A 143,286-nucleotide genomic window follows, 5' to 3' on the forward strand; every position below is an offset into this window, starting at 1 on the left:
GTGTGCAGCCTTCGGGTCATGCAGGGCTGAAGCCCCGCCCACATCTAAGGCGCTTGCGGGGAAAGCGGCTGGGCAAAGGCAGATGGCCCGGACACCTCCGTGCACCTGAAATGCTGACCAGATGGCCATGCTGCCTGCCTCTTGCGCCTGAACTTCTCCTCTCCTCCCCTCCTCTTCCCCCCCCCCTCCTCCCCCATCTTGTGAGCTCTTCCTGTCCTGAGTGTGCTCGTCTTTTCCACTTCCTCCTATGCCCAAATCCAAGTGGCATCACTGTTGAGCCTGGTGACCTCTCTAAGCTTTGGTCTTTCCATCGAGAAAATGGTCATAATGCCTCCCAGAAATGCAGTGGGGAGGACTAAATGAGAGAACAGTGGCTGGAACATGATAATGTTCTGAAAGTCCTAGCTCTCATTAGCAAATGTCTCTCAGATCTCTGATGTTCAGGGTCAGACCTCACATTCAATCTATGCAGGCATTGTCTGTTGGTGTGGCGTTCATGCTCCAAACATCTCACGGCAGGCCTGCCCAAGTACGGCTGTGCCAGCGGGACCCCCCAAAGCCATTCATTCATTCATTCATTCATCCATCCGTCCATCCATCCAATGATTTTTTAAGCGTATTTATTTATTTTTAGAGAGAGAAAGAGAGAGCGAGAGAGAGAGAGAAAGAGCCTGACGCGGGGCTCCGACCCACAAACCGTGAGATCATGACCTGAGCCCAGATCAAGTGTCAGATGCTCAACCGACTGAGCCACCCAGGCGCCCCCATCCATTCACTGATTTTTATTGGTGGCCCCCTATATGCCCAGAATCAGCCCAGAAACTAAGAGAGATACGGAGAAATGTAAAACACAACTCGTATTTCAAGTAGCTCCTGGTCTACCTGGGAATCAATGCCTTCAAGCAAGCAGAAAAAAACTGAGAGACAGGAGGGGCCCAACTCCCACCCAAGGCAAGAAGCCCCCTTCCCTATTCCCAACAGGTTCGGCCTCCCGCTGAAATAGACCCGCACACAGGGAGCTTAGAGCCTAAGGCAGGTGGCCGGGTTTTTTCAGTTCTGATTGTAAGAAAAAAAATGTCTCTCTGACTTTGAGCTGAAATTTAGCTTCCTGTGGTGTTTGCCCCCCTGGCACATTTGCAGGAAGCTGTCCCATCTTTTCTGATTATACATATACTGCTAAATCCGTGCTTTCTGGGGCGTTCCGTGGAACACTGGTTCCACAGAGCTTCAGTACGTCCCCACGTATTCCAGCCGAATCAGTGCTCGTCGGTCATTCCGTTTGAGAAACTCCGGGTAAGCAAAACCAGTTTCTGTTAGGGAAAGATAGCGCCACGAAGCCTGTGAGAGAAGCAGGGCCGGGCTTTGCTCGGGGGACGTGGCTCAGAGCCGGCATTCCTCAGTGAAGTCTTTGGGGAAAAGTAAAGTTAAAAAAAAATAATAATAATAAGGTAATCTGGACTGGGAGAACAGAGGCAAGAAAGATCATTCTGAGTTGGATGGTGCAGCACCCACTCAGCACTTCACATATCCGGGCACATGGCCTTGACTCCCGATCTCCAGCGCTGCGTATCTGCCTGAGCGCTTTCTGGCTACCGGAGCCTGCCGTACCCATGACCGCAGCAGGCTGGAATTCCTAGAAATCTAGTGACCCTCTCCCCCGGAGCAGCTGTCACCCAATGATTGACAGCCCAACTCCTGGACCGTTGGCTGGGACACATCCTACAGCATGTCCCAGAGGGCCCCGTGGGACTGAGCCCCACTTGCCCACATGGGTGGTAACTGACTTGCGGACACACCCTCCCATCCCTGCCCTGACGCCTCACTCCCCGACAGGTCCTTCTCGCAATCCCCTTTCAAATACGCTATGTGCACTCAAGTCCATGTCCGGGCTCTGCTTTTGATGGGACCCAAAACACAACAGATGGTCTGGGGAGTGTTTTCCACCGTCAGGGCTGAACATAAAAGAGGGGCTAGTGTCTGGTGGGCCAGAAGAGGAGGAGGGAGGGGGAGAAGAGGGGCAAGAAGAGGGGCTCCCGCACGGTCGTCCTCAACGCGTCACCTCTCCTCCCCCCCACCGCCCACGTCAATTTCCCCACTCGTTTGCCCGCGGCTTGGGGACTCAGTCTGGCCGGGGTGGAAGGGGACTGCAGACAAGGAGTCATGGGAAAGGAGGAGAGGGCTCTCTTGGGCCCATAAATCACTCGGCAGAAGAGAGGTCTGGCGTTCCCAAGCCTGGAAGCTAATTCCCAGGGCTGCAAATACCTGGCAGGCAACCCCCAAGTCCGGGCGGGACTCGGCGGGACTCAACCCCAGCTTCTGGGTTGCTTTTCTCCATTTTACTGTGGGTGTAACCTTGAGCCCTCTGCAGAGGTAAACAGCGGGGTCTGAATTATTCGGTTCGGAAAAGGAAGAGGCCCCAGGGAGGGAAGCGCTCCAGTAATAAATGCAGAGGAGACACAGCTTCCCCTCCCTTAGCACAAACCCGGGGCATCTCTACCAGCACAAAGGCATCACTCTCCTCTCCCTATTGCATGGGCCGGAGTCACAGAAGCCACAAATCACTAAGAAAAGTGCAGAAGAACGCTTGCCATTTCTTGGAATGGACATAATAATAAATAATAATAATCCGGGCCGTGTACATAGCCAGGACATTTTCTCCAAGGGTTACACTCAAATTTATCGTAAGTCCCCAGGGTCTGGATATTTCTTAATTAAAACTGTTACTGGGGGTTCACGGGCAAATAAAAAGAACGAAAAATTACCCCCAGAAGTGAGTTACGGGCAGGTGACCACCACACCGCGGTCCCGTAGCATCGGTCTTTTTATTGTCTACGCCCTCTGTATGGTTACATCCTGGTCAGTCCCACCATGCCCACTGCTCTTCGCAGAAGAAACTAACCGACATCGACCATCTCCTGAGCGTCAGGCGTGCCGCCCAGAAGTTATATTCTTTTTTTTTTTTTTTTCAACGTTTATTTATTTTTGGGACAGAGAGAGACAGAGCATGAACGGGGGAGGGGCAGAGACAGAGGGAGACACAGAATCGGAAACAGGCTCCAGGCTCTGAGCCATCAGCCCAGAGCCCGACGCGGGGCTCGAACTCACGGACCGCGAGATGGTGACCTGGCTGAAGTCGGACGCTTAACCGACTGCGCCACCCAGGCGCCCCAGCCGCCCAGAAGTTATATTCTTAAGTCTCATTACCCCCCGGGAGCTACCATTTAAATGATTCCTGTGTGCCCGCTAAGTGCTTTTTTTTTTTAATTAAAAAAATTTTTTTTTAATGTTTATTTATTTTTGAAACAGAGAGAGACAGAGCATGAGCAGGGGAGGGGAAGAGAGAGAGGGAGACACAGAATCCGAAGCAGGCTCCAGGCTCTGAGCTGTCAGCACAGAGCCCGATGCGGGGCTCGAACTCACCGACCACGAGATCGTGACCTGAGTTGAACTCGGACGCTTCACCGACTGAGCCACCCAGGCGCCCCCCCGCTAAGTGCTTTTGATGCAAACTTCGTGCAATCCTCACAAAGTCCTCTGATGTGACTTAGTGTCCCCGCGTTTCGGATGAGGACACCGAGGCTTAGAGTAAAATGTGAAGAAAATCTCGCAGGTGGAAACTGGAGGAAGCCAGGTAAGGGTGCCAACCCAGGTCCCACCCTCAGCCCCATCCTGGGGACTCTGGGTGGGACACAACTTCTACCCCAGAGTTTGTCTTGCCTCCAGGGAACGGAGTCGGGGTTTCTTAGGCCACACTGGTCACTGGCTATGGGTGCCCGGGGATGAAGATGGGAAGGGGGACAGAAAACTTCTAGCAATTTTCAACCCTCCATGCCTCGGGGGAGGCCACCGATGCGGGAGGGCGACCTTCGGAAGGTTACAGCTGTTGGCCGCAGAGCCTCCTGGATCTGGGGACAGGGCACCCAGACCTGGCCGAAGGAATTAGCAATGGGTGGGCTGGCTTGACCAGGTGGTCCGTGTTGTGGGGTCCAAACATGGGGCGAGAGGAGGGTCTCGTGCCAAGGTGCTCCTCTCTTAACGAAGTTACCAAGTATGGCCCATCGCCACAGATTTGTTCTCATTCCTTCGGCCAGGTCTGTGCGCCCTGTCCCCAGCTCCAGGAGGCTCTGTGGCCGACAGCTGTGGCAGCCAGGAGCCGGGGGGCGAAGGCCTACAGCAGCCAGCCGCTCACGTCTGTGCAGCCTCGAAGCCCAAGCAAGCCACCGCGGAGGCGTGCATCCCGGCCCCAAGGAGCCCGGCTGCACTCTGGTCCCTGTGCCTTGACACTGACCGTGGTGGCCTGACAAATAAGCCTGCTCGAGGCCTTGACCAAGGCAGACAGCCAGGAGCCCAAGTCGCAGGGATCCGGCGAGAAAGCAGCACAAGAAAAGCAGCGGGACCTCAAAAGGGCAGCCTAGGGGCGCCTGGGTGGCTCAGTCGGTTGAGCGTCCGACTTCGGCTCAGGTCGTGATCTCACGGTCCGTGAGTTCGAGCCCCGCGTCGGGCTCTGTGCTGACAGCTCAGAGCCTGGAGCCTGCTTCCGATTCTGTGTCTCCCTCTCTGCCTTCTCCTCCCCTGCTCACCCTCTGTCTCCCTCTCAAAAATAAACATTAAAAAAAAATTTTTTTTTTAAAAAGGGCAGCCTGGAACAGACTGGACCCAAGTGCAAGAGGTTGCACACTCACACGATCATATACACTCACACACCCCACACATTCATATACGCTCACATGCTCACACACATCCAGGTGCATTTATACTCACGTGGGCTGTCTCACACCTAGCCTGTCGAAGTCCAACAAAAGCCGTGACAAGGCACACATTGTGTTTTCTGTATTTGTACATGTTGATACGTGTCAATTTACTTTAGTCGATGGAATAACCCTCTTACTGCAGGACATTTAGGAGACTCCCACCGCTTTGCTGTTGCAAACAAATAATATTCGGTGAAGAAAAGTAAGTTCCAAAGGATACGTACAGGATGCCACCACCTTTGTAAAATTTAAAAACAATCAAAGCAATGGTGTATGTGGTTTGCAAATACATACATATGTAGTACGAGTCTATTTTTTTATTTTACTTCTTTTGGGAGAGAGATCGAGTGGCGGGGGGCGGAGACAATCTTAAGCAGGTTCCATGCCCCACGCAGGGTCTGACATGGGACTCGATCTCACGACCCTGGGATCATGACCTGAGCTGACATCAAGAGCCCGACGCTCAACTGGCTGAGCCCCCCAGGCGCCCCCGCAGTACAAGTCTAAAACATTCGTGCAAAAGATGACATGTGGCCCCTGAGGGGAGGGGAGGAGGGAAGCTGGGAGGGAGGGAGAGAGAGACGGGATTTTCACTGTCTTGGGAAATTTGTATTTTGTAAATCTATGAATAAAAGAAACAAAGGAAATACGACAAAATGTTAACATTTGGCTAATCTCTGTGGTAGGGTCACGGGGCTTTCCTATCACTTCCCATCATTTTCTGTGCGCAAATAATACCTCGTATTGTACCGATTTTTAAAAGTTCACCTACAGCTGTCACCATAACCTATGAGCCAGAAGTTCTCCTCTTAGACCCTCAACGCAACATGCCCAGGCGCAAAGAACATGCGTCCCAGCACGATTTTACCGGCCCCACAGGGAAAATGACCCCAACGCCAGTGAACAGCAGAACGGATGAGTAAATCGAGGTGTGTCCGTGCAATGGCATACTATTTGGCGACGGGAGTGGCCAGATTACAACACACAACAGCATGATGTAGTAGTTCAGCAGTCAACACGCCGCCGTGTTGCGGCCTGAGAGTGCTCGGAGTCTGACTCTGAGCTTACCTTTACCGGTGTGATGTATGTTTTCACGTTACTAATTAGCGTTCTTTCATTTCAACTAAAAGAGCTCCTTTCGGCGTTTCTGATAAGGCAGGTGTCACGGTGATGAACTCCCCCGCCTTTGTTCGTTAGGGAAAGTCTTTACTCCACCTCCATTTCTGAAGAGCAACTTGTTGGGTAAAGTAGTCTCGGTTGGTACTTTCTTTCTTTGAGCATTTTGAGTACACCATCCCGATCTCTTCTGGCTCGCGAAGTCTCTGCTGAGAAATCCTCTGACAGCCTTCCGGGGGCGGGGGGGTTCCATGTATGAGCGATTTTTTTTCTCTTGCTGCTTTTAAAATTCTCCCTTTGTCCTTGATTTTAGACAGCTTTCTTTTAATATGTCTTGGAGACGATCTCTGAGTTAAATGTGTCTGGGGACCTATGACTTCACGAACTTGGATATCCAGATCTCTGCCCCGCTTTGGAAAATTCTCAGCCATTGTTTCTTTAAATAAGCTTTCTGTCCCTTTCTCCCTCTCTCCTCCTTCCGGGACTCCGAGAATGTCTACATTGTTTCGCTGTAGATGGTATCCCATAATTCACATGGGTTTTTGTCACTTTTGTCCATTGTTTTTTTCTTTGCTCACTTCTAAGTGGATAATTTCAAATAACCTATCTTTGAGTCTGTAGGTTCTTTCTTCCGCATGATCAAGCCTTCCGTTGATGTTCTTTGCTGCATTTTTCATTTCGTTCACTGTATTCTTCACCCCCAGGATCTCTTTTTGGTTCTTTTTTATGACTGCTATATCTGTTACACTTCTCATTTTGTTCACATATTGTTTTCCTGACTTCCTTGAATTGTCTTTTGGTGTTTTCGTGTAGCTCACCAAGCTTCCTTAAAACAATTCTTTCTATTTTTTTAATGTTTATTTATTTTTGAGAGAGAGAGAGAGAGAGAGAGAGAGCAGAGGAGGGGCAGAGAGAGAAGGAGGCAGAGGATCTGAGGCAGGCTCTGAGCTGTCAGCACAGAGCCTGATGCCGGGCTCAAACTCCCGAGCGGTGAGATCGTGACCTGAGCCGAAGTCAGACACTTAAACCGACTGAGCTGCCCAGGCGTCCCTAAGCCAATTATTTCTAATTTGTTACCAGGCAAATTGCAGATCTCCACGTCTTTGGGATCTGTTACTAGAGAATTACTGTGTACCTTTGGTGGTATCATGTTTCCTCCATCTGTCATGTTCCTTGAAGTCTTTTGCATCACTGTCTTCACATTTGAAGAAGCGGTCATCTCCTCCAGTCTTTGCTGACTGGATTCAGGAAAGAAATACCTTCTTTCAGCCTTACTAGGGATTTTGAGGCTTTCTTAGACCTTCTCTGTGGCTATACCTGCTCTATACTTTACTCCCTCTTGGGAGTAGGGGTGGGGGGATTCTTAAGATTTCACGCCTACTTCCAACCCTACAAAGCCCGGCGGTGTAGGGACAGACTCCCGTTTGCTTTCCCTAAGGTGGTGCTGAATGCTCACATTTGTGTGTTTTCTCCCAGTGCCGCAGAGTCGGGCTGGCTTTCCGCGCGTGCTCACCAGCTATGTGCCTAGGCTCATACTCGCTGCCCTCAGGGGTGCACACAGGGAGCCAGCCACAGGGTCGGGGGGTGTGGGTGAAGCACATGGAGTGTTGGACATCATGCCCGTGAGCCTACCGGGGGGATTTTCAGGGGAGATGTCCCCAGTGGCTCAGGGATGGGCTCCCTGCTAGACTCTAGGAAGTGGTTAGAGAATCAACGTCCCTCTGATACCTTCTGATCTCTGGCCGCCGTTCGCCCAGCTTACTCTATGCCCCTTAGGCACACAGCTCACCTCAGCGCTCTGGACGGGGGGAGACAAAGTGGGCTTCTTTGGCCGCCTCCCACATAGCTGGGGAAGCTGAGCATTCACTCGCATGCTCTCACTTCTCCTGTAGAAGAAATCGCAGGCTGAGGGAGTCTGTCTTGGCACGGAGCTGTGTTGCCTTGGGAGAGGAATAATTCAAATAAAGCAGAACGATTTCTCCTCCCCTCTTCGGGGCATCCAATCCCAGATTTTTGTTGTTGTTGTTCCAACAGCGTTCCGAAACTTCACTGGACTCCTGGACTTCCGCAAAGACGGTCTCATCCGTGGGCGATTGTCAAAATCTGTGTTCCTTGCGGGGGAAGAAGGTAGGTTTGTGATAAACCATCCCGTGTACGCTTACGATTTGTGCACTCTTCGTCACTTCCTTACGTTTGAATAAAATCTACATTAATTGTGTCTCCAAAGTAACAGTCCAGGCACATTCAACGTAACGCTCTCTGTTGGGGCTATCGCATGAAGGCCATTGTCAGCCATTCATTTCTCAGCTGAAATTAATCTATTGATCACCACTGTTGTAACGCACTCGATATCAGACATGAAATTATCGACTGGGAATAGCCGCTAGGCCGCTGCAGTAATGGGGGGGTGGGAGTGGGAGCTCCATTAATGGTATTTCACAGGAAGTCTCGTTGCCTCTGCACTGCTCCAATGGAATGTCCCTTTTTAGCCCAGACCTCATCAGAAAAGGATTCATCCTGCCCCTGAAGGAAACTAAACCATCCCCCCCCCCCCCCCGCCGGCTCTAGAGCAGTGGACTGATCGCAGTCAGGAACCAAGTGCCCAGGTTAGAGGAGGGGCTGTGGGGCAGCTAAAAGAAAAAGCCACTCTCGCCAGTCCTTAGACCTCACCCGTAAGTGCCTGAGTCTAAGGGGACCTTGAGCCATGGGCTGCGGCCAAGGAGCGAGCCAGGCACACACGGCCTCCCGAGATACGGATGGCACGTATACAGCACACGTACCCCCCGTTTCCCCGCCAAGCCCTTAGCAGACATCACTAATCAATCGAGGCCCTCTGAGAGCGGACAAGGCCTCGCAGCCCTTCTCAGTGACTCCCTGGAAAGCCCGGAAGAAGATCTAGCAAAGAGACGCCTCTGGGTAATGTGGGCTGAGGCAGGCAGGGACCTTAGTAACGAAGGTCATTACTAAGAGCAGTGGGGACCAGACAGCACGATGCAGCTGTATTTCTCTGTTGACCGAATAGTACACATGTACTTTTATTTCAGAAGGCAGGATATCTTTCTGTGGCCCTCGTGGAAAGATACCCCTTTGGTAGCGGGACCAAGCCAGGAGGGGGGAAGAAGCCAGAACTTTCTCCCAACTTGGGAATCGTGTACAAGCTAAACCAGGGCGGGACCCCAAGGCTAACTGACTCCTTTAAGGTAGAACTGACGTCTTTCCCGTGCAGAGAACACGCCCCAAGGAGCAGGTTACCAATGGGCAGGTCTGCCACGTTGCTCACGGGGACACGATTCACGTGGTATTGTGTGAGATTTGCTTCCTCTAATGCCGCAGCCCTGCCCACAAGCGACGGTGTCGAGGGCCACTGGGAAAGGCTGCCCACGACCCACGGCCTGGGAGGTCACGGGGCCCCGAGGAGAGCCATCTCAGGCCAGGACCGGTCTGCCCAGCAATAAATAGAACAGAGGCGTGTCTCCCATTCAGCCGTTGTTCCCCGCGTCGGTCCCACTCCACCGACAGAGGAGGCAGGCCTGGGGGAGGAGTCAGGCCCCAGAGCCCCTGCTGCGACCCCAGCAGATTCCAAAGCTTGGCTGCAACCTGGGACGGGAGTCGCTGTTGAGGCTGCAGACAGCTGTCTATTATCACATCCCCACCCCGGGAGGACTGACAGCTACACGCAGCCACAACGTCACGCCCGGGCCAGCTGCTGATGCGCAGCGTGGCTCCGATCCAACCACCAGAATGGCTTTTCCTCGTGGCTGAGGTGGCAGACTGAGTCCTCCTGTCCTAGGGGAGGGTGAAATGGGGACTCAGTCGCTGTTAACCCGCGTTTCACCCGTCTGTGCTCCTGACATGTGGAGCCAGCCGTGTCTGTTCACCACAGCGCTGCCCGCTCCCCGAGGTGACCGCGGTGTGCCAGCTCAACTGCCTCCACGTAGCCCCCCATCCCCCCCCCGTCCCCCCCCCCCCCCCCCCGCTCCTCAGGGACGTCCTTCCCTCCCCTCAGCCCCGCCTCCCGGCCGCAGCCCAGACCTGGACCTAAAATGCCCTCTAAGGACTTTGCCAGTTTTCATTCCATTTTCATTCTCTGATTTTAGATCCGGCTCCTTTGGGCACTTGTCCTGAGATGGACAGGTAGAAGCCCAAGCCCTGGGGCTCCCTCTGGGCTGAGTGTCCCAAGACCGAGCAGGTTGCTGGTGTGAAAGAGGGCAGGAAGCATCCTTCCTAATGTCTCACTCGGCCTCTCGCCGGGACGGGCTCAAATCAGAAGAGGTGACAAGTGAGGCCATGACCATACCGGTACATTTGAGCTCTGATTTGCACCTAGCTGGGAGCTATTGCAAGTTTTTGACGGGGCGAGTATATAAGCAGAGTGATATTTTAGGAAGATGTGCAGGAGAAAAGCCTGGGGGTAGAGGACCAGTTAGGGGCTCTGCAGTAGCCCAGGAAAGAGGAGAGGAAGACCCTGGACCTCAGCAAAAGTCCAGAAAGTTCCAAGAGCTAGGGATAAGCCACAAGGCTGAGCAAACAAAGAAGCCAAGGCAACGATTCCCTCTTGAAAGCCCACCTGGAGGGGCGCCTGGGGGGCTCAGTCGGTTAGGCCTCCGACTCTCGATTTCGGCTCAGATCACGATCTCAACAGTTCGCCGGTTCGAGCCCCATGTCGGGCTCTGCGCTGACAGCGTGAAACCTGCTTGGGATCTTCTCTCTCCCTCTCTCTCTCTGCCCCTCCCCTGCTCATGCTGTCTCTATCTCTCTCTCCAGAAATAGATACATAAACTTAGAAAGAAAAGAAAAGGAAAGGAAAGGAAAGGAAAGGAAAGGAAAGGAAAGAAAAGAAAAGAAAAGAAAAGAAAAGAAAAGAAAAGAAAAGAGAGCCCACCTAAAATAGGACACAGATGCAAAGGAGTGGCGTAGCCTTAGACAACGTCTGGGCCAGCCACTTCTCACAGGTGAATAAATCGCCACAAGAAGCCCAGGGGAACCGACTCCATCGAGGGCCGGGTCCAGGCCAGCCACCGTGCAAGTGCATTATGATCTCCACCCCCCCCCCCCCCATCACCCAGTGAGCCATTTTTTTTCTGGGATCATGAAACTTGGCCCAGAGACATTCTCGGATTTGCCCCACACCGGGGCTAGAAGCCAGCCCGCACTTCACCCCACGCTGTGCCGCCTCTCGGAAAGAAAGGGCCCGATCGCCTAGAAACCAGCAGTGGCCAAAGAGACACGACCTTGGTTTTCGATGAAAGGACAAGAGTGGGATGGTTGAGCCAAAAGCACATTGCCCGGCAAGGGTGGAGAATGCCAAAGGAGACCCACGTGCTGGAACATGGGGCTGACGACGAGTAGCCCCTGAAAAGAACAACAGTGTGATGAGTCACCGAAAGCTGAGTTCAGCTGGGAACTCCGGCAGTAATGACGGGAGCCCCTCGTTCACGGCCAAGGGCCCTCATGAGAACTGGCCCACACTCAGGCAAGGAGGAACCTCGGGAAAGGCTGGGTCCCCTAGAAGCGGAGACGGAGCCAGGGAAGCCTGCGAGCATGGTTTATTGGCGGTGGGCTCTCCCAAGGACTTGTAGGGGAGTAGGGAAAGCAGGTGTAGAAAGGCAAAGGGCAAAACAGAGACGGGGGCTCAGCTGAAGACGAGGGCAAAGAGCCACCCTGGTTTGCCCGGGATTCACGGTCCCAGGGGACACGGACTTCCAGAGCTAAATCTGATGGTCAAGAGAAAACTGGGACAGATCGGGCGCCCTACCTCAGCCTGATCCCCCAGCGGGTTCCGGAGCAGGACAGGCACGCTGCACACTTGTCCCCTTAAAGCAGAGTCCAGGCTTTCGTACCCCTGGTGGAGGTCATTGGCCATGTGTCTCCCCCACTGGGGAGTGCCGCAACCTCCCAGAGGCAACGTGGTTAAAGTGGATCCCACTGACCAAGGACAGTCTGAGAACAAGGTTGTGAGCTGGTGATAGACAGCACTGATCACAACCAACGGACAAGTGCACCAGGGATCTCGGCGAGGCACCAACAGGATCTGCTCCCTGAAGAACGTAGCTTCCAAAGAGCAACCTCCTCCATGGCCTTCACCCCCTGAACTCTCAAGCCACCCCCTCTTGTCCCTTGACAGGCAGCAGAGTGACTCCAACCCTCATTAACAGAGAGGCCTGAGTCCCCGGGGACTTCCGGGGAGCGTGTCACCAGGTAGCTGGGCTCAGTTCCTGGCCTCCCGCGGGGGCTAGTGGCATTGTTCAAGGCTTTCCCTGAGGCCTCTTTGATGCAGGTGAGCGAAAGGCTCTACAGTAAACTTGTGGTTCTGTTAACCATCGACAACACGGAGCGTAGTAACACTTCGACCACATTCTACATTGACCGGAGCTCTGAGAAAATGTTCGCTCATCGGTAACTGCCTATCACCTGTCATTATTTCTTCTTTTTTCAGACTACGAGGGCTCCTTGGGACTCCTTGGTGGCGTATCCAGTTTGATGAGCATTATTAGTTAAAAGTACAATTATTGTGAAACGAATAGAGGTGTGAAGTGTAACACATTCCTAAGGCTCAGCTTGAGCTGCCCAACAAGCATCTATTGAGCACCTACAAGGCACCAGCTGGCTCAGGGCTGCGTGCTGGGGACAGAAGATGAAAAGCACAAGGTTCCTGCCCTCCGGGAGTTCATGATCCCCTGGGAAACTAGAAACAGGTGAAGCCCAGCCACAGTGCTGAGGAATTATAGCATAAGGGGTATCACCCTTACCTGGGGCAGGGCATTAAGGGTAGGGGGTCTTGAGGACTCCCTGAAAGTTGACCTTTAAGGATGAGGAGTTTGTCAGGTGGAAGGAGACCCTGCTCATCGTCCCCCAATATCTGTTCGCTTTTTCCTGATTTGGGGCCAAAAAAAAAAAAAAAAAAAAAAAGGACTTCAGAACTAAAAACTATGTTTCCCACATTCCTTCGTAGCCAGACAAGGCCATGTGACTAAGTCTGCCGGTTGATGGGATTAAGATGTCCCCCTGTGACTTCCAGGAAGTGTTCTTAACCCAAAGGGCCATGCCCTTCTTCATCAATCTCTCTCCTTCCTGTTGGTTGTCGGACGCAGCGGCAATGGCTGGGGCTGGGGCAGCCATCCTGAATCATGAAGTGCACGCATGCTGACAAGGGTAGAGCAACAAGATGGAAGAAGCTTGGGTCTCTGACGACTTTGCGAAACTGCTAGAACAGCTTTGGGCTGTGTGACTTCACCTTCATTTACTGGGGAAAAAGTAAAAACAACTTCGATTGTGTTTAAGCCCATGTTATTTTAGATTTCCTATCGGTCGCTGCCAAACCTAATTCTAACAGGTAAAGAAGCTAAGGTAGAGCAATTCCATTCTGAACGCACAACCCCTGAATTCATTACCTTGGCCCTGGCTTTGGCTTGGGTAATTTTTCTGGTTCTCCCCACCCCTCAGTTTCTCATTAACCCTCCTGCTTTTGCACTCCCTTAGCCGCCGTGGTGGACGCCAGGGTGCGCTGACCAGAGCGCTTCTTGGGGAGGAAGGACTTGCTGCCCCAGCTTCTGGGAGTGGTGTCAGCAAAAGGCCTGTGGCTGTCAGCCCCCCGGGACAGGCACCTCCTCTGAGCTCATGCTTCTGCCCCAGGTAGCCTCCATCAATGACTGGCGTGGGGAGAGGGAGGGCTGGCCATCTCGGCCCAACCGAGGGCCCCTCCGTGGGGGCATCTTCTAGCTACAGAGCACCCCGTGGCATCAGCTGAGGCTGTCGCTGGGCACACAACAGCTCAGCTTCTCTTCCTGCCTGCTGCTGCTGCCTTCTCGTCCCTTCTCCGGGGGCCATCCCAAGGGCACCCCTTAGTTCTGTCGTGCTGCGCTTTGAACTGCATCTCACGGTCCGCTTCCTAGACTTTCTAGACCCAACCTGCAACGGTTCTGATTTCTTGGGCCCTGAATTTTGTCCCAAGCCCCCAGCCTCTCCTTCATACGTGCTTCCCGCAATGCTATCGGAAGTCTCTCGGCTGAGCTCGAAGTTAGGGCTCCCTCTGGCCTTCTCCGAGGAGCCCGCAACCAGGCAACTTGGGTAAACTGAGCCCTGAGTAAAAATCAGGAAACCTGGGTTCTCCACCCACCTTTGCCTCCAGGGTGCCGTGTGACCTCAGACCAGCCACTCGACTTCTCTGTGCTTCAAATACTTGAACCAGAAAGCAGAAACCGCAAGTTTGACGTTACACGACACGTTTGTCGCTAAATCAGGGGTTGGCAAACTACGGCTCATGGGCCCAGTCGGGCCCGTCACCTGTTGTTGTAAATGAAGTTTTATTGGAACACAGTCCTGCCCGTCTATGTCAACGTTAGCTGTGGCTGCTTTTTGTGCTACAATGGCAGGGTTGAGGAACTGTGGCAGAGACTCTATGGCCTGCAAAGCCTAAGACTTACTACACGGTCCTTTGCAGAAAAAGTTTGCTGATCCCCGGTCTAAATAAATTAAGGTGTTACTGCCTCAAGAGTTAAGACACAACAAGCAGAGCCCCTGCTCTCCCAGGGCGCGTGTTCCAGCGGAGGAGATGGGCAGTAAACAAAGAAATATGTGCCATGAATGCCCTGGGGAAAATAAAGCAAGGCATGGGAGAGAAGGACGAGGGGTAGGGTGGGCCTGAGATTTTTAAGTCTAATGGTTGAGGAGGGCTCCTCTGATGGGGGCGGCATTGGAGTAGAGACCCGAAGGAAGCAAGACAGCAAGCCGTGCAGATAGCGGAGGTAAAAAGCATTCCAGGCAGAGGGAGCAGCCAGTGCAAAGGTCCTGAGGCAGGAACACAGCTGGTTTGTCAGAGACACATAAGAAGGCCAGTGTGGCTGAAGAAGGGGTGAGGGGGAGAAGAGGAGAAGAGCTCTGAGCAGAGAAGACCCACGTCTGACTTAGGTTTAGGGATCCTTCTTTCTACCGTGTGGAAAACGGACAGTAGAGGTCACGGGAGGGGGTGACGAGGGGGCGAGAGTGAAGAGAGGTGAAGAGGGTGAAGAGAGACGAGGCTGGCTCAGACCAGGGAGGTAGAAACAGAGATGGGGAGAAGTGGCCGGATTGGGGATGTTTTGAGTGTAGAGCCTGTAAGCAAGCCATGCTTGTTCCGAGAACAGGGCTTGGGGTTGAATTACTCACTTTGGTTCTTTCCAGCGCTCTTCCTCGCGTGGGGATATTGTGCCCTAAAGTCATTCGTTCGATGCCTGGCAGGGGGGGAATTTACTAGCCCTGCAAGCCCGCCCCGCCAGAGATTATCTGTGAGCGTCACCGATGAGGGAGAAGGATGTCTCCTCACCGAAGGGGATTTCAGCAGCTGGTGAAGGGGACGGAAGTTCCCCCTGTCGCCCCCTCCCTGCTGAATCACAGCACAGTTCCTGTGGGGTCCAGAGCTGGCGCAGGAGCAGACAGAGGGATCCTGAACTCTAAGTCAGACCTGTCCCTCCTCCACCCAGAGCCCTCCTGTGACACCCTGGGTCGGAAGGGGGGGGGGTCGATGCCCCCTCTGGAAGCTGAGCTTACTGTAGTGACTCACTGGTAGCCCACAGAATGAAGCAAATTGATGTTCCATGACAGCCAAGGGTGGGGCAGAAAAGGCCATGGGGCTTCCGCCGGGTTCTTGGAACGCTCGCTCTGGGGGCTGCCGGCTGCCACGAGAGAAACCCAACCCCCCTGAGACGGCCACGCCGGAGGGTCTTTGCACAAGTGTCCCCACCCACAGCGTCCACTGAGCTCCCAACTGCCAGCCATCCTGGTCGTCCAGCCCAGTCAAGCCTTCCCATGACTCCAGCCCGGGGCCAGCACCTGAGTGTCACAGCAGGAGAGGCCCCAAAGCCCAAACTGCTCGGCCGAGCCCTTCCTGATTTCCCAGCCCAGACAAGCGTGAGCAAAGTAAAGCTGCGAAGTCTGGGGATAAGTGGTTGCACCGCGACGGATAGCAAACGGTGCTTGGGAGCAGAGTCTTTCTGTAGCCAGCTCCTCTGTGCGGGTGGCGGCAGGGGCGGGGTGGGTCCCAAACTCCAAAGAGTGACCCCCCCGCCCAGGGGCTGCGCCACATCTCATGCAAAACAGAGAGTGGGAGGCCACGGAGTCCAACGAGGGAGAGATTTATGCCCTTACTCTCCATCTGCAAAGCAAGACAAAAATAGCCGAAACGCTGGTTTTCTGCTTTATCGGCTCCGTGAATAAGCATATAAATTTCGATGACATTTCTGGAGGCTTGCTGAAGGGGAAAAAAGCCATCCCCCAGGACATGGCCAGCAGCAGCGGCAGCATATGTTTCGCCGAGAGCAGAGGCAGAGAGCGCCGTGTGTCTGTGGGCACCGAAAAAAAGGTGACTTTGCGGGGAATACCAGACTCCGGGCAGAGTTTGCACCTTTTTACACATTCTTCCTTTTCTTTTTCATTAAAAGAAAGTCTTGCCTAAGCCGAGGCAGCTGTCGTGGCCAATGGCTCCTCGGCAGGGAAGCGGGATTGTGTCGGGCAAGCTCAAAGAGGCCGGTCCCGTCCTGGGCTCCGTGGGGCCCCGGGCTGCCCGGAGATGCCAGGCTTGGCCTGTGGCACGGGGCCAGAGCACCCCAGTAATGAGCTCACCCAGGAGAAGGGGGGAGGCGGTCGGCAGAACACAGGGGAAGACCAGAATAACGGACGAAGCAGACGGGAATGGAGCGTCGCCTCTTGCACTCCAGTGAGGACTCGGGCGGGAAGTTCTGAGAAGACCTCGCCAGCCCCAGCGGGCTGGAACCAGTACTGACATCAAGTCAACGTCGGCCTGACGGGGAGACGAGGCGCACCCCCTCCCGCCGGGAGGTAGAAAGGGCACGGCTTGTGTGCAGTCGCGTAAGGATAGGGAAGACCAACAAACAATCCAGCTCGTTCTGAAGTTCTACAGTTACGCTGATTCACGTGGCTCAAGCCAAACGAGGGCCTTGTCCCCTTTTAGGCTGTAATTGCGCCTTTCCTTGATGTGCATTATTACATTGGTTCCTTATCAATCATTTACACTTTAGTATAAATGAATGTATTAGAAGGGCACCTCAAAACAGGGAGAGTACTGCAGGGCGTGTTAAGCACAGGTACTGTATCCTGCAAGGGTCAATAAAGTTCACAGAAAATTAAAAAAAAAAAAAAAAAAAAGAAGGGCACCTCAGTGGCCCAGTCGGTTGGGCATCCGACTCTTGATTTCGGCTCAGGTCATTATCCCAGGCTCATGGGATCGAGCCCCGCATCGTGCTCTGCACTGAGCATTGAGTCTGCTTGGGATTCTCTCTCTCTCCCTCTGCCCCTCTCTTCCACTTGTGCTCTCTCTCTGTCTCTCTCTCTTTAAAATAAAAAAACATTAATGTATGAATGAATGTATTAGAAATTACCCTGAAAGTAAATTGTACGGGGAGGAAGGAGAAAGAACGTGAGGGCGCTGAGCTAGGGAGAAGGGGGTTTGGCAAAGGATAGGCAAAGAGGTTCAAGGGAGGGATAGAGAAGAAAAAGATATCCCAGAGACAAACCTAGCTTTCTTTGAAGTGTCACCCAGGACCCCACCCTGCCGCCAGAAGCGAGGCTGCTAAAAGGAGAAAGCGGCCAGAAATACTCAAGAAACGAAATAGTGCGAACAAAACCACTCTATCCAGGGTGAAGAAATGCAGCGTTCTCTCTCCCTCTTTCCAGGGGCCTGCTATTGTCTATAGCCAGAGAAGCCCCTGTCCTCCATTGGCTCAGTTGTGGTCCATACGGGAAGGCAGAAAGGCACAAGTACTGTCTCTCCAGCTACATTGGCCTTGCGGGGTCCAACGGTGGTGCCCAAACAGGTACGCCCATCTCTTAACCCCCAGATTCCATGAATGTGACTTATTTGGAAAGAGTGTCTTTGCAGATGTAATGAAGGTAAGAATCTCGAGAGAAGATCATCCCGGATGAGCCCAGTGGCCCCTGGATCCAATGACAAGCGTCTTTGTAAGAGACGCAGGGAGAGAAAAGACCACGCGAAGGCAGAGGCAGAGATCGGAGAGAGGCAGCCACAAGCCAAGGCACCTGGGGCCACCAGAACCTGGCAGACACACGGAACGACCCTCCCCTAGAAGCTTCCGAGGGAGCGCAGCTCTGGCCGACACCTCGATTTCAGGCTGCTGCCCTCCGGAACTGAGAGACGGTCTATTTCCGTGGCCGGAAGCCACCCGGTGTGTGGGCCTCTGTTACAGCGGCCCCAGGAAACTAATAGGACGGGTCTCGTTCCTCAGACAAGCCACACACACACTCCCACCTACGGGCTCTTGCACCCACCGCTCCCTCTGCCTGGAATGTTCTCTCAGACGCCAGTGTGGCTCCCCACCTCAGCTCCTTCGGGTCTCGCTTTCTCGGGAAGGCCTCGTCGAACGACCCGCGTCTAAAAACATCACCCCGCACATCCTCTCTGTACCACCCACTTCCCTTCTTGGCTCTATTCTTTCCATAGCATTTGGCACCTTCCAGCATATGCCAGAAACCGAGCTTCCCTATTTTGTGTATTGCCTGTAGTCTCTTCTCTGCTAGAAATCAAGCTCTGCAAAGGCAAGGATGTTTGTTTGTTTGTTTGTTTCTTTACTGTTTTGTTCACAGCCATTTCTGCAGTACCTAGGACAGTGTCCGGCTCATAGTAAGCATTCAATAAATGTCCAGCAAATAAATGAATGATCTGAGCGCGTTGAGAATATCAAGGAAAATAGGGACGCCCGGGCGACTCTGTCAGTTAAGCCTCTGGCTCAGGTCTCGATCGTGCAAGTGTGGGATCGAGCCTCGCGTCAGGCTCTGTGCTGAGCAGGGAGCCCGCTTAGGATTCTCTCTCTCCCTCCCTCTCTCTCTCTCCCTCCGCCCCTCCCTCCCTCTCAAAAAGACCAACGCAGTCTCTTTCTCTGGGAGATGAAACTATTGCTTTATTTCCCAGAAAAGGAGGCTTGAAGAGTCTAAATAACTTACCCGAGGTCACAAAGAGGCGGGGGTAAGATTCAAACACGCAGGCCTGCCCGACCCGGAACGTGTACCTGCAAAGCCCTCTGCCAGGAAGTTGCCAAGAACACGGGAACCCACCTTGCGCGCTGAGCAGAGCTAATCAAGAATCACGTAACGCATGTTTAATGCTCAATGGTCGGAGGCGGGCGTCTGGGCTCGTGTGCTTGTGCGCGCGTGTGCGTGTGTGAGTGTAATTAAGATTCAAGAGACCTGTTCCCGTTGACTCTGACGGTTGCCAAAATCATTATCTCTCTGTTATAAAGACGTGAACTTCAGATCCATCCACTCAAAGAACGTTCGTTCAACCAACACCGACCTGCCCTTAGGCCCTGGGCCTACCCGGGAGGTCAGCTGCAGCTTGGGGGATGGTTCCAGACATTCCAAGGGCTTCCTTTCTCAGACATTCATCTCTCCGCCCTCAGGCTTTCTCCGGCCACAGAAGTGGGCTCAGCCTGTCACACCACAGGCAGCGGAAGCGACACCCAGCGGACGACCCTGACCCAGTAGGATGGGGAGCGGGAGTTGGTCCCCAGTGACCCCAGCTTCTTTCGCCCCTCTGTGGAGGGCAACTCCGGGGTGTCTGTTGCAGCCTTCCAAAAGGTGCCCACCCGCTCCACGGGACACCCTCCGCAAGCTCTGCCCCCTCCCCTAACTGTGCTCTCCCCAAATAAACAACTTGTACCCACATCTCTGTCGCGGGGTCTGCCCTGAGACAACGCAAACTAGGACAATCGCCACGTGCAGCGCGCCGGGCTAGCAGCTGGAGATTCAGAGCAGAGTAAGCCGTGGCGAGGTGCCCAGAGTCACAGAATGACGGTCCCCACGTTTGAGGAATCTGGAGAGTCGGCTCCCTCTGAAATGTGTCACCCCCTCTGGCAGTGCGTCTCAGCTCTATGAACTCTGGGGACGTGCCAGAGGGGTGACATATCACTAAGTCATTTTCTGCAAACACCTTCCAGGGCCGTTGACAAGCCGAGCGGGAAAGTCAAGCTCATCCAGCTGTTGTGATTCATCGCACCTCGGTTTTGATCCTGGAAAGGGTTTGATGGTTCTTTCATCCCACAGATGTCTCCTGAGCATGTGCCCCAGCCAGGCAGACCTGGATTCCACGCCGCAGCCACCTTCTCACCTGGTGCCCAACGCGCGGCCCACAGGGCGCCCCGGGGGGCTCAGTCGGTTAAGCGTCCGACTTCGGCTCAGGTCACGACCTCACTGCTCGTGAGTTCGAGCCTCACGTCAGACTCTGTGCTGACAGCTCCGAGCCCGGAGCCTGCTTCAGATTCTGTGTCTCCCTCTCTCTCTGCCCCTTCCCCCCCCCACCCAAATACAAATAAATATTTTAAAAATTTAAAAAACCGAAAGGTGGCCCGCAGGACCAAGATCTGCTACGGCTGAAGCCACCTCCAAGCCCAAAGCACGGGCCCCAAAGGCATGTCCATGACACGTGTCCCCAGAGCATCTTTGAGTGACGGTAGCCGCCTGGCAGTGAGGCAGAGGTGCCTGCCTCAGGGAGGACCCTCGGTAGCAAGAGGCAGTTCCAGAATGCTGGGCTGTAATACCGGGCCTTGTCAGCTTCAAATTATACCGTTACTGGTGTTCAACCAAACACACAGAGGAAAAAAAGATGGAGAATAAATCACGTGTTCCCCCAGAAGGCCCCAGAAAAAGCCAAGCCGAGAAGCAAGCTGGCGGGCCCCTTCTCCTCGGGTGCCCGGAAAGATTCCCTCTGGCAGGCGCCACGTAGCTCTGGGCTGGCTGTGCAGAAAGTCACGCCTTGCTGAGGGCGGCCATTGAGCCAGAGGCCTGACTGACCCCAAGTCCTCCTCACAAGCGCGGCTGAGCCTGTCAGGGACAGCAAGACCCTTCCCCCTGGCACGCAGGGCTCCGGGCACCGCCAGCACAGTGCCGGGAGCTCTCCGGGCCCCTGGGTTTGGAGGAGGGCAGCTTCAGTGCCAGCCTCAAGGTCGGCACCAGCGAGGGTTTGTTCCGGGCTTTCCCACTTAGCCTGCCCACGGCGAAATGCAATGACTGCCGGGTGAGACCTGATTCTCCCTTTCCCCTACCCCCAGGAGGAAAGGAATTCCTGCTCCCTCTGCAGTCACATCCTCCAAAGCTCTGCGGACCCCAGGGAAATGGGACCTTCTGCCCCCCGCTTGCCAGAGATGGTCTCCAGGAAGAGGCTGCAGGGGGCAGGCCTAAAGTGTCCTCCTGGCTTGTTCCCAGCAGCCTGGCGCACGCCTCCCTGCACGACGTGGACCGTTTGACTGTTTTCTTACAGAATCCCGAGTTTCTCTCCTTTTGTTTAATTCATCAGGAGCCGGTGGCTGGTGGAACACTCGAGAAGATCAAAGGAAGAGGAAAGGGGCTCCCCAGAAGGCACGTCAGGCCTCTCTGGGAGGGAAGCATTTTCTAATCCAGGAAAGAAAAATCCTGCATTTTAGGCAGTGATTAAAGATGGGATATTCTGCGTCTCCCAGGATTAGGAGGAAGAAGGCGAGAAATTCTTTATTTTAAAAAAATGCCACCCGGTGCAGAAAGGGACAAGTCACACTCTGCAATCCAGCGCCAGGTCAGAAGGCCCCAAGGCAGACCCGGAGATTCAGGTCTCCTCCAGGGGACCACGGCAGCTACCCCATTTCGAACCCCTCTCCAGGCTTTTCCAGGAGGCCAAAAAACAAAAATAACTCATTCGTTGCGTCGTTCCATAAATACTCAGCGGCTACTGAGTGCCAGGCGCAGGCAAAACAGGGGGGAGGAAAACAGAGGCCGTCGCTGCCCTCAAGGGGTTTGTTTACCGGCAAGTAGGAGGTCTTGAAGCCCCAACAAGGGGGTTTGAGCCCCGCCTTGAACCTTGCGCTGGGCTCCGGACTGACAGAGCTGACCATGCAGAGCCTGCTTGGAATTCTCTCTCTCTCTCCCTCTCTCTGCCCGTCCCCTGCTCATGCTCTCTCTCTCTCTCTCTCTCTCTCTCTCTCTCAAAATAAATAAATAACTGCAGCCTTCCTCATCAAGCTCAATGTACCACCAACGACCCTCTCCACCCCGCAGCCCAGGGCCCCCGGATCTGATCAAGCCTCTACTTCTACGATCCAATTTACAGAAGATACAAGTGACAAAGGAACACGGTATGACATTACAAGGATGTAATCAGGAAAAACCAGACTGAGAAGCTCTACGAGACCAACAGCCTGGTTTCCCTCCACAAACAAATTGCCAGCAGAAAGGACCTCGACGTCACCCTGATGTGGATCCCAGCTCAAACAATGAAAAACACTTACGACATTTACGAAGCGACTGGAAGTCACAACACTCACTGGATATTTGACACTCGCGAGAAATTCTTAGAATCTTTAGACGTGATAATGGTATCTCAATCACCTTGTTTTAGAAGTCCCCGTCTTTTAGGGACGCCTGGGTGGCTCAGCCGGTGAAGTGTCAGTGTCGGACTCTGGATCTCAGCTCAGGTCTTGACCTCAGGGTCGTGAGTTCAAGCCCCGTGGTGGTCTCCACACTGGGCATGGGGCCTACTTTAAAAACAAACAAACAAAAAAAACACACTTTTTAAGAGGCACCCCGGGGACATTTTTACAACATACGGGAAGGCCCCCAAGCAGGAAGGAGGCTGCATATTTCAGGTCCCAAACATGGGCCAGTGTGACCGGGGGGCTGAGGGGAGGAGCCTGTCATGGGGGCGCTGGAGGAGGAGCGCGCTAGAGAGTGCAGGGCCTTGGGACCCAAAACTTGCCCCCTTGGGCCTTCCAGACAGCTCCTTTGACCCTCTGGGTGAATATGGTCCCAAGAAGCTGACCACTCCTTAGAGACCAGAGGAAGGGGGAAGCAGGGCCCGGATACACAGTGTGAGTACCTCTTGAACAACTGAACAAGTGATAAAGGGGTCCCTCCACGTTGGAGGTGCTCCAGTGACTTTGGGTGATGTCTAGATTGGCAGGCATGTCGTAAAGCTGAGTAAACCAGGTGTCTTAGAAAAGTAGAGCAAAGCTGTGGAAACACCGGGCTTCCCATGGCCGCTGTAAAAATTTCTACAAACCGGAGGTCTTGAAACAACAGAAATCTATTCTCATGGTTCTGGAGGCTAGAAATGTAAAATGAAGGTATCAGCAGGGCCGTGCTGTCTCTGAAGGCTCTGGGGTTCATTGGTGTACAGGTCTATGACCCCCATCTCTGCCCACGTCTTCACCTGACTCTCTTCTGCGTGTCTCTGCGTCTCCTTCTCTTTCTGAGGACGCCAGTCATTCGAGGTAGGGGCCGCCAGGATCGAACGGGACCTCATCGTAACTTGATTGCATCTGCAGAGATCTTAACTTCGAAATAAAGTCACATTTACAGGTCCCAGGAGTTAGGACTTTTAACACAGCTTTTGGGGGACACAATTCGACCCACAACACACCGTTCATCGGGTGGACCGTGGAGCCGGACGTAAATGGGTCCGTTTGGATCTGCCATAGACCCCTCCGGGTCTTCCCCATTGCCAAAGTTGCCGGGTCCCGGGCCCCGGAATGTTTGGCTAGAGCAGCCCTGTAGGACGTCTGATCCGGTCTCAGCCCTTGGGGGACCCCAAGCTCCATTAAGACTCTCATGAAAGCTGGCTATGGGTTCTCTCCCCAGAAAAACGCTCACTTGCAGCTACTTGTACATGTTTGGATATTACTTTGGGAGGGGCAAGGACCCGTAAGGCCCCCAAGATCCACGGGGCGTGGGTTAGGATCTTACGGGTTTAGCCTATCAGATGAAAAGCAGGGTGTTAGACAAATAAAACAGATACCTAGGTCTCACAGCCAGCCTGGGGGAAAGTTGGAGCTGCTTTCTCTGACTGTCTCAGTCACAGCCCAGCGCCTGGCAAGCTCTTGGCCAGCCCAAGAAGTGCAGAGTGGGCCCCAGGAGGGAGCCAGCAGGGCGGGGACAAGTCCCCGTGAGGAAGCCACGGAGACGGAGACGCCGGGACCTTCCCTTCATCTCGGGGGCACCCGCGCCGTCTTGTCAAACACAGTGACTAAAATCTTGCCAAACACGGAGCCCTGTAGCCTGCTGATGGCCAAGCAGAAGATCATCTTTACCAGGCACGACAGACGGTGGCCAGCCACCAAGATATCTAGTATTCCATCGTTTTCTCCGGAGAGAGTTTTGGACAACCCGGGTTTCCCCCCAGCCTCCCCAGCCCGTGAATGTGAAGCCACCAAGCCCCTCCGTCAGAACGCATGGGCATCTCAGAATGGGCGCGTGAGCCCAGGGCGGGCCTCTTCCGTTCTCCCTTTTGGGCTCCATGGGGAGTCCCCTCCCACCTTGTTGACTGGGGCCCACGATCAAGGGCACGACCTCAACCCAACCTCGGCAGTGGCCGTCACATCTGGGCCAAGGGACACTCCCACATGTGGCCAGCACGTGAAACAAGCATCTCTCGGGACCTGTTAGCGTCAAGACCCAGTTTAATTTTTTTGTCTCTGTTGTGGGTTCAACTATGTCCCCCCGAAGCTCTATGTTGAAGTCGCACCCCCAGGTTCCTGTGAACGTGACATGATTTGTGGAGACGGAGTGATACTAGATTGCGGTGGCTCCTACCCCAGGGACGGGTGTCCCTACACGAAGGGAGAAATTTAGACGCAGAGTCACACAGAAGCAGGCCATGTAGCTACGTCCACGAGTCAAGTTCAGCAGGACCGCCGGCAGCCACGGGAAGCTAGAAGAGTGGCCTAGAACAGATTCTCCCTCAGAGTCTCCAGAAGGAACCAACCACCCTGCAGACACCTTGATTTCGGACTTCTAAGCTCCAGAACTGTGAGACGGTACATTTCTGCTGTTGCGAGCCACAGCACAGGTCTGTAGTGATTTGTTACAGTGGCCCCGGGACGCTCATATACTCTCACCGCCCTTTCAAAGTGATTTCAGGGGCCGGTGGCTCAGTTGGTTGAGCGTCCAATTTCGGTTCAGGTCACGATCTCACGGTTGGTGGGTTCGAACCCCGTGTCAGTCTCTGTGCTGATGACTCGGAGCCTGGAGCCTGCTGCGGATTCTGTCCGTCTGTCTGTCTGTCTCTCTCTCTGCCCCTCCCCCACCTGTGCATGCATGCACTCTCTCGCTGTCTCAAAAATAAACATTAGAGAGAAAGAAAGAAAGAAAGAAAGAAAGAAAGAAAGAAAAGAAAGAAAGGAAAGAAAGAAAGAAAGAAAGAAAGAAAGAAATCAGCAGAAGGACATATCTCACTGCTCCCAGGACCCAAGACTTTTCTGGAATGGCAGGCTCGTTCGGTAAACTAAACCATTGGCATGTCTTGGCGTCCCATCCAAGCTTCTCTCGGGCCACTGCACGGCTGCAGATAACCACTAGCCTTAGAGCCTTAGGAAAAGAGGGCTTTTTTTCCCTTCCTGGTTAGCGGAGGCTTTTTACCTCCTCCGGTGTTAGAGGGTGGGGAGGGAGGGGGAGAAAGGCACAGAGCACGTTCTGACATAGTGGTGTTTCTATACGGTGGCATCCTGGACCTTATAACAGTGCTGAAAGCCACTTACTCTCCCACGAGAACCTTGACGGGCCCTCCGGAGGCTCCGGCCGCATCTTCCGTGACGGGCAGGCGTCAGGCAGATGCACCAGCTGCCCTCAGCGGGACCCATCCCACACAGACATCGGCTGGCATTCCTTTCCCCTCTGACGGAAACCCGGGCCTTAGTTGGGGTTCCCCCAGTAGGATGTGGGGACGAGAATTCCAGTGCAAGTGATTTATTACGGAGGGGAGCCCGGGAAACACCAGCAGGGGAGGGAAGGCAGCAAATCCAGGCGCCGCCCGGAGCAGATGACTGCTGTGGGCAACTGGGTTCACCCCGCTGGGGACTCGTAAAGCATGCACATCAGAGCGCCCCACCGCAGGGCAGGGAATGGATTACCCAGCAACCCCCGCCTGGTACTGTTTGAGAACTGCTCCCAAGGTGCGTTAGCTCCCCGGCACTTTGGGACCGCCCAGCCAGGACCCAGGCACACTTCTAAGTCAAGAGATTGCCCTCGGGCAGAAAGCTCTGGGTTTATAAGAGATAAGCATGGTGGAAGAACTAAGAACCTGGGCTGCAGCCCTCTTAACTGGATCTTTCTTAGAGATAACCCCAGACCAGGTCAGCATTCCTACCCTGGCTGGGCGCCCGGTGCTTATGATGTGCCGTCCAAGCAGAAGGTAGCTATTTTCCATGAAGAAGCAATTCGCTTTCTCCCTCTCTCTGTCTCTCTCCCATTCTTCCCCCTCCTCCCCCTCTCCCTCAGGCAAATAGCCCTGGCCTCTGAGAGAAGAAAGGCATGTGTCAGATTCCAGTCCATGGGCCCAGATCACAGCTGGGGTCAAGTATCATGGGGTTGTCCAAATGGAGCGCATGCGTCATTCTTTCGAGGCGCTCAGCGCCCTCCCCGCCACACACGCACCTGAACCTTCTTTCTTGTGCAGGGCTGGGGCTCCCAGCAAGAGAGCGTTCTCTGCAAAGAAATCTGCTCGCAGAAAACCCAGTGTCCCCTCTCTTCCCCCTTTCATATCCTTCTCTGGGTTTCAAGTCCTTTGGCTGGTTCTTTGATATTTCCTTTGAAAAATCTGCATTTTGGTCTCACGTTGGAATTTCTCAGCTATTGTCTTTGGCGCCCCAGGCGAAATGTGCGGTTGAACGTCCTAACCCAGGGGCTCAGCTCTGGGGGTGGCAGAGGCCTGCCTGCACCCCCACTCCTGCCCCCCACGCTGGGCTCCGCGAGAGGGGAGGGAGCCCGCCCCTCCTCCTCACCTCGGACCCACGTCTGACCAGGATCAAACCTTTCAGGAGGCCGGCTTCGGTCCCGTCAACCTGCAACCTATCTCTCTCTGTAAGCCTCAGTCCAAGTTCAAAGGGCCACCATCAAAGACTCCAGCGGATTGAATGGTGCCCTCCCCCAAAAGATAGGTCCACTCAGAACCTGTGAATGTGACCTTATTTGGAAAAAGGGTTTTTTGCGGAACGAATCAAATTAGAGATCTTGAGGTGAGATCATCCTGGATTACAGTGGGCTCTAAACCCAATGACAAGTGTCCTTCGAAGACAAGGGGAGAAGACACAGAGAAGAGAAGGGGACATGAAGGCGGAGACAGAGATTTGGGAGGGACGCATCAACGAGCCAAGGAACGCCCAGGATTACTGGCAGGCGCCAGAGGCTAGGAAAGACGCCTGGAACGGATTCTCCCCCAAAGTCTCCAGAAGGAACCCACCCCGGACTTCAGATCTCCAGCCTCCAGAACTGTGAGAGAATCCATTTCTGTCCTTTTACACTAGCAACTTCTGTTACTTTGTTAGGGCAGCCTAGGAAATTAATGGGAGACCAATTGAGCGGGTGGGGGGGGGGGGAGCTGTCTGCCTCGTAGACCTTTCCAACTGCGGCAGAGACAAAGCTATGTGTTCGCCAAACCCTGTTCAGCTACCAGTCACGTACGCAGGAAAACCCCATTTCCCAGAAGGCTTTGCAGTTAGGTGGGGCCAATGACTGGGTTCTGAACAGTCAAATGTGGACGGACTGAGGCCTGGTCTTTGAGACTGCCCACGCAGTCCCGTCCATGCTCTCCTGTCCCTCCTCTGCCCACTGGATGGAAAGGATCCGATGGCAGATTCCGAGGTCCTAGAAGATCAACGAACCCGAAGATGGAAGGAGCCTGGGTTCCCGAATCACTTCATGGACAGCTGGAGGCCAAACACCTGAAGGAGTTGAGCCTCTGCTATTGGAGGCTGATTTGTTAGAGCACCCAACCTTCCCTGTGTAGCACGCACGTACATTATCTTACTTTCACCTCAAAAGAAGTCTTCGGGGAAGAGCAGAGTGGACACGGTAGACCTTCCACTTTGTATTTTGCACCTCTGTTCATAATTTTTAATGTTCCTGTCTCGGCTTCTTCACTAGGCTCTAAAGTCCCTGAGGGCCAATTCCATGCCTGAGTGACTGTCGGATCCCCCACGGACTTAACACCGTTCCACGCACATCATACGTGCCCCGTCATCGTGTGCTGGGTGAACACAATAATACTCGCTGACATTTATTGGGCAAATACCACGACTCGGATGTTCTCAAGTACTTAACCCACGCAATAGCACCGTGGGGCAGTCGTTTCTACCTACAACGGAAGAAATTAAGGATCTGGAGGGGTACGTGGCGTTCCCGAGGCCACACGGCCGGGAAATGACAGATGGGGGAAACTAAGGCTGTCTGGCTCCTCATCCCCACTGCCTCTGCCTGAGCACACCCCACCCGCTTCTCCGGGTTTTGGGATCCATAAAACTAGAAGTCATCCCGACCCCCAAATCCCTACTGCCCATCTTCCCTGTGCTCACCCGGACGGCCACCCCAGGCCACCTCACGACCGCAGACGGGGCCCACCAAGGCGCACAGGTGCGGACCCTGCGTGCCAGTCCGACACCACCCACGGCCTCCCCCGGGCCAGCTCAGCATTCGGCTTTGGTGATAAGAGAAACCCATCAAGAGATAAAGAGAGGACAAGATTCTCTGTGTGTGTGTGTGTGTGTGTGTGTGCGTGTGCGTGAAGAGATTTGCTTGGAAACACCAACCCCTCACCAAAGATGTTCCCAGCCCTCATTTGTACACACAGTCTTCAAACATCAAAGTGTTTGTTAAGTGTAAATATTTTTATTCGCTCCCCTCCTTCTCCTCCCGCTCCCCTTCCATCCCGGCTTCGAGCTCAGCAGATGCCAGGAGACCCCTCTGACTCAGAGCCAGCAGGGATGGTTTGGGGAAAGGGCACTTCCAGGTCCCAGCGGGCAGCCGGCAGCTGCGCCCGACAGCCACCCGGGACTCGGCTCCCAGCCGCCGGCTCCTCTCTTGGCGCCTGTTTCCATAGGAACGGGCAGGCCCGGGATTGGCGGCCGTGGGAGCGTTACCCACGCCGGCTGCTTTGCAAGTGGTCCCTCCGCGGCCCTCCCCTCGCCTGCCCAGCCTGGGCCCGGGGCCTGCCCTGGAAAGGACCAGGGGGCTGGGGAAGTGCCCGGGTACAGGGGATCCCGGGGACTCCGCGCAACACCCTGGAACCCGAGGCGCCAAGAGTCGGAGACGACACCTTGCCCGGAGCCTTTGTTAACGCTCCCCACCCCCCGCCCCCACTCCCGATCTCTTGCCTTCCTCCACGGGATCCTCAACAGCGATCCCGGGGTAGCTTTTCCCACAGGGCCCGCCAGCCTGGCAGAGGACACGGAGCCAATTCAGAGAGCCCGTCGGGGCCGCGCTCAGAGGACGCACCAAGCCACGCAGGGCAGCCGCTCGTTCCCATCCAGAAAAACCCTCTTATTAAGCACCCCTCTGCTCCACGGTCTCCTGTGCCCTGCAGGTCACGCTGTACTCTGCCTCTCCGTTTCGCCGCCAACCTTGTGCTGTGCATGTCTCATGATTAAACAGAAGCCGGCGAACAGAGGGCCTTTCTGAGTCTCCAAAGCCGGGGACGTGATGGCTCCACCGGAGATAATTGAGAAGAACCACGTGGCTTGCTGCCTGGCTCCCGAGGCGAGTCCCTGCTACCAGAGGATCTCCTGTGCCCCTCCCCTGAGGAGTCCCTTCAGGGGCGGACCGTTCTTTGATGAGGGTCCAGGTCCGGGCTGTCCCCTTTGAACCCCGGTCTCCCTCGTCGTCGTAGATCTTCCTGCCATTCTCGGGCCGGCCAGCAGCCTCTTTTAGGCCTCCCCGCGATGGGGTGCCCTGGGGTGAGGGCTGATTCCCAGTTCTGCAAAGGTCAAAGGGCACGCTGGGAGAAGCTGGGGTTTTGCTGATGGGCTTGAAGACTCTGAAGGCTCATACTCGGGACCAGAGGTTGAATGCCAGCCCATCAGCAAGAACTAAACAGCTCTTAAAGCAAGAGGACACTCAGGACTATTGATCAGGATGCAGCGTCCACATCTATAATTAGACCCAGAAAGCTGCTTGCACATCAGAAAGAGCGAGAAAGACATGACCGTGGCTCCGCTGAAGCCAGATATGCATCAGGATTGCACAAAACAAACAGAAACGTCACGGCTGCCAATGCCCGGGGTCAATGGCAGCTAGCCCTCCCGTCTCCGTGGTGGCCGGGACCTCCCAGAGCTCGGCAGCCCGGCACCCGGGGTCCCGGAAACCCAGGACGCAAAGTTGCCGTTGAGAAGTTTCCTCGGCGTTTTGCATTGTTACAAGTGGCAGGAAAAGGCTCCGTTTCTGGGCATTTGTGCGGCGTTCGTTTGTTCTTTTGGGTAATGAATCTGATTTGGGAACTGCAGCTAAAATTTGGAGGGAGGGGGAGTCCATCAGAAAGAAATACTGTTTGTTGGGGCCTTGGAATGCTCCTGGCAAATTGCCCTTCCTAAGTGCTGTTTTTTGAAAACTCATTCCTGCGGTAGGAAAATAGAGCAGATTTCAAACACTTAAGAGATCATTTTCAGAATGGTCTAGATGCACGCTGGTGTGCTGGCACATTTGCCTTTCATTGTTTTTTAATCACTATTTTGTCAAGTTTAATTGCTGCCATGCTAACAACTCAAACGGGAGCGAAACAAAATAGGGGATATCTATCATTGGTGAGAGCATTTTGATGGAATCTCTATATCCATTTGCGTCTTCTCCACCAAATTAGGAGAAAAGAAAATAGCAAAGGTTTTCTCCGTCGCTGTTGCCGGGAGAAGGATCTTTCTCTTTGGTCTGGGTGGGGAAATCCCCAGAGAAGCGGGCGAACCAGGCAGAGCCCTCCCACACATCCGCTCAGCCTCTCACAAACCCGATCTGGGGTTTTCTTGCCCGGATTTTCCTTCCAGGGGTATTATGAATTCTTACAAGTCCTGCTGGACGGTGAGAGCCTGGAAGGCAGAGAGAGACTCTGCCTGAAGTATGCACGCAGATCCCGATCCGCTCCCAAGTCTCCTGTGGGTCTCGTGCTAGGCAGTACTCAGAGAGGCTTCGCGAAAGGACTGTGCCCAGCCGCCCCGGCCCGTGGCTGGCTGACGGCCTCCCGCTGTTGGCCTCGGCCGGGTCAGCCACATCTTTTGAGCTGAGGTCACGTCCCTCTCGTCCCTCTCGACAGCTGAGCAAGGCGGTGGCACTCCACACTGACCGATGGCCTCCAATGCCAACGGACACCCGGTGGTCAGGGCTCCCGCCGGGCAGGCAAAGACTTTTCAGAGCTACATTGCCTCCTGCCGGCTCCCCCTGCCCAATCTTTCGTGGGTGCTCCTCGTGTTTATTATTACTTTGTGCTCGGTTATGTACATATGCCCCTTCCCGGAAGTTGCTGAAGGATTAAATCAGCTCTCACAGCCACTGACTCCATCTCGGCAGCTGCTTCCTGGAGAACTCAACCTGAGACCACCCTTTGCCCACAGGATGGCTTTTTAGAGCTCCACGGCCTGCCTCGGGTGACTTCTTGGTGGCTGTCTCACGTGAATAGATGAGGCGCGTTGCTGAGGACCAGGGTCATCCGGGAGTGTTCGCAACCGAGGGAAAGTGCCAGCCAGCCCAGCTGTTTTGAAGGACCGGGGGGTGAAACTCCGCTGTGACGCCGGGTGGTTCTTTAAAAAGGAGTTTCCCAAATGGTCAGGGCAGGTTTTGCCTCTGGCAGCTCGGCGAAGAAACGCAAAGAACCCGTTTGCTCACAGGCTCAGCGATTTTGGAATTAGGGCCTGTGTCCCAACAGGCCTCGGGCTCGTTATCACTTGAAGGCTTACCACGCCCTTGGCTCCCCTAGCCGACTGTCCGGCAGCTCCTTGAAGGCCAGGACGCACCTGTCTTGCTCACCACTCTATGGACAGGCTCTAGAACAGTGCACGGCATGTGCTTATGGTTCAGTGATGAACGGAGTGATCGAGCCCCATATACATCATGTCATTACTATTATCCCAATGCTCCTCCATCGTCTAGAGAATAGAGTCCAAATATGTTCACATGATAGACAAGAATATTCAAGGTCTGGCCTCCAGGCACCCTCCCTCCCCCCAGAACTCAGAGAATTAGCAAAGCCCCCCCCCCCCCGCCCACTCAGCCTCACTTAGCCGTGGCTGCCCCCTCCCCCCACCACCACTTTTCAGGCAGGCCACTGCCTACTTACGTTCAGAAGACTTCTTTAGGGGTGCCTGGGTGGCTTGCTTGGTTGGGAGTCCAACTTCGGTTCAAGTCATGATCTCAGGGTTTGTGAGTTCGAGCCCCCCATCGGGCCGCATCGGGCTCTGTGCTGACAGCTCGGAGCCTGGAGCCTGCTTCAGATTCTGTGTCTCCCTCTGTCTCTGCCCCTCCCTCGTTTGTGCTCTCTCTCTCTCTCTCTCTAAGATAAATAAACATTAAAAAAAATTTAAAGAATTAAAAAAAAAGGAAGAAAACAGGAAACAGGAAACAGAATTCTTTCCTAGGCCTACTTCCAGGAAGGTCTCGGCCAAGAACCCTCTACTGATGGCAGGCCCGGGATTTGCACCCAGGCAGTCTGACTCCAAATTTTATGCTACGACCAGGTGCCTTGTCTCTCTGCCTGTGTGGCCTGTGCCTGTACTGAGGTCTGGCTAATGGAAGGGTTTCTGCCCACGAAACCGGGGCCACCCAGCTGGCACCTTCTGTCCTTACCAAACAAGAGCAACCGAGAGCCTCCCCCTGCCCGCTGCCTACCCTCCTTCCCTCATCTCCCTCCCGGCTCCCTTTGCGGCGTCCCCACCCGAATTCGCCTTTTCTCAGTCTCTCCCGTCCCTCTCCCAGCCGCCCCCGGCCCATGCCGCCGCATCTGGGTGCCCTCCACCAACTCCGGAGTCCCAGCATTGAACAGCAACCCCGGCAGGGCTGGGCGCGTGCACCAAGTTGCAGGTGGGGCTCCCGTGAGGGGGTCTGCCCTCGTCCTGTGAGGGAGACACAGAGCGAGCGCAACATCAAGTAGCCGATGAAAATCACCACGACGGGTGGGGAGAGAGCGACTCTGCGGAAGAAAGGGAAAGAAAAACAAAACCCCTGTGTTCCACGTTTTGAAGCATTTTCATTATGCATTGTGCCTGGCAAACGATGTAGCCGGCTCTGCCCCCGACTCTGGAGGAAACCCTGGGACAGAGGAGCCCAGAGAGGCAGGAGGTCAAGGTGTGAAGCTGTAAGCGTGTGAATTATCCCTCGAAGCTGCAGGTGAACTCAGGGGTCTGGACGGGGAGAGGCTGGGGTGTCCACAGGGCCTGCTGCAGAGGCCTGCCCCTTCTTTTTTTTTTTTTTTAATTTACTTATTTAGTTTGGGAGAGACAGAGACAACACAAGTGGGGGAGGAGCAGGGGGTGGGGGCGGGGAGAGAGAGAGAGATAGAATCCCAAGCAGACTGTCAGCATGGAGCCCGGGGCAGGACTCGAACTCACGAACCGTGGGATCATGACCTGAGCCGAAACCAAGAGTCGGACGCTTAACCGACTGGGCCACCCAGGTGCCCCGGCCGCCCCCTTCTTGAAGCAGCTGCCTTTAAACACCTCTCGTGTTGGCTTCTTGTGGGTTTAGGGGTGCTGGCCTCCACCAGCCTGATTCAGAGTTTCTCCAGCAATTCTTGCGAGGCCTAGGGTGGAGGCTGCAAGTCTGTGTTTCGAACAGGCTCCCTCATGATGCTGACGCAGCTTTCAAAGAAGGGTCAGGGAGGGCACGTGCGAGATAAGCCCGTGTTCCTCTGCCATGACTTGCTTCTTATAAACCTCAGCCTTGAGGACCACACCCTCTCCATGACAGCGGGGAGAAACCTCTCGCTTACGCCTCTGGTTGGTGGAGCTTTGGAAGCGGGCCACCTCATAGGGCAGTGGCCAGTCTGTGACTCGGCTGTCCTTGGGCAAGTCCCCATCCACCCTTGGTCCAGTCAGCACATACAAGGGCGACAGCATCCTGTGGCCCTGGCCTGGAGACATCTCAGAAGGAATTCCTCTGGAAAATGCCACGGATGTGGTGGGAATTCTGAGCCTCGATCTTGCGAGTAGTATAAACAATTTATGTCGAAAGGGTTGGAAAACTGAAACATGCTGTTCAAATATTGAGACACAGACGTTTTGATGACTCAGAAGGCATCAGGAGGTGGGGCTGTAAAGTAAACGGATTCAACGTGTACTCAAGGCTCCAACCCGCCCACTGATTTAGGAAGGGATTTGCTCAGACTCTCCAGGGTTGCCTAAGATGTCAGCTGGCTGAGCAGCTCAAAGGGCACTTATGGTCCTAACCCAGCTCTGTTGCAAGGAGATTTCAGACATACTTAATACGAGCTCGTTCAGGTTCAAGAATTCTACTTTACTAGGTATATTAGTCAGCTGTCTCTGTAATAATGCTGTGTAACAAATCCTCCCCAAACTCAGTAGTTCACCAAACAAAACTTTATTTGTCTTGCTTCTAGGTCTACAGGTCATCTGGGAAAGTTCTGCCTCAGGCACCTGAGTGGGTTCGGGGAGGCTGTACATATGTTCACGTTCTCCTTGGACCAGTGGCTACTTGGGACAGACATGGAGAGGGCAGAAGTACGAAGGGTCTGAGCAGAAACACAAGACTGGCGCCCTGTCACTCCTGCCTGCATAGCATTGAACAAAGTAGGCCACGTGGGCTAAGCCCGGCGTGGGCTCCTACATGCCACCTAATCTCATGAAGGGCACTGAAAGGTCGCATGACAGCCTCCTGCTTTGAAGAGTGGTTACCTCAACTCTTCTGACCCTTCTGATGGTAACTTGCACAGTATCATATGTGGGTGCACACTTTAAATTGATTTCTTCCATCTCTGCTATTTTTTCATTAAATTCATGTTCTATGCATGTTTTCTTCTTGGCATGCAGTGTTAAGTGCACACCGCATATTGCTTATGAAGCATGTGAATTAAAGAGCCACATTGGACAGTAATTAATGAAGAGAAAATTTCCTCGTTAGGTGGTGTCATAATAGCTAATGACAACTATTGAGATGACGTTATCCATTTGAATAGGATTTTTGTATTGTTTTAGCCTAAGGTGGTTTTAGTTCGGGGGCTCAGGAATACACCCAATCTTTTTTCTCCTTTGGTAACTATGATTGAGGCCAATGAGAAGTCACCCTGCATGAGGTTTTCCAGGAGCAGAATTCTTACAGAAGACAGAGGAAGGCAGTACATATAGCCAGGGGTGGAGGGAGAGGAGTGGGGAGGAAGTTGTCTGGTAAATGGGCAGAAGCGCACGTGTGCGCATCCCTCCTGACAAGAAGACGGCCCAGTGAGAGCAAGACAGAACAGGGTTCTAACGGGAGCCTGCCTGTCCCCCGTCGCCACCCGGGGGTGGATGGAGGGCAAGATTTTGCTCTTTCTCTCTCAGGATCCCCCCTCCTGCAAGTCTCCTATCTGCCAGCCCCCCCCAGCTTGTGTAGATTAGAAAACAGCCCCCCCCCACCAGCTCTCCACTTTGAGTAGTCTCTCCTGAGTCTTAGTGGGTGCTGGGGCCTGGGATGAGCCTCAGGAGTTTAAAGTCGTTAGTCACCGGGACAGTTCGGACAGACATCGTGTCAGGCAGCCACCGAGAAGCGCAATGAAAAACACAGAGGTTAAAGGCCAGGCTTTGGGGTCACATATAGGTGAGTTCAATTCCTGGCTCCACTACTTCCTAGCCGGGACCTAGGGCAAGTTGTTGAACGTTTGGGGCCTCAGTTTCTTCATCTGTACAGTGGGAATAACAGCACTATCCAACGTGCGTGCACATGCACACGCAGAGTTGTTGATAAGATCCAATGCGATGCGCTTTAGAAAAAAACCGGCCCTGCTCTTGGCACTCAGCTTTGACTCAACAGATGGGGCTAGCGTGGGTGCACGTTCCCCTGTCCAAATCACAGGGACAGACAGGTTCAGGATTCGGAAATTTCACTTGCCGTATACTCCACGAAACCCCACACCTCACAGTCAAACACGCTAACATTTCTCGCAGCAAAATGTATGACTATTCACAGTCACCGGGATTAAATAAGGCTTTTAAATAGCCTCACATCCGTTCCGGCCGGGGTTTGCCATCAAATGAGGTTTTGCCAAACCTTCGTTTTCAGGCCTTTGGGATGTGAGTAGTGTGGGTAAATGGGTATATGAGCAGGTTACAAGCATTCAGACCACGAGAGAGAAGACTGAGGCCACCGGCGCAGGGAAGGGGCTGGAGAGGGCAGGCAGTGTTGCACAGAGGGCTCTTCTCTTCGGTGAAGGGCGACCACCCTTCTGGAGGCAGAAGAGAGAACGAAGGCGAATGGGAAACCAGCCACCAGGCAGAGGGTGGTGGGAGAGGAGGACAGACGGTTCCTGCATTTCGAGTAGCATCATTTGGCTCCCCAGAGGCCTAGAAAATATTCATTCCCAGACCCCCTCTATCAGCCACTGAATAGTTGAATGAATAAATAAACAAACAGAGGAGGGAGGAGAGCGGCTGGGCCCCACACCCTAAGGAGAGGTTGGATGAGCCGGACGCCCCTTCTCCCTTGGAACTCCAGAAGGCGCCCTGAAGGACCCCTGGCGGCGCCCCGGCCGGAGGTGCTGATCAAGGTGAGCGTTCACGCAGCTGCCGGCCGAAAGACAGCGGGCAGCAGAACGGGCACGGCCCCTTGCCCAGGAAATTGGCTGGCAGGGGTGGTGGGGAGGAATTTGGCCCTTTTTCTCAGGAGTTTCTGAAGCCCCAGGAAGCAAATAATTCTATTATCCTGGGTTTTGTTCCCGGGTTCCTGATAGCAGCCTCTAGTCGATCCTTAGTAGCAACACTGTATGTGTGTGTGTGTGTGTGTGTGTGTGTGTGTGCGTGTGTGTGCGTGCGTGTGTGGCGCCTATGTAACAACAGAGACACATGGAGAAAAGAAAACAATGGTTTTCTCTGCGCCCCCAAGGGAACAGCCCCGGTGCTCTGGCGCTGAGCGGAGGGAGAGAGAGTTGTGTGTTCTCCTCCCGTGTCTTTTCTTATTTTGCATTTCTCATTACATCCGCATGTCACGGGGCTGCTGGCTGATTTATAATTTATTGGTTTAGTGTCTCGCGGCAGGGAAAGGATGCTACGCTATATTTTTCAGGGACACTCAATTCAACTTTGGTGAAGCAGCCAGGGCCACAGCTGTGAGGGGTACGGATGAGAGCCGTGCGAGAGGGGGTGGCCAGAGGGCCCTGCGTCACCGGGCCGCCCCGGCCCAAATGCCGCCCCCCAGCCGGCGACGCCAGCCTGCGTGCGCTTTCTGTTCACGTCGGGAGGGGGGGGTGTTTCCTAACCCCATTTCACAAATTCCATCTGAAGCAGGCATGTACACGCGCATCTACGATTTGGGGCCCTGGGCCCCAAGGTCCTGGCGCAGTCCTGCCTTCGAGGTTCTTCCATGGCAGACCCTGACACACGGATTCACGTGAGGGTGATTTCATTAAGAAAGTCCACCAGGAGAGAGGGGTAGGGGGGTAAGTCAGTTACGTGTAACAAAGCGCCGCACGCTGTCGGGGGTGGGGGGGTGCTCAAACATCAGAAATGTGCTGCTGTCTCACAGTTCTGGGGGCCAGAGGTCCAAGGGTTGGTTTCTGAGGGCTGTGAGGGGGAAATCTGTTTCAGGACTCTCTCCTAGCTTCTGGTGGTTTGCGGGCATTCTTTGGTGTCCGTTGCATTGTGGAAACATCACCCCCACGGGGTCTGCCTTCCCATTCATGTGACATTCTCCCTACAAGCGTGCCTGTGTCCAAATTTCATCTTTTTATAAGGACTCCGGCCATACTGGATTAGGGTCCACCCCAATGACATCACTTAAACCTGATTACCTCTGGGGCGCCTGAGTAGCGCGGGCAGTTAAGCGGCCGACTCTTGGTTTCGGCTCAGATCGTGATCTCACAGTTTATGAGTTCGAGCCCCGCCTCGGGCTCCACACTCACAGCGCAGAGCCCGCTTGGGATTCTCTCTCTCTCCCTCTCTGCCCCTCCCCTGTTCGAACACTTGCTCTCGCGTGCTCTAAGTAAATAAATAAACTTAAAAAAAAAAAAACCGTGATTACCGCTTTAAAGATCCGATCTCTAAATAAGGTCTCATTCTGAGGTACCAGCGTTAGGACTTCAACGTATGAATTGGGGGGGGGGGGGGGGGGGGAGGGGTGGTCACAATTCAACCCCTAACAGGAGGTGGGGAAGTGAAGGAGGAAAGAAGACCAAGCCAGGGTGAAGTGTCACAGAAAGTCCCTGAACCCTATAAGGCATTCCTGGGGACAGGGGAGGGAGGTCACCTTCAGCAGTGCCCGACTGGGAAAGAAGGGAGCCAGGGTCGATCAGTGAAAACGAAACCCTCAGAGGGACATCGGTTCGTAGATAGTCCCAGCCTTCCTCGAGCACAGATCCAACGGATGCTGGTTGTTGGGAAGAAAGGCCACTGGCAGAGGCTGTGTGCGGAAACGGAAGGATTTCGAGGGGGCATGGGAGGCTCAGGCAGCGTCTGCGGTGAGCCTTCGAGTTCCTTTTCTGCCAGAGGTCACTCATCGCCCCTTTGATGTGCAGATGACGGGCACTTGGCCACACCAGGGCCCGGAGGGGAGACAAAACGAGAGAGATGACAGCCTACGCTCCCAGAAAGGCCCAGACTGATCGTGAAAAGCCAGTTGTTTTTGCTAGGTTTTCGTCAGCGGTAGCTCGTAACGTGGGGGGAAGTGGGGGAGAGGACTGGCCGTTCCTGTGTAAAACAGGAAAGAGGAAATACACTTCGGGAAAAGTGGTAATGATCGACTCTTGGGGTTAGAATCACGGTCTTTGATTGAATAACATGGCAGGGTTTTGATTCAATAGTAATCTGATTTGGTGGCACACCAATAATAAATTCTCCAGCAAACTGAAAAATTCTGTAGGGTAATGGAAAGCATTCGAACCCCATGGTTTTCATTGAATTAAATATGAAAATGTATCATACAATCGATATTGCAATATTTGATTCAATCAGCATTTCAGGATGGGAACCGTTTTCTCCTATTTGTTTTTATGCTGTCGCAAAATATTTCAATTTGCTTCAGAATTTATTATTGACAAATCACCCTCACGGCCGTTGGGGGTTGGGGTGGGGAGCTTGTCACAGAGGATTGGCAGCTGAGAAATGCTCGGCCAGACCAGGCCTGGGGAAATAGCCAGGGACTGTGGAATGCTCAGGTGAGATTCCAGGAAGGGGCTGATTATGCGCCGCAAGGGGATAGAGGAGGACATTCGTCCCTGGGAGAAGGGAGTCAGGACAGGTTGTCCCGCCTTTCCTCCCGATGGAGGCTACTCTCTACGGCAGTGGCCTGCCCTGGGCAAAATTAAAAGGTAGGCACAGGGGCACCTGGGTGGCTCAGGCGGTTGAGTGTCCGACTTCGGCTTAGGTTGTGATCTCGCGGTTTGTGAGTTCGAGGCCCGCAGCCGGCTCTCTGCTGTCAGCGCAGAGCCCGCTTCCGATCCTCCGTCCCCCTCGGTCTCCGCCCCTCCCCCATTCATGCTCTCTCTCTTAAAAAAAAAATCAAAAGAAACATTTAAAAGGGAGGCAGAGGGGCACCCCCACCTCCTGGTGCCCTGGTAAAAACACCAGCTTGAGGGCTCAGAAACCTGGGTCTGATGGGTTCTTCCACTAACTAGCTGTGTGGCTTCAGGTTAATGACTTAACTGCGCCGTGTCTGTTTCCTTATTTGTGGAATAGCGGCAAATTCTTACCTTCCTCATAGGCCTGTTGTGCTTGTTAAATGAATGTGAGTACCACACTCAGTACTTCATAAGCAACCAGTAAATGGCACCTGCTATTATCATCATCATCATTATTATTATATCAGTTGCCTGTTGCCGTGTAATTAACTTACACTCCAAAACGTTGTGGCTTAAAACAATGACGGTTCTGGTGGTCATTTTGTTTTAATGTTTGTTTATTTTTGAGAGATGGTGCAGCCAGGGGGAGGGGCAGAGAGAGGGGGACAGAGCACTGACAGCAGCGAGCCCGATGCGGGGCTCGAACTCACGAACTGCGAGATCGTGACCTGAGCCGAAGTCGGACGCTCAACAAACTGAGCCACCCAGGTGGCCCTCGACAAATGCTTTGTGAATGAATCGTGTAAGTATAATTATATGGTCTTAGGAGGAGGCATACTTCTAGAAGTACATTCATACTAAAGAGTTAAATAATCAAAATGGCATGCCTCACAAGGGCATATGCATTTTTAAGCTAATGGCAGGACACAGGGCATGGCTTAGCATAAACAGAAGCTCCGGGTAGAATTTTCGGAATCATGGATGGGTGGCTATTTTAGAGAAGCGTATCTCTCCCGTTTTCCTCAAATGGCATTGAGTGTGGTACTTTCAACTCCCATTTACGAGGATGGTGGCCTGTCAGAGGCTCCTGAGCGAGGGGGTAGCTGATGGGCATTGCCCCATTTCCCTTAGGTCTCTATTAGTCACCCTTGGAGTTCTGAACATCCCCATCCCACTGGCTTCAAGCATGCATGGGAAGAGGTAGAAAGAGCTAGGAGGGGTTCATCAGAATTGAGAAGGGCAGTGAGCCCAAAGTCAAACTGGACCCAATAAGTCCATAATCAGTCAACCGATGGACACGTCCCAAACTCACTGTGCGTCGGTAACTGCCTCAGACACTAGGGATGCATCCGTGAACAAGACAAAGTCTCTGTTCTCGTGGAGCTCCCATCCTAATGCTTGAGCCAAGGAGACTGAAGCCAGAGAAAGCAGGAGCCAAGAACTGCCCCCGAGGAGAGGCTGGAAAGCGTCCAAATCCTGAGCGCTGAGGTGGGTGACGTGAAGTCTGTTCCACCTCAGCTACTCACAGCCCCCGGCACTCTGTCCAGGCGCGGCGGCTAGCGGAAACGCAGAAGGCAGAATGGCACAGGGATCGGGGTGCCGGGAAAGGAACCCAGGGTGTGTGAGGCGTGTGCATATGCCATGCCCAGGACTCCCTAAGCATACACCCTGGTCACGGTTCCGAGCATTTTACACCGATTATCTCATTTCACACTAATTCGCAACAACACCATGCCTGTATCGGTCAGCTTTTGCTGCGTAACAGATAATCACAGAACAGTAGTGACACACGACAACGAACGTTCTTTAAGCATCTGCGGGATTCAGCCGATCTAGGCCGACCTCAGCTGGGGCAACCCAGCCCTGCTCCACATGGTCTGGCAGGCACATCCTCGTGGCGGTGGCCGAGGCACGCGAGCGCAGGCCTCCGTGCACAAACTGTAACATCCCACTAGCCGTGGAATGTCACATAGCTGAGCCCAGAATCAAAGAGGTGAGGGTGGTGTGAGGGGGCGGGGGGCGTGTGCGGAGCAATCTGCCGGAGCAGGAGGGCAGTGAAAAGTTACAAGACAAAGGACATAGATTCAGGGGGGACAGAAGACTCGGGACCGATAAGGTAATCTACCACAAAGAAGTCGGTACTACCATTAAAGCCATTTTACACAAATAAGAAAGCTGAGCACGGAAAGTTTAAGATACTGGCCCAGGGCAGCCCAGCTGGTAATTGGCGTACGTATCCAGAACTTGACCTCCGAACCTCTGCTCTTACCGGCTCCTCCTCACCATTTCGCTTCTCAGCTCTCGCTTAATCCGAAGATAAATCTAAGAGTACGGGATATATGGACGGTGTCTCCTTCAGGAAATCCTCCGTAAATATTTTTTTTCTTCCAGCCTTTGGCAGGCATCAAGCCATAGTGCACTCGAGGTAAGACTCCTGGTCAAATACCCAGAGTTTGGGAATTAAGTGTTATTTGGATGTGGACCCACATGCTTTAACAATTAGCCGCGCTGAGTTTTGACATTTGGGGAAGCTGAAAAGCCTGGTGAGGACACAGACTGATATGAAGATTTCTCTCCCCGCTGTGGGGGTTGGGGGGTGCGGAGGAGGGGTTCTAAGGCAGCGCCACAGGCCAAGCCAAAATTTCCCTGAGAAAATGACCACCTACTATTACAGACCAGAGAGATCTTTCTTTTTAATGGTGCAAACTACATTATAGTTCATTTCTGAATCCTCCGCACCTAGCCCAGTGCCTGTCATATGATAAGGGCTTAGTAGGGGCGCCTGGGTGGCTCAGTGGGTTAAGCGTCCGACTTTGGCTCACGTTGTGATCTTGTGGTTTGTGAGTTCGAGCCCCGCGTCGGGCTCTGTGCTGATGGCTCGGGGCCTGGAGCCTGCTTCGGATTCTGTGTCTCCTTCTCTCTCTGTCCCTCCCCCGCTCACGCTTTGTCTCACTCTGTTTCTCAAAAATAAATAAAATGTAAAAAAAAAAAAAATTGATAAGCGCTTAGTAAACGTTGAATGAATGGGTAAACGAATAAATGAGCAATTATATTTCTAATGGGGTGGGGGTGAGCTTTGCCATTTAAAGGAATCTGGAGATTAGGCCCTCTGCAATGGAATGTGAGGAATTGTACCCTAATCCACTCAACTTGTAGGTTCTGACTTTAATTTATTGGGTCTCCTTAATGCCCTCCGTAAAGAGGTCTGGTGGTTTTAAGTTTCTTTCCTCCTCAAATGACCGAGGCTGTGGTGGAGACGCATACTTTTGTGACAGAGGCAAGAATTTAGCACTCTTTTCAGCCCTCGGCCCCAGAATTTCCGGCCCGCTGCGATTCTGTCCAAGTGGTCTGAGCAGACTGGACCCAGGCTCCCACATACTAACTCAAGAGGCGGGCGGCACCTTACGCGATTGAAGCTGCCACACGGCAGGTGGCCCATCCGGCTGCACGCTCCGCCAAAGTCATCCAACCGAAGGTGACAACGTCCCGGTCCTGGGGCTGCCCCCTGCACCTGGCCGGCGTGGGAGGGCCGGGAGCACAGACCTCTAAAAATGAGTTGCCAAGTTGTGTTTTTTGTCTTCTCCAGCTGAGAGCCTCTTGTAGCAAAAGTTTCTGAATACCAACACCACACAGTAGTAGCAAGCGCTTTCTGGGATCCTTTGTTCAAATCTTAAACTGAAATTTTCAAAACACGTAGAGATTCTAGGCTGGAGGTGGAAGGGGATGGCCAGGAAGTCAGCAACCTTCTGCTTGGCTCACTGGGCCTCAGTCGCCTCATCTACAAAATGGGGTGGGGGGAGAACAATGCATAGTTCAGTAACATACACTCAAACCTTGGATTGCGGGTAACTTGTTCCGCGAGTGTTCTGCAAGATGAGCAAACATTTCCAATAAATTTTAACTTGATAAACGAGCGATGTCTTGCAAATACGAGTAGTACGGGAGGCCGAACGTCACATGATCACAGCTGAGCCAATGGTTCTTTTTTTTTTTTTAACAAAGACAAACCAAGAAATAGACTCCCTTTTTTTAAGCTGATCCATTTATTTTGAGACAGAGAGAGAGAGCATGAGTGGAGGAGAGGCAGAAAGGGAGAATCCTGAGCAGACTCCTCACCGTCAGCGCACAGCCCAATGTGGGGCTCGAGCCCACGAACGCGAGATCATGACCTGAGCTGAAATCGAGGGTCAGATGCTTAACCAACGGAGCCACCCAGGTGCCCCACTGAGCCAACGGATCTTGAAATTTGCTTTGATATACAAGTGCTTTGGATTCTAAGCAGGTTTCTGGACCGAATTATGCTCGCAAACCAAGGTTTTCCCGTATATTAGCAATTCATTTTTTGACACGGTTTACGGAGCACCCGTCCTCCGTCTGCTACACAGACATGGCCACTTGCCTTGTGGACATTTAAGGAAAATGAGCTGGGCATCAGTGGGATCTGAGACCCGTAGTTACGGGCTGGGGTCGGGGGAACCATTGGCCACTGCTTCTGTGTCTTTACTCACTCGAGTGGATACAGTTGTGCAGCCGACGTGGCATCACTTTGGGAAGAAATGGCAAATTGTGTAAGAGAGAGAAGGTTAAATAGAATGAGTGTAGCCATTCATCCAGATTGACTTGATGACCCCAGGTCCTTTATGGGGGGCACAGAAGTGGAAACACCACCCAATATTCGCAGCAGGCAGACCCCCACTAAAATCAGCTAGAAAAAAAAATTAAATTAAAAATTAAAATTAAATTAAATTAAAAAAATTAAACACACCAATCACAGAGCCAGATGCACAGTCAGGGTTCAGTAAACGTACGTGTCTAGGCATCGATCGGGGGGTACGCAGAGCGGTAACACAGCAGAAAACTTGCCTTCTGAGTCTCGGATCCCATTCCCAGATTTGTAATTTACTGGCCCTATAGCGTACCTTCACCGGCACATCTGAGCACTATTTCTTGAGCACCTAATATGTGCCAGGCATCCTTCTGGCCCCAGGGATACAGCTGTGGAAAAAAATAGAGAAAAATCCCTGATCCTGGAGTTACATTCTAGTGGGGAAGAGACAGATGATAAACAAGTAAAAGATATAATGTGAGATGTTGCTAAGTGTCATGAAAAACATTAAAAAAAATTTTTTTTACTGTTTATTTATTCTTGAGAGAGAGAGAGAGAGACAGACAGAGCATGAGCAGGGCAGGGGCAGAGAGAGGGGGAGCCACCGAAACTGAAGCAGGCTCCAGGCTCCAAGCTGTTAGCACAGAGCCCCACGCGGGGCTCGAACCCACGAACCGCGAGATCATGACCTGAGCCGAAGTCGGACGTCCAACCGACTGAGCCACCCAGGAGCCCCGGAAAGCACTTTTAAACAGGGGAAAGCAATAGGGGCTGGGGGAGAGGGTTGCTGTCAGAAAAATGACTTCACCCTTCTAAGCCTCGACTTTCTCATCTGTGAAATAGGAAATAATCTCCCCCAGATTGGATTCCCTTGATAATTACACTGGATAATGTAGATACAGTGACCTGGCCCTAGAGGACCTAAAAGGATGTGCCCTCCCCAGTCCCTGCTGATACCAACAAAAGCCACCTGGCCGACGTTCACAAGAGGCATCTCTGCTGTGGCACTTCAGAATATCCCTGGTCTTTTCGGTCTGTATCTACCTCAAGAGCATCATCTTACCATTAGAAGATTCCAGGCATTTGTTGTAATCTATGTGGAGGCACCCTGTATTGTGGGAAATGCAGGCTTAGGGACCGTTCAGACTGTCATCTCCAGAAAGCCAGCTGGTGACAGCACCAGTATGTGACATCTGTTTACACCCCACCTGCTATCTGTCAGGTGCTTCCAGGAGGCGACCTTCACCCCTGGAGAGGCAGATAAACAGACTGCGATGCGGAAGACACGTGCAGAGGTGCCGACAGGTGACAGGAACCAGGCAGGGATGCCGAGGCACCCAGAAACTAGGGACAGCTGGAAGCCGTTAGCACTCTTAGGGACAAGGAGAGGGACTGGCATGACACGAGAGCCCAGAGGGGAGGTGGAACCTTCAAGGGGCTGGGGGAGGGGATGGTGGCCACAGCCTTCCTTGCGGCAGGGTGGGGACCAAGGAGAAATACCCTGACGTCTCTCTCCTCCCACCTGTGATCTGTTGCTCGCAATGGCCAAGCCCAAATGCAAGTCAGCTGCCAAGAAGCCGGGTCAGGTCAGTCCACAGAGCTGGGTCTCCGGAACACAGAACACGGTGGAAAGTAGTTAAGAATGGATCTTGGAGGGCAAACAGCGCATGCCTGTACCATGATGTTTGCTCTGGAGACCCTGCTAAGCATCGGCTGTTTGCATACAACAGCGGTTCTTACCTGGAGTGCACCTGCAGAGCCACTGGAGGACCAGTGAGCAGGAGCGCCCGCCCCGCGCCCCCAGAGTGTCCGATTCTGAGGTCCGGGGCTGGGCCTGGGAAGTTGCACTTTTTTTTTTAATGTTTATTTATTTTTGAAAGAGAGAGACAGAGCGTGAGTCGGGGAGGAGCAGAGCAAGAGGGAGACGCAGAATCCAAAGCAGGCTCCAGGCTCCGAGCCGTCAGCACAGAGCCCGACGCGGGGCTCGAACCCACAAACCGTGAGATCATGACCTGAGCCGAAGTCGGACGCTTCACCGACTGAGCCACCCAGGCGCCCCTGGGAAGCTGCATTTGTAACAAGTTCCCGGGTGAGGTCGATGCGACGCTGCCCGCCCGAGGGCCACACTTTGAGAGCTACGGCTTTGTAACATGACGTTTCTGGAGAACAGCTGCCCTTCTCCTGTTCCTAGCACCCATCCGGGTCTGTGTACCCCGGGACGCCCCACGGCCAGCAGGACCAGGGGCGGCACAGAAGGGGCCCAGGGAGCCACCTGCAGCTCCCCTCATCCGACAGCCGTAGGACCTGGACCCCATCAGCTGGGCTACCCTCACCTGGCCCTCTCCCGCCCAGTCCTTGCTCCCTCCAGACCTCATCTTCTGTCCTTTGTTAAATCTCCCTGCCCCTCCTGCCCGGATGGCCAGTTAACATCACACACACACACACACACACACACACACCCTGATTAGCTGCACCTGGATGCCTGGCCCGTTTCCTAGGGGAAGATGAGTCAACCACTCCTTGGGGCCAGGCGACATCCTGTGCTCAGGCCAGGAGGTCACAACTCCCGGTCACGCGACATTGCCTCTCCGCGGGCAGCCCTGCCAGTCCGCGGCTTCCCCTGACATCTTTGTTTGAGGGGAAGTGAACACAGAATGTGGCTGGGCCCCTGCCAAACTGGGTCACCCGTGCCCCCTCCTGGGTCCCCCCATGGGCCGGGACCCATCTGAGAGCTGCTTTTCCACTTCGTGTTCTCATCCGGCTCCTCATCTGACCCATCCCTTTTCTCGGCTTCCCGCTTGGAAAGTGTCACTCTGCCAGCAGCCCCGGTCTTCCATCGTCACTAAGCAGCTGCCGGAGTCCCAGACGAGGCGCCCCACAGAGTGTCAGCGGCGGAAACGGCCTCCCGGGAACACATGGTGTTCAGGCCCCTTCTTCTGGTGGTTCCCACCCCCATTCTGTGTGGTTACGGTTGGGCTCCTGGGCCCACCATCCTGCGCCCTCTCCCCAGCCCCAGCCTCAGAGCAACAAGAGACCAAGCCCTGGCCGATCAGCACAGCCATTCTCCCGGACACGGGGCTCTGCCCAGGGCTGGGCCTGAACCCCGAACAGGGGCAGTCGGACTGATGTCCTGGAGTAGGCGTGCAGACACCGGAGCAGCAGCTTATGAGAGCCAAAAGATGCACAAGTCGTGGGTGACTTGAAACTGTCCACCGTGGGACTATCTGTGCCTTGGAGAAATTCGCAAGTGCTACAAGTCAGACCTTTTTTTTTTTTTTTTTTTTTTTGAAGAGCCAATCGTTCAACATTTCCCAGCACACAACTTCGGGGGGGAAAGAGATCTGTTTCCTTGACGTGGCTAAACGTCCCGTTCGACACAGAGAGAGCGCAATGCAGAGAGAAGCAGAGGCAGTTCGCTCCGTGCCCCTGGATACAGCCATACCTAAACCCCAAACTATCCCAGTTATAGAAAATGAAAATCGCTTGCTTTGCATTAGCTCATTTGAATTGGGTTTTTCTCTCTAGCAGCCTGAAGAGTGCTACCCGAAACAGGACTTAGGAGAAATTATCTTCCACTTGGGAATTCCCAAAATTGTCACCACAAAAGGGGGCGTTTCCTCAGTGGTTGGTTCCGGGGTAGAAGGAGATGGAACCCGATCAGCCCCTGCTGAGCAGGATGTGGGGCCTCTGGGGTATGGCTCTCCAGTGTGAAGGCACACCTTCAGGCAGTGGCAGTGACAGAGGGGGGCAGGGTGCCCCCGGGATTGGGCGACCAGCTCAGAGAATTCCCCACCACCACTGTCACTATCTTGAAGCTGAGGTTGGACCCCCCCTGGTTTCCATTAGTGGTGAATTGTAGGATGCAAGCGTTTACAATTGGCCCCGTAGGGGAGCCAAATTTGCCACCCCAAAATATGCCTCTTTGGCATAAAGATTATCTTAGGCTGATGATTTTTTTTTTAATTTTTTTTTTCAATGTTTATTTATTTTTGGGACAGAGAGAGACAGAGCATGAACGGGGGAGGGGCAGAGAGAGAGGGAGACACAAAGTTGGAAACAGGCTCCAGGCTCCGAGCCATCAGCCCAGAGCCCGACGCGGGGCTCGAACTCACGGACCACGAGATCGTGACCTGGCTGAAGTCGGACGCTTAACCGACTGCGCCACCCAGGCGCCCCCAGGCTGATGATTTTTAAGAAACAGCACACATAGGAGAAGGTCTGAGAACCAAGTAGAAGCTATACCCTTTTGTAGAGAAATTTACATGTACAAGGGAACCCTCCATTTGTAAGGGTGTCTCCCTTGGCTGAACCAGGGAGAAGACAATGAGGAGATCTCTAGAAACCCTCCTCAGTGAAGAAGGCAATGACCTACATCTGCATAACGCTCTTACCCTGTCTGGAAACCTTTGCCTGGAAACCGCCCGGCCTCCCCTCCCCGAACATCTTCTTTTGTCTTTAGCCGGCGATGGTATTTAAGGGGGTGACCTGGACATGTCAGGAAATTACCCCGTTTTCCTGGGTGTCTTTCATGTATACAGCAGGTATATCGGTTACTAAACGTCTGGGTGTTTTTCTCCCGTTAATCCGTCTTTTATTGCAGGGGGGGTGGGGGGGGGGGTCCTCAGGCAAGAACCTAGAAGGATTAGAGAGAAAATAATTTTTCCTCCTTCATAGCTCCCTTCCGGCCAGGCATTCTCCAAGTGCACCCAGGCCAGCTGTGCGCACCACCCCTCTCAGGAGGAGGGTGCCAGCCGGTTATCTGTTCTGTGTAGCTGAGACAGGTGGACTCGGCTCCCGTGCCCTAGGGCAGTATGCTATGCTCCCGGCTACTGGCGGCCTCTCCCAACACTGGAGAGACCACATTGTTAAACCCCTCTCTCCGGGGCATCCTGTGCGATCCCAGCCCCCAAGGTGCCCGGTTGCTGGTAGAGTCTTGAGAAACCCTGACCGGTTCTGAAGGACCTGCTTATTCTGGGTCATTCCCCCAGTCCGTTTCCTGATTATGAATACGCCCATCTTTTGTCCCACCGTAATTACCGCCCCCCCTCCCATCTTTTCCCCCATTTCCGATTGGCCGTGAAACCCTGACACCAGAGGTTTCTGTGGGTGTTCCTTCGAGGAGGGAGAAGGCAGAAGAGGAGAGACAGTGGCTCATCCTGAGCCCCAGGCTGGGCGGGGGAAGCAGGGCGCCCCATCATGGAGAGAGGGCAGTGCACTGAGCCCCAGGAGGCTGGGAGAGAGAGACAACCCATGGATGGCCCCCGGTGGACAGAAAGGGGCCCTGAGTCAAGAGAGTGTCCTGCACAGAGGGGCCCGGGGGTTCAACCCCTAGTCGGAGGCTGCCTAGCCTCTGTGTGCTGGGCCACAGGCAGACACACACACACACACACTCCCCGACAAGCACACACGCGCACCTGCACACACACTAACCATCGCATATGCAGACGCAGACATACCCAAGCAGGCACGTGCGCACACACTCACACACCTGCCTCCCGCTCCTGCAAAATCCCAGCTCATAAAGCAATCGCCGCGACGCTTCCTGGATCAAACTCCTTCCCGAATCGCGGACTCAATGCCATCTTTCCCCTCCCCTCTGCCGTCCCACCCGCCACCCCCCCCCCCCCCGCCAGGAATTGAACCACTTTGCCCGCTTCTCCCCCACCCCAGGCTTGTTTTCCTTTTCTGAGAGATTTTAAGTTTCCATCTGTCATCCTAAGTCATTAATCCCCAAACAGAAGGCCAAAGAAGCCTACCCCACATAGCCAAGCCATTAACTAATTGCAAAAGGTACACGTATCACATCACAATAATCCCACGGCAGCAGCCCGTCCCCCGTGCCTGCTTCCTGAGTTGTGCTGATAAAAAGGACAAGCCGTCTGCTACTGCCCTGGATGGCATTTGCCGTGATGGATGGCCCGTGTCCGGAAGGGGTGTGGGTCAGCCACGGAGACTCCTGTGTCAGGCTGAAGAGGGGGCTGGGATGTGGCCTGGGAAGGAGCCAAGACTCCCTGGGGCCCCAGGGTGGCAGCGCCCCTGAGAACCAGCGCAGGGGAGAAAGCCGGAAAGGCCCCCAGCCCCCTCCTCCTAACAACTGTTTTCTCACGAAGTCAGCAAGTTCAAGGAGACTGGCTTTCAACTGACCACCCACGGTCTGCAGGCACAAACCTGCTTTCTGATGCTGGTCCCTGAGGGCGGGTGGTCTCCCCCAAGTTTCCCCTCACCTCTGCTGGGGGCTCAGAGGCCGTGCCAGCACCGTGCGGGGACTGCGTGATGGCCTATTTCCCAGCGAGACTGGTCGGCGAGTCCGTGTGCGTGCGTGCACGCACATCCGGCTTCTCCACTTCCAGGATCAGAATAAATTGCCTGATTGACAAACCTCGTCTGTAGTTCGTGCGCGCGGTGCCCGTGGGTCGGCCGTGGCTATGGTTGCAGTCAGCTGACCTAATCCATTTATCTTATTTATACTGTGTTCCATTTTCCATATGTGGAGTTGGGGCCTCCTGGATCTGGTATGCAAATGAGACACGACGATTTGCAAATGAGCAGAGGCCTGACGCTTTTAAAAATTATCATTAAGAACATTGCCACCCCGCCACTGGGTAGGAGGAGGGAGGCTGGAACCGAAGGCCTGTGATAGGCAGCGTCCTTCCCCCCCTTCTCCCTGCCTTCTGAAGCCTCCCTGACCCCTGTCCCCTTAAGGTCCACTCCATTCTTGCAGGGTGATGGGCGCAGGCATCACTGGGGAGGAAAAGGTTGGCAGGGGATTCACAGAGAACTAAACAAGGCCAGGAGGGATTCCAACTGACATCACCCACACGCCCTGGGCCCCAGAGGCCGACAGCCCCCTCCTCAATGAACAAAAGACGCAGGGTCCCCACCCCAATTTTTATTTGGAGGGGAGGCAAGGAAGCGAGGTTCCTGAATGGTGATTTCTTACGGGCTTTCTTTAGGGCAAGCAGGCGCCTGTAGGCCACCCAAGGAGATAATCATGGATCAAATCGTTCCCGAGAACAAGCCTTGTAGGACCAGCTCTGAGCTTGAATGGGAACCTTGAGTACTACATTATAGGCCATGGCCGCGCAACTTTATACAATCTTCTCTCTCCTTCATTGTCCTTTAAAAACCCCCTTCAGGCAGATGTGGGAGTGCAAAATTGCTACAAACTGGGCCTCGCTTAGTCTTTCTCCAGGGCCCGGAGCTAAGAAACGGACAGGTGGTCGAGGCGAAGGCTGACTATCCGAATCTGGCTCTTCCTCAGGAACAGCAAGAGGTACATTGACTGTGAGGCACCCGGTGTGGGTCCCACGAGACATCCTGGAGAGTGAGTCACCTCTGGCAGGCGGATGGAAGCCAGCGCCCGGGAACCCAGGTTTGAGAAACGGCCATGCAAAGCTCCCCCGCTGCACAACTCCGCCCCCCACCCCCACCCCCGGTTTCCCCCACTCCAGCCCCTGGCCGTCCACTGGGCTGTTCTCTCGTGTGGTATTCTACAAAGGAACCTCGTTTGAGTTCAAACTTCTGCAGATTAATTTGAAGCCAGTGTCTTCCTTTATTTTATTTTATTTTTTTTAAGACGCCGGAGAAAAGAACATATAATCCCAGCTTTTCCAAAGGCGGAGCAAGAGATTTCAATAACAAAGTTGTATTTCGCTTGGCAATCAGGGAAAGTTGCCCTTTCCCCACCCCCCCCCCAAGTGTCCTTGTTTATTGTTCTGTTTCTAAGAATATACAGAGGAGACATCTCCAAGGCAGGAGGAATGCTTCCACCAGGAATTTCCAAGATGGCATTGGAACCACGTTGCCAATAGTGAGACAAATGTGAGCTGATCCCCCAACATGCAAAATTCTGATACCTGACAGAAGGCACGCATGGCACGTTGTCTCTGACAAATAAGAACATTCACAGAGGTCTTGGCAAAATTAAATACAAGATCCTGAAGAAGATAACGCCCGATTTAACCCCAAAGCGCCTGGTTTGCATTAAGCACCTACTCAACCCCCTTGCTGGCTCTCAACACGAACCTAAATCTCCTTTGAATCTTGTCTTCCTATGATTCATTAAGGGCGAGCCACCATTGGTGACCAGGCGATGTTTTTAATTACTGCGTTCCCGTTCCTTTTCTGTACGGTTTTGTTGCTATCATTCCAGCAGATACTTACAAATATGACTTCTATGGGGGTTCCCTGTGATCTCTACAAGGACCGGAGCTGCTAATGAGAGCCAGGCAGGCCCCTAGCCAAGGGGGCTGCTGATTAGCAAGCCAAGAAACATCCAGACTCAGAGACTAATGAGCTGGCAGAGAGGCCAACACAGACGTAGAATGTGGAGTGCAGCACCGGGGAGAGAGGCCACCAAGGCAACCCGAGGAGTGAGCCCAAGAGGAGCCACACACTGGAATTCTGTCCGCTCGCGTGCGGTTGCTAACGGTTGAGGGGGCTGTGGACTTGGAGGCCGTAAAGGGGTGGATTTGTTCCCCCAGAGGCTCTGCTGACTCAGGGAACCGACCTTTGACAATCAGCTCCCCCACTGCCTGGAATGAGCCTCCCCTGCCTGGGCTGATGCCTCCCCACCAGCCGCCACCCCTCTGCAAATCTGCTCCCCCGCACCGAGGCTGGCGCTAATCCCATGCCCCCTGCGGGACCTGCCCTGACCACCAGTGGTTTTATTCACCAGACGTTAAGTTCCCCTTACGTCTCGTCTCGTGCCTGGCACCGGCCAGGGGCCGGGCAGGGGATTGAAAAAGTAATCATGTTCTGCCGGGGGACCTGCCCTCGCCTCGGTGTCTTGATCTGAGACTTCACTCTGCAATTGTTTCAGACAGATGCCTTGGGGCAGAGACGGGCCAGATGCTCACCAAAACTGTTTCCTCTTCCTGGGCACACAGTTAAACTAATTTTGAAGCCACCTTTCATCTTGATGAGAGACTAGCTTTCACCCATCAAATGTGAGCAAAAGGGATGAGATAGTTAAGAATGAGGGTGCCTCCTCTCTCTCTCTCTCTCTCTCTCTCTCTCTCTATGTCTATATCTCTAGCTCTAGCTCTAGCTCTATCCCTCTCTCTCTCTCTCTCTCTCTACTTCTATCTCTACCTTTATCTCTCTCTATTCCTCCTGTCTGCTGGCTGGATGATGCCAGACTGACCCTGAAGGCACATCGTGGAAATGGCCGAGCTACAACACGCTAGGAGCTAGGTCAAGTCTCCCTGAAAGCAGAGCTTGCTCTGACAGCTGCGATGCGATGGATTTAGTGACAGAAAACTGCCAGGTGAAACGCACAGATGAGTGAGAGAAGCAGGATGAGGTGAGGGAAGCATCTACGCAAACAGGTAGTTCGAGATAAAGTTTAGTCTCCAATCCCCTAGGGAGCCCTGGGGCATGCATGGCCTCATGGAGTTGTGTCCACTTGAGGCCAAGGAGCCAGGCACCTGTACCCTGGGTTAGTGGGTCATTGGCAACGGGCCACCCCTGGGGCCTCCAACCCTCTAGGCATATCTGGGTAGAGCGGCTGCCTGTCTGCTCGGGGCAAATAGTTGCATCATGGGGCGACCGACTGCAAGCAATTAGCAGCCAACATTTACAACAGCTGTGGGACGGAGGCGCCCGCCTGATAAAGGGGGACCGAGAAAAGACCTAACACAGTGACATCTCCTACAAGTCCCTCTCACTCAGTTAAGCCTCAGACTCTTGATTTCGGCTCAGGTCATGACCTCATGGTTCATGAGATCGAGCCCCGCCTCGGGCTCTTCGCTGACACTGCGGAACCTGCTTGGGATTCTCAGCCTCCTTCTCTCTCTGCCTCTCTCCGCCCCGCGCCGCCCCCCCCCCCCATCTCTTTCTCTTCTGTCTCAATAAATCAATAAACATTAAAAAAAAAATTGTCCCTGCCTGACTGCCTGGAACACAGCCCCCGAGCCGCATTCAGTCATGACACAAACAAGAAGTAATCCTTTATCATTTCAAGCCTGAAGCCCCTGAGATTTTGGACTTGTTTGTTATAGCAGCTAATATCTGACTAGTTGTACACGTAGCCTCCTAAGCCAGAAGCTGGGGAGCTTTTCCCGTAGAAGACCAGGTTGTAAAAATCGCCAGCTTCCTGGCCACGTGGTCTGTGTCACTACTATCGGCCAGATTTGTCTTGCGGGCCGCGATCTGCCAACCGCCCTTGCAAACTACAACTCACAAGAACAGAAAGTATGCCTTCGAGTTCTTTCTTTTTCACCTAAGGCCTAGGACAGAACTTTACCTGTGCTGTGCAACCCTTTAAAGCCGAGGCGATTCATCCGAAAATGAAAAACTGAAAGTGAGTTTCTGGTTATGATTGTTGCTTAATTTTAGTTCACCTTCACAGAAGGGCTGACTTTCTGGGTCTGGTGGAGAGTGTTCCAGATTCTGTGCAGGCTCCTTAGGAATTCCCGCTGGAGATAGCTGGCTACAGCTCCCCATGCCCCCGGACCTTCGGTCTCAAGCTTCTGTCACCGGTGGGAGCAGAAGTTGGTGGGAATTAAAAAAAAGGGCGGGGGGTGGGGGTTGTTGTGGGAGAGCTCAGAGAGGTCCCGTGCACCAGCAGGGGCAGGCTGACTGTGGACAGCCCAGGCGTGCGGAAGGACCAGGATCGTCATGTCCTAGAACTTTCGGGTTGGCCCAGCTAGCACGTAGGTCCCTCTGCCACAATCTCAGCTTGGTGCTCCCAAATCCACTTTTAATGGTAAACAGATGACTATGGCAGCCATAGCCTGAGAACAGCATGGTAACCAGAGGCCCAGGCCCCTATATAATGACAGGGTGGCTCACCTCACCAGCAAAACTGCCTAGACCAGCAGGGGTAGTAGCTAAGCATGAGGGGAGTCTCAAATAAATGATAGGGGTCAGGAGTGATGAATATCAGGTGTAGCCACAAGACCAACTAGCCCTGCTTTTATAAGTTTCCCCGGAAATGGGGCACCTGGGTAGCTCAGTCGGTTGAGCGTCCGACTTCGGCTCAGGTCACGATCTCACGGCTCATGAGTTCAAGCCTCACATCGGGCTCTGTGCTGACAGCTCAGAACCTGGAGCCTGCTTCGGATTCTGTGTCTCCCTCTCTCTGTGCCCCTCCCTTGCTCACGCTCTCTCTCTCTCTCTCTCTCTCAAAAATAAATAAACATTCAAAAAAATTTTTTTTAAAAAATAAAAATGAAAAGACAAAACACAGACTAGGAGAAAATATTTGTAAATCATATCTGATAAAGGTTTTGCTTGCAGAAAATATATTTTCAAAAAAACTCTTAAAACTTAACAATAAGAGGGGAGCCTGGGTGGCTCAGTTGGTTAAGCATCCAACTCTTGATTTTGGCTCAGGTCATGATCTCACAGTTTGTGAATTCAAGCCCTGCCTGGGGCTCTGCACTGACAGGGCAGGACTTGCTTGGGATTCTCTCTCTCTCTCTCTCTCTCTCTCCCTCTCTCTCTGCCTCTCTGTCTCTCAAAATAAATAAACATTTTTTAAAAAAACTTCATGGAGGCTCCTGTGTGGCTCAGTCGGTTAAGCATCCGACTTCAGCTCAGGTCACGATCTCACAGTCTGCGAGTTCAAACCCCACATCGGGCTCTGTGCTGACAGCTTGGAACCTGGAGCCTGCTTCAGATTCTGTGTCTCCCTCTCTCTCTGCCCCTCCCCTGCTCGTGCTCCGTCTCTCTATGTCTCAAAAAATAAATAAAAACATTTAAAAAAATAAATAAATAAAAAACAAAAATAGAAACTTCAGAGGCGCCTGGGTGGCTCAGTCAGTTAACTGTCCGACTTAAGTGTCCGGCTCAGGTCATGGTCTCATGGTTCATGAGTTCGGGCCCCACGTCAGACTCTGTGCTGACAGCTCAGAGCCTGGAGCCTGCTTCGGATTCTGTGTCTCCCTCTCTCTCTGCCCCTCCCCTGCTTGCACTCTGTCTCTCGCTCCCTCAAAGTACATACACATTAAAAGAATTTTTTTAATAAAAAAAACTTCATAAGAATACAGACAAGCCAATTTTTAAAAAATAGGTAAGTAATTTTAAGTAGCCATTTCGTCAAATGGCTAATAAGCACATGAAAAGGTGCCCCACATCACTAGTCACTAAGGAGATGCAAATCAAACCCACAAGATGCCACATCACACCCGCTAGGCTGGCTACAGTCAAAAAGACAGACAGTGGCAAGAGTTGGCAAGGAGGTAGAACAACCGAGCCTCTATATTGGTGCTCTATCGGTAAAAATGCAAAATGGTGTGGCCACGTCAGAAAACCATCTGGCAGTTTCTTAAAAAGTTACACGTAAATTCACCAGACATTTCCACTCCCAAGAGAAATGAAAACATATGTCTCCTCAAACACTCACGCATGAGTTGTTCCTAGCTGCGTTATTCATAACAGCCCCAAAGCGGAAATCACCCAAATGCCCATCGACAGACGAATAGATAAGTACACTGTGGTATATCCATACAATGGAACCTTTATTCCACCATAAAAAGGGGGGAAAGCACCAATACACGTTACACTGCGGATGAAGCTGGAAAACATTCTACCCAGTAAAAGAAAGCAGACACAGAGACCACATACTGTATAATTCCATTTACATGAAATCTCCAGAAAAGGAAAACTCTACAGAGACAAGAGGGGCTGGGGGTAGAAACCGGCAGTAACTACTAATGGACACAAGGTATCTCTTGGGGCGACTGAAATGTCTAAAAGTTGGGTTGTGGTGATGGTTGCACAACTGGGCAAATTCAGTAAAAATCTTTGAACCCTGTGCTTGAAGCAGGTGACCTTTACAGAATGTAAATCCTAGTTCGGTACAGGTTATTAAATAATAATAAAAAACAAAACCTTCTGCATATGTATCTCCATCTCCAACCATATTTCCAAAGAACCCAATCAAAGACAACGCCCACTGCATCTGACCGGAAATGCCCATTACTTTTGTCCCTAGCCACATTTGGGGAAATCGCAGTTTCAAGAGAAAAAGCCCCGAAGTACGCCCCGGTGCACACGCGCATGCGCGCCCACGCGGGCGCACGCGCGTGCACATACCCACAAAGACACACACACTCCTTTCAAGCTCTCTGCCTTTTATACCCCAGTCGCCGTCACCATCACCTTGGCTGCCACGGGTTTTAGGACCCAGCACTGACTACAGAACTCCTTCCCATGAGGAAAATACTTGAATCCCTGCCCGCATGAAGCAGACTTACAGAGGCACATCCTACCATTTTTCATCATTTTTAATTACAAATTCTTATTTTAATACATGTTTCTGCTCCGTGCTATTTTTCATAATTCTTTTGCCTGAAAAGCCCAGATACCTTGAGGTATAAACACTGGTGGTATAAATTGCCTGTGTTTGGAGGGGAGCGAGGGTCAGCGGGTTGGCAGGAATGAGCCCATGAGACAGACTAGGAAACAGAGAAGGGAAGGGGAAAAAAAGACGAGTTGATAAATAAGGACTCCGAGTTCATCCCCACAAGGCTGGCTGCTCATTGCTCAATGTTGCGAGACACTGACTTCTTAGAGGTTTGCAGTAACAGCTCGCTCGAGCTGGAAATTGCTGTGAATGTGCATTCTACCCGAGGCTGAGCTTGTAAAAAGAGTTCTCTGGCATCCTTGCCTCGCTGACAGGTCTGGGACAGCAGGTGTTCCTCTGGGGGTGGCTGAGTCTGAGCCCCAGCAACCGTGCCCCCAAGCTCTTGACCCCTAGACTGATTGATCATCAATGAACTGTCCCTTCTCACTCCCTATCTCCCTTAACTCTCGCTTCTACAATCAAGGTCCCAGCCCCCCGGGGCCATGCCCTTCCCACTGCCTGGAATGCCATGCCCTGACTTCTTCATGCCCCAGACAGTTTCGGAGCATCTACCATGTGCCAATGAAACTACCTCTGGTCTAAGTTCCGGCCGAAACCAGCCATGAACAACATGGTCCCAGGCGAAAGGAGCTCACAGATGTCAAAATCTGGTGTGCTCTGTGCCATGACGGGTGCGTCAGGGAGAAACGCTGGGGGCAGAGAGACGGCTTTGGACAAGTCCACCCAGGAGGAAAAGTCTGGGGAGGCTTCCAAGAGGGGGGTGCTGCTTACATGGTCTCTGAAAAGAAGGGCGGCTGCTTGCAGGCAAGGTGTTAGATTTCATCCACAGAAGAGAGGGTGTCAATTTCAGCAGCACCCCAGAGCAGCGCTGTCCTGTCCGCTAGAACTTACTCAGAAGCACGTGAAATGTGGCTAGTGCAAGTGACAAACAGAATTCCACGTTTGACTTCATTTTGATTCATTTTAACTTAAAATCAAATATGCACGTGTGGCTAGCAGCTACTGGAGTGAAACAGCACAGCTCCAGAGGCACAAGACAGGAGAGCCTATTCCCAGAAGCTTCGGGTGCCGGGAAGCGGCTACAGGAAACAGCCAGAAAAAAAAAAAAAGAGACAGAGAGAGAGAGAGAGAGAGAGAGAGACTGGCTCACGGAGGAGCTTGTGAGCATGGCTGGGTCACTCACCCTCACCGCCACACATAAGACACCCCCACCCCCAGTGAAATAACTCATCTTGTCTCTGGCCCCTCCACTCCTTGGATTCCAAGAGTCGCAGACTCCAATGCTGACAGCTGCCCCAGGGAAGACGAGGTGAGAAAGGACATACATGCGCGTCTCGGGCGCTTGGGGCGCTGTGTCCAGCTGGACAGTACGAGTCCCATCGAAAGGGGGCAGCCACTACTCAGCCTCGCTTTGTGATACTGCTGTCTCCAAATGCAGGCCCCAAATTGCCGGATCTTCGAATGATTCAGGAGAAGCCAAGAAGCCTGACTTACTTTGTGAAATCCTTCAGTGTCTAAATGTGGGATCCATTTTTCTTCTAAATGTTCTGCAGGCCAAGGAAAGCCAGCCTCGGGGCTGGGATTTGGTTCTCGAACTGTAAGTTCGCTACCAGTATTCCTCTGTCCACCTCTTCCGTAGCATCTGTCATGCCACATAGCAGGTACCTGCGTTTATGATGCCCACTGCTCCCCACCCGGCTCACGATTCCTCAAGGCCTAAAAGGGGCTTCAGGGGACCAAAGTCGTCTCCATGTGTCATTTCAGGAACCTAGTACAGCCGTCGTCGGGGGTCTTGGTTTTGTAGATGTTTGTGAAATGAACGAACGAATGAGCCATCTCATTCATTCGTGAAATGATCTTGCCAGCCGAGGCACTGGCTCCAAGAGACAGCAGCAAAGGAGTTAAAAGGCAGGAAATGAACTCGGCTTTGGGATAAAGCCCCATTAATTGCCATCTTACCAGAAATCCTGTTCCCTGCAAATCCGCAGGCTGTAAATTAAGATCTGAATTGTTGTTTTGAGCGCAGCTTTCTCCAAACCACAGACTTGCAAACACCTCTCTTCCCGGTAGCTTGAGGCCTCACAACAGTCTCGTGCTATTAAATCTTGCTGAAAGGTGGGCTGAGACCACTAGGTCTCTGGTGAAAATTACCAGACTTGTGGACGGCTGCCGTGGGATTTAGCAAGATGCCTCTGCCCCTGTCACCAGGGAGAGCCCAGCCACCAGGAGGCAACACGGGGAAGAGAATCCCTGACCCCGGGTGACCCCCAGAGCTGCAGCTTAGGGGAAGTCATTGAAACTCTCTGCTCCAATTGCTCCAAGCGACGGCTGGGGATAAATGTGCCTCACCGCACGGCGGCTTCCTAAGGCCAAGTGGATCTTCGCGGGGTGATGGCAGGAAGAGCAAGCCCCCAGCCAGGAGAAGGCGCGGCGAAACTTCTGAACGGTGTGCAGGCTTTGCCACAGCAGACACAGAAATGCCTGCTCCCGACATATCCACACGCACCCGCCCGGCAGAAACACGAGACGTTGTTCCTGCGATTTTTTCCTCTGGGGCCATTTTGGAGATATTTTGGATGGCTGAAATTCAGCCTTGGAGAATCAAGAGTGAAACGCACCGAGAGGACCTTGAGGGGACCCTCTCCCCCCCTCCCCCGCCGCCGCCACCGTCCCCTTCTTGCCGCGCAGATGAGGAAACCGAGGTTCACATTTATCACACCACTGGACTCCCCACGCACAGCCCGGCGCTCTCTTTCTTTTACCACGACGCGGTGCCCCTCGCGAATCCATATATCTGTGCACACCACGGGGTCCTCTCGGAGACACCGGTGACAAAGGCCATTTTTCACAGGAGAATATAATCTGCTAAAATCTTCTCCCACGTCCCAGGGTAAGAGTTCCCATATTTCACCGAGCGGGTTAATCACAAATATCAATTGATGAGGTGGGAAGAAGGGCAGAGAAGAGAAGGAAACCTCAGTCGGCGCCGACTTCTGAAATGGGACCTGTTTCTCTTCCCCCGCCGGCTCATACAAAAATAAAAACACCCCGAAGGCTTGCAACGCGTGGCGAAATCCTTTTCAATACCTGGCTACAAAATACTATCCTCTTTAAAGGGTAGACCATTTATTTAGGAAAGATAATTGATGGGTTATTTATATTAGTCTCCAGTGTCCAGTGCTGCCATCATTGAGATGAAGTGCTCAGGACAGAGTGAAATCCCTTAATTACTCTCGCACGTGTTGTGTGTTGCAGGGAAAGAAAACATAATGCAAAGTGCTTATATGTCTCAGCAGCATAATAGCTTGATGAAGATTTCTAAATTTTTCAAAATGTCATTTCTTTCCAAAAGATGGATTATTTCTGTTGGGATTTAGTCTACCTAATTATTCCTGCCTTGATTACTTAACTACTCCAGATATTTCATGCCTCCACGCTCTTATCACGTTGGGCCCTGTTAGAACTGAGGCAGCAGCTTATTAGCACAAAGTAGACGGTCCTGTTTCGGGGCAGCGAGCGTGGGAAGGTGCGTTCCGAAATTGGAGCACTGGCAACCTGAAGGGGAGGAGAAACTTTTTCTCTACCCTTCTGAGTTCTTTGGCTGAGGAATTGATATAAAAGAGATTAACAGGAGAAAATTTCATCGTATACACGTGGGAACCTCGGAACCAATAGGAGACCCAAGGACAGCGAATGTGGATATTCCATCCTGAGCTAAGGAATGGGGCAGGGCCCAGGGGCTTCAAAGGGGAGGAGGGTAATTCACCAGATGATAAAAAGAGCAGATGTTTGGTCATTAGATGTTCACCCTGCTCTACAGATGGGTCATTCAGATAAAAGTCGTGTCTGGTAATAGCCCTCTCCCAGCAGGCCCCCTAAGTTATTTTAGGTAGTTAGGGGAGGGGTAAAAGTTTGTCTGTTGCATCCTGATTGCCTTTGGCTCAAAATAACCCACATGCCCAAGGGGCATATTTTGGGGTCATGTATTTTGCTCCGCCTCAGCCCCACCTTGGAAACTTCCCTAAGCAGTTTCACAGCCCAGAAGTTGAGTTGGTGGATTTCCCCCATCTCATTGAACCAGTCTCTTGGTGCTGAGAATAGATCAGTTCAGTTACACGGTTGTGTCTTGCTCCAGAAGCACGATGCAGGTGGGTTCCCAAAGTTAGAGCTATGGCGCCAGGGATCAGGTATTTAATAAAAAGCATTTTTATGGCAACAAAGAAAATCAATGGTTAATGTTTGGAACCGACTATAATTCCAGTTTCTGAGCCGTGAAGGCAGACAGTCAAGATTTGTAAATGTCCGGTTTGAAACATCTTCAGATGGAGGGAGAGCAGGCGGTGACAATCTGACAGATTTTTCTGGTCTGCAGTTTGAGTGTCTCTGGTGATCTTTCTGAGCGGCCCATACAGCAACAGGCACAAAGACTGTCCATATATGAACTGTTGTGGTGATTTCACTTAAGCTTCTATCAAGTTGTCCAATTTTAGCTTACATGGCTTCAAAACGAGCAATTTTAGTTCTCAATGATTCCAAGTCAGAAGGGTGGGAGAAAATTGGAAATGTTAGCTTGAAGAGTTATAGCCAAATATTGGAGGAAACTGGAAGAATTCAGAATCTAGTCCAGTTGACAGGTAAAAAACAAAATCTCAACGACAACAGCCTTGGGATTTGATACCCACAAAGGATATCATTTTTCTCTCTACAATCACCCCCATTTTTTTTTTCAAAGAGAACCACAGCAAGACTAATTTGTCTGAAAACCAAGTCTAGTTTCAATGAAGTTGGCCTGATCATTCACATGCATGCAGCAAGAATGGTGACCAACCACATAGGCTCTTATAAATCTGCGTTGCGGGACTTTTCCATAAAGGAATCTCAGACTGAACTTTCCAAAGCCTCTCGAGGCTAAGAAGCCACGCCGAGGACTTGCCAACAGACTTTGCCTGCAAAACCTATAGATGTGGATAAATTCCCATCTTCTCCAGATCCCCCAAATACCCTGAAGTTCCTGAGCCTGCCAGGAAGTGACCTCCCTTACTCACCTTGTAAGGCCAGGAACCCTGTAAAGCAAGGGACCAGGCTGAGATTTCCAAGGGGCTTTATTGGTTCCATTAAGTAAGTCAACCTTAGCTTTTAAAAGCTGTCTGGTCATATCTCAGTCTATGCACATCCTCAAATATGACATTCGAGTCAAAGCCTTGGCAATATAACCAATGCGACCAAATGTGTCCTATTTACAAGGAGAACAGATTCTCATCGAACCCACGTAAATAACTATATTCCCATGAAAGTAAGAATGCCCCCTGAGTCTCTCAATTCTGGGGGAAACGGGCGGGGGAGAAAAGTAATTGTTTCACCCTTGTTCACAAAGGTATCTCTTACCAAAATGTTGATAGCCTAAGAGAAAAGAGAAAAAGGCTCCCCTAAATCTGGACATACAAAAAAAGAACCGGCAATATTTTAAACAAAAAGTCATAAAACTTATAATCACCCTCATCAGGGCAGCCAGTGCCACGTTTCTCATTCTGCTTGAATCCAGTTTTGTCATTAGTCCTGGAAATTCATACCCAGTCCAGTTTTTTTTCTTTTTTAAGTGATCAGAAACCTATATTCTAGAGCACTTTCCACAAATCTCCTTGGAGAAGAAGCACTCCCACAAACACTTTTGCAAAAGCGTCCTGAGTGAAACACTAACTGTAAGTGACAAAAGATCTAAAAATAGCCACGGTCCAAGATTTGACGGGAGTTCATAATAATGCAATCGACAAGGAAATGTAGTTATCATTGGGACATTTTAAGATAGTAACTAGAAGTATGTTTGATAACCTTATACCAAGGCATACTAGATTTTTAGGAATTTGATACAAATTCTAGAGCACTTACATCGTATACCTGCACCATACAACATGAAGAAGCTTAGTATTACTTCTTATCTGACAATGCCTCCCACGTAATTTAACATACCAAATAAGCCCGATTAGTTTAGCATCTTCCTTTTTTACATAGAAGGAGAGAGAACACATCTTATGCAATTTTCCAGGGATTTCTGGAAAATTCCAGAATTACTCCGAGGTGAAAAGTCTTTGTTTAGAATTTGATTTGGAGGAACCTTGTCAAAAATATCAAGAGGTTTTAAAACACTTAGATAGGATCTTGGGCTGTTGTGAAACAACATTCATTTAACCATAGTGACAACTAAAGACTTCCCAGGCAAATATGGAAAGTTACATAGTTGTAAAAAAAAAAAAAAAAAAGAACAAAAAAATCCTAGTTCTTTTAATAGAGAAGACCCAGCTTTCTTAAGTAATCAAAGGCCTGATATGAAACACAGGAAGTTACTTTGGCAACACAAAACATGTTTCTTTTCTAGGCACATTAGTTAAAAGATACACCGAAAGTTTTGCTTATAATTTCTTATTAAGGGCCGACCAACAATCCAAGAAAACTTGTCCTTTCCGCAGACGAAAGCAAATTCAGCTCGTTTTACATAGGTATACTATTTTTTAAGTTTATTTATTTTGAGAGAAAGAGCGAGAGAACGAGAGGGAGAGGGGCAGGGAGAGAGGGGCCAGAGGATCCGAAGCAGGCTCTGTGCTCACAGCAGACAGCCGGATGTGGGACTCGAGCTCACAAACCATGAGATCATGACCTGAGCCGAAGTCAGACGTTTAACCGACTGAGCTACCCAGACACCCCAACACAGGTATACTTTAAGCCTTATTTTTTAAATCCTTTTAATGACAATTCAATTTTGGCCAGCTTGATTACACAAGGTAAAATTCTCTCTCTCTTCCCGATGTCCTATACCATTTTTACTTTAGGTCAAGTTTACTTTCTTTTCCCTTAACAAAAATATATCTTTACTTCTCATACCCCTTTTTACCAAAACACATCTTACCTTCCTTGCCTACAGAATTGCCACCCTTATTATTTCCAGCAGTTTTCATTTCACTGATTAGAATTCTTAACTCTTAGAAACCTTAATTTCTGGTGAGAACTAAAAAGTCAGCAGGGTGCCTGGCTGGCTCAGTCAGAAGAGCATATGACCTTTGATCTAAGGGTCGTGAGTTCAAGCCCCACATTGGGGGGTGGAGATTACGTAAAAATAAAGAAAGAAAGAAAGAAAGAAAGAAAGAAAGAAAGAAAGAAAGAAAGAAAGATAAATAAAGTTGGAAAAAAGTCAGCAACTGGAACCTGTTACATCAGCACCCTTTCGATTGGCAAATTTATAAATACATTTTGTAATTTCTAGAAGCATATGCCTCTTTCAGTTTTCCAGTGTGGCACTGACACATCGAAATATCATTTAGGTTCTCCGCAATGAGAAGCCAACAGCAGATAAACCTATGTTCAGTAACTGATGTTTCAATATTGTCTCTTATTTGGAAATGATCTAGATATTGAATGACTACCCATCACCAAATTCAACTCAAAACTCCAAGGTTTTAAGTTACCAAAAAGATTTGGGGGAAACTCTCTCGGTAGACATAGCATAAAACATCAATATTGACGCAAAGTTCATTTATAAACTTTTATCTTACTCGCATCCATTTAATTCACTTGTCCTTAACAGTCATGTTTAGATTAGTCATGAAAATTTCACGAGGCATTAAATATCTAACCATCATCTTAAATTCTCTTTCTTGCTGACAAAGTCTGTAACAGATATAACATGAACTTGTTTGACTTTAGGAAACCTAGGTAGGATAAAAGTTGTACGTGGGGGGGGGCACCTGGGTGGCTCAGTCGGTTAAGTGTCCGACTTCAGCTCAGGTCATGATATCATGGTTTGTGGGTTCGAGCCCCGCGTCGGGCTCTGTGCTGACAGCTCGGAGCCTGGAACCTGCTTCGGATTCTGCATCTCCCTCTCTCTGCCCCTCCCCCACTCATGCTGTCTCTCTCTCTCTCTCTCTCTCTCTCATAAATAAACTTAAAAAATTAAAAAAAAAATTTCTCTCTCTCTCTCTCTCTCTACCCCTCTTCCCAACCCTCTCAAAATAAATAAATACACTTTAAAAAAAAGTTGTACGCGTGCCTCACATTTAGTGCTGATAACTCTGAAGACATGCCTATTTTTAATTAAACCAAATTTAAACTAGCTTTTGTTTGCCAAAGACTATCCCACATCATGTGAACCTAAAAAGTAGTTGGGTTAGTTTTAATTATATTTCTGAGTATTCAGTATACATAAGCACCTAATTTTCAAGCCAATTATATAGAGCTCTTCTACAAATTAATTTCAGTGAGGGGCACCTAGGTGGCTCAGTCGGTGAAGCATCCGACTTTGGCTCAGGTCATGATCTCACGGTTGGTGGGTTCGAGTCCTGCATCGGGCTCTGTGCTGATAGCTCAGAGCCTGGAGCCTGCTTCGCGTCTGTGTCCCCTCCTCTCTCTGCCCTTCCCCCACTCGTACTCTGTCTCCCTGTTTCTCTCAAGAATAAATAAACATAAAAAATGTTTACAATTATTTTCAGTGATACCATCCAGTGGTGGAAAATACCACCCATGGCACCATGTACATATACAGACACACATAAACATACAGACCCAGAGACCTTATGGTTTCAGTTTGCAATTTTAGCCATTATGACAACGGAAAATTCACTAGTCATAAAAGAACAGTTGGAATAAGTCAAGTTTGTCTGCTCAGACGGCTAAAGCTTTCTGCACTAATATCTGTGTGGAAGACGCATGATTTTTCATTAGCCTAAATTTGAAATGCCTTCTCTCCCTTTATGTTTTTCTTCCGATACAAATTGCATTCCTCAAATTTGTCCTTTAATATTTACATCTCAAAAACACAGGGAAGAATGGCAAGTTACAAGCCTTTGGGGATAAACAAATAAATAAATAAATGGACGAGGTGAACTCTGGACCACCTCTAGAGCTGTATATTTAGTTTTGTAAAGATTTGTGAGATAAGGACAGTTGCTGTCATTTTCCGAAAGAGTTGGGCCACAGCCAAAATGATGTCACAGGTTGATCTACCCATCACAGCACACACAAATGCCTGTGTGTGTGTGTGTATTTGCAAATACTTTTACAAAAATTCAGATCCTTTTTCTTTCTCTCTAGCTAAACAGTTTCATTTTAGCTTAGGAAAGGAGGTCAAAAAAAAAAAAAAAAGTTGCTATCAGGCTCTGAATATCAGCTTCCGATCCAGCCAAACTCTGACCACAGAGCTATTAAAGCCTCTTTTAAATATCTGGTCAGTTTTCAGCTGGGACAAACAGCGAGCATGTTCAGGGTTTCAGGCAATATAAAGCTTTCTGATAAAGGCCTTCTTTCTGAAGGTGCAATTCAACTTTGGACCAATTTATCTTAGGAGGAAAAGCCCCTTGATCAGCCCCTGAATATGAGCCTTCAGCTGATCATTTGTAGAAGGGCGTAGGAAAAGTTCTGATGGTTTCCTCTGTGAAGGGAGGTTTTCAGGGGACTATTTGGCTGGTCTGATAACTATAATATAATCCTGGGAGAGAAGACTACCTTTTAGCAGCCAAATGAGGTCCCCATGAGTGGAGGGGTAAATGACCAGCCATCTTGTTATATTCTTCTTTAAATCCGATAGGACCCTCTGAAAGGTAAAAAGGGACTTGATAATTTTTAAAAATCTGCTGCTGCCCAGGACATAGGAATTCTTCGGGTGTGGTTCTAGGATATTTCTGCCAAGGATGCTGCATAGGAAGGTCTGAAGCGGGTGGTGTCTGATTACAGAGCCCAGCGGAATGAACCTTACTGTCCATCCTGGGAGCTTCGGTTAAATTTATTTCCTGGCTTTTAGCATTTCCATGTGCACCCTGGGCCTAGAGATCAGGCTGAGTGCCCTGTGTAAATCTTACAGGGAAAGGAAAGTTAAAACAAGCAGCTGAGTGTGTAAGGGATTTTCTGGGAAAGGTGGAGAAGTTTGGGGAGCTAAGGGAATTTCCATTGGATATGAACTTCAACGTTGTTTTAAGTGTAATTTGTTTTTTTAATGTTTTTTCATCTTTTTTTTTAACATTTTTATTTATTTTTGAGAGAGAGAGAGAGAGAGAGCAAGAGGGGGAAGGGCAGAGAGAGAGGGAGACACAGAATGGGAAGCAAGCTCCAGGCCTTGAGTTGTCCGCACAGAGCCCAGACATGGGGCTCGAACCCATGAACAGTGAGATCATGACCCGAGCCGAAGTCGGACGCTTCACCGACTGAGCCACCCAGGCGCCCCTGTTCTTTCATCTTGCTAAGGGCATCCCCGAGGTTAGTTACACTTCTTTGTATCCACTTTTCAATTTGGTCTTTCCACAAGTACCAATAAGACAATTGTTTAGGACGAGAGCTCCCTTTAAAAAACAGTGCTCGGGACACCTGGGGGACTCTCAGTGGCTCTGAGAGCTGGCATGGCTGGACAAAGAGCGTGCTGATGCGTGACTTCGGATCCCAGGCGATACGACTGGCTACCAGATGTACCTTCCGGATGGTGGAGACCAGACAGGATAGTCTCACTGATCACAAAGCCAAGCTCTCAGGACACAGAACCGATGGAAGGAAAACCTCATCCAGTTTTTACACGGGGGACTTAAAGCAAAGTCTGTCTAAACAGATGCTGGTCGGATGAGAACCGTGAGCTCACCAGTCTGTGAGGCCAGTTCAAACAATAGGCTTATTGGGCCCATGCCTGGGTTCTACCCTATGGTTTTCCTTCTTGTGACCAATGACACAAAAGGCAGAGGCAATAATTCACACATCACTTTCTCCTGCTAATTTAAACCACCCTCGTTTTCACCAGACCCTGCGGGTAGAGATCCAGGAGACTGACGTGGTAAGAATTCTTACCTCCTGCTGGCTCTTGTCAGAGGTCCCAGGATCTCTCAGCTGTAGCAGGGTCCAGACAGCAGAGTCTCCTGGCTGCCTTGCCAAACCTGTAGGGGAGGAAAACATTTTCTCCCTACCCTTCTAGGTTCTTTGGCTGGTAAACTGATATAAAACGGATTAACAGGATAAAAAACAAATTCAATTATGTATGTGCAGGTGCCCCATGAGAATATTAGAGCCAAGGACAAGTCAGTCAGTCGGGGGGTCTTACAAGCCATCCTAAGGAATGTGACAGGGGCCCAGGGGCTTCGGATGGGAGGAAGGTTATTGACACAATGACAAGAAGACCAGGGGTTTGCTAATTCGATGTTTGCCCTACCATAAACACCATAGGTGTTTCAGGTAAAAAGTTACCTTTGGTAAGAGCTCTTTTTCTGGGCCAAGAGGTAAAAGTTTTTCTCCAGTCTTCTGGGTCTTGATTGCCTTCGGCTCAAAATAATCTCTGTGCCCGAGGGGCATATTTAAGGTCACGTGTTTTGCCTCCTTTAAATCATTCCAATGAAGCAATGACCTCACTGCAGCTTCTGCCCACTTGCGGTGACCTGGGCTAGCCTGCAGATGCAGCCAGAAGCTTACGGCATCTTCTAGAGCGCTGTCCCCCTTCCCGCTATCCCAGGAGATAGAGTACGTTTGCTGTCCCGCTCTCCGCTTCGTACATTGCAGAGACCTTGGGTATGAGCCCTGCATTTCTTTCTCTAGAGGAGTACTTCTCAAACTTCAGCCTGGAGAGCTTATTAAATAGAAATTGCCAGGCCCCACCCTCGGAATGTCTGATTGGGCAAGTCTGGGCTGGGGTGGGAGAATCTGCATTTCTAACAAGGTCCCAGCCCATGCTGACCCTGCTGGTCCTAAAACCACACTTCGAAAACACTGCTCTAATACAATTTTTTTCTTTAAAAAAAAAAATGCACGCATTTAATGCTGTGGTTATTGTCTGTACTAGGCTGGAAGTTGGAACCTAATGGCATTTCTTTATTTGATTTTATAAATTTGTGTCCAGTGTCCAACTCTGGATTCCATGAGCAAAATAACTATTTATGTAAAAGGTAAGGGCCTCAAAGTGGGAGGGAAGAAAGGAAGGAAAGAAGGGAGGAAAGAAGGAAGGAACGTGGTTGGAATGGGCAGCTTCCAGAACATCTCTGGAAGGTATGCTCGGAAGAACTTGGGAGCGGGCACAGCTCCTCTGGACTGAAAAGGAATACGGCTTTTCTCTGTGTTTTCCTATTACATGGGGTCGGTTACCCCACCAACCGCGAGTCATTCTTCACTCACGCAGGGGGACGGGCAAAGCCCAAGCCCGGAGCCCAGTGCCTGCCCCGGGCGCACCTGTCACGCCAAGGGAAGGAGGCTCGCGCCCTTTGGCTGATCCCACAGCCTGGAAAAAAGCCAGACTCCGCTGCCTTTGAAAGCCTGTTCCTTGGAGCAATCCTGGCTCGCTAGGTTTAATTGTTTCGTCTCTCTCTCTCTCTGTCTCTCGCCCTCTCTCTTTTTTTTCTAGTTTATGAAGCCGCCCCGCCTGAAGTCCGCCCCTTGCGCAGCGGCCCGGAAAGGTGGGAGGGGTGCAGGCAGCGCTCCCAGCTCGGGCAGAGCGGGTTTCTATTTCTCGATTATAAAGAAGCATTTGTTGGGAGCTGATGAATTGCGGCGGGGCTGGGGCCGCGCCGGAAGCGCACCTGTGATGCTCTGCGCCTGCTGGAGACTGTTTATGCATCAAATGTGGCCACAGATTTTCGCGCCCCCCCCCCCGCCCGGCCACTTGGAAAGGGCGGGAGAGGAGGAGGGAGGGCGTGAGCTCAGCCCCTGCCCCCCCCCCCCACCACTAGTTTGAAAGCCTTTGAGACCTTGCTCCTCAAAGTGTGGTCCCTGGACCAAAAACATCACCCGGGAACTTGTTAGAAATGCAAATCTCACGCCCCACTCAGACCTACTGAATCAGAATCTGCTTTTTAAATGAGATCCTGGGGTAATTACCTGTTTATGTTCAAGTTTGAGAAGTAGGACGCAGGGGTTCGTGGCACCGAAAAGGTTAAGAGCTCTCGCTCTCAGTCAAGGAAAGGGAGGGCGGAAAAGTTTAGTCCCCCATCGGTAAGTCCCACCCCCATTTGTAAGGGGGAGTGGAGGGTTAACCCTGAAGTTTGCCTCCGGAGTAGAGGACAGAGAAATTAACATATGGATTGAGTTAGTCAGGAGGTCTCAGAAGCTGGGAGTAAACACGAGTGGGGGGGGGGGGTAGCCCAATTTGTCTGGGGGGAAGGGAGGAAAAGAGAAGGGACTGGGGTAAGTGGGTGCCACCCACACACCAAGGCAAGTTGTGTCTGTTGCACCCTGCGACCTTTTCCTCCCCCGGCTGCGTGTATTCTGAGACCCAAGCAAGGCATTTTAGCACGTACACAGGGTAGATGAGAAAGCAGCGGTGGCCTGAGCCCCCGGCAAGCGTGAAGCCGAAAGAAAGAGAAGGCGCACAATCATCAAAAGTGTGCCCGGCATCACATTGCATGGGAACCAAGAGGACACGCTTGGCAGGGAGCCTCCGTGGGAGCTGTACTGAACGCGTCAAAGAGTAGGCAATCCAAAAAAGAAATGATTTGGATTTGGTGTAAGGGCAGGGACTCACGCTCACACGCCTTCCTCCCCCGTCTGACCCTCTCTTGCCCTTACCTACTGTCAACCCTGCTCCAACCCCGTGGGCAGAATGATGAAAGAAGGCTTGGGTTCAATCTCATAAACTCCGAACTGGGTGACACGCTTTCACACTCCCCTCCACGTGGACCAATGACAGACACACACCTATCAAATTCCAGGCTGCCCCCAAGCTGGTGCGGTACTTAAAAGACTGGAGCATCCACTTGGATTCCAATCACGTTTCGACAGACTGTTACGATAGAGTCCGTCAAAACGGTCTTCACTTCTTTACCTACCGATCGACCCCCTCCTCCTCTCCCATAAAGGTTTTGAGGTGATTTGCAGAACCCAAAGTGCGTTCGGTTCAAATATTAAAAGAAAGCTGCAAAAATCAGGTTCCGTTCTAGTAGAAATTAGGGTTGGAGGTCAAGACCTGTGCAAATGGTAATACTTCCTAGGAAAAGATAATAAGGTTCTGCCCTGGATCTAGAAAGCCGGAGCCCAGGTATAGGGTGTGAGAAATGTGGCTTAGCAAAAGAAATCGTAATGGGCAGTAAGCACACCGTGAGTAAAGAGTGGAATGTGGTGGCTATAAACAAATGAAAAAGTTGGGGCGCCTGGGTTGCGCAGTCGGTTGAGCGTCCGACTTCAGCCAGGTCACCATCTCGTGGTCCGTGAGTTCGAGCCCCGCGTCGGGCTCTGGGCTGATGGCTCGGAGCCTGGAGCCTGTTTCCGATTCTGTGTCTCCCTCTCTCTCTGCCCCTCCCCCGTTCATGCTCTGTCTCTCTCTGTCCCAAAAATAAATAAACGTTGAAAAAAAAAAAAAAACAAAAAAAAACAAATGAAAAAGCCTCCCACCCTAGGCTGTAGTCACAGATGTAAAAGTCCATAACAAGGAAAGGGATGGTCCCCCTTTGCCTCGCTCTTGTTAAGACCACTCCTGGGACATTCAGCTTAGTTCTGGAAGTCAGACTTTGAAAGGTCATTGGCAAACTGGACATACTCAGAAGAGAACAATCTGGAGAGTCAAAGATCATGGAACATGAAACATACCTAGTGGGCTACGGCCGGTCCCTGGGTCAGGTACCAAAAAGGACAAAGTCACAGAAGACCCCTTCAGAAACGTACGGCCCAGTGAGCAAATCAGAGAAGTACGTAAACCAGAGAAAGACAGGAGGCCAAGTCAGGATGTGGAATCTTGGAAGAAGTTGTGGAAATTCTGAAAGAGTTTAGACTGAGTGACATCTAGCAATTCAACACTGTCGGCAGCTGGGGAAATACGTGCCTCCGTCTTAAAGGGAGAATCCGAGCACCGTGCCCTCTTCACGCTACATGTATCAAAACACCTGACTGTGGTGGCTGACACAAGTAAGATGTATTTTGCTCACCTAACAAGGAGAGAGGAGGTAGGCAAATGTGGGTCCGAGAATGTCAGCACCTCTGTCCCTGTGGTTCTCTTGGCTCTTCCCTCATGGTTACAAGACGGCTGCTGCTGCTCCTGCCTTAATGTCTACATTCCAGCAGGAAGCGGGAGGAAGGGGAAGGGGCAACACCTGTATCAGGAAGCTCTCCCAGGAACCCACGGCAGATGTTTGCTTCCAGTTCATTGGCCAGCACTGTGACCCATGGATTCGCAGTGTGGTTCGTTATCAGGAAGTGGGGGTTGGGCCAGCCAACCAACAGTGCCTACCATAGATGGGTTTTTCGGGCTCTGGGGGGGGTGGGGGCTGGATGGGACAGTGGGGCCATCCTCGGAGACAAGAAATACAGAGGAGGAACAGGCTTGCTGGGTGCGGGGGTGGCAGTTGAGGAGTTCAGTCTTGGTCGTGTTAAGTCGAAAAGCCTGTGAGGGGTCTGCAAACAGAGGTGGTAAGTGGAGAAATTCCGTGTGAGGGTCTCAATTGCAGCCGAGAGCTCTGTGCCTCAGACGTGGTTCTGGGAGTCACCAGCAAAGAAGTGGGGAGCCGAGGGCTGGGTGTAGACGGGCTGGAGGTGGGTGCCTGTTTGCTGCTGGGGCCTGAGGTCGGCGGAAAGAGAGGAGTCTGAAGAGTGTGCTGAGAAGAAACAGCCAGAGAGGCAGGCGAGCGGGAGACCGGGAGAGGGCGGTTCCTAGAGGCTCTGGGAAGAGAGCCGTTCAAGGAGGGAGGGAGAGACAGCGTGAGCCTGCAGTGTAGACGCCCCTCCTCCCCTTATGGCTTCAGCCCTCCGGCACCTGAGAGCCTCCTGCACCTGGGCGTCCTTCCTTCCTGTGCACGCTGCCAAGCGCAGGCCCAACTTGGGAGGTAGGGAGTTAACCCCCAGAAGCATCGCTCAGCCTGGCAGAGGTGGGGGGGAGGGGGAGCGGGAGCCATTGGATGAATGCCCCCATCCTTCCCTTTTCTGAGCTGGATCCCACGCAGGTTCTCAGAGGACCCCCCGAGGGGACTGAGCTCCAGTTGCCCACTGAGGACCCGCTTTATTGGCTTTGCTCTCTTCCCACCTCACTCTCCCCCCTTCCTCCCCGGGCTTCCTGGCATCGCCTCCCATATCACTGGAGTCCCGGTCTCCCGGTGTGTTTCAGGGGAACCTAGACTCAGAAACAGCACTACGTGGGACAGGATGGCCAGGGGAGGCCACGGCCAGGTCTGTCGGCAGAACGCCCTCCAGTAGACATCGTAAAACCTCCTGGAGCCCACAGAACAGGTGCCCACACAGGGAGAATGGTTCAGTGAAGGCACAGTAAGAACGGGAGGACCTGGGGTCCACAGGGGACAACCTGCTTCTCTGGGGAGCAGAATTGCTATGGGGTAGTTTAAGCTGTTTCCGGGTGTTGGCATGACCGTGGATATCCAAGGCGGTGAGCTCACCATTCATTGTCCTGACTATTCTCTCGGTCCCCAGGGAGCGCTGGGTCAGTTGAAGTGTAGGCATGCCTCAGTTGATCCCCGGGGGTGAATGGGGAGCCACCTACCCACTGGTTATCAAGGTCTGGTTTCAATCCCTTACGTGGTTTAGGCGTTGCTTTAGAAGTAAACCAAACTAAAAAACCTTGAACCTTGAACCGGGTTCCAGTCATCGCTTTCACCCATCCCTGAACTAAGACTGGACTCCGTGGGCTGACCCGGCACAGGGGTCTAAATACACGAGAAGAGTGCAGAAAAGTGAAGCTCGGCTTTGGCCAAGGCGGTCAACAATGACCTTGGACTGAGCGATTTCAGAGATGTGATGGTGGCTGAGGCTGCATGTCAGTGAGATAAGAAATGAATAAAAGAGAAGGACTTAGAGTTGGCAGGTATAGACTATACTTCCAAGACTCTGGACTCTGGGGGGCACCTGGGTGGCTCAGTCGGTTGAGTGTCCGACTTCGACTCCGGTCGTGATCTCGCGGCTCGTGAGTTTGAGCCCCGCATCGGGCTCTCTGCTGTCAGCGCAGAGCCTGCTTTGGATCCTTGTCCCCCTCTCTCTGCCCCTCCCCCACGTGCACGAGCTCTCTCTCTCTCTCTCTCGAAAATAAACATTAAAAAAAAAAAAAAAACACCACCACACACACTGCCTCTCAACTATTATAATAAAATAACCACTGATAACAAAATTTTTTTAAAAAAGACTCTGGACTCTGAGAGGCAAGAGAGATACAGGTTCTTGACTAGAGTCAAGGGAGGCCGTTTCATTGGTATTGCTTGTATTATCTTGTTTTGCTTTGATAGTTGGGTGAAGCGGGTGTTTGGGGGACGGGCGGCTTGGTGTAGGAGGAGCAACCTCTTCACCAGCCTTCAGGGAAGGAGGAAAGAACAGGCGACAGAAGGTCACCGTGTAGGCGGTGGGGAAAGAAGAGGTGTTTTGCCCTAATGGCCTTACTTTCACATTAAAGGAGGGAGACATGAGAGGAATGGGTTTCTGTCCCAACAAGAGACGCACACGAGGAGGCTCACTGAAGCTTTGGTCATAACTGCCCCAAACTGGAAACAACCCAAATGTCCGTCAATCAGAAAATGGACGCACAAATTCCCGTGTCGTTCGCGCAACGGACTACTATACAGCAATGAAAAAGATCGAGCTCTTTGCAACAACATGGGGAATCTCCCAGATGCGACGTTCCGCGAAAGAAGTCCGCTCTACGAGTATATACCATACGGGGCCATTTATATGAAGTTTAAGAATGGGCAAAACTAATCTATAGTGACAGATGTCAAAATAGTGGTCAGCTGGAGAAGGGAAGTTATTGACCACGAGGGAGCCAGGGGAAGTTTCCGGAGTGAGGAAGATGTTCACTATCTTGATCTGAGTAATGACTACGTGGGTGCGGGCAGATGTAAATTTTCATCAGCTGACACTCCAGGTTTGTGCCCTTTGCCGTTTGTCGTCCTGTCGCAACAACAACAAAAAAAAGAAGATAAAAGCAGAGGGTGAGATCATCACTGAGTAAAATGGGCACTGATTGGGAGGAGACAGAGGACAGAGGTCAACGCTCAAACTAGTCACAGACTCGTAGTCCCGTGACCGTTAGCTGAAGGTCTACATCACACGACTGAGGACACAAAGAATGTGAAGCAGCACTGAAGACCTAGCTAGGGATGGAGACCATGGCTTTGTTGTATTTCCAGGCCCTGGGGGTGCATTTTCCCCGAGATCTCAACAGCGTGGGTGTGAGAACAAAGATGTCCAGCAGCCGGCTCCGCCCGGGGTTAGAGTTTTGCGGTGCACGTGAGGCAGAACCACAAGGTGGAGAGAGAGTCGGGGATGGGGACTGAAGGAACCGAAGCCAACGGTCCCTTTCAAGCGGCTAGAAAAGCTCTCACCTCGCAGCGGTCAAGGTCGTGAATGTGGTTGCTGGAGTCCCAGGCTCCAATTCAGATGCTGGAGTGGAGGCAGAGGATAGCAAGGACGCGATTTGTTCTGTACCTTAGAGAGGAAAACCAGGACCGATCACGGGAGAGGACGCGTAGGAGGCACACGTTGGCTCTTAGTGTGACTTCTGCTACACTTGGAGCCAGGATTTCAGCTGCAAAGTGACCAGTTGGGTGTAGAGACAGACTATCACCCCCCTTGTTCTCGCTTCTGTACTTTGGTTGATGCTGTGTAATACGTCGATATGCTAACTCACAGGGCTTTTTTTCCATCTGTGCTGTCCCTTTTCTTCCTCCCCGCCCCCCACCCCTTCAAGTGCGCTTTTTACCTCAAGGGAGGTAGGTGACAGGGCAGGGGTACGAGTCTCTCCGGCCCCTGTCCTCTAAAAGCCTGTGGTACAGAGGGAAAGGGAGTCTGTGGGGACATATAAAGCTCCTTTGAGAAGACAGAAAGGAAGTACAATTTCCTCCCGACTGGAAAGAGACTTCCCTGGGACTAGGGGGGAGGAGAGGACCAAGAGAACGTTGTTTGGGTCCAAAGAGGCAGCAGGACCCAGGAGAAATGGCCCTGAAGGGGGTCTCAGTCTAGAGCAAGACTCCCCACGGCCACAGCAAAGTCTCCCAAGCTCTGAGTACCACACGAGATCCTACACGGGAGCAGGGGTGAAGACTAAGGCCTGGTCCAGCAGGGGGGGTGGGAACCGATGGCTGGAATAATTTGCCCCCCACCCCCACATCCCACCTTGCTGCTACCTAAGATCCCAAAGCTGTGGCAGAGCCCTGAGGCGGGAGAGGTCCCCCCAAAAGACCCGGGGCTCAGTTTTCCACCAGCCCGGTGAATCGGGGGCTTGGAGTCAGAATTCCACTGGACTTACAGAAAATTGCAAGAACGTGGCATAGAACCCCCCAAATGCAGTCATGAATCTAAGCATCTGGCATCAGTGACTGCTGAGATCACAAAAAGAGGGACGCCCTGGTGTCATGTGCCCTCTGAAGGAATTAATTAACAAGTATTGAGCCTCAGTCTCATCAACCCCCTAGATCGGATCACCAAATTGCAGTAAGTGCCCGGGACAGAAGAACGAGTTAAACCACACGACGGAGATGCCGTCGTCTAAACCCACGCTCAGCAGAACTCCATAGCACAAATGCCGAGGTTCCCTCACCGAGTTAATTGCAAGCTTGACTTAGAAGACCCATCTACCATCCCAATGTGTGGACCTTATTTGAATCCTGATCCCCCAAAAACTCTAAAAATCATGACGTGTACGAGGCGATTAAAAATGTGACCACCGACCAGGCGGATGACACTGTCAACGGATAATTGTGAAATTTTCGACGTGATAAGAATATGGTTACGTTAGGAAGAGAGTCCTTGCCTTTTAGCGATGCATACTGCGGTATTTATGTGTAAGTGATAGGATGTTTGGGATTTGCTTCAGAACAGTCCAGCGGAGCGGAGGGGGGCGGGGGGGGGGGAGGGGGGAGGGCAAAGGCGATAGAAATGAAACCAAATTGGCATGAGTTCCTAATCGTTACAGCTGGATAGTGGGTACGTGGGGTCGGTTGTCCCGGTCTACTTTTGTATATGTTTGGAATTCTTGATATAAGGTGGGAGGAAAGGAAGGAGGGAGGGAGGGAATGAGGGAAGGAAAAGAGGAGGGGAGAAGAGAGGAATCACAGCAGTTTCTCCCCAGTCCAAAAGAATCGAAATAAAAAGCCAGGAGCCATGGCACGCCGTGCGTTCCTGCATTTGGGAAGGAGTATTCATAGCCGCCACGACAACGATTCCGGTCACTCACGGCCTCTCGATCCGGTTCCGCAGATTTTACGAATTCCCCCGTTGACTTACTATCGCCACAGCACTGGGTGCTCTCCCCACGCCTCTTCGAATACCCCCTGGCGAAGCCTTATGGCTCCATCCTGGGGGCCAGAAAGTGACTCCTCTCCCCTGAATTGGAAATGAGGGAAGTAAGTTGGCCCCTGAGAAGTAAACTGGGCCATCAACACTGCGTGTGTCACAGCACAGTCACCTTGAAGGGATGGAGTGCCCCGGCCAGCAAGACCTGGCAGCAGTCTGATTTAAGTTGTTAGGAAATTAGAATGTGTCCATCAGATGGCGAGCTGGGAGGGCCCGGCCGGACACCTCGCATTTTCCCATCCGGCATCCCTCCCTCCCTGCGCTGGCCCAGGGCAGGCTGGCCTATATGGGTTCCATCTTGCTTTGTGGAGTTGGGCCAATGGAAACCCCAGAAGGTGACCAGAGAGAAGGGGATTGGGGTAAACCTACTTTTTCCCCTGGCCCCCCATTGCAGGGGCACCTCGGGCTGGCTGCACCCCTTCACCAGAGGTCACTGGCTGGTCCTCATAGGGCTCCCTCTCCAGCTGGGTTCTGCTAATCACTCAATCCCCTCGCTGCTTTGGGTTTACAAATGCCCTGAACCACTCCTCTGTGAAATAAGCCTTCCTCAACGTATCTTAATGTGAGTATGCCCACCACTTGCTGTTTGAACCGTGAGGGAAACTGAGGCAGAAACAGGAGTTGGGAGTGTCCATGGAAGCACTGTTCAGGGAAGATGCTGCCCTCCACAAGGCCACCTCAAACAGTCACACGTCTGACAGGTGCGGCCCACTCAGGGGTTTACAGGGGGGTGCTGTCTGAGTCTGCTCAGAGTCTGTCCCACCCCACAGGCCTCAGACAACTGGACAGTCCTGTGACTAATGTGCAGGGCCAGGGGCCAGCTAATGGCAGCGTGCAGTCAGCCAGTTTCGCTTTGTAAAAGACTGCATTAACCTTCTGGCTCCTTCCAGCATCCTCCTGTTAACTTGGTTCCAGAGCTGACTCACGCTGGCCAGCATGAGACTGAGGTTCTCGGCCCGCAAAGCTGAGAGCCGCACCGGACTGGAGACAGGCCAGCAATGGAAACATCCCCGCGAGGGGAGCTGTCTGAGGCCCAGCCAGCCCTGACCGGTGTCACGGTCCTGCACCGCTGAACTTCACATGCCATTTGAATCACACGCACTCGGAACCTGACATCACGTAGCATCATAGACTCGCAGAGCTGGCTGGAGCCTTAGACGCAAGACGGCCTGGTCCAGACTCCTCAGTTGAAGGGACAGAGAGTTCCAGCTCAGCGAGGCCGGACAAGCATGTTGCCTGTGGGTGTTCAGGGAATGAATGGCTCCCGGCAGCCCCTGCCCCCCAGGGCAGCGTCCTGTTTTGTATTTTTTTTTTTTTTTTAATTTCAGTTTTGTTGAATATAATTCACAAAGAAAATCGTGAGATCTTTACAGTACCTCCTGGTGACCCCACGCATGTAGAGACGTGAAAGCTCCCCTCCCCCATCTAGTTCATTAACAGTCGCGTCACCTGATATATCTATCCCTTCCTTTTTTTCCTTTTTGGGATGAGATCGTCCGAATTCCACCGTGCGGGCAAACTTCAACCATACAACACAGTTTTATCAACCAGAGTTACTATGTCATACATCGGATCCTCAGACCTTATTCCTCTTACAGCTGAAAGTCGGGACCCTTTCACCAGCCCCCCCCCCCCGCCCGTTACCTCCCCCTCCTCCCCTGCCCCCATTGCCCATGCAACCATTTTCCTACTCTCTGCTTTTTTTTTTAAATTTTTTAATGTTTATTTCTTTTTGAGACAGAGAGAGACAGAGCACGAGCAAAGAAGGGCAGAGAGAGAGAGGGAGACACGGAATCCGAAGCGGGCTCCAGGCTCCGAGCTGTCAGCACAGAGCCCGATGCGGGGCTCGAACTCACGCACTTGTGAGTATGTATCTTTTCCCACCTGACTTTTCTCACTTAGCGTAATGCCATCCAGGTCCATCCAGGTTGTCACGAATGGCAGAATTTCCTTCTTTCTATCTTCTCTATCCGTTCATCCGGATATCTCGGCTGCTGTGAACGATGTCGCAGTGAACATGGGGGCGCAGAGATCTCTTGAAGATCCTGATTTCGTCTCCTTCCGATATACCCCCCGCAGTGGGATTGCTGGATCATATGGTAGTTCTATTTTTAATATTTTGAGCAGACTCTATGCTGTTTTCCGGAGCGGCTGTGCCAATTTCTCACTCCCAGGGCAGTGACTTTTTGACCACAGGCAGGGCTGCCCGTCTACACGGACGCAACTCGATTTGGGGATCCCGGATCTATCAGCCTGCAGAGCTCCCAGCCCTCCCAGCTCCGAGCGATCCTCAGAGCCAGGGAGGGTGACCTTGTTGGGGGAAGAGATGGAGCGCTAGACATACGGAGACAGGCCTGGGTGACCCCCTGGAAACGTCTTAACCTCTCCGAAGCTTTTCTTCATCTGCAAAACCGCACGCAGCGAATCGCTTCTTTCCCAAGGTCGTCATGAGGATCCAAACTATGATATTGTAGAGGAAAACGCCTCGTTTGGTGCCTGGCACGAAGCAGGGACTCAGTAACTAAGCTAAGAGTCTGAAGTTGTTCAGCCCGTTCAGGCCGAGGACCTCAGCCTCCGTCCTGACCTCACCACCTTCCGCCAAGTTGACGTCAACACCTTCCTCGACACCCTTTCACGTCTAGGGAAATGTCACAGATGCCGTCAGCGCCTCGTCTGTATCCCCTCAGCCTACCCCGGGGGTCATACGCCAGCTGCTTTTCCTGTCCCCCTGCCGGAACAGCCCTCAAACGCTGAGGCCCAGGAGAAAGGCCCAGCTTCCTTACCTCTCAATGGGGCAGCTTGGGACCGTATCCCAGACAGTCTCTGAGAAGGTCCCCTGTGGGACTGAGCTCCCGCTGAACCGCCCAGAGTGGAAACCCGCTCGATGAAGCACCCTTCCCCGGCCTGCCTGCCTTCCTTGTCTCACTTCCTCTCACTGTGCTTCTTGGGCTCACGTCCCAAATCAACCACTGGCGCTGACCTCCTTCTCTCGGGGTCTGCTTTTAGGGGCGCCCGACCCGAGACCGAGAGCACCAGGCGGAAGGAAATCACACCGGGCTCGGCCGGGTCCACCCTGGGGTTCGCCCCGCCTGGGCGGCCCCTGGGGGTCGGAGAACTCGCGCCCACGTGTCCGGTGCTTCTGGAGAGAACCAGCCTTTGGGGAAGAGAGAACTGACAAGGCACGGCCTGGCTCTGTGCCAGAGCACGGAGCCGTATTTGAGGACAGAGCAATCTGTCACTAAAACCGTCCTCCTCCCCAGCCCAGTGGGGTTCTGTCTGCACCCACGGGCAAAAGGATTTAGAGAACGAGCAAGAAAAAGACTCAGGCAATAAAGCACCTCGCCCCCTGCAGTGTTGATGGCTGTAAAGAAGGCAGAGATGCGCCCAGGGCCCTCAACCTGGACACCATCAGGCTGCTGTTAGTGGCAGAGCTTGCCTGACGCCACCGTCCCCGGAAGCCATCGCGGAGAGGCGTGGGAAGGCTCCTCGGGCTTTTTGTCTCCCCACACCCATTACGATGGCTATTATCAAAAAAAAAAAAAAAAAAAAAAAAACCACCCAGAAAATAACAAGCGAGTGAGGATGGGGAGAGATAGGAACCCTTGGGTGCTGCCGAAAAGAGGCCAACATGCAAAATGGAATTCCCACAGCATCCAGCCAACTCCACTTCTGAGTCTTTATCCCAAAGAATCGCAGGGGCTCCAACAGGTATGGGCGCACACGTGTTCACAGCGGCACTATTGACAATTGCCAAAAGGTGGAAACAGCCCCAATGTTCGCCGATGGATGAACAGGTAAACAAAATATGGTCTATCTGTACAACGTTGTTCAGCCGTAAAAAGGAAGGAAATCGTGGCTCACGCTACGACATGAGTGAACCTCGAGGACGTTATGCCGAGGGAAATCAGCCAGTCACAAAAGGGCAAGTAACGTGTGAATCTACTTACGTGAGGTCCCTAGAGGCACAGAGGCAGAAAGCAGAAGGGCGGCTGCGGGGGGCTGGGGGGATTGGGGAGAAGGGGGAGCTCTTGTTTAATGGCTACAGAGTTCCACTTTGGAAAGATGAGAAAGTTCTGGAGACGGATGGTGGCGGTGGTTGCACAATAATGAGGGTACTTAACAATGGTCGGCGTGGGGACGCCTGGGGGGCTCGGTCCATTAATCATCCGACTCTTGATTTCGGCTCTGGTCATGATCTCACGGCTCATGAGTTCAAGCCCCATGTCAGGCTCTGCGCTGGTAGCACAAGGTCCTCTTGGGACTCTCTCTCTCTCTCCCTCTCTCTGCCCCTCCCCTGCTCGCTTTCTCTCTCTCTCTCTCTCTCTCTCTCTCTCTCTCATAAATAAATAAACCGGGGCGCCTGGGTGGCTCAGTCGGTTGAGCATCCGACTTTGGCTCAGGTCATGATATCGCGGTCTGTGAGTTCGAGCCCCGCGAGGGGCTCTGTGCCGACAGCTTGGAGCCTAGAGCCTGTTTCGGATTCTGTGTCTCCCTCTCTCTCTGCCCCTCCCCCGCTCATGCTCTGTCTCTCTCTCTCTCTCTCTGTGTCAAAAATAAATAAACATTAAAAAAATAAATAAATAAACTTTAAAAACAGTCTAAAGAAAAACAATAGTCAATTTGGTGTTAGCTCACCTTGCCAGAATTTAAATAAATGCCTCCAGCAACCCCTCCCATGCTCTTTCCCCTCCCACCTCTCCTCGAGTCGTGCTTCCGGATTTCTCGAAAGCGGTCGGCTCTATATGGGGTTTCCTGCTCCTCTCCTGGCACCCGTGGATTGACAGCCAGTTTGCGATCAGAATTTTGGCTTTTAGTACCCGCCTTGGGTCAGGTTCCCTGGAAGCAGGAGCTGAGACGGGTTTATGCAAGTGAACGAATGAGGAACATCTCTAGGGGAGTGAGGGACAGCGGGAGATCAGAGCTCTGGATTCAGTTCAAGTCTCCCCGGCGCTGGAGCCTCCAAGATTCTCTGCCGTGTGAGGGGACCAACCAGACTTGACCCCCTTGAGGCACGGTGGTGGGTTTTCTGCCTCCCTATCAGTCAGCCATTGGCTGCTAGCCACCTCGGGGTGTGGGGACCTCCCAGGCACTTCTAATGGGTGGCCCCCATCCAGCTGACGGCAACTGTAACAGGCCATACACAGCAACTAGGGGGACAGGTGCACCAGCCTCGGAAAGGGATGCTGGGCCTTAGTAGCTTCTCCTCTAACACCCTTTCAGAAAACCGGTGCTGGTCTCTTGTCTTCCTTCTCCACTCCCGCGCCCGTGGATAAGAGACACCTCTGTTTGGCAGAAGCAGCAACGCTGGGGTCGAATCCTGGCTCCGTGCCATACCAGATAGTATCAGCCAGGCGACTTCTGTTTCCACACCTGTAAAATGGGGACGGAAATGGGGCAGTTACTGTTTGGGATTAACCAGGACTCTCCTCCACGCCTGACTCCCTTTCTTCTGGTAACAGGCTCCACCCACTTCTTGCTCAACCATGGGGCATGTGACACAGGCCTAGCCAATCAGAGTCTCCTATTCACCTGCCCCCCTCAGGAATTAGGCCAATCAGAGGCCTTTTGTGTTCCAACTGGACCGAGCGGGGAAGGTCCGTTGCCTGACGTCCGTGGCGTTAGAAGGATGTGAAACAGACACTGGCTGCGTCCGTGTTCCCCAGCCTACGTTGGACTTCTGTCTGCTAGAGAAAGGGGAGGCCTACACCAAGAGAGAGGAGGCATCTGGCCCATATCACTTGTGGCCCTAGACCCACTCATGCCTTTGATCGGCCTCATCGTCCTGCTTCCCGGGGACAGGGGCCAACAAATTCTCTTTGTGTCTACGTTGGTTTAAGCCGGATTTCTCCCACTTGCCAATAGAGGAAAGCTGACTAGTGTACCAGGAATGCCTACCTTTCAGTGAAAGCAAGCCAAGAGTTTGTTCAGACCTCCGCCGACAGGGACTCCGAGCGGCTGTCCGGCGGTGGTGCCCCCATCAGTAGGTGTCTCGCCTTCAGGCTCGTTGTGTGGTCTCGGTCGGGAACCCATCATCAATGTCCCCCATCTGGTTTGGCAGCCTGTAATATGCTCCTCCAACAATATGACTTCTGTTCCCTTGCCTTTGATCTCCACCCACATGGTCTCCAGCACAGCCCCACCCTGAACCCTGTGCATTTCCATGTGGGTGTAAATCTTTTTATCGTGCGCCGATGCTCCGCCTCTCCTTCTAATGGTTTCTTTTCAACAAGGTAAACCTTCCCGGGTCTGCCTCGCGGACAACGCTGCTTCTCTCTCTCACTTTAAGTGACTTTGGGCACTAACCGAGCTAGTATTTTAGCTCCAGTTCCCCCCAGAAGTGGACTCAGTGGCAAGGTCTCATGTGCCAGTAGTTTATTTAGGAGGTGATTCCAAGATGCACCGGGAATGGAGTGGAGAAATGAGACGGGGAAGCAGCCAATACAGGATGCATGGAGCAGCCTTTTTGAGCTCTATGCACGCTAATGAGTAAACAGAAAAATCTACCTGCAAAGGTATGGAGGAGAATGGGGAAGACAAGTGGCGAAACGCGGAAATTGGAGACCGTGGGGCCCCGAGGAGAAAAGAGGCGGGTTAACTTGGACCCTATCGGCTTGTTGGCAACGTCAGTCCCCAAACCGCTGCTCCCGGTCCCCCAAGATGCCCTGCATCTCTTTATTAAAGGTCTGTTTAGGGGCGCCTGGGTGGCGCAGTCGGTTAAGCGTCCGACTTCAGCCAGGTCACGATCTCGCGGTCCGTGAGTTCGAGCCCCGCGTCAGGCTCTGGGCTGACGCTCAGAGCCTGGAGCCTGTTTCCGATTCTGTGTCTCCCTCTCTCTCTGCCCCTCCCCCGTTCATGCTCTGTCTCTCTCTCTGTCCCAAAAATAAATAAAACGTTGAAAAAAAAAAAGAATTTAAAGGTCTGTTTAATCGAGCCAACATAAGTAGGCTTCTGTTCTGCCCAACCAAAAAGCTTTGACTAGGGCTACCTATGCGGTCTTCTGTCAACATCTCAAATTTACCTTGTTTGGGCTCCTGCTCTGTACACAGGTGTATGGATTTCTAAGGCAGTAGGACGGTTCCTAAAGCCCTTCTCAACCGCTTGCTTTAATTAATTATACAAGCCCTTTCTCCCTGGCTCTCACTCCTCCCATTTCCTTTTGACTCAGATCGACAGGTTTCACTGCAACGTATTTCTTCTCTGTCCTTTTGAGAAGCGTTGCCTCGGTACCTACCTCCAGCCTGCTGTGACAATGCGCAAGAGGGGTTCTGGTACCAATTCTGATGGAAGAACATTTCCTCCCCACCCCCCCCCACACACACACACACACCATCAAGCAATTCTCTGGACACCAGCTGGGTGTCCTACAATTTAACTCAATTCTGACGCTATCTACCTGGAGACAGCGGCAGATCCCGCAGGGTAAGGGCTCAGTCCTACAAGACTGCCTCCTTACGCACACACACACATACACACACACACACACACTTCAGATGCCAGTTGAAAGTTCAGGTAGTCGCCTGTGCTTCTGACAAACTGGCCATGAGTCAGAGGTTTCTACTACGTCCTTCTTGGGTTCAATTCATTTGTTAGAGCGGCTCGCAGAACTCAGAGAAACAGTTTACTTACTGTGTGACTGGTTTATCATAAAAGGACATAACTTAGGAATATCCAGACGGAAGAGGGGCATAGGGCGAGGTCTGGGGAAAGGGTTTGAAGTTTCCACGCCCCCTCAAGGCGCACCGCTCTCCCCACATCTCTACGTGCTCACCAACCCTGAAGCTCTCCCAACCCAATCTTTTGGGGTTTTTACGGAGGATTCATTAAATAGGCGTGATTGATGAAATCACTGGCCATTGGCGATAGATTCAGCCTCCAGTCTCTTTTCCTTCCCCAGAAATCAGGGGGTGGGGCTGAAAGTTCCAACCCTCTTTTCAACGGCTGGTTTCCTTGGCAACAGCCCCCACCCTTAGGCACTTTCCAATAGTCATCCCCGTAACGTAAACCCCGAAGTGATGGAAAGGGTTTGTTAGGAATAACAAGACATCCATTCACCTTTGTGGCTCCGAAGCGTTTTCAGGAACAGAAGACAAGAGACCAAATATGACAAAAGGAGCTCCAGTTGCTCTTAAAGATCACTCAGGAAACGCCAAGGGTTTTAGGAGCTGTAAGCAGGAACCGTGGATGAAGACCAAATATATATAAGAAATGTATTTTGGACATTTGAGATATATATTTCTTATAGGGGCGCCTGGGTGGCTCAGTCGGTTAGGCGTCCGGCTTCAGCTTAGGTCCAACTTCGGCTCAGGTTCGTGGGATCAAGCCGCACATCGGGCTCTGTGCTGACAGCTCAGAGCCTGGAGCCTGCTTCAGATTCTGTGTCTCCCTCCCTCTCTCTCTGCCCCTCCCCTGCTCGTTCTCTCTCTCTCTCTCAAAAATAAATAAACATTAAAAAAATATATTCTTACAAATCACAACATCGAAGCACCTCAAGCCAAGAAACTCACCATGCAATGCATCGTATATGAGAAATCCACTACCCACCCTGATCCTGGAATGTTTTCCAAGCCTAAACCAAGGGTCAGTTTCCCACCACCTCTTTGCAGTGAGTGTGTTAGAGGCGGGCTGACAGCACGATCTTTAGATGCCATTTGGTCACGTGGTTAACCAGACCTCGGGAGAACTGGAGAAGGCCATTAGAGCTCAGAGCCACAGAGTTTCCCGCGGACTCTTTCTGCATTGCTCTGATGGCTCCTGGGACTCAAAGCCAAAGCTGAAATTGCAACCCGTGATGTGGCTTCTCTGGCCCTGGTAGCCACATGCCTGGGGGGGCAGCAAATGCCAACTCTCCAGGGCCCCTCGTTCTGATAAAGATCCTCATCTCCCAGTTCTGACACCCTGATCCCCAATCTTGATTCAGACAGTGTTCAGTGGCTCCGAGCTAGGAACCCTTGATGAAGTCAGATTTTTGTGGGGCTCTGTTTTTTCCGATTTGCTGAAACTCTGCCTTAGCAGCGTTTAATTACTGTGCTACCTTAGAAGTTTCAAATATTTCTTGGAAGTAGGTGGGAAATTAATACAAAACTAAATAAATATGCATTTTCTTTCTTTAAAGCCAGTGTTTTTGACATGCAGCAAATGCTTACCAGATTAAAAACTCAATTCACTGGCGCCTACGCTGATGAAAATCCTGAAGTAACGGGATGTATTTTGGACACTGAACTTTTAAGAAAAAAGAAAAAAAGGGATAAATGAAACAAACAGCACAGTTCCTTGAGCTAGGCTGGTACTCTTGAACCACTTGGTGATGGACTTAATTTGTTTAATTTTAGTACTGTTTTAATCATAAAATTAACAGTTGATCACGATAAAAATTTCAAACCTGATATAAACAATACATTAAACTTCTTTCTACCTCTATTCCACCTCTAGTCCAAGGCCCAGAGATACCCTTTATTAACAGTTCCTTTAGTTCTTCTAGAATTGTCCATGGACATACAAGTATACACACAGCGTAAATGCAATTAATCTAATAGGGTCATGTTTAGCATACTATTCTAACATTTGCATTATAAACATAATAATATGTAGATTAGCTTTTTTTTAAAAAAAGAATAAAGTACTTCCTGGACTTAGTATAAATTCAGCCTTTGCCTTTATTTTTAAGTTTGTTTATTTATTCATTTTGAGAGGGAGAGTGCATGCAAGTGGGGGAGGGGCAGAAAGAGAGGGAGAGAGAGAGAATCCCAAGCAGGCTCTGCACTATCTGTACAGAACCCGATGCAGGGCTCGAACTCACTAACAGTGATATCAAGACCTGAGTTGAGATCAAGAGTCAGACGCTTAACCGACTAGGCCACCCAGACATACCAGCCTCTGTCTTTTAAATCTACAGTTCTGTGTGGAAAGAATTAATATTCAGTCTATAACCCCAAGAATTACAAAGTGCCAATTCACCAAACATTCGGTTACGTTGAACATCCTGTAGCAGTTAGCTGTTTCTGAGTAACAAATTACCCCATAACTCAGCAGCTTAACACAATAACTGTTCATTTAGCTGCGGTCACGGGGTGACTAGGCCACAGGTCTCCCATTGCCCAGCAGGCTAGTGCAGGGCTTGCTTACACGATGGCGGTGGCGGGGCGCCCCCGGAGAGCATGAGAGGTTGAGCCCCGTCAGCACGTCAGCAATTTACAAGCTTCTACCGTGTCACGTTTGCTAAGATCCCATTGGCCAAAGCAGATCACACCATCAAGGTTAGAGTCGAGAGGCAGAGAAAATAAGAATTTGTGGTCATTTTTGCAATCTACGTGTATATTGAGGGGGCAGGACCTCATTCAAAAAGAAATTCAGATTAGCCAACGTCTTACCCTCACCTTAGATTTTTTTTTTTCTTTAATTCTTCAAGTGTTACATGAAAAGTAGGAAGAAGAATGCGGTGTGTGATAACAGAGCTGTGGCACCAGACCCGCGGCCCTGAGCTGTGCTCTTAGTTTATGCTAAGAGCAATTCTGGGTGATATACATTAGTAGAAACAGGAAAAGCAGCAAAGCACCAGAGTCTTCTAGCAGATTCTTCCCGCTGATGTCCACAGAGAAAGGACGGTACAATAAACGCAGAGAGACAGTACCCACAAGCCACTTTCTTTTGTGGTTTAGTCATTTGGTTGATGATTAGAAAAGAAAGCCACTGGGATGGTATGATATCACAGTACTAATAACAGGATTTTCTTTCCTACATTTCTCCTCTTGCCTCTGCAAGCCGTTGGTGGATGATGGCCGTGGCGTTCAGGGGGTGTGTGTGTGTGTGTGTGTGTGTGTTGAGAATACAGTTGAAACCGAAGAAGCCATTAGAGTTCCAGCACAGACTTCTAGAAGACTCAGAGCAGAGGCCAAAGTTGGAAAGGCAGGGCTTTCGGTGACAAGCACAGACCTCTCGAGAGAGCCACGGTGTCTGTGCACCGAGAGAATAAGAGCCTGGGGGGCCTGGAGCAGACGCTGAAGCTCCAACCAGCAGAGCAGGAAAGGAGATGTGTTCTGGCCTCAAAGTAGATCAAGGCGAAGCCAGCTGGCCCGGGGAGAGGATCGGAGGGGAGGGGATTCACACTTAGATACTGGTGAGCCCCCATCCAAGGGGCATCCCTAGCTCATCGCCAGCTAAGCCTGGCTGATGATCCCCGGGACGAGCATAAGAGGAACGCCAGGGGAAAGGGCAGATGAGTTTGGGCGAATCCCTGAGCAGAGGAGCCTTTCAGAGCAGCCCTGGAGGGAGCCAAGATAGCGCCCAAGGGCTACGGTGCGTGTGTGGGTAGCGTGTCTTGGGCCTCGAGATGAGAATGGTCTCAGAGAGGTGCTCACAGCCCAGCTTGGCCCACCACGGTTGTGAGGCAGTCAGGAAGGCATGGAGAACCTCCACGGCCAGACGAGGAAGCGTGCGCAGACAGCAGGTGCAGAAAGGATACACGTGTTTTCCACGCACAGGCGGTGGGGTGAGGGCTCACGACCAAATACGCACCGAGCCCGCACCCTGGCCACCAACCGGGGCGGGGGGTGGGGGGGCGGGCGGCGCAGAGAGCAGCCTCATACCAGAGGCCTCAACTCCCAGACCAGGACAAACGGTCAACCCACCAGAGCTGAGAAGCAACTAGGAGTTGAGGGCAGCAGCCTAAACCGCCTGAGCTTTTTAACCATCTCCACGTGGCTCTGTTCATGCGGAGGCCTAGGTCAAGTTTTCAGCAGTTTGGTCAAATGGAGCCCCAGGCCAATTTCGGCTCGTGTTCAGGGAAATAAGAACTTAAACTTGGTGATTGTGAAATTTATGCTAGAATCCCCTCCTTCCCTAATCCCTTCTTCACTGTTAGCAAATGGAGAGGGACCATTTGCTAATCCCCGGGGGACAAAGAGGTATTTACGAGCTAGAATTGTGATTATAAGGCATGGAAAGAAAAGTCATTCTGATGGCTACCATGTTGGGCACGTTTGGCCATGGCTTCAGGAAGAACGCTCATGCAGACGATACCCTTGTACTCCAGGCAGAATCTTGCCTCTAGCAACCTGGGGTAATGACCCACCCAGCAGGACCCTGGGGACCAGGTGGCCCGAGCAAAGCAGTGACTCAGGAGTGGGGCAGGGAAAGAACAGGGCCGCCGAACTCCACATGCCCATAAATCCAAGTGTAACTGGCTTGTTGGTGGAGGAGGGATATCTGTGGTTCTCAATCATTTACATCATGGCCACCTTCCCAGCATGCACAGGGACAGTCAGGAGCCAACTCTTCTGACACCACCATTGGATCTCTTTTGCACATCACAGTCAGATTTCTTTGGTCTCTTGTCCTTCCGTATTAGTGAGGAGAATTAGGATTGGGTTTACTTTGAGAGACATTCAACATAATACATAGATAGAATTTTTTTATTGCTTGCTAACATAAAAGAAATGCTTAATAGTCATTACATGATGGGGGAACTGCCTGGGGTGAGGGATTCAGGTCGTTCCTATTTTATTACTTTGCCATGAAGGGCTTCCAAGGTCACTTCAGGGCCAAAGATGTGCATCCAGCTAGCTAGAAGGGGTGAAGAAATTTACACCTCATCCCTTGAAGACATTCTCTGGAAGTTACTCATGCTGTTTGTACTTAAACCCTATTGGCTAAAATATGATCACATGGCCACACCTAGCCGTGAGGGAAGCTGGGAAACGCAGTCTTTATTTTGGGGAACCATGTGCCCTGCTAAAAAATCATGGGCACTATGACTGAGAGAGAAGAGAGCAGATGTTGGGCCAAGCGGTCTTGGCCATACTTCCCAAGTCAAGGCAACCCTGAGGGGCACGTCTGAGGAGCCATTGTACTCTGCACGTCGTTGAAAACTTGTAAGTAAAATTCTCCCATCTCGTTACCCTGGTACCCAAGATGTCTCATAACAAGAAGTCAACTTCCCTCTCTGGTCTTATCTCCAATAGACCCACTCACGCCCATCTAGGGAGCTTGCTCAGACTGACATCCCCCGTCAGACTGCTGCTTCAGACTGTCGTGATATCTCCTCTCTAAATCCTATCTGTCCTTCCTGTGATCATAACAGTCATTCCACAAAGTCTCTCCACATCCCTGAGACAAGAACGAGAAAGGAGGCCCGATGATGATGAGATCAGATGCGTTTCTAGTGTTTAAAATACCAGCCCCCAGGGATGCAAAATAATGGTAGACATAGGGCTCCATTTATCTTCAACGGGTCCATTCCACGTCACTCTCACGGACACCACCGAGAACTCTGGTGACACCGTGATGACATGTGCAGCTCCGAGACTTGAAAGAAGACAGGATTCCGTCTTACTTAAATATTTCGGGGCCTGATTCCGTCAAGATAAAAATTTACTAGAAATACACGTGACGTCCAGCATCGGGGACTACACGGTCAGTGGCAAGCCTATGTAAAAACACTCGCGGCTTCTACTTGACAGTGAGTTCGGTGTAAGCCATCAGTATGGCCACCTGAAAAGGTTACTGAATCTTAGCTTGAACTGATAGAAACATGGTGTCCGGGAAAAGAAAGGGGGAAAAAAATCTAGTACGGCTTTGATCTGACCAGATCAAATCTACAGCAGGCTGTCGCAACAGGCCAGTTCTTCAGCCCTCCCTTTGTCCCTGCCCTTTGCTGTGTCACTTTAAAGTTGTTTCCACAAAAGAGCCAGAGTTCCCCTCCTCCCCTGGGCCCAGATTTGGTCACGTGACTTGTTTTGTTAGCCGGCCGGACATGACCGAAGGTTTGAAAAACGCTTTGTATGGTTGGGTTTGTTCTCTTAGGTATCTGCCATCTCCCTGAGAAGAACGTTCTGGGGCTAGCCCACTGGTCCCACCAGGGGATCAGAGACACACGGAGGGCCCAGCCAAGCCTAGCCGAGATCAGCTGGAAATGCAGGCAAGTCCAGTCAAGATCAGCAAGGCTGCCCAGGAAAGCCTGGCCTAGCTGAGCCGCAGCCCAGTCGATGCAGAGAATCACGAGCTCCCTGCTGCACGCTGCCGGGATTTTTTGTGGCGGGTTGTTCCGCAGCACCAGCTAACTGAAGCAAGAACCGTGAGCTATTCCGGGGCTGCGTGGGTGGCTCAGTCGGTTGGGCGCCCCTTCGGCACAGGTCACGATCTCGCAGTCTGAGTTCAAGCCCCACGTCGGGCTCTGTGCTCACGGCCCGGAGCCCGGAGCCCGCTGCGGAGTCTGTGCCTCCCTCTCGCTCTCTGCCCCTCCCCCACTCACACTCTGTGTGTCTCTCTCTCTCTCAAAAATAAAATGAAATCATAAAAAAAAAAAGAAAAAAAAAAAAAAAAAAGAACCGTGGGCCATTCTGAGTCACACTTGATGAGGGACATTGACAAACTAGCACGCGTCCATAGGAGGGCAGTGGGAACCATGCAGGGTCACAAGGCCGCGGGATATACGGAGCAGTCGCTGACACCGCTGTTATTTATGCGGGAAGAGGAGACTCATGGAGCGCGTGAATGTGGTCAGCAAATAGCTGAAAAGCCGTACTACGACAGAGGTGCTGCGTTAACTCTTCGTAACGTGGGGAGTCCCGAGACGGGTTGAGAGAAAGGGAGGTCCCACCATTAACTTTGTCGAGGATCGGAACAAGTTCTCAGAAGGTGTGGGTTCCTCTTTGCCGGAGATCCACAAGTAAAGGCAGCAGGCACCCCCGGTAGGTTTATTGTGGAGGACAGTGGACAACAGTGAGACCTCGAGGGTCCTTCCGGTCGTGCAATACTTCGAGAGACCACCACCCGGCCCGGAGAACCTGTGTCTCACTGAAGTGCTCATGCCCTCGTCAGTCTCCCCACTGGTCCCCGGCTTCCTGCCTCTGCCCCCCGGCCCCCCTCTCCACACCTTGGACGATCTCAGTTCCTCACCAGCGGCCCCCCACCCCCACTGCCACACCTGAGGTTTATGTTCTCAGTTTCAATGACGAAAGCAGAGTGCCATTCACCACACCGGGGTACATGTAAGGGAGAGGATCCAGGCTTGGATCCACGCTAGAGAGGACCCCCAGCTCTATGTGAGCCCTTCCCCCATTGTCAACAGCGTGATGCTCTCTCCTCCCGTATCCCTCCCTATCCTTGGTCAGCCAGAACCCTCAGGTAGGCCTGCCTTCCTCAGTCAAAATCCGGCTGACAATGGCTCTCTAAAGTTAGTGATGTACCCCTCTCCCAGGAGCCCTCGGGTTAGAAGTGCTCTCCCTTGCTGTAGACCGAAGCATGGTCAACCTCACGTCTTGTTCAAGGCATTTATCATCGCCATGTGGTTTTCCTTCGGAGCCAGCCTCGCCTGGGCTCCTCCAGCCCCCGGCTTTTCGTTCATAAATAAGGATTTCTATAGGTGGTACCCTCCACATGTGAGACAGTGCCTCTGACACCACCCAGACGAGCGGCTGAAAACCGAAAGTATTAGTCAACAATCTGATATTTCCGAGTAATCCCACCTAGTGAATGGTCGGTCGAAGTAATCTTCAGCCTGGGTCTTTTCAAAGGTCATGTTTTAAAAATGCACCAACAGTGGGATAAAGTCAGGGTAGAGAGACGGACTTCGTGCCCCAAATTAGCAGCACGGTTCCTGTCAAGCGTGTCTGTGTGGGAAGCAAAACCCAGTGGTCATGGGCCAGTCTGTGGCCCCGGCTTGTCACAGCTATATTGATTGACTGCTCGCAATATTGCGGGTGATTTAAAGAGTTCCCCGCCACCTTGTTTGTTTAATGTCACCTCCATATGAGAATGTCAGCCTCTGACATGTTTGACTTCTCCACAGGACAAATGCCAAGCCACATGCAGTCGTCTCACCGACATAGATTATTCCCTCCCCTTCTTAACCACGATGGTGACAACAATTTCTAAATGCTTAATTTAAAAGACGCGCTACCCATGGGGCGCCTGGGTGGCGCAGTCGGTGAAGCGTCCGACTTCAGCTCAGGTCACGATCTCGCGGTCCGTGAGTTCGAGCCCCGCGTCGGGCTCTGGGCTGACGGCTCAGAGCCTGGAGCCTGCTTCCGATTCTGTGTCTCCCTCTCTCTCTGCCCCTCCCCCGTTCATGCTCTATCTGTCTCTGTCTCAAAAATAAATAAAACGTTAAAAAAAAAATTAAAAAAAAAAATAAAATAAAAGACGCGCTACCCAAATCCTTGGCCCTGTCTTGATCGGTGGCGTAACGTGAGTCCGGCATCAGGCCAAGAAAGCCCACACCGTTTGTTCTTCTTACTATGCTGTCTGAAGTCTCCCCGGTCCGTGCGACACTTAGCGGTGTTAGGGGGTTGCCGCCCCGTGAGGGAGCCGGGGGTCAGAGGGGGCCGGGAGCGAGTGCGGAGTCGGAGCCGAGACTGTCTGGGGCCAGAGGCCAAACTTGGCCAGCCCGAGACAAACACAGACTGGAGATAAAAGGAAGAAGGCAAGAAACACATCCAGAGCCGGCGGAGGATAAACAGCACGCAGGACGGGCAATGCAAGTCTCTGCTGCAGGGAGAGGGGGATGCATGGAGGAGGGGAAGCAGGGAGGCAGGCCAGGGTTGTGGCGGGAAGGAGAGAATGAAGTGGAAACAGGGAAACATTGGGAAGTCACAAGGGGAGACTGTGAGGGAGAAACCAGAGGCAGGGAGGGGAGGAGAAAGGGGGAAGTGGGGGCAGAGGCCAGCACGGAGGGCGGCATGAGCGGTGGGTGCCCAATGAGTACCTAGCCACAGGCACGATTGATTGTTCTAATGTTTGCTTATTTATTTGTTTATCTATTTTTGAGAGAGAGAGAGAGAGAGAGAGAGAGAGAGAGCATGCACAAGCAAGAGAGGAACAGAGAGAGAGACAGAGAGAATCCGAAGCAGGCTCCAGGCTCCGAGCTGTCGGCACAGACCCCGACGCGGGGCTCGAACTCACGAACCGTGAGATCGTGACCTGAGCCGAAGTCAGACGCTCAGCCGACTGAGCCACCCAAATGCCCCGACTGATTTGCTTTTGACGGGGAAAAAAAAATTCCAACCTAGTCTGGTGTGTTGGAATATAATACGCTTTTGGCACTTCTGGAGCAGACATAAGAAGAAATTAAGTTCAGATTTAAAGTCAAGCTACAGTGGACTCTTAAACAACATAGATTTAAAAATTGTAGGTCCACGTACACATGGATTTTTTTTTTCGATAAAAACAGTACAGTACTATAAATGTATTTTCTCTTCCTTGTGGTTTTCTTAATAACGTTTTCTTTTCTCTAGCTCACAATTGTAAGCTATTGTAAGCGCACAATATATAATAGAACACCCAAAATATATGTTCGTTCTTTATGTTATTGGTAAGGCTTCTGGTCAACTGTAGGCTATTAGTGGCTACGTTTGGGGGGAATCAAAAGTTATAGATGAATTTTCCACTGCACAGGGGGCTCAGCGCCCCTAACCCCCATATTATTCAAGAGTCAACTGTGGGTTTTTTTGGAATTTTTTTTTAATGTTCATTTATTTTTGAGAGAGAGAGAGAGAGAGAGAGACAGTGTGAGCATGAGAGGGGCAGACAGAGAGGGAGACACAGAATCCGAAGCAGGCTCCAGGCTCCGAGCTGTCAGCATAGAGCCCGATGCGGGGCTCGAACTCACGAACCGTGAGATCGTGACCTGAGCCGAAGTCGGCCACCACCGACTTTCCAATGAGATTAGACTGAGCCACCCAGGTGCCCCATCGACTGTATTTTTTTTAAGTGTAAACTCTGATGTCAAAAAACACCAACAACAAAAATGCCTTTGTGTATGTCTAGACCAGTGGTTATCACCGAGGAGTGGAGTTTGCTCCCCAGCAGACATTGACCGTGTCTGGAGACATTTGCGATCGTCACAACTTGGGGAGGGGGTGTTGGGGTGCTATGGGTATCAAGTAGGCAGAGGCCAGGATGCTGCTAAACAATGTGTAACAATGTGGTGGGGAGAACACTCCCCACCACCAAAATGTATCTCACCCCCCGTGGCAGCAGGGTTAAGGTTGAGAATTGACGCATGAGCATCAGCTGGGACCGAGGCGGAAAGGCAGATTCGTGGCCCCAGCCCAGACCTACTGAACCAGATGCTCTGGGCACGAAAACCAGCAATCTGCTTTAAGCAGCCCTGCACGCGAGCCTGATGCCTGTGAAAGGCTAAGAAACTCTGCTCTAGAGCTACACTATCCAGTACGGTAGTCGTGAATATGTAGCTAGGTAAATTAACTAAGATGAAATAAAAATAAAAATGCATTTCCCCGGTCCAACGAAGCAATCGCAAGTGCTCAGTAGCTACGTACGGCTAGTGGTCGCCGTGTTGAATAGCTCAGACACAGAACATCCCTAGCACTACAGAGAGTTCCAGAGTTTTGTTCGGCAAGCTTTCCTCATGGATGGGAAAGCCAACAGACACGTAGGCTGGGGAAGGTTTCTTACCACTTCACTTCTACACAGAAGCCTTCTGAGGCTGAGGTACGAAAAAGATGGGAACGTGCAGGGCGTCTTAAAGAGGTTTGAATCTCAGTGTCATTTTGACATATGCGTGCCACAGGGCAAGCCACCTGCCACGTGTGTGCTTCGGTCTTGCATCTATACATTTGAGTAGAATGCTGTCCGTGTCCTCGTGCATCAGTCAGAGTAAGGAATACCGGTGGCTTTAACGAACCCTCTCAAAATGCCTCTGGCATAACCCAATAAAAGGTTGTCACTTATGCACATCATAGTTGTGTGTGATGAGTCAGGGCCACGGTGCCAGAATTTCTGTCCCTTTGTGCCCTGGACTGTTGGCAGGCTGTGATGTCTGTGGGCTGCTTCTCAGAAGAGGCTTGATAAATGCATAAAATAATAAAAGAAAAGAAAAGAAAAGAGAATGAGAGAAAAGAAAAGAAAAAGAAAACCAATTATATTGAAATATAGTTACCAAAATTAAAAAAAAAAAAAAAACAGGTGTGCTATTATCATATATATGCTTCTTTACTTTTTTTTATTAATTTATTTCTTAATGTTTGTTTATTTTTGAGAGGGAGAGAGAGACAGAGTGTGAGTCAGGGGAGGGGCAGCGAGAGAGGGAGACACAGAATCCGAAGCAGGCTCCGGGCTCCGAGCTGTCGGCACAGAGCCCGATGCGGGGCTCGAACTCGCAAACCGCGAGATCACGACCTGAGCCGAAGTCGGACGCTCCACCGACTGAGCCACCCAGGGGCCCCAATATATGCTTCTTTATTAAGGCAGTAATTAATAAGATAGAGTGGCAGGTCTAATAACTTACAATTTCAAAGAAGCGATAAGCGGAAATGATATTTTGAGATGTGCATGACGACGGTAACACGATATGAAATGCCTGTGATTTCTTTTGGAGACAAGGTCTCGGGAACTGCTAATATCACCATGGGTTTGTTGCCTACATTCGTAATTGAAGGAAATGCTGACTCTCATTAGAAAGTTAGTGGAGATAAAGATCAATGGTTTTCCTCTCCAAGTTTACAGCCTGACGGGTTTGGAATGTCTGGTGGAGTGACTCCCCTGTTCCCCCAGGGCCCCCTGCGCTCCCAGAGACCTCCTCACCTTGCTGGTAGACAGCAAGCAAATACAGGATGGGGGGGGGTGGGCGGGAGGGTGATGAGGGACGTTTTAGGGGCCAGGCCTGGAGGTGGCAGCCTGGATGTCACTTCGGCCCTTGCTCCACTGGCCAGTTCTACTCCCACGCCCACCCGGATGCCAGGGGGCTTAGAAGCGGCATGTGACGCCGTGCCCAGAAGGCGGGCCCTCTGATGTGGGGTCTCTGTCCCATCTGGCTACCTCAAAGATCAAATAAGGACACGGCTATGGGGGCGCCTGGGTGGCTCGGTCGGTGGAGCTTCCGACTTCGGCTCGGGGCACGATCTCGCGGTTCACGAGTTCGAGCCCCGCGTCGGGCTCACCGCTGTCAGCGCAGAGCCAGCTTCCGATCCTCTGTCTCCCTCTCTCTCTGCTCCTCCCCGACTTGAGCTCTCTCCATCTCTCAAAAAATGAATTTAAAAAAAATTTAAAAAAAAAAAAAAAAAGAACATGGGTATGGAAGCACCCTGTCGAACCAGAAGAGAGTTTGGTTTTCTGATGGCTAACGCCTAAGAAATGGCAATGATGCGACAGGACACTCCTTCCTCCGGCAGAAAGCTGGAGAGATAGTGTGAGAAAGGGTGTAGGACAATTCCAAGACATGAGGTCCCAGCCTTCATACCAAGGCCACGCTGGCACCATTTCCACCCCAGACTCTACCTTCCTGCTCCTTCCCCCCCTCTCCAGAAAATCCCAGAAAAGTTCCAGGACTTCAGACCTGGTGTGGCCCACCTCCCTCGGTCATTCAGATCCAGGCCTGGCAGGCCCCCGGGAGGGAGGTAACAAAATTAAAAATAGCCTCTCCTCCAAGGAAAGAAATTAAAAATAGATTCCAACCCACATGAAAATTTGGGTGGAAAGAAAGGAAAGGAAAACAAAATGAATCATCTTTATGTGTTTTGCTGAGCGAGAGCCCGTTGCCATGGCTACGGGGCCCTGTGTGCGGGCCTGGTCTTTTCCAGCAAGTTCAAGGCCCGCCCAGGAGCCAATGGGGGCGGCCCCATCACCAGTGCGTTATAGCCATCAGACCTGTGATCCCCCCAACGCAGTCACTGCCACCAAGCAGGTCGTATTAATGGCTGTCACAGTTAATTTAGTGTTTCCTTCCATTGTGATCTGTCTATCGCTGTAATTGAGCAAACGAGAGGACTGGTGCGGGTCTCCTGGGAGTTTGGGGAAATCTGGCCTGGTTTTGCAATCTAGACAGTCAAGGGAGGTTATGTGAACTTGTAGAGGAGCCGGGTTTTAAATCACAGAGTGGGAAAGTCAGCTCTCCAGCCAGCCACTGCCTGCCTTCCAGGAAGGCACGAGAAAAGGAGAGGGTCCGCGGGCCACCCTGTGGTCTCGGCGGCCGGCGAAACACGTGGCCCTGTGACCTGATGCCTCTGGCAGGTGAGCTGCGCGGGGGACGGTCCCCCAGATTAGAAAGGCCTGGGCTCTGAGGTCCCTTCTCAGAAGCACAGTTTGAGGCCTGACCCCAAATTGTGAAGGGCACCTGAGGGGCTTCGGTGGAAGCTCGGATCTCAGGTCCACCTAAGACAGCAGTGTTCTGCCTTTAAGAAACCCCGACGTACAGAAAACTCGAATTTACAAAATAAGTAAGACGGTGGCAGGAGGAAGGGGAGAATCACTTCGTAAAGAGTTCTTCTCGTCGAAATACAGTTGACGCTTGGACAATGTGGGGGTGAGGGCTATCCGCCTCCCATGCACAGTGGAAAGTCCACGTGTGGTTTTTGATCCCCCCAAATCTAACTACTAATAGCCGAGTGTGGACCAGAAGCTTGGGAGTAACGTAAACAGTCGATGAACGCATATTTTGTGTGCCATGCGTATTATTTACAATATTCTCACAATAAAGTAAGCTAGAGACAGAAGATGTTACGAAGAAAATCGTAAGGAAGGGCACCCGGCATGCTCAGTTGGAACAGCATGCAGCTCTTAATCTCAGGGCTGTGACTTCGAGCCCCACGTGGAGTGTAGACATTACTTAAAAAATAATAAAATGTTTTTGGGGGCTCCTGGGCGGCTCAGTCGGTTAAGCCTCCAGCTTCAGTTCAGGTCATGATCTCGCGGTCCATGAGTTCGAGCCCCGCGTCGGGCTCTCTGCTGTCTGCGCAGAGCCTGGAGCCTGCTTCAGGCTCTGTGTCTCCCTCTCTCTCTGCCCCTCCCCTGCCCATGTTCTGCCTTTCTCTCTCAAAAGTAAATAGACATTTAAAAAATTAAAAAATAATAATAATAAAATAATTTTCAAAAAAGAAAACCATAAGGAAGAGAAAATACATTTACAGTGCTATACCGTATTTATTGAAAAAAATCCACACGTCAGGGGACCCACGCAATTCAAACCTGTGTTGTTCAAGGGTCAACTAGATTCGGCCTGGAAATGGCCCACATAGGAGAAGAAAGAGACACGTCAACTTAATGCAGTATCTGATGCTACACTAGATCCTAGACTGGGGAGGGAAATATTGTCGGGGTAACTGACAAAATGGGAATTTGAATGATCAGTTAGATCAAAATATATTGATAGCCCTACCGAAGTCGGTACCAAACTGTTGATAACTGCCCTGCGGTTATATAAGACAATATTCTTATCCTTAAGAAACACTGGGGCGTTTTCGAGTAACGCGTCATGACGTACGTAACCTCCGACGGTCTAGAAAAAAAAGTATATATGCGTGTGTAGGTAGATCGATACAGAGAGAGGGAGTGCCGGTGATAGACAGATGTGGTAGAAATGTAAGCCGTTGAAAACTAGGTGAAGTGGACAAAAGGTATATGGTTGTTCTCTGTACTGTGACCATTCTTGCAACATTTCTGTTGTTTCACGTTCTTCCCAATTAAATTTTTTAAAAATTGGCTTCGATTTTCTTTTCAATAGTCTTCCCTCCCAGGGTGTTTGAGCATTATTTAATTCTGCAAAACTCTATTTATACTCATCTTTCCAGGGACAACTCCGATACCTGAAATGCAAGCACATCGGAGGTTATATTCCTTCCATCTTTTACCTATAGCAAATACGCCCTAGACCAGGGCTGTCCAACGGAAGCTTCTGTGATGATGAAAATGGCCTATATCTGCATTGGCCAATGCCATAGCCAGTAGCCACGTGTGGCTGTTGAGCATTTGCGGTGAGGCTAGTCCTAACGCGGATGTGCCCTAAGCACCAAATACACATCCGATTTCCAAGACTTGGTGTGAAAAAAGAGAATGGAAAATATTTTGGATACCGTACGTTAAATATGTCAATACAATTAATTTCACCTGTTCCCTTTTTACTCTTTGTAATGCGGCTGCTAGGAAATTTTAAATCACTTCCGTGGCTCACATTTGTGGCTCACCTTCTAGGTCTACTGGACAAAGTCATGGGAGATGGGCTGGTTCTGACTTGGCCTGTGGTTGAGGCCACAAGCCTTTCCCGGCCCAGCCCTTCTGGCCCGGGGAACACTCTCGGGAAATAATGGATCCAAGGAGCTGGATCTAAGGAACTGGATCCTTACAAGCCTGAGAATTGAACAGCCAGGCAAGGGAAGGGGTTGGTGAAGGATTCGTTTCCGGGCACCGTTCTGCAGAAACAATGTTTTGCTCAAAGCCCATAGGCGAGAGATGCCGGGTTTGAGATGCAACGTGGAGCTCAGCGTGGGCGAAGAGTGAGTGGTAAGAGAGAAAGTTCGAGACGCAGGCCTCCCAAGTTCCACTGAGAAGCTTGCGTTTTCTCCTAAGCCCGATAGGAAAGCATCAAAAACACGTTAAGCAGGTGTTCTGAGCGGAACGTTTGTGTCCCCCCCCCCCCACAAATTTCATATGTGGAAATCCTAACCTCCAACGTGATCGCATTAGGAATGAGGGGCCTCACCATGTGAGGACAGAGGGAGCCAGTGTCTGTAAGGCAGATAGAGGAGCGCTCGCGGCAGAGCCTGACTCGGCTGGCTCCCCGATCTCAGACTTCCAGCCCCCAGAACCGTGAGAAAGAAATGGCTGTGCTTTATAAGCCACCCGGTCGACGGTACTAAGTAACAGCAGCCCTGCCACGTGACTTCCGAGGCTAGGTCAGGAAAAGGACACGGTTTCCACCCGGCTCTCTGGAGACACTCATCCCGGGAATTCAGTCACCATGCTGCGAGGAAGCCCAGGCCACGTGGAGAGGCCAGAGCCAGCCGACATCCCAGCCCACAGCAGCGTCAACCACCTGATAGGTGAGCGCACGAGCTTCCAGACGATCCCGGCCTCCAGCGCCCGAGTCTTCCAGCCGAGACTCCAGACATTATGAAGTAGAGACAGGTCACGCCGTGTCCAAATTCTTGACCCACGGAATGTGAGCAATGTGTAGATGGTTGTGTTCGGCCACTAAGCCTGAAGGTAATTTGTTTGGCAGCCATAGTGCCTGGAATACCCAGAATGTGGCCAAAACCATCCGAGCTTTGGGGAAAGAAGGCGATAGCCGTAATGCATGCTGGGGCAGGGGGCGGGGCCTCTAGCATGGGGCGGGGCACATAGTAGCTGGTAACCTGCTGTGAGCTTAGCATTTAGCAACTAGTAGATAGTTCCCAATTAGCTTTTCTGGAACTATCAGTGGCGTGGGCAACCCCGTAGAGGAAAGAGTCCAATGAAATGCAGCGCAGATTTAAGAGTACTGAGTTCGACATTAAATAGGTGTTAAAATACGCGTCATCTATATTGCCTTTCAGCTCTAGAGAACTCCAATCATGACAATAATTAATAGGATGCCTTGATTTACTGGCACTGTCCCTCGGGATCGTATTTATTTCATCATTTGAAAATGTTTGAATCACCCAGGCAGGCTGGCTAAGGTGAAAGATTGTGGGGAATGCCCTGCCAGATTAAAAAAAGAAGAGAAAGAAAATCAGAATTCAGGAAATTAGGGACATAAGGTAGGAGTGGCCGTCCATGTACTTTATTTTTTTTTTTTTAATTTTTTTTTTCAACGTTTATTTTTTTTATTTTTGGGACAGAGAGAGACAGAGCATGAACGGGGGAGGGGCAGAGAGAGAGGGAGACACAGAATCGGAAACAGGCTCCAGGCTCTGAGCCATCAGCCCAGAGCCCGACGCGGGGCTCGAACTCACAGCCCGTGAGATCGTGACCTGGCTGAAGTCGGACGCTTAACCGGCTGTGCCACCCAAGCGCCCCGTCCGTGTACTTTAAAAATAACCTGACTCTAGGTCATCTCAGAGGTGAGGTCGATTTTTTTTTTTTTTTTTTTTTAGAAAACATGCAAGAAAGCAAAGGCTGACCCAAGTGGGCGGTCAGATATGCCTGACATTGACTGGGGGTGGGGGGGGGGGGGGGGGGGGGGAAGGAGAGTGGTTGACCTCTCCAGCTCAGGTCGTGTTGGGGGACGGAGAGTGACAGGGGTCCACCTGTCTGCAGTCCCCCACAGACACACACTCCCTTCCCAACCCGACCCGCAAAGATGGACCCCTCTTGCCTGGACCCCACTAACATGAGTCACTGGGTGGGACCGGGGTTAATAGCAGGGGCGCGCAGAGGAATGAGCCCCTCCCAGAGAAGAGTCAGTAGGACCGAACAAAACCTGAGGTGATCAATTGTTGCGTAGGAGGGGGAGGGAACTCTCATGGGGATGTTCTCCTGACCCCCGGGGAAATCGTTCCGTTTAATCCTCGAAAGCATTTGAAGGAGATCTTTGTAATCTCCACGTAAGAAAGAAAATGAGCGGAAGTTTTAGGTGGAATTTCCCAAGCCCGCACAAATCAATACGTAATCAGAAAACAATAATAATCAATACTAGAGAACGGTGATAATCCGATATCAAGAACTCATCTCCTGGGGGCGCCTGGGTGGCTCAGTCGGTTAAGCATCCGACTTCGGCTCAGGTCATGACCTCACGGTTCCTGAGTTCGAGCCCCGCGTCGGGCTCTGTGCTGACAGCTCGAAGCCTGGAGCCTGCTTTGAGTTCTGTGTCTTCTCCTCTCTGCCCCTCCCCAACTCATGCTCTCTCTCTCTCTCTCAGAAATAAATAGACATAAAAAAAAAAAAAGAACTCATCTTTTTGGAGCCCGTATACGTCTCAGGAAGTATTTCTCACAAGGGTGATCGCGTGGCTATCACTGCCTGCGCTGTGCAGATATGAAAAGTGAGGCCGTTTCCAAGGGTGTCAATGAGACAAGCAGGGGGCGCGGTACCTGGGAGGAGGGAGGGGCGGGGTGCGGATGGCACTAATGGGTATAGTGCAGCGAGCGTGTCCCCAAGGAGACACGAGCCGAAGCAGCGACTCTGTGGATGGCGGGGCCCGGGGATTCACAGCCTAATGAACTAGATCATGAAATATCATTTGCCTGTTCCATAGCTTCCCCGATGCGTTCAGGTTCACTCAGGACAACAAGAAAAGGGGGGGCGGAGAAGGGCTCATTTTTTGCACTTCCGAAGGGTGGGAAGATGGATGGGGAGAGGGGTCTCAAGGGGCCCTGGGGAGGCAGGGGTGGCCGGACATTCGGCACCAGCAGCCCTATGGATGTCCCGCGCAAGATGTCCCCGACGCCGGGCGGGGCTCTGTGCCATAATGCGTGATCTCCTTTCCTGGGAAAGCTGCTGTCTACATCCTCCCACCATCCAGCGGTGTTTCTCAAACCCTCTGTGGTGACGGACCAGTTCTCTTTCACTTAATTGTTTGTTTTCCCAGTCCGTCCCAGACAGGTCTTTGGTGAAAGACAGTGAAAATGAATCGCTGAGGGGAAACGTGAAATTTTCAAAGTCCCAGAGTTACAGCATTGGGATTTGACCGACGTGAAATTACTGTGATGTGAAGTTTCTGAGGGCTTCCTCCGTTTCCGGACGTAACCTGTCGCTTAGGGGCGACAGATTCTTCCCGAGTCTTGGACGGTCTGTGGAGCACTCTTTGGGTAGCACTGGTGCAGAGGCGTCTGGGATGGTTGGCGGTAAGGCTTTCTCGAAGAAGAGATCTCCGGGCAGTGGGTGTGGCAGGACAGAAACACATGATAGACTTCAGTTGAGTGTAAACTTCGACAGACATCGAAGCTTATCACGCTTTTACTCGGGACACATCCCCGAGGGAAGGAACTGAGACAGGCATTCCGTTTTGTTTTCCTCAAACGCTGAAACCAAAGCTCGGCCCATCTGAAAGGTCTTCGAGGGGTTTGTGAAGCCCAGGTCTTCCTCCTCATCTCCAGTAACGTCTTAGACCAACTTCCTCATTCCCATGAGGGGACACCGTTGTCTAACGGGACACCCTCCCGGAAAACAACAACAACAACAACAACAACCAAAAACCCTTCTCTGCTGGGGGGCCCCTCGTGTCTGTGGTTGTTGATGGCTTCAGTGGGAGTCTCTCAGATTCTTCCTAAGCCTCTTACCCGTTTTCCTCACCGCCTCTCCCATAAGGAATGGGAATCCCAGCCTCTCCCAAAATAAGACAGCGAAACGGGGCACCCCCACCAGAAAACCTCGCCTCGTGGAAAACGGGCCCCAGGAGACCCACCTCAGAAGTTTGCCCCCACTCGTTGGCAAACTGCACCTCCTGAAACTGAGAGGGTAGAGGCGGGAACCACCGGAGTCTGGTTTCCCCAGCTGGGCAATCCCATGTTCCCAAGAACGCCGTCCACAAGTCCTGACCATAGACGGACCACCGTCTCCGGGCCCGGCGGCTGCCAGCAACAGAAAAACCTGCCTTGGCAGAGCGAACTGCTTCTCCTCCCCACTTCGAACCTCAGTTATTTCCTCAAACAGAGGATAAAGTCGGAGCACCCGGTGGTGACTGATGTACCTTGTATTTGCCTTAACGGGTATCCCGGAACCCCCTCCACCTTCTCCCGTTTCCATAGTAACGGGAGGGTCCAAAAAAAAAAAAAAAACTCTGACAAAATAAGACACCTAAGAGGCATAAACAAAATATGTGATGGTGTGGGAGGCTGTAAAGTTTTTATTGCCACCTGTTTGGGAAGACCTGCATAATTCAATCGTGCTCCTGGCATTTGCGAGAGAAGCAATCACCCCAAAGTTGTGGCAATAAAGCCTTTATAGCGCCCCCCCCCCCATGCTGGCACGCCCGCTTTCTAGGTACAAAGCCCCGGTTTGATAAACTTCCGTTTCTCACATTTGCATAATGGAAACGGACGAGATTTTAAACCCAGGCTGTTGGGAGGCATAACTCGAAGCTCGGCTGGAAGTGAATCATGAGCCTGTCTGGGTGGAGGTGGCGGGGAGGGGCAGCAAACCCGGAGGACGGGACCGCAGGGCCCGGGCAGGGGTGCTGGGCAAAAGCCTCCCCGCTCCCTCAGACCCGGCCCCGGGCCGGGTTCTGGTTGAAGGTCACATCTCCCCGCGTCAGAGAACCGTACAATCAAAGTGCCTTCGTGGCGAGCCCACCGGCCGAGAGTCTGCCTGGTGCCACGTTGGGGCAGAGAGGACGGTCGCGACCCAAGCACGCATCTGACGTTCCTTCCCATCGGCCCCCCGCCCCGCTCTCTCAGAAGCCCTCACATTCTCTGGCACCCTCCTCCCTCAACCCATCCATCACCCACCACTCCTACAATTTTGCCGAGTGTCCCCGTTGGGGGCGGGGGAGGGGTGAGTGCCTCCCCCTCTCGGGAGATTACCGCAGCCCTGCCGGCGCTCAGTGGTAAAAGTTTGAACGTGTCTGCAGAGCTTAATCAAATGCTAATTCCGTGTGGTGAAAGAATTTGCTGGAATCTGCAAGGGAGCTCCTGGCAGCAAGAAAATGCGTTGATTCACTCCCAAATCTGCTTTGCCCAAGCCGGGTGCGATTTAGACTGTAAAGCTGCATTAAATCACAAAGTGCTGTGTGGATCACACAGCCATCCTTTGTGTCGTTAATGAAGGGAAAAACAGGGCTTTATTCTGAAGCTTTGTGTATAATCAGATGCCATGTTGTAAAGCTCTGGAAAACACACCAGAAATCATAATTGGGAGGAAATAAAAGGGTTAGTCCCAAACAGCATATGATTTAAATAAGAAGGAAAAAGAAACTGCCCCCAAGATTTGTGCGTTTCAAGAATCAACTTTTAATTCATTCGCAGGGAGATTACAGAAGGGGAGGAGCAGCCTTTAAAATAGTATGAAAAGCTAGTTTAGATGTAAATGAGAGATAATGGGCTTTCACCGGGAAATAAGCAAGGGGGCCAAGTTTGTGCCCGGGGCGGGGGGAGGTGGAAGGGGGGGGGGGGGCGCGACATCTTGGCGAGCCCGGCTCCAAAGGCCCCTGCACCCAGATCCGGCAGAAAACACAGGGTGAGCAGCCTGGTGGGAGAGGGGAGCTTTTGTGGCACCGGGTCCGGTAACTGGCGTCCGGGCGGTGGAAAAAGGTGCTCTAACACAGAAAATCTCCTCGGTGTGAGCGTTTCGAGGTCGCTAAGGAAGGGGGTTGGGGCTTTTATGCTTGTCTTACAGCTGGAGTTAAGGAGCGCTGTGTCGAGCCCTCCCCAGCCCTAATTCACTAATGATTTGCTTATTAGTTCGGATCAGGGAGCCAGCTTCTGGAGAGATGTGAATTGGCATTGATTTAATCCTCTTCCCAGCACGCGCTCCCAGCCCAGGGTGAGGCTGGGGAGGGGAGAGGGGGGCTGCCAGCCCCGTTCAAGAGCAAGTTGCCGCTTCTCCGGCTTCGCTTTGTCTGCTCTCCTTACCATCTGCTCTCAGGCAGAGAGGAGTGGGGGAGGGGGGTGAAGCCCGGGGGTCCAGCCGGGGCTCGCTCGGTGGAGGCTGCAGCTCCGAGGCCTCCTAGGGAAACACGGGGTGCGGGTGGGATGCCGTGCAAGAGATGGGCCGGGGCCTCTGCAAAGTTTGGGGGAGAGCAATCGCGCCCCGCATTTCGGCACTATTCCGGGACCTTGCAATACCCCCAGGGCTTAATTTAATCTACCTGGTCCCACTCTGACCTCTCCTGTGAAGAGTGTCCTTTCCCGCACTCTCAGGGGACACGCTACCTGCTTGCTTCTCTGGTCTCCCCTGTCGGACTAAGCTTTTGAGAGGTGGATGGGAGCCCCGTGCTCCTCTACGTTTCAAATTCTAGGGTCGCGAGCATAGTAGGCCCTCAGAAAATAGTTGCCAGGTGACTGACTAAAAGAACGTGGGACTGGACTTGCGGTTCCTTTGAAAATCTTTGCTGGACATCTTCACTCCCCGTACGCCCTGCTAACTCGTCCAAAGAGATTCATGTCAGATTTCACCCGCCGAAGACTCGGTCTGAGAATGCTGTTGAGGATCCAAATAAAGTAAGAGCCTCCAAGGAATCCCTGAACTTGGCCGCTCCTCAAATCAGTTCAAAAAGTGTGTGTGCCCAGACACGGGACAGACCTCGAAGATAGCGAACTGAACAAGACGGAGGGTCTGCCTTTCCATCCGCAGGATTACAACCTGAACGAGACCGCCCTTGTGCGGGCGCCCCCCCCCCCCCAACTAAATGGTAAACTTTGTAAGAATCGGGAACGCAAGGCTAGTTCTGTGCACTGTTAGATCTCCAGCATGCAGTGCAGCGGAAGGCGGGCTCACTATGTGAAATAAACGAACATGCGAGGCGCTTGGCCTTGTTACCTTGTTTAATCTTAAACCCCCACGCGGTGAAATTTCGTACAACGATTTGTTCTAATGATGGGAAAACAGGCTTGGCGACTTTATATAAGTTTCTGGACATCCTCTTTGCCAGGGGGAGGGGGGAGTCGGACCCGTGTCTGCCTGACTCCAAAGTCACCGAGCACGCCCTTCCCCAGGGACTCCCAGGATGCCCCCCTGAGTTGGTAGAAAATGGGGCAGAACGCTGGGGGCCAATTCTGATGGACTGTTGGGCTGCCACCGTCTCTTCAACAGCCAAGTTCACACCCCAGCTTAAAAGGATTCGCTCAGAATGAGCCCACCTAGCTCTTGGTTTCTAAATACCGTTTCCCATCAGAAGGAACCAGCCTCCTTCTCTGGAGAAGCAGATTAAAAGAGGCTAAAAAGGCAAGACAACTAAATGCAATATTGATCCTAGATTGGATTCTGGATCAGGAAAAGAACATGCTACAAAGTACAGTAGAGGCACTATTGACAGAATTTGAATATGGACATATATTGAATAATATTTTTGTGTCTCTATAAATTCCTCGGATGTGAAAATGGTCTTGTGCTCTTGTAGGGGAATGTCCTTGTTTCTAGGAAATACACGCTGAAATAGTTAGAGGTGAAGCGTCCCGTTGCATGCAAATTACTTTTGAAGGGTTGGGGGATAAGACAGACAGAAAAGCAAACGTGACAAAACATAATAGTGACTCACGAGGTAGAGTGTGCGGGTGTTCATCGTACTATTCTTTCTATTTTTCTGAAGATTTGAAAAATTTCAAAATAAAAATTGGAAGGGGAGAGGATTCCGCAGAAATGGCCCTGAAATTTTTGCCCGCACCCACCAGGAAGGTCTGGGACGGAGGCGGGGGGGGGGGGGGGGCCATAAATGCAGACACGTTGGTCACGGTAAGTAGACAGCAGCCATGGGAATAGATGCGTGAGCCAAAGTCCACGCTCAAGAAGCTTCTGTAAAAACCGATCGTTTTTATAGGCGTTTGCAAACGCGAAGCCAAATTAACTACTACGTGCCATTAAATACAGAGCCGTACTCGTGAAAACCCTTGAGTGGTAACCCAGGATGAGGTGGAAAGCAGGTTGGAGGTATCCCGTCTCTACTTCAGAGACTAAAATCTGGGCCACTTATTACCTCGGGTAACACCTAAATGTCAAAAGGCTAGGATGGGGCCAGAGAGCAAAGCTCGCCTGTGAATACAAATGGGAGCAGGCTTTAAAAATAAAGCCGGGGTTCAGGTTCCAATACTCCAAATGCCAATCAAAAGACTCATTTAGTTTTTAAATATGTGGGTGAGAGTTGAGAATTATGTCTGAAAGGCTGCTCTCCAGGACGAAGTACAGAAATCATCCTGTAGATTTCTGAAGTTCTGTTTGTCTGCCTCGGCTTCCCTTCCTTCCTTCCTTCCTTTCTTTCTTTCTTTCTTTCTTTCTTTCTTTCTTTCTTTCTTTCTTTCTTTTGAATAAAGGTGCATGGGTGGGGAGGGGGTACTCTATTTGAAGTTTTTAAAACGAGCATGTGTATTTTTTCCCAAATAAACATTTGGGTGAAAGAAAAAGGACTGCTCAGCCCCGGCCCTGAAAATTTCCAGCCCAAGTAGGTCTGGGCCGTGGGGATGGAGAGAATCTTGTAATTAAAGAAAGTGGGGGCACCACAGGGCCTGTGATTAGCAATACTGTGTTGTATACTAAAAACGTGCTGAGAGAGGGGTGCCTGGGTGGCTCCGTTGGTTAAGCATCCGACTTGGGCTCAGGTCATGATCTCACGGCTCATGAGTTCGAGCCCCGCGTCCGGCTCTGTGCTGACGGCTCAGAGCCTGGAGCCCGCTTCGGATTCTGTATCTCCCTCTCTCTCTGTCCCTCCCCTGCACTCTCTCTCTCTCTCTCTCAAAATTTTTTTTTTTTAAATGTGCTGAGAGAGTAGATCTTCCGTTAAGGGCTCTTACCACAAAGGAAAAGAACACAAAAGGAGTGGAAGGAAACTTTCAGAAGTGATGGATACATTTATGGCATCGGCGGTGGTGACGGTTTCACGGGTGTGGACTTATCTCCCAAACACGTCCAGCTGCGTACATGAACTATCTACAGCTTTTGGTGTGTCTGGCACGCCTCAATAAAGCAATTTTTCCAAAAAGAATGAAAGAAAGGGGGGATAGATTTTAGGTCTACAATCTTGCCCTAAGTGGAAAAATACTTGATGACTTTGAGGTCAACGCTTTGAGGCAGGCACTGAACCCAAGAGGGCTTTCCGAAGACAGCCTCCCTGCCAATGAAAGTTGAGAGGCCTTGGCTCGGTGGCTTTGAATTTCTGCTGGCGAAGTTCTGGTGACACCTTTAGTAGCTGATGGCAGAATTGCCTCCTAAAGCCTGGTAGTTGAGAGGTGGTCTCTGATGGGGGGGGGGGCGGTTCGCAAATTCCACGACCTTGTTCTCGAGTGGGAGGGTCTAGCTTGGCGTGAAGGAAAATCCTCACCGCCACCACGACCGCTCCTGCCACCGCCCCAAGCGGCCACTCTGAAAGCCAGTAGGGGTGGAAGTTCCAGTCGGGGTTCAGGAGAACAAACTCTCGCTTTCCTGGCCTGGCGCCATTTTGTTTCTCTCGAGATAGGAGGGACGGTCCATGCCAACCGAAGTTACTCCCATTTGGAAAAACGGAGTCCAGTTCGTTGCTGCGGGACACAGTTATTGCCGTTTTGGTTTTAGTCTGTTCGGGGAAGGCAGAGTATTGCAGGGAATAGAGTCAACAAGTCGTTCAGACTCCTGCTTTGCCTTCCAAAAGTTCTCACCGAGAACTCACAGAGAAGTCTTTGGGCTGAAAGGAAAAGGGAGCGAGCCCTGTCTGATGCTGAGGCTTTGGAATTCACTTAGGTTGCCTTTTCAGTAGGTTACATTCTCTCTTTCTGTAAATGTGCCATGTGCGTTCCAAAAGGGTGCGTAGGCCGTCTGTTGAGTCCCCAACTCTGTTGACATCCACCAGTTCGAGTTCATTAATTGTGCGGTTCAAATCTTTGATGGCTTGTTTTTCGTCTTGATTCCTCTGTTTTCAGAGTCAGAAATCTTAAAATCTCCAGCTACGCTTCCTGGCTTAGCTATTTCATTTTCTAGTCCTGTTGTTCTAAACACTTGAGGTTATGTTAATAATTGCAAGGAATGTATCATTCAAACCTAAATTAAGGCCTAGAATATTGTAGGCATTTCATACATTCTGCTGTGTGAATAAATAAGTGTGTGGTCATCATTGTCAAATACCCTGGAACCATTATTCCTTTTCCCAGTATTTCTTTTCAACTTTAGTGCCTGTCACCTTGAATTCTGTATTGTCTGATGGCAAAATTGCTACCCCAGCTTTAATTGATTTCTTTTTCCTGGCGCATCTTTTTTCCACTCATTTGCTTACAAATATTCTGCATTCTTTAACTGTAGGAATACAAAATAGCCGAGAGCAAACACTAGCAGGCTGGGTCCTGATCTGTGAGTTTGGCCCACTTATATTTATTGTAATTACCTTTAGGGATTCATTTTACCGCCTCATTTCCCATTTCCGATCAACCATAATTTCTTTTTGTGTTTGTCTTCTTTTGCGCCCTGACTTTCATTGAGTTTTCCACATGTTTCTCTGCTTGTTTACAAGCTACACATTTTAGGTTTATTCCTCTGGTGATATCACTAGCTGATTTATCCTCATTTCTTTCATCAATTTGTTAAATTAATCAACACCTATACTGTGGCAAATGGTGTTGTCCAAAGATGGTCGCAACAACGTCTCCCATTCCGTAACCCTCTTCTACATCCCACGATTGTAGCGCATAATGGGACCTTAACACTCCTCCCATCATGAAGGAGTCATGTCCCCTCCCCTTGGATCTGGATGCACTTGTAACTTGAATGTGGTGAAGGTGACACTGTGACCTCCAAGGCTAGGTCAAAAATGGGATGCTACATCTACCTTGTGTATTCGATCACTTGTGCCACCATTTTAATGGTCCAGCTCCTCCCAAGGCTGCCATGCTATAAGCCCAAATAGCCCACATGGACAGACATGGAGAGGCCCTGAGACCATGAGAAGAGGGAAAGAAGCCTGACCAGCCCCCAGTTGCCTCGGCCCCCTGCCGCTCCATCACCAGCCACAGGCTGGCTGTAACCACACCAGAGTCTCCAAGCCAGAACCACTCAGCCAAGCCCTTCCAGAACTCCCCACCCACAGAAATCATGAGCGATAATAAAAGGATTACAGTTATTTTAAGTCACTGAGCTTTGGAGCATTTTTTATGTGCGTGTACAACTGGAATAGTTACATTTCCCCTGAAACAAGAGAAGTACCGTAGCATTCTCTTAGATCCGTTTCGTTTCCCCACCCACCCCATCATTATGCTGGTGTCACTGGCGTTTTGCTCCGGACTGACGTGAATGTGCTTGGTAGAAGAAGGGGGTGTCTCATCTTTTTACAGAGCAATATACTTCCTAAGTCATGAAATCATTTTCACTTTCCATATGTCTCATAACCGGAGTATTCAGTCCATTTATCTTGACCAGTCACTTGGTATACATGTCTATGCTATCTGGCTCCGTTCTATCTATTTACTATGTTGCTTTCTTTCTTTTAATCCTCCACTTCCTGTATGGGACTCCTTGAGTTGTCTTTATTTTCCTTTTTCCCCTCTCTACTGGTCTAGAAATTATGTACTCTGTTTCTGTGCTGTTGATGTTGCCCTTAAAGTTTCAACATACATACTTGACGTAAAGTGCTCAGTTACTCAGTAGTTCTGCTCTCCTGCCGAACAGCAGGAGAACCTTAGGGTACGCTTATTCCAATCACCTTCCTGAATCTTCTACGGCATTATTGTCCTATTTTGCTTGGTGCTTCAAATGAGACTGCGCTGCTATTATTTCACAAATCTACGCCCTCCCCCCCCCCAATTTATTTATTTCACGTTGCCACTTGCGTCACATGCTTACTTCCTGGGGTCATTTCCCTTTTTTGTGGAGTGCATCCTTCAGGAGCCTTTTCAAGGACAATTTGATAGCAGGGAGAGTTTTTGTTTGTCCGAAAATGTCTTTGTTTCCCCTTCATTCTTGACTGATAATTTCTTAACATATTTTTAGTTTACTTCTTTACTTTGAGAGAGAGAGCATGAGACGGGGAGGAACAGAGAGAGGGAGAGAGAAAATCCCAGGCACGGTCCACGCCGTCAACACAGAGCCCAACCTGGGGCTCAATCCCACGAACTGTGAGATCATGACCTGAGCTGAAATCAACAGTCAGACGCTCAACCAACTGAGCCACCCAGGCGCCCTCTGATTAATAATTTGACAAGGTATAGAATTCTAACTAAACTGTTTTCCCTCAGCATGTCAAAGATAGTATTCCATTATCTTCTGGTTTTTACTGTTGCAAATGAGAAATCTGCTGCTGTCTCTCCTCTCTGCTTTTTTTTTTTTTTTTTTTATTAAAATTTTTTTTTTTCAACATTTATTTATTTTTGGGACAGAGAGAGACAGAGCATGAATGGGGGAGGGGCAGAGAGAGAGGGAGACACAGAATCGGAAACAGGCTCCAGGCTCTGAGCCATCAGCCCAGAGCCTGATGCGGGGCTCGAACTCACGGACCGCGAGATCGTGACCTGGCTGAAGTCAGACGCTTAACCGACTGCGCCACCCAGGCGCCCCCCTCCTCTCTGCTTTTAAGATACTCTCTTTCTCTGGAATGTTACCATGATGTGGCTGGGTCTACTCTCGTTTAGCCTGCTGAGGACTTATTGTGCACTCTGAATCCATCTTTCATCAATTTGGGAAAATTCCTAGCTATTATGTCATTGACTATTTCTTCTCCCGCATTCTTCTCCCTGTTCTTTCCTTCTGGAACTCTTATTGGTTATAAATGGAACTTTTTTTTTATTCTGTTCTTCATGTCTTTTAACCTACCTTTCTGATTTTTATCCCTCTGTGCTGCATCCTGGGTAATTCTCTGACATCATTCTCAGGTTCAATAATTCCTGTTTAATTCATATGCTGAGATTTTTATTTCAATGACCGTATATATTTTTTTATTTCTAGGAGTTCTGTTTAGTTATTTTTTAAATGTCCTTGTTCTTTTTCATAGTGTCTGGGGTTTTTTTTCTGTTTCTAATAATTTTAAACATGCTAATTTTATGGTCTCTGTGTTACGGTTTTCTAGAGAAACCAAACCAATAGGATATATAGAGATATGTATAAAAGAGTATTTATTATAGGAATTAATTTGCATAATTATGGAACAAAGAAATACCATGACCTGTTATCTGTAGGCTGGAGAACCAGGAAATGTGGTGGTATAATTCAGTCTAAGTCCAAAATCCTGACACCCAGGAGGGCCAATGCCTAAGGGGAAAAGAAGATAGATGTCCCAGCTCAAACAGAGAGCAAATTTTCCCTTCCTCCACCTTTTCATTCTATTTAGGCCTCAACGGATTGGGTGATGCCCACCACATTGGTAAGAGCAATCTTCTTCACCCAGTCTATGGATTCAAATGCTAATCTCTTCCAGAAACACTCTCAGAGACATGCCCAGGAATAATAATTTACCAGCTATCTGTGCATCCCTTAGCCCAGTCAAACTGACATATAAAACTAGTCATGACCGTCTTTAATAGATTGTTATATGATCAGAAATTCTTGGGGGTCTAATTCTGCTCTGTCTTCTTCATGGAGGATTATTTCTTCAACTGCTCTGTATTTTTGAGTTGCGAGCTCATCTTAAGCACAATCTTATCTGTGGGAATTCTGTAAGACACGATTGATGCAGTGTCCTGTCACGTTTTGCTTTTTGTTTCTACAAGGCTTTCCAGGGGGTTCGCTATCATTTTGCCAACAATTTCTTCACCTAGGGGCGTCCTGGACCACAGAAGTAATATATATTCAATTCCCAACCTTCATGAGATACAAGCTGAAATTTCTTAGGAGGTTCTTTCTCCCACTGAGAGCCTAGATCAAGACAGATGGTCTTCCCTGGGACAGTGAGCAGATTTTTTTTCTAATCTACCTTCACACTGAGGGTTCCAGCTTTATGGGTGTATCTCAGGTCCAGCTCTTGCCTCACGGGACCCGAGGCACTAGCTCCTGCCCCTGCCAAGTGGGCGTTAAATTGTCCTAAAACTCTCGAGTCCTGAGACAATGTCTCTCCCCACCACAAGGCAGTCACGTGATCATTCACAAGCTTTGCTGCCCTCGTTTTCAGTACCCTTTTCATTTACAGCCCCTGTCAATCTCCCACACACACATCTATTCATTCAAATAAATATTTATTTACTTGTAGATAACTGTGGAAAATGGGTTTTTGGGTTATCTTGATCATAGTATTGCCAGAACTAGAAGCTGAAATTTATTTATATAAGCAAATATGAAATTCGCCATTTGCTGAGATTCCTGGCTGTGATATTGATATTCTTTACTTAAGTATCACTGACAGATTAATATAGTGGTTTGTATTTTTTGCACCTCTCTCTGCAGCTCAGTTTCTACCATCCGTAAAACGGGGAAGCGAATACCCACTTTGCAGGGATGAGGTTAAAATTAGACCTAGTGTTTACAAAGCATCCGGCACAAAATAGGTTTTTGAATTACTATTTAATCCACCTTTGAGGTGTTTTCTCTTAACTCCGTAAGTATGCCCCCTTGGCATCCTCCACAGTGGCTCAGAGCGTGTTCCTTCAGTGACAAGTGCCTTTATCTCACTAGTCACCAACTATTTCCTTTTCTTCACGTTAACAAAACTCCCTTTTTTATATGCTTCTGGTCATTTAGAGAGCAGTCACCTTAACTTTAATTGCCTTAACTAAACCTCAATACCCTATAAATGTGCCTTGTTTCGGCCATAAAATTAATCATGGCTTTATCTGCATGATCTTAGCCAGGATGATGTAAGTAGGAAAGGTGAGGTCATTTGTAAGTTTTCAGTTGGAATAGATCTGATCCGGAGGATGTCACGGCTGAAAAGAGCCATAGAAACCCCCAAGATGAGGAGTCTAAGGGCTGGCCAGGAAAGCTGACCTGCCCAAGTTCACCCAACCAGTGAGTGACAGAACTGAGATCAAAAGCCAGTCTTCTTGATGTCGGGAGCAAGGCTTTCACTGGAGTCATTCTCACTGACCACACTACAAAGTTGCAACTAACCTCTGAAATGATCAGTTGGTAATCTGGAAGCAAGCCAAATTGTCACTGTTAATAATTTCCCTTCCACTCTGTTTCTGTGGCCTATAAACCTATCAATTGTAGCTTTCCAGGGACCCTTATGACTCAGCGTATATAGTAGATGTTGAATAACTGTGTGTTCAATGAAATAATGAAGGACTGCCTTGCCATTATCTGACATTATGTGCCGTGAATTCTAAGCATGAATTGAGCTCTTTTGCATTCTGGATTCATGTAAGAGGTGGCCCTTATTGTTCTCCTGGCATTACTATTTTTATGTGTTTTTAATATTTTCCCCGCACGGGAACTGAAAACATGCCTTCCTTTCATTCCTGGGTGGTTAATCCCTTTCAGGCACGGGAAGTTGACAACCTTTCCATAAAGAGTGGTCGTGTCTAGGCTGCGCTCTTGTGCTCTGTGCAGTGACCACCCGGCTGAGTGACGGGTGCCATTTGGCCACAAGGAGCCATGCGGGGGCAGGAGATGGAAGGGGAGGATGGCTGAAGATCCGTTACCTCCCCGAGAAAACTCAAACGTGGTGTATTACCAACACTGGGGTGGATATTTGGTGGATCTGGACAGAGGTGCGTTGTCCTCCCGAGCTCCGCCAAGTGCTGGAAGTGTCTCGAGAAGAAGTGGAGGCAGAGAGAGTGAAACCGTGTGTCCCAGACTGTGAAAGTGGCATCACTGTTACCGGGCATGGCAGCCGGAAATGGGGAAGCCCAGAAGCCCTCACGAGCTGGGGGAAGGCACCGTCACTGATGCACCTTTGAGGTCCGTCTGGTCCATTTGGTCCGGTCATTGGTTTGGGTTCGTGTCCTGAAATCAGATGGATCTTCCTCTGAAGGAAGGAAAACCATGTCCTTCAAAACAGCGAGCGGGAGAGTGTGGGAGCTCACGGGATCGGACTGGGTCCGGTAGCTCATTGTCAGATCACATCCCATAGAAATAGCTGGGGCATGGAGGTCCCTGGTACAAAAGAGATTATTTCGTCTCTGAGCCTTGACACTATCTGCTTGAGCCTTTTGGACCGTAAGACTCCATCAGTTCAAAACCGTTCTACCTTGGGAGGGATAGCTAGGTGTTTCACTCAGATCCGTGTCCCTACCCCCCTTTGCGTAGTATAGAATTGTCATTGACACACAGTTGTGCAGGCCATGACTACATTTCTCAACTACCCTCGTATTCTGGACTGGCCACGTGACTAATTCTCTCATCTACCAAATGAGAGAGGAAATTGCGTTTATCACCCTGGACGAAGGCATTTAAGAAGTACGCACCCCTGCCTCCTCTGCGTTCTCTCCTTCCCCTTCCTTCCGACTAGAAACTGAGGACACCTGAGTCCCCAGATCAGTGGTTCTCGAGACCAGCAGCCTCCGCAACGTTTGGGAACTCACGCGAAGGCACATTCTCAGGCCCTACCCCTGACTTACTAAATCAGACACGCTGGGTGTGGGGCCCAGCAGTCCGGAACCCTCCAAAAGATTCTGATGCCCACTAAAGTTTGAGAAGCACTGTCCCCAGGAGAGGGCAGAGCCACAAGACAGGAGAAGCCTGGGTTCCAGAATCATCACATCACCTCACATCACACCCGCCCAGCAGAAACACCCGCATCAGACTATTCTGCGAAATAGAAAACAAACTTTGGTTGTGATAGCCACCGGGATCTGAAAGTCTTATTTGTTACAGCGGCTGGTGTTACGCCAAGGCAGGTCAGAGGCCCAATTCCGTCCCGAACCCAATCGCAGTGGGGGTGGGGCTGGGGAGAAAGGGTAGTAAGTATCACCCGACTCCTAACACCGGAAAGGGAGTACAGAGGGGCACCACAAGGCTACGGTCGGTGGCGGCAGCAGCGGGAGTAGAAGACGAAGGTCTGCAGGCCTCAAATAATGGTGGATCGTGGTGCTCAAACCAGCAGCCCTCAAGAACCGCCAGGAAGAGCAGGAGACGGGGAGCGTGGAATGACCATGTCTCCCAGAGCCCCTCAGCCAATCTCACACGGATGGTTTTCTCAGGAAACGACGGCGGTACCAGGCCTCTCTAGGCAGAATTCTAAAATGGACCTCTTGAACCTCCCCGCCTCCAGTGGCTCCCACCCTTGTATAATCCCCTCTCCTTTGAGTATGGGAAGAACCCGTGACGATGATGAACTATCACTCCAATAAGTATGTTACAGGACAGGACAGCAATGGGCTCATTCTGGGTGGGCCTGATCTAATCAGGTGACCCCTTTAGAAGCAGAGAGTTTTCTCTGGCCAGTCGCAGAAGAGGAAGGCCGAGTGCCATGCTCCCGATGGCCTAGAAGAAAGCAAACATCCATGTGAACCGCCTATGGGGACCACCCGGCAAGAGGCCCCTGGAAACTGAGAGTGACCCCCAACCAACAACTTACAAGAAGACGGAGCCCCGGTCCTACGGCCCCAAAGAACTGAATTCTGTCCACTTCCGCTGAGCCCGGAAGAAGACTTCAAGCCTCAGAGGAGAACCCCAGCCCCGGCCGACACCCGACGTGGGCCCAGCGAGACCCCAAGCAAAAAGTCCCGTCTCACGGCAGCAGGGTTTCAGACCTACAGAAGTGCGAGATGATAAATTTGAGTTGTTGTGAGTTTCCGAGTTTGTGACAATCTGTTACACGGCGAAGGAAAACAAATCCATGGGTGGGGGGGGGGGGACCGCGGGTCCACACCGGCCGTGCTCGGCCGAGATGCCCTCAGATGCCTTTGGTCGGGTCTGTGCGCCCGCCCCAACTTCCGCGCGTGCTCGGTTCCAACGGTTCACACCTGCGATTCTCCTCAGCTGGCGGACCCGGGGTTTCTGGAGTTGCTTTATGCAGAGTATGGAGAGCTGAAAGTGCCGGAAGTTTCTGTGCCCCCAGGGAGACACTTGGTCAAAGACGGAGTGGTCTGGAAGCATAAACTCCAGCTCCCTTGCCTCAAGTTGGGCCAAACCCGAAGGATAACTCCCACCCCAGAGCTTCCCCGCACGATCCGGCTGAGGTAGGATGTGGCCTCCCACCCCGCCTTGCCCAGCATCCTCCCCCTGCCCTTCCGCCCCCACCCCTCACCCCTGGGAACCCATCCTTAAGAACAATTCCGTGTTCTCCTTCCGGGTAATTCCACCTCAAACAGCCCGTTACCCCTTTTCCTCCATCCCCTGCTCCTCCTCATCGGGTGAGAGGGTGTGGGTGACAGCACGTCACAATTGCCAACTGGCCCCACATGACTAGCCTTGTGTGCTGCTTTTCTTCTGCCCTCCCCCTTCAGTGTTGGTGTGTCAGATATCAGATGACTATCCCAGCGGCTGGCTCTTGAGTCCCTTGTCGGGAGGAAAGGGTCTTGGTTTGGGAAAAGATCTTGGGGGGGCAGAGGAGTTACTGAGGGGATTCTTTAGAGGGAGACCACTAAGTAAAGTCAGTAACATGCCGGGCGTAAGGAATGAGCTAGAAGTTAGAGCAGGGAGGGGAGAGAAGGGAGGAGAGGTGAAGGCTGGCAGTGGGGGAGAGGGTGGCTGGATTGGCATCCACAATGGTGACACTGTGCAGGGAGAACTTGGCTCTTGCAAGGCGAATTGTTGGCCTGGGTCTCATGTCACCGCCCCCTCCCTCCCCCGCCCCCCGCCAGGCCCCCGGCAGAGCTTAGAACCTCAGGGAAGTCAGTCAACTTGGGAGGGTGGTTTTCAGGAAACCAGAGCAGACCTGAGACAGGGACTTGGATGATCCCCAGTGAGGGGGTGGGAGTGAGACAAAGAGCCAGGAAAGGATGTGGGCAACTGGGGCTCCATCGTGCAGAATTTTTCGGTCAAAGGATGGAAGAGCTAAGGGTTTTTTTTTTTTTTCCAACAGCCCTCATTGGTTGAGAGTTGCTCTGGGTGTGTTAAGTTCCTGGAACTTCTGGGCTGAAAAGCTCTCACGGGGCCAGAGAAAGGCCCGGAATGGAGCGCCAGGGAGGTGCGGGTACCGGAGGCGGGAAGCTGTGAGCGTGCTCGGGGACTGCCCACCACAGCTGCGGGTGAACTCAGAGCTGGGCCGGAGGGGCGTGCGGCGGGGCACGGACAGCCCCTCCCTCGTCCTCACCCCTGTCAGCCCACCGCCGCACCCTCTGCTGTGACTGCTCCTTCCTGCCCGTTCCCAGCCACTACCCAGGCCCACATGACCTCTCTCCCGGAAACAAGAACGGACACTCTGACTGAATCTGGCCTCCCCCCAAAGTAGGGTTGACACCCCCACCCCAAGTGGGAATGTATCCAGGCCCAGGGCCTATGGGGGGGGGGGGGCGGGTTCATTCCGGTTAAGTGAGGTTATGGGGTGGGGCCCTAATCCCACAGGACCGGTGTCCTTAGAAGAAGAGACACCAGAGAGCTAGTTCTCTCTCTCCGTTTCTCTCTCTCTCTCTCTCTACCTGTCTCTCTCTCCGTGCACGGAGGAAAGGCCACGTGAGGACACAGTGAGAAGAGAGCCATCTATAAACCAGAAGAGAGGCCTCGGGAGAAATCAACCCTGCTGGCGCCTCGCTCTGGGACTTCCAGAAAGGCAAATCTGACCCCTTCACTCCCCAGCGCAAACAGCTCTGAGAGCTCCCCGGGGCCTCCAGGGTCTAACAAGGAGCCTTGACCCTGGCCCTGCAGCCCCGCACACTCCACGGATGTGTCCAGCGTCATTCCCTGACGCTTCCTGGCTTGCTTTAGGTATCCCAGCCACCCCAAACTATTTTTAGCTCCTGCCTTCTGCCATGTCTGAAAGTGCTTTTCTCCCCTTTGCCCCCTGACAAATCCTTATTCCTCCTCCAAGGGTCCTTGCCTCTCCCCTGGCTCTTCCAGCCAGAATCTTCTATGCCAGGACCCTCCCCCGGCTTCGCACATCCACTAGGTATTGGGCCTGTCCCCCCACCTGTCTGCCTGCCCTCCTCCAGCATCAGGACCAGCCTTTGAGTAGATGCTCGCATATATACTCCGTTAGGAAGGAAGGAAGGAATAAAGAACTGTTCTTTCATAGGTGGTTGAGTGTTACGACAGAAAGGAACTTTATTTCTTTTTTTTTTTTTTTTTTTTTTTTTTGAGACAGAGAGAGAGACAGGCAGAGAGAGAGGGAGTCACAGAATCCAAAGCAGGCTCCAGGCTCCGAGCTGTTAGCACAAAGCCCGACGCGGGGCTCGAACTCATGGACCCTGAGATCGTGATGTGAGCCGAAGTTGGACGTCCAACCTACTGAGCCACCCAGGTGCCCCTGAGAGAAACTTTAAAGATGCCATGGTTCAAGTTCCATATTCTGCAGAAAGGATAGTGTAGTGGTGGTCAATCCCCCACCCCCCACACTCTTAGGCTTTTCTGTCCCCATGCAGTCTGGCCTGTGTGGCCGCTGTCAGGACCTTGGCTTAGGCTGGGGGGCGGGGGGGGGGGATTCTCTGGCTTCTGGCATGTGTTCTTTGCAGCAAGCCAGAAATTTGAGGAACGAATGCCTACCGCCTCCCCAGGAGCAGCCGTCAACCAATGACTGACAGGACTTGGAGGATAAATACCCCAGCTCCGTCTCCGCCTCGTCTGGCTATCACCGTGGCATGTTCCGGAAGGGCCGAGCTCAGGCTGCCAGCAGTAGTGATAATTCCCCTTTATTGATTTCCTTCTCTTCCCAGCCCTACTTCTCCACCTCCCTGCCAGTGTTTCCTGAGATCACCTCCCAAATAAACCCTTTGTACTTGAATCTTTGTTTCCGGGTCTCTTCTGGGGGAACCCAAGCTAAGACAGAGACCGAGGCTCAGGGAGAACAAGGAACATGGCCAAGGTCACACGGCTGTTCAATGCCAAAGCCGGGTCCACGCGTACGTCTCCCGGCTCCTCCTGCCCACAGTTCATCCTGCTGCTCCGTACGTGGGACCCTTCCAGAAACCCCGGGCTCCAGGCCCAGGGTATGCAAACCTTTCTTCGTGTGAACCAAGGAAAGAGGCTCTCACCCTTAGTGAGTGGGGGGGGGGGGGGCCCGGCCTGTGATTCGGGTGCCGGGACTAGGGCCCCATTCTTTCCCTTCACCACCGAGCCCCATGCTGTCACTTTTAAACCACTTCTTGGGTCCCCCGGGGCCCCAAACTTTCACCTCCCGATGCAGACAACTCCGGCTGGAAGAGGCTTTCTTTGGAGAACCTTGAAATGTTTAAGCTTCACACCCCGACCTCGGCCCTCACCCCCACCCCTTTCGGTTTCAGGCTGAGCTGGAAGGGAACACCCCACTGGTTTCCAGCTGAAGATGTCCACTTCTAAGCCAAAGACGGCGGATCTTTTATTTGAAGGCCCATTTCAATGCCCTTGAGCTTTAAGGAATTGACACAAAAATAATCTCTCATACACACACACGCGCGCACACCCTCACGCCCCACAAGAGACACATAACACACAATACACACTACACCAGCACAACACACGTGATACAGGCTACACACGTGGGCTACGTAATGCACACCCACGAGACACACACAGGACGCACACAACCCACATAGCAAACAGCACACACGTACACACAACAGCACATACATGGCACAGGCACGTGGTCACACGGGCCACATTATTTCTTTCAGTCCCTTCCCCACCTGGGCAGGAGGTGACATCTGGAACAGGCATGGCACCAGCTTCTGATCCTGTCAGCACGTCTGGGCCCCACGGAGCACGCTGCTGAAGAGCAGGTTATTCAAGTTCATTTCCACCAGTCATTTTAACCGACTTTTCTCCTTTCTTTCTCGTGCCTCGGTATTAATTAGCCCCGGGATTTAAATCTGATGCATCAGGCAAAAACAATTCTAAATGCTCTTGGAGAAACAAATTCCAAATTAGCTGTAGCTGAACGTGCATCTATTTGAAAGGCAGGCAGCATGAACACTGACATTCTGAGAAACAGAAGCGAAAGGCCAAGATCAGAGGTGTTTGTTGACTGCCTGGTTCACAGCCGGGCTCCGGCGGAGGCTGCGGGGTGGACGTTCCTGGGCCACAGGAGGGTAGGAAGGAAAAAATTAGTTCTACGTCTAGGTTACAGGTAAGAGGGGGGAGGGGTGACAGCCGCTCCGTCTCCTTCCGGCTTTCCAGTCCCCGGCTGGTTCCCGTCTTTGGAACAGCCCTGCCTGGTAGTCTAGGGAGATCAATTCTCCTAAGGCTGCCGGAGGCAAAATGCATCTCCAATTCCTGCCTGCTTCTAGCAGTAATCTTCATCCCCCTGCGTCCCGCTCTTCGGAGTGGCCTGCGGGGTAATTGGGCAGGGGGGTGGCCCACCTGGGGGACAGGTTCCCGTAGCATCGCAGTGCCTGAGACTGCCTCGCGCTGGTCTCCAACGGACTCTTGACGCTCTCGTCTTTCCCCCCCCAGTAAGACTTCAGGAAGTCCCTGCCTTAGGTGCAGGGATGCGGCACTCTCGTGTTTTCTGCGTACGGTTGCCTAAGTGGTTGTATCAGCGGGAGTCGATCCGGGGAAGCAGAACCACCGTGAGGGATCCCGAGAAGGGGGAGATGCTATGGTCCGTGGCGATCAGCCCTGGCGCAGCGGAGGGGGCTGGCTCAGCTGTCTGTGCAAGGCTGCTGTGTGGGTGCCCGGGTCGGGAGGCGGGGGGGGGGGGGGGGGGGGTGGCTCCGAGGTCAGCACGGACAGAGGTCGGGAAGGAAAGAGGGTTGGGAAGCAGGGGAGGCCAGGGACAAACCGAACCTGGGAGGACGAACTGCGACCTGCGTGTATCTGTCACCCCCTCCAACCTCAAAGACACGGGGTGCCCTCCAGCGCGCGGCGGCACACCCACAGCCCCGGCGCTCTGAGAAGCTGAGTGGGGAGCTGTGGGGGCGCTGGAGGGGCTGCGGGCCCGGCTGCCACCCTCACCAACGTGGCGAGAGAGCGGACGGTGACACGCGTGAGCTGCGAAGGCCCCTGCCCGACTCCGATGGTCGGACCACGAACACGGCGGCTCCTTTGCTTCCGCCTTCCAAACCCCGCACGAACGTCTCCTGTGGCCAACCCCGACCGAGAAACATACAGGACAGTGAATTCTGGAACACGTATCTCAGTCCAGTTGACACAGTGGTCAACTGGATAATGCCTTCCCCGTTACCCAGCACTCTCGAGTCACTCACATTTGTGCCAACTGGTAAGTAAGCTGGGTTACTGGTGGATCGGTCAACTACTGCTGTGGAACAATCTTAAAATCATGGCAGCCTCCAACAATGAACTTACTCACAAGTTCATGAGTTGGCTGGGGGACACGGCTCCACAAGTCTCTCAGCTGCTTCCCAGGACCAGTACAAGCTCGGACATGTTCTGCTCACGGCGATGGCAGAGACACAAGAGAACAAGCAGAAACTCGTGAGGCCTCTTGGGGCCTAAGCTCAGACCAGGACACTGTCCCTTTCGCTCCACCCCCATTGGCCAACCAAGTCATATGGCCAGGCCCAAAGTCAAGGACAGGTAACATACACTCCACCCGTGACAAAGTCACGGCAAGCATATGGATGCAGGCAGGGGTGAAGAACTGGGGCCGATGATTCCATCCACCACAGGGGACAATTCCCTCCATCTGGACATATCTCTCCCACCATTTCCGGTACTAAGCCGAGAACAGTCCCTGTGTCTTTCGACCTCTCTTTCTTCAATTTGCTCAGTTAATGAACCTCAGGCCGCTTCCGTCTCACGCTTGGGTCCACCCTTCCGCCTTCCTCTCTCTCGAATCTTGTCTGGCAATCGCGGCGGGGGAGAAAATCTCTTTTCCTTTTTCTTCATTCTGTATCTGAGCTCAAAAAACACGTGATGAGCAGGTGAGACTCGGCAACAGATACAACTGGATGCAGGAAAAGAAAGGCTGTGAGTTTTGAAGCGAAATTAGATAAAATAAAGAGTCCGTGTCCTCAGTCGCTAACAGCCCTTGGAATTGTCTGGAAGTGCCATCCATAATCACTGCAAAGTCTCCACGTGCCTCCTCAGACCCGGCGAATTAATATCTGTTTTTCTTCAAGTCCAAGCAGTGAGGTATAAGAAACTTTCTCCGTTGAAAGCCACTGTTTGCGGCCTTGGTGTTTGATACTAAGATTACTTGCTCCTCGTTTACAGTAGAGGAACCGATGAGTTAATGCACAGAATGTGTTTGGCACACAGTAAGCACTCAACAGCTGTTAGCCAGTTAAGAGTGGCCAGAATCTTCATTACAAAGGCACAGTGCTTTGGACAGCTACTGCTGTGTAACAAACTGCCCCCAAAATATAGTGGCGAAAAGAAAAAAACAAAACGAAAAAACAACGGCCCTTCTGTTAAGCTCACAGACGTCGTACATCAGGAATTCAGACGTGATGTAGCAGGGTTGGCTTATCCCTGCTCCACGAGGACTGGGGCCTCAGCCGGGAGGACCCGAAAGGTTAGCAGTCCTTGAATGACCGTGGGCTTCTCAGCCATCTCTCATCTCTACCTCTCTCCAGCGTGGCGGCCTCAGGCATCTTACATGGCAGCACAGGCCTCCAAGAAAGAATGTTCTAGCAAACGAGGCAGAAGCTGCAATGGCCTTTTAAGACCCAGCTTCCGAAGCCACGTTAACATCACTTCTGCCATATTCTATCGATTGAAGCAGTCGCAACCCCACAGGACTCAAGGAGAGGGGACACAGACCCCACCTCTCAATGGGAAGAGCATGAAAGAATTTTCTGCCATGTTTCAAAGCCACCACTCAGCTATTTCTGGTACATTGACAGTTGAATCGGTTTTTGTGGGTTGACTGGGAACCTCAAGATTCTCCCTAGCGGTGTTTCTATGGGAACTGTGTTTTTACGTCCAAAAACCAGACTTGCAAGTTAACTTTGAGACACAACTCATTCATAAAGTAGAACTTTCTGAATTGTCATTCCCCCACAGCTACTGATATTATAAATTGTCATGGCTTATGGAGAACCTCCTAGATACTAGACTCTGCTCCACACTCTACATGGATCGTGTCATTTGGTCCTCCCAACAATGCTGTAGATGCTATCGTGATTTCTATTTCACAGATGGAGAAACTGAGGCTGAACGGGTAAGTGACAAGGCGAAGGTCACGTAGCTGGGACTAGGACACAGATTTTGAAAGCAGGTCCGTCTGATTCCCAAGTCCATGCTTAACTACCACAGTGTACCGACCCCGTGAATACTATTTGAGCAAAGGAAAGTTCTGGAGATGTGTAAAGGCCAGGGGGCTCTCTCCAGGGGAGTGAGCCTAATGGGGAAACCGTCAGGTGTGGCCACAGTCCCCACCATGTGTGACCTGTTCTTATGCTAGCAGGTCGAGGGGCACCAAAGGGACTGCCCTTCCTTCCCATATGGATCCGGGTCACACAGACCTTCCACGCGGTCCCCACCCATCTGTGCCCTTTAGTCATCCCTGCCTGCCCCTCGGCTCCCAGGCTTCTCGGTCCCCGCCAGCGCCATCTTTCCTAAACCAGAGCAAACAGGGCCACACTCAGCTTTTTGTCCCAGGCATGGAGGGGGAATGAACGGCCGTTTTTGTCCCTGGCTGTACAAAGCCATTTGTGCCTGGGGAAGCTCTGGGAGGGGGGTTGGGCAGGAGGCGAGGCAAACACAACCCCATTCTCCGGGGCTGCTTACCAGACAGCAACTACACGCGGGCGGGAGGCAGAGCCCAGGCTGGAACCCAGAGCCCGGGGGCTGCTCGAGAGGAAAAGAGGTTGTCGCCCTGGTGGGCGTCCCCAGGGATTTAACAGTCAAGTGTCTGTGTCACCAACTCCAGCCCCCACCCCGCTCCCTGTTTCCCCGGCACCCCTCCTCCGCCCCCATCCTGCCATTTGGGATGAGAAAACCCCCTTGTTTGGGGTCTTTGCAATAACGTTGAAAGCCTTTTTTTTTTTCCTTTTTAAGAATTCATCTTCGCATTCCAGAGGGGGCATTTATCACCCCGTGCCCAGGCTGCAGACATGTCCCTCCTTCAGATCCTCCTGCCCAGAAAGGCGGCCTTGTCAGACACATGAAACCAGCCCCTCTGGACATCTGGACAAGGCGCAGCCCTTTGGCTGAGCACGAGGCCGTCCTGAATGCCACAGACAGTAAAAGGAGAGTCCTTGTTCCTGGTCCAAATGGCCCAGCTAAATGGATGCAGCTGAGCATGGTGGGGGCAGCGGGGGGGGGGGGGGGGGGGAAGGAGGGAGGTGGGGGGGAGGGGGGAGCCGGGCCCTCTTGGCGCCACCCCGGGCACCTCCAAGGGGGCGATGTGAAAGGCAAGTCTGCTTCCAGAAGAAGCTCTTGGAGCCTCCTTAGTGACAACCTCTCAGCAATAGCTAAGAAGGCTCAATGGGTATGGGGACACCTGGGCGGCTCAGTCGGTTGAGTGTCCGACTTCGGCTCACGTCTTGATCTCATGGTTGAGGGTTCGAGCCCCGCCTCGGGCTCTGTGCTGGCAGCTCAGAGCCTGCAGCCTGCTTCACGTTCTGTCCCCGGCTCCCTCTGCCCCTCCCCCGCTTGTGCTCTGTCTCTGTCTCTAAAATAAATAAGCTTTAAAAAAAAAAAATTTAAGAAAAAGAAGAAAGCTCAATGGGTAACCAGAAGCAGGTAACTAGGGCTCTTCTCCGCCCAGAACCCCCATCTTCTAGAGACAGAACCTGTCTTTCCCGTGGTCTGAGCCTGCCACTGCTCCCTCCCACCCCGCCCTCACCCGCCAGACTCTGACCCAGCCCTGGGCGGCCAGTGGGTGCACCCCAGTACCCTGGGCACGGCCCCTGTGCATTTCACACTAGCTTATTCAGTCAAGACCCCTCCTTGGGACTTTTCTCCCAGAGACGAGGACTCTGTGTCCATTAGGGTCGCTGCCCCCTTGCCCACCGTGCGGCTTGAAGCCGGCTAAGCAATGCCCTAAAATTATTGCTTGATCCCCCATGTCTGAAGCTATTTGCTGGATGTCTCCGTTCCCTACACGCCAACAACTTCTGCTTTTTGCTCCAGCTGGTTTGCTTTGGGTTTCTGTCATTTGCACCCCAAAGAGTCCGAGTCCTCGCTCCTCCTTGAACAAACATCAAGTCCTCATCCGGGCATTCAAGGCCCTCTGGGACACAGCCACGGTGTAGTCATCTGGGATCCCCGAAGGGCAGCTAGGCCAGCCTCACCACCCCCCCCCCCCCCCCCCCGGCTCCAGGAGAGTCCATTCCAGCCCCGCCCCCTGGGAATAGGCGTGTCCCAGACCAAGTGGCTCTGAGTGGAAAATGTGATGACCTGGAACTCCAGGATTTCTGACCATGCGGTCCACAGAAGCTTGGGGAGGGACCCATCACTCTCACACTGTGCCCTGTGGTCTGGGCAGGCCAGCCACCGATGCCGCATACGTAGCTCCCACCTGCAGATTCATGGCCCCGGTGCCCCTGACAAACAGGCAGAAAACGGCGAGGAGGTTCTGAGATGCCCCAGGGCCCAGGCGCTCCCAAGAGGACCCCAGGGGCGACCATCCTCGGGGCTGGACTACCAGTCCTCCAGCAGGAAGGAAAGTCCTCGCTGCCCAACAGCAGTCCGGAGGAGGGGCCCGGGACGGCTGGACTCCGATGACCCAGGTACGTGGGCCCGAGCCCTGAAGTTGTACTCCGCCATCGGGGGCCGCGATCTGCTTCCCCAAGAGATTACAGTGGCGACTCCCTCGGCACCAACCCCCACCCTTCCGTGCCGCGCACACAGGAGACATTCTGGCAATGCCACTGACATTGAAGGTAAGCTTTAGGCTGAAAATTGAGGTTCAGCGCACCGGTAAAGTCAAGCCAAGAGTTAAAATATTGAGATACTGTGTGTGTAAAGGTTAATCACCACGGACCCTTGAGGGTGCCCCCTGCCACCCAGCCTTCTGACCTTCCTCTCCATCCACCACCTGCAGGGGTAACTCCAGAACCCTGCCTCAGACCCCATCCAGCGCTAAGGACCCCTCCCTGGTGGTTAAAATATTCTCACCCTCAGTCAAGCAGAAAGCTTAACCCAAGTATGAACCCAAGCCAGAGCCCTGACGTGTGGAGCACGGGGTCCCTGGCAAGGACTGAGGTGTGTGGTGTGTGTGTGTGTGTGTGTGTGTGTGCACACAGCCAGGTGCAAGGTCAACTTCAATAGATACGTCCCACTTGCCCTCTTCCCCCTCTGTGTTCTCCCCCAAATCATTTTCTGCCTCAAACCCCCCCCATCTCTCAGGCTCTTCCCCTAACGACCACACTTGCTGAGAACGTTCCAGAGAGCCTCCTTTACGTCACTCTTTCTGGTACTTCTCAGTAGGTATTACCAGGGCCATTTCACAGAAGAGTCGAGTGAGGCTCAGAGGGTTAATGAAGCCGCCCCAAACCACACCCCGGAGCTGAGATTTGAACCTGGGTCTGAGGAGACCCCCGCACCCACCATCTTGTGCTGTACTCGAATCGCTTCCGAGACAGTCCTGGCCAGAAAAGGCTGCCTCGAGTGTGGCAAACTCTTCAGAAGGGTTCTGAAAGTGGTCTGGCTCTCCCTCCTCCCCTCCCCGGGCCGTAAAGCCCTCGGGTGCCGCGACTCTATTCTTTCTGTGTTCTTCAGGCCCTGTCTTCCTTCCGCGCTGGCATTATTCAGGCACTCAATCGATATCGATTAAATTGGATACCATCAGATGTACGGCACTAAGCCATGCGGCCAGGAGGGCAGCAAATCGCTTTAAAATGGCTAGCTGTGGGACATGTTACGTATCATCTTTGGTCTATAAAAGGGGACTAACAGGTAGTACCTACTTCACAGGTTTGTTGTCAGGTTCGGATGGGGAGGGGCAACGGCATAGTGGGGACCCACAGGAAGGGCTCAGTAAATATTCGATAATGTCATTGTTGTTACTATTCCCCCCCAACAGTCCAAACTTGAAGCAAGTTTTTTTTTTTATTATTCCTTTGGCTCGGTTAAAGCTCTGCCAACTGCTTCGTTCCATGAGGGAAACACCCAAGAAGACAGAGCCCAGTGACCGTCCCTCGGAGCTGCTTTTCAGGTCTCCCATGAAGGCGCCGTTCTCCTGCGACTCCCAGAAGAGAGAGGGAGGGCCAGCCCAGGGAGCCCTTTTGTGTCTCGCACGCCGGTGGAAAGGTCACTGTGATGCAACCACGTGACTGAGCCTGGGCCCAACAAAAGCCCGGCCCGGGATCGGCCCGCCGAGCCCCGCTCGCGCTTCCTGCGGGTCACCGGGCGCAGCCCCGCTTCGCGCCCGAACGCCAGAACCATTTAATGATTTAAAAAGATCGAGATCAATGGCTTCGGCAATTTCTGGGAAGCAGTAACTCAGCGAGCTGTGGAAGGTTCTCAATTTGCTGTCTCCAGCCCGGCCCCGTGGCAGGATTTATGCTGAATGGGCTCCGTGAGGCAAATCTATCCTGGGACGGGGCCCCGTGCGCTCACCCCGCCCAGGAAGCGCTGGCATAGTGACATCACCCTCACAGCTGCCAAGTCTCCCTTGCTCTGAGGGGCACTCTCTCATTTCACATTAATTAGAAGGCCATTTTCCAAGCATTTCCATCCCATAATGAAGGGCTTTCTGCAGTGGCTCAGTGAAATATTAAAACATCTGACTTGGAATCTTAAAAAAAAAAAACCAAAAAAAAAAAACCCATCCTGCCTGTTCGGTCTGTATATTGTATAACCCTTCATGCGCGGGGCGGGGGCGGGGGGTGGAGGGAGAGGATGGCTCGTCCCTGGGCCGGGGAGGGGGCTGGGGGATGACCACCCAGCCCCCATCACCACTGACCACCGTGCCGTCTTCTGCCCCCCTCACGCCTCTGAAAGGACATGGGGGGGGGGGAGCAGGAGGGAGGAAGGGACAGGAAGCTAAGGGAGTACAGAACGAGACCCTCTGATGGGACAGAAAACAGTAGGCCCTTATGATAGTGGGGGGAAGCCGCAGATCCCCGCGAGCTACGCCTCTGAGTTTTCGCCCCCTGGCCTAGTCCCCTCCCACTCTGACTCCGTGCCTGGCCACGTGACTTGCTCTGGCCAATGGGGCCTTAGTAAGAGTGACACGGCTGGAGGCTGGATTGGCACATGGGCGTTGTTCTTTTGGAGCAACTTGGGATTCAGCTGCCAGGCAAAGAAGCCCAAATTAGCCACCCGGAGAGAGACCCCAGCCCTCTGGCCATGCCTCTCGAAGAGCCAGACGTGTGGATGAAGCCGTCACACACATCTCAGCCCGTCCGCCAGGGGACGTCAGCCACCAGAGCTACCCCAGGCAAGACCAGCAGAAGATCCACCCAGCTGAGCCCTAGACAACCCACGGAATCACGAAGAAGAACAAAATCAGGCTTGTTTCCAGCCACCAAGTCTGGGGATAGCGTGTTCCGCACCAGCGGAGAACCAGAAACGTTCCGTGATTCTCTGGCGGCCCCAAGGTCAGGCCCACCCTTGTGGGTCATCCCTACTGAAAGTTTCCCGGAGGGCTGGCTGTCCTTAGCAGCCACCCTTCTCCTGCCCCCTAGCGCTGTCACCTCTCCTGTGCAGCAAAAGCAGGGTTCCTGTTAGACCACGGTAACTACAGTTGTCGCACAGTAAATCTTGATTATCAGATGCTTCGCTCAGTCATGGCCCTTTACTGTTATAACAAACCAGAGCTCTGGGGTTATAAGAATGTAACAGAAAAATCTCCAAAGTTCCACCCTGGGGGGCAGAGGGTCCATTTGTGTAAGGCAGGGTGTGATGCTGAGAAATGATATTTGAATTACTAAAGACTATCATTTCTATGTATTTAGATGCGTGTGTGTGTGTGCGCGCGCGTGTGTGTGTGAGATTGTATATAGTGGCTATATATATATATATAATTTCCTGGTTCACGCTATATCACAAACTAAGCTAAGTATTGAAAGGTTGTTTTGCTATGTGGAAATCCTTGCTGTAATGAATTAATAAGAACACTGTGCAATCAACATATTAATTGTATGTAAATGGTGTTTTTTAAATGCTTTAAAACAATTTATTCCCCTGAGCATTTTAAATAGGCCCCCTGGAAAGTTGTTTATGTAGTCGTTCGCTTGGCAAACTTCTCGCTCCTTCCTCGGTCCTTCTCGCGGGTTCATCAACCCACAAAGGAACGCTTGAGGAAGCTTGTTGTCTCCCTCACTCTTCCTCGTGAGGTCCCAGGAGCTAATGTCCTGAGGGCTGGGGCTTGGGCCGTGCCAAAGCGATTCTGAAATTTGGTAGCTCGTTCTTCCTGTCAAATGTCTCTGTCCTTTCAGTTAATGCCTATCCTGCACAAGGTGCGGGCAAGGTGAAAACTTCCATGGCTTTCAGGGACCGAGGAGAATCTATCAACCCACTAACAACTGCCTTCTCCGCCCCTGCCGTGTTCCTACCTTGGCATAGGAGAAAGTTTCTGGAGCCAGACATCGGGCGTGTTCCCAAGACAGCCATCAACATTAAAATGCCACAAGTCGGGGCACCTGGGTGGCTCAGTCAGTGGATTGTCTGACTCTTGATTTTGGCTCAGGTCATGATCTCAGGGTTTTGTAGGTGCGAGCCCCAGGTCAGGCTCCGCGAGCTAACCCCAGGGAGCCTGCTTGGGATTCTCCCTCTCTCTCTTCCCCTCCCCTAGTGGCATTCCTTCTCGCTCTCAAAAAAAAAAAAAATAAATAAACTTAAAAGATAAAATGCCACAAGTCACAAAGGACATTCCTCCAGGAACTTCAGGACCTTCCCATCAAGCTCAAGCAATGAACCAGGGAACACACAGCACAAAAAGAAGATGTTCAATAAAGAAAATGCATGAGCCTCAGACATGGAAACAGCCACTGTTTTGTTTTGTTTTGTTTGGGTCTCTAAACAAATTAACCCAATTTCCAAATTTCCAATTTCCAGATTAACCCAACTTCCCAAGGACCTTGCTGATAAGTAAGGTTTCCAGTAAGTAAGGCCTGATCTGAGGCAGGCCTGTTGTCCATCTAGAATTTTCCCGCAAGCCCCATGGAAGGATAATTCTATTTATTTTCTGAAGATACGTAAGACGCCAGTATAGAAGAACCAGGCCGAGCCATTCTGGGCAAGTGTGCTTAGAATCAGCCTTTCTCACCTGGAACATTCCAAGGGAGGTCCTCAGAAGGTCTTACGTCCTTCTTCTTCCTCCTCCCTTCCCCCTTGGGATGACTCCATTTGCTTTCCCCAGGCTCTCAAGAAGGAGGAACACGAGGCTTAAGGGGACAGTTAATGAAGCCACCGCACATTGTGACCTGGGGCCACGACTGCAGCTACCTTGGTGGCCAAGGTGGCATTCGTAGGGGGGTGAAATAGGGGAGTGGACGTGGAAACCCAGCACTCCTACAGGCCGGAGGCCATCCTCGTGGCATCTGAGCTAAACAGAAACCTGTCATCTGTTGCTGGGGCTGAACTCAGCTTGATGAGGTTTGAAAAGCCCTTTGTCACCTGGTCTCACAATGGCAGCAGGGCTGTAGCCGGGCCAGTCCCTGCACTGGTCAAATGCCGGTTTGCTTGTTTTTCCTGGCCTGCCCGTACTGTAGGGAATCATAACCCTGGGGCTCCATTGCCCTTGGGCAAGAAAGGACAGCAAGGAGGGAAGAAAGAGGGAGGGAGGGAGGGAGGGAGGGAGGGAAAGAGGAACAACTGACATTAAATGAGCAATTACTTTGTTAAATGTATATGCGTTAACTCACTCAATCCCCACAACATTATGAAGTTGATACTTGTATTTATCCTCATGATACAGATGAGACAACCAAGGCTCTGAAAGTTCAGCAATTGGCCCCAGGGCACACGGCTAGGGAGCGAGGGTTCTGGAGTTCAAGCCTATGCAGGATCTGGATCACCTCTAGGAGCCGAGCCCCCTAACCCACCAGATGGCCCATCTCCTCTAAGAACCAAGGCACGCAGTGGAGCGTGGCGGCGGGGGGGGGGGGGGGGGGTGGGGGGGGTGCGGCATTCTGAGCTGGCATTCTAGGCAGGAAGTGACCTTGGGACTCTGCCTGGCTCCAAAGGGAAATTCTTCAAATGCGGGCAGGGCCAGCTTTGCACTCTCCAATTCAGGAAACCTCAAGCAGTGATGAGCTGAAGGTCTCTCTGCTTTCCTTCTGGACTCTGTATATTTGGGAAGGAGACAGGAGCCAGCTGCCCTTCTCCACAGTCCCCCACGGCTGGCCATGACCCAACCCTGGAAAGGGGTGTGGAAGCTGCTCTGGATTTCCAGAAGCACCCGGGCCAGGTGGGCCCATTCTGCCAGGCTGTGAGACTCCAACCTCAGGCCCGGGGGCGGGGGAGAGGGGATCCCCAGAGGCCCTCCGAGATAGACAGCAGCATCCGGGTCTTCCAGCTGGGCAGGCGGGTGAGGGCAGGTGGTTAGGCCAAGCCCTGCATCTTGGCTCCCATCCCCCCACCCCCCCACCCCCGCCCCCACACCACACCACACCACATGCTCAGGGCACAAGATTTGCAAAGACAAAGATGTAAAGAACATTTGCAAACAGGACCAGAGGGGAGGCCAAAGCTGAATACAAAACAATGAAATCATGAGGGAGATATTTGGAACCTCCACAGAAGGGCATATTTGAGGGCGAAGTCTCTCAAGTTCACCAATAGGTCACCAACTGGTCACCTAGTAAATACTTTTGGTAAAAGCCAGTCTGGGGCTGTCTTCCCCACCGACCAATCAGAAGAGAAGCAGCCTGGGGCAGGGTCCGGAAACCGCCTCCCCCCTCCCTGCACCTGCCGTTAAATTTTCATTGCTGGACTGGGGGCATGTGTCCCGAGAGCAGTGAACTTGGGGTATCAGGGCCGTTTACCAAGGGGTTCAGAGGGATTTCTGCATGTTAACGACTGGTGAGGGCTCGCTGGCGCAGGACAGTGGAGCGGACCCCTCCCATAGGGAAGACAGAATTCTGCTTTGTGACGCAGGTTCTCCCAGACCCCCAGGAATGGGCCCACAAGAAAGAGTCCCTTCCTGAGCAGACACCGTCTGCCCCCAGCACTGCAGAAACACAATGGCCCGTAGCACTGGCGCTCGTCCCCCACCCCCACCCCCACCCCTGCAGGGACACAGTGATTTTGCTTCCCAGACTCAAGCTTGCTCTCGCTCTCTCTCAGGCCCGGCGCCTGGTCTGTGAGGCAGGCGTTTGTGAGCCGAAGGAGGAGGTCAAGGCCCCCACTGGCTATTTTCTGTGAAAAGCTAAGTGGCCTGGGGGGCTGGGAGGAAGACCTTGACCTCAGGAGCCCTAAGCCACCAGGCTGACAGCAGACAGCAAGGAAGGCCCTTGGGAACGGTGCTTTATTGAGGGACATGTGTCTTCATTTGAGGCAGCCTACATCTCATCCCAAAGGCGTGCTCTGAGGCTCGAGCTCCCTGACCCCTACCCAGACTCCCTCCGCGGTCGTGGCGCTGACTGCAGAGAAAGGGGCTTCTCAAAGACCCTCAGACTGATGTCAGGAAAGAGTAACAGGAAACTCCCTGCCTCGCCCCAGAAGGGCTTTGCCTAGGGCAGGGTAGGGACCTCCTAGGCTTAGCCCCCCAAACCTGGCTCCTCTTGGGCCAGAGATTCTGGAAGTTTGAAACTCCTACTCAGCATAGCAATCATGGGTTTGGATAATAAATTTCTTTTTCACCTATGGTTTTCCGGATGCACGCTAAAGAAATTGACCCTCAGAATCTTGTGGCTGGTCAGGAGGTCCCCAGATCCTCTGCCTTCTCTCCCATGGTGGGAAGGATTTTTGAATCTGCCAGCAGCCTTTTGAATCTGGAAATATCAGAGTGCAAGATTTTGGTGGTGTTTTTTTTTTTTTTTTAAGTGATGATATTTAAAATGTTGAAAGACCATGAACTGTGCCCTAGACGCTGCCACTAATCTGCGGCGTTGGGAATAAATCATTTCGTCTCCGAGAGCCTCGTGTTTCCAAATATTAGGAAAACAAATCGCCCCCTCATCAGAGGAGATGACCGGAAGCACGGCCACCAAAACGCGACGCTGACTCTAACAGGCCCGCTCACCCAGGTTCCCGGGTTCCCAGCTCGGCTTAGCCGGGCTCGGTTCGGGGGTGCCCTCTGGGCCTGGGGGGTGGTGGTGGCGGCGACGGTGGGGAAGGCCGCGGTCGGCCGCTCGGCGCTAGGCACAACCCGACAGCCAGGTTTAGGGAACCGCGGAGAGGGAGGCATGTGGCACCCTCGCTGGGCACTTTGCAAACGCGCGGCGCGGCGGGGCCGGGGCGGCTGGCGCCGGGGGCTACCGGGGACCCGATGCCCCTGCACGGCCGCGGGGGGTGAGCGGCGCGCGACCTGGACGCCCGGCCCGGCTCGCAGGGTGCATTTACAGCCGGAGCGCGGCGCGTCCCAGCGCCCTTATCTCGCCGCCGCCGCCGCTCTGCAGGCGCGGGCGCCCGGGGCTCCCTCCCCTCCCCTCCCCTCCCCCCCCCCCGCCTCTCCCTCCCCCTTCGCCTCTCCCTCCCCCTCCTCCCCCGCCCGCCCGCCGCCCGCGCCTTTGTCTGGCCCGGCGGCGCGCTCCGAGCCAGCAGGGCGGGTAATTGGCGGCCCGAGGAGGCGAACCGGCCGGCCCGGCCTCCGCTAATGAGCGGGCGGAGCCGCGGGCAGGGCGCGGCGCGGGGGAGGGGGCTTCCGTGACCCGGCCGTGGCGGGGATCGGCGCCCCGAGGGACGTCCCCTCCCCGGCCCCCACGCGGTCCCCGGCGCGCGCCAATTACCCTGCGGCCGTGCCCAGGCCTCCGGCTGCCCCCGGGCCGCCCCCGCGTCCCCGAAGTGCCGGGGACGGAAGGCGCGGGCGGGAGGGTGGCGGCGGCGGGTGGCTTCCCGAGTGGGGGGGGGGGGTGTGGAGCACGGGCTGGGGGGAGGGGGCTGCCCCCGGGGTCCGATGCCAGAGGGCCCCCCTAGCGAAACCCGCAGGCAGCGAGGAAACCTGCTCCGTCAGAGCTGGTGATAAAATCCGCCCTCCTTTCTAAATTAATTATACTGAAGCCGCCGCACCCGGTCGCACGGGCTTGGATGGCCTATACCGAGGGGCGCCTTGGTCCCTGGCCCGGGGAGGCGGAATCACGTGTAGCTGGCTTGGAGAAACCTCCCTCTCTCCAAGCCCCAGTGTGCTGGGAATGACAGAGGCCAGCTGGGCTTCGGGCAGGGGAGAGAGGCGGTCAGGACTGGGAGACTTGGGGGGAAGCCTTTTTCCGGTCAGCCCTCTCCCTCCAGGAAGCCGGCCATGCTGCCAACACCTGATGCAGACTTCAAGGAGCCGGCCTCTTCCCTGTGGTTCAGTCCCCAACTTTCAGGAGTGGGATTTCCAGCAAACTGGCCCTGTGGCCCGCCCTCAACCAACGTTGGCCTCCACTGGTCCACCCTGTGTCTCCACTCCGCCCGTGGCCTCCATCTGTGTTCTTGAAGTCACTGATGCTTCCTGTTAACAGGAGGCTTCACAGAAGCCTTTCAGATGTGGCTTCTCAGACTTGGAGGCTGAGACACTGCCTGTGAAAGGAAGGGCCCAGGTCTTGGGAACTTGGGAATTCGCGGGGAACCCCACACAGCTTCAAGGAACCACAAACAGCTCAGGACGGCCCTGGGGGGGGGGGGAGTTCCCCCAATGGCCTCCAAAGTCTCCCCACCTAGAAACCCCACCCTTTTCCCCCTTTCCTGCCAAACCTCCTGACAGGGGTCACCCGGGAATAGCCCACCCAGAATGAGCTTTTCCTCCTTTGTATTTACGTTTTTATCGAGCTGTAACTTACATCCAGTAAAGAACACTATCTGAAGGGCACACATCTTGATTTTTTTACATATGTATATGCCTGCATGATCACCACCCAGGTCAATATAGAGAACATTTCCAGCAGAGACAGAAAGACCACACTCATGGGTGAGCAGGGGAGAGGGGCAGAGGGAGAGAGAGAGAGAGAGAGAGAGAGAGAGAATCTTAAGCGAGCTCCACACTCAGCGGGGAACCCGATGTGGGACTCAATCCCACGACCCTGGGATCGTGACCTGAGCCGAAATCGAGTCAGACGCTCAACCGACTGAGCCACCCAGGTGCCCCCGTGTATGGCTTCTTTCATTCATTGTCTGCCAGATTCATCCAGGCTGTTTGCGTGAAACGGTGGCTCGCCCTTTTTAACTACTGAGTGGTATTCCATCCGTTGAATGTCCCACAATTTATCTGTCTGTTGATAGACACTTGGATTGTCTCCAACGTGGGGCCGTTGCCGCAAACATTCTCCTGTGTGACTTTGGGTGGATATGAGGACCCATTTCTGTTGGGCGTACACCCACCCGTGGAACTGTTGGGCCATAGGTAGGCATGTGTTTCATTTTGTTGCCAGACAGTTTTCCAAAGTAGTTGTACCCAGTTAGCTTTTTGAAGCTGCAATCGGGGCACAGATGCTATTCAGAGAATTAAATGGCAGGCAGAGCATAATAATGACAGCAGACATAAATCGGAGCTTAGAATGTGCTAGGTACTACTCTAAGGGATTTGCATGTAATTAACATGTACTTACAAGCATTTATATGCAAACGTCGTCACAGTGCCTGATTTCATCTTTGAATGAGCACAAGATCTCCAGGGCTGCGGGCACGTTGATCTTTATGTCGCCTACCCCAGTTGGGATCCATTCCGTGTTTGTGGAATGAATCATCTCCATCTTATGGATGAGGAAACCGAGGTCCAGGAAGCGGTCACTTGTCTCCAGGCTCCTGGCCCTGCCGGCATTGTTGTGAATCTAAGTTGTACTCCGCCTGAAGACTCCCTTCATTTTCTCCTTCTTACACCCCAGGTTGACACACTGGCAGCACTCCAGTCCTCCGATCCTTTGGGACTCCTGTCTTTTTCTGTTGCTCTTGTGGAACGAACAGCCCTAAGACCCAGCGACTCGACGCAGCAGTTATCATGGTCTCTCCGGTGCTGGGAGCTGACTAGACTCAGCTAAATGGTTCCGACTTGGGTCTCTCAAGCGGTTGCAACTGCAGTCATCTGCAGCATGGACCGAGCTGGATGCCCAAGATGGCACGTCCGCATGGCTGGTGGTTGACGCGGGCTGTCGGCCCGCAGCTCAGCCGGCGCTGTCAACGGGAGCGTCTCCACGTGGCTTGGGCTTCCCATAACATGGCAGCTGGGTTCTGAGAGGAGTGTCCCAAGAGCAGGTGTCTCAAGAGGAAGCCACCAGGCCAATTAAGGGCTACACCCAGAATGGATATCGATTCACTTCCGGCATATTGTAACGATCAAAGAAAGGTATCAGAGGGTCTCTCCAGAGTCAAAGGAATGGCGACAGACTTGATGGAGGAGTCGCAGGTCACGTTGCAGAAGACGTCGTGGAAATGACAGCTGTAGCTGTTAACCATCTTTGTAAAGTACACACCTTCCTCGTCTTCTTACCTTGCTTCCCAGCTGTAGGTTCCAGGAAGGCCAGGAACATCCCTCCAACCCTTTGGTGCTTGAAGCTTCAAGGTTCCCAGGACCCCTCCCATTTCCGGTCAAAACCACCGGGCCCTTGGCGTGCCCCGGTGGTGTCCACACTGCTCCACGCCCTGAGGCAGTTCACCGTTCCCTAGAGTGCACGGCTACTCTGGGTCCCTGCTCACAAACATCAGTTCCTGTCCAAGTTCTGAGAACTGTCACCGCTCTGGAATGTCCCAGCCCAAGCCTTGCCATCTCAGCAACCCCGCCCCAGCCGCCACCTGTCCAGGCCTTCCCCTCCTGACAATCATCCCTTCTCAGACGAACACAGAGGCCACTGGGACACCTGACCAAACTGGGATCCTCCTAAGGCCATCTGCGGTGCTGGCGGCAGGGAGGGGGGCCCTCTACCCCTGTGCATTACCCGTTTGAAAGAGCCAACAACGGTCTGTCCGGCTGGAAGACTGGGGTTGGAATCCCTACTCCGCTGCTAACTGGCTGTGTGATCCGGGGCCAGCGGGGAAGCCATTCCGTGCCTTGGTGTCCCGAACTACGGAATGGATGTCATTACGGGATGCAGGGGGGCGGGGTGGGGATCGACAATCCGCAAGCATGTGGTACCGTGCAAGGTACCAAGAGTAGAGGCTCGCAGAACCGAGACCCCTTTCCCCAGACTTCGAAGCTAAGCTTTCCAAGTAACCTTGTTCCACGTGATTCGTTTTTCTATTTGGTGGGTTTACCCCAAGCACACCCACCCACTTCATCGGCCCCCAGATCAAGAAGTAGACGTTATCAGCACCCAGGAGTCCCTGTCCCCTGAGAGTTCCTCTCGACCGTCCAGGACCATCCAGACTTCTAACACCCTGCACTAATATCCGGCCTCGTCCATGGCAGCCAAGTCATCTGCCCGATTGGCAAACAAGACAGTCATCTATCTGGTGTGATTTGAAAAGAGCCAGCAAATCCAGCTCCCGCTGTGCCGAAATTTCCCCTATTATGGAGTCATCCTTTTGTGTGAAGCCTTGCCCCCACCCACGGTTGCCTTTTAAAATGCAAATCCATCTGTGTTGGGGTAACAGCAATTGCCCAGTCCCACAGGAAAAAACATATCTGGTCAACCTTTTCACATTGGCTCTCAAAACCGTGGAAGCTCCTTAACCAGAAAAGAAACGCAGAAAAGGAGGGAAGCGCGGGTAGAGGAAGACAGACTCTATCTTCTTCATCATCTTGCCCGAGGCCGGTTCGCCCTTTTGGCGTGGGTGGGTATTTTTAATGCCTATGTTACAATCTGGTGTTTGAGGGAGTTAAGAACCCAACCCCACCACCCCCCCGCCCCCCAGTTGCCATCAACCTCGGCAATGCCATCAAGCCACTCAACGCATAGAAAAGGAGCAGGTGGTGACGGAAAACGAATCCTGTGGGTCGGCAGGGGTGTGACCTCGCCCTGCTCTCCCAATATACCTTGTCTAAGCCAGGCCCGGGAGAGCTTCTGGTGCTATGACGTCATCAGATGTCAGGCCTTTGACAAATGAGTCCGGCCCGCAGCTGGAGCCTTTGATAAGCCATTTGCAGGCGTCTGGGAGACATCCACGCTGGTCTTGGGAATGCATCCTAGCCCCATCTCAAATTCACATCTTTTCAGGGTTGTTGTTGTTGTTGTTGTTGTTTTTATAAAAGCACGCCATGCATCTGATGCACGGCCTAAAATATTTTTTTCTTTTTTCCTGACATCTCACCTTTTGTCTTTATTTTATTTTTTTAAGGAAAAGAAAATATTCACTCCAAGGTTCATTTAGTTTCTGGGTAATAACTGTCAGATATTAACGGATAGCCCCATACATCCAGCATAAAATAATAGAATTTGTTGAGTGCATTAGACATCCAATAATGGGCACGGCGGATGGTGTTGCAGAGCCGAAGAAGGGCTTCTCTTAGTGAAAGAGAATGCATGCTATGACACACAAAATATAAAGGACATTTGTCCAAATGCCCTCTTGTGCCTTCATCCATTTGCACACGCAAGTCCCCCTAACCTGGAAAGCGTGTCTCTTGACTTTGTCTCCTATACACCTTCTCCTCATTCAGCAAGACTCAAATCCGCCTCACCCCTTCCAGGAAGCATTGCCCTCGCCCCTCCTCTGTAGCCCCCCACCCCCACCCCCATCCCCGTAGCATCCCGGGCTCGCTCCTGCCACGGCACTTGTCATACGGCATCGTGACCGTAAACCACACTTTTGTCCTCTGCCAGCCCCGAGCTCCTTGATGGCAGGGCCGCGTCCTCTCCCTGTGCATTCCCAGCACCTAACGCTGAGACTCAGGCGAGCAGGCGGCACCCGTGCCCACCCGTGCCCCCGGCCCTGACCGCGTCAGGGCAGGTGTCTCCAATTCCAGCGAGCAGCATTCGCATCGCGGCCCGAGTGTTTTCTCCGGCTCCCGCAGCCCACGTCTCTGCTCCGGCAGCAGCCTGAAAGAGGTAGGGAATTGACACCCTGCCCAACAGCCCTCGAATCCTGCCCCGAAGGGAGCTGGCATACTCTTGCCCCTCCCTGCATGGGAAAACTGGGGCTTGTGCTCAACATTGGTCTCAGAAGATCCCCAGTGATATTAAATCCTGATTGCCCACGGTGGTCACAGGCTGGAGAGCAGGCTCTGCGCTGCCTGCCTTCTCTTCCCTGCCTCACTTGCCTGCTCCGCAACCCCCCCCCCCCCCGCTTCCTGGAATCACCTCCCGAATAAATTACTTGAGTTCAAACACTTGTCACAAGGTCGGCCTCTGAACCACATGTTACATGCACAATAAGTCATCTTTGAACGAACGAAGAAATGAATGATGGAATTTTTTTAAATGTTTATTTTTGACAGAGGAAGAGACAGAGCGCTGGGCGGGGGGGGGGGGGGGGGGGGGGGGGGGACACAGAATCCGAAGCAGACTCCAGGCTCTGAGCGGTCAGCACAGAGCCCGACACGGGGCTCAAACTCACGAACCTTGCCATCATGACCTGGGCCGAAGTTGGACGCTCAACCCACTGAGCCACCCAGACGCCCTGAATAATGGAATTTTTTTTTTACAAATTTAATGTTTATTTACTTTTGAGAGAGAGAGAGACAGAGCCAGAGACAGAGCATGAGCAAGGGAGGGGCAGAGCCACAGGGAGACACAGAGTCCGAAACAGGCTCCAGGCTCCAAGCTGTCAGCCCAGAGTCTGACCCGGGGCTCAAAGCCAAGAACCGTGACGTCATGACCTGAGCTGAAGTCAGACGCTTGACCACCTGAGCCACCCAAGTGCCCCTAGAATGACGGAATTTTTATAGCACAAATACCCAAAGGAGCTCACGGGCTGGATTTTCTGTAGGGTCTGTATTATCCATTTTAGGTGACCGCATTGACTCAAAGTCTCCTTGGAAAGTTCTTCACCTTGGAGCAAACAGATACGGCCAAGTGACAGGGAACCAGGAAAATTCATACTGTACAGTGGAAACCATGCATATGTGGTTTTGATTTGGGTCTGCTGGCCACCGTGCTTCCCCGTTTTCCTTCTTCTCTGATCACGTGGCAGCTTCAGGTGGGTCGTAGGTTCTATTTAAGTAAGAAGCTGCCAGGCTGTGTGTGCTATGCCTTTCCCCAGGGTAGACGTCAGCAGCTGAAAGTCTGGCGTCACTGTTGTCCGTCAGTCCGTGTGGCTACCGGAAGGGGCCAGGAAACCAGGAAACAAGTGAAGGTGGTGCTGAGAGCCCACGGTTTGAGTTCACCGATTGCCCTTTTCCTCAATGATTATCGGTCCATTAGACTCGAGCCTGGTTCTAAAAGACGATGTCCTGGCCAGCCTGATGTTTCTGCCACTTATATGGTTCAAAGGGCTTTTTCTGGAGGTGCTCAAACTTATCAGAGACAAGGCTGACCACACTGCCATTCTTCCTACTTCAAAAATCCTTTGAAAATTTTAGAACATCCGGACTTCTAATAAACTAAAATTTATTTGCCATTCTCATGTCCCTGTGTTTCCCGACAGGATTGCAGAATTGTGATTTTCTTTTCTTAGGCCTTCTTGGAGGCAAAAGAGGCTGGATGCCCAGTTGGCCTCCAGGTGGGAAAAGAACCCAACAAAAAGAGCTAACGTGTATTCAGAATCAGAACGTTTATATTACCTCCTTGACCTTCACCCAACCCACGGGACACTGGGCCCTAAGGTTAGGTTGTTGGGGGACTTGCTGGGTCCCCCTGGGATGCCCCAAGGAAGACAGAGGCAGTAGGCAACTCTAACATATGTTTTCACATCATTCCGGCTACTCGAAAGCAACAACAGCAGCAAATGCCCCGTGCTTCAAGAGCTGTCTCCAGGTTTGAGAAAGAAAAAGGCATTTAATAAGTGACCTGCATCAGGGAATCCCCTGCTCTCACACCATATGCTCGGGTGCCTTTGTCCAGCCACAGGACAGGGGAATTGCCTTGAA

The sequence above is a fragment of the Leopardus geoffroyi genome, chromosome X, assembly GCF_018350155.1.
Source record: "Leopardus geoffroyi isolate Oge1 chromosome X, O.geoffroyi_Oge1_pat1.0, whole genome shotgun sequence".
Classification (NCBI taxonomy): domain Eukaryota; kingdom Metazoa; phylum Chordata; class Mammalia; order Carnivora; family Felidae; genus Leopardus; species Leopardus geoffroyi.